Source organism: Solea senegalensis, linkage group LG8, assembly GCF_019176455.1.
Source record: "Solea senegalensis isolate Sse05_10M linkage group LG8, IFAPA_SoseM_1, whole genome shotgun sequence".
Lineage (NCBI taxonomy): Eukaryota > Metazoa > Chordata > Actinopteri > Pleuronectiformes > Soleidae > Solea > Solea senegalensis.
The window spans coordinates 23,868,400-23,991,610 of NC_058028.1; the positions used below are offsets into that span (position 1 = coordinate 23,868,400).

Below are 123,211 nucleotides of genomic sequence, written 5' to 3' on the forward strand. Positions count from 1 at the left end.
GCAGCTGAAACACAGCCACTGCAACACTTGTGTGCAGGGACCTTTGTTTGATCCTCACTGACTCATTTCAGCCTCTTATGCAACAGCAAAATGAAGCTTGAAAATGAAGAGTGTTTTACCTGTCTGTGTGTGCGTGGATCATCAGGATCCTGCAGTGACCGTGAAGGTAGAACCTTCACACAAGTATTCTTCTGTAAAACACTTTCTTTTCTATTGTTTTAAGATCTTCTAGAGATGGACAGTTAGCACTGACACAAACATTTTACTTATGATTTAAAGAAGTAACAGACAGTCGTCTCCGTGGGAAAGATGCAACAGTAACACAACAGTGATATGGACGGAGGTCGTTTTTGGGGGGTTTCAAAGCAGGTGTTGAGTCCTAATCTCTCTGTGGAAACAAGTGTCAGATATCTGAAGAAATAAAAAAGCTCTTTTGCTTTTCATTATGACTATGTCTGAGTCATAATGACTCAGACATAAAGTGCAGCAACTTTCAATTTAAAGGTCCACTGTGTAAGAGTTAGTGACATCTAATGACGAAGACTGCAGGGCCACATACACAGCACAATGTGATCTTAAGTGGGCCGGACCAGTCAAATAATAGCATAACAACCTATAAACCTTTGTTTTACATTTACTGAAGTCTCTTTTTGCCTCAACATTCTTGAGATAAATACCATTAAAGGGTAAACGAAGCATAATATTGTTGAAATTGCACTTATACGTCATGTGCATGACAACTTACAGACCACAGTAGATCACATAGGTATCTAGAACTCGAGAAATATAGTATTTAGTGTTTAGTACATAGTGAAAAACCTCAATTTCCGCCAATTCACTACTGTTTCCACCACTTAAACTACTTAAAATAAGTTGAAGTCATCATTTAATGATCAATTATAACTAAAACTCTGAAAAGTGGTGATAGAACGTGTTTTATTTAAATCATTCTCAACAGTTTTGGTAAAAAAAAAAGAACTTCTATGGTCTGAATTTATAACCACCAAATAGATAAAGACGAGAGTCAAATGTCCACTGAAGCGGCGTCTCTGTGTCTCAGAAGGAGTTCACATGCTCTGGATATCAACATAACAACATAAGTGAAGTTTGAGCTGCATGTGTGTCAAACCACCTGCTGCGTCTGTTCATTTCCTCTGCTCATGTTGTGGTTGAAGTACGCCGAGCGCTCGTGCGGGCGACAACACAGCCACGCTCCACGTTCAAACTCCACACTTTCAGACAGCTTGTGATCACAGTCAGGTGAAGCATGAACTGGTGTTCATATAACGACAGCAGCTAAGACTCTTTTAGACGTTTCCAGTCAATGCAAATATGTAAAATGTGGGGTTTTTACATATTGTTTGAGGAGAAAAAAAAAAGGTTGTTGATTTAGTTTATTTACTTTCTGCTCAGCATTTCTGTCCATCACTGACTCTCACCTCCTGGTGTCAGAAGATATGACATGTGGGAATCTAACGCACATCTGGGGCCTCAACGGTAAGATCTACATGCAGATGACTTTACTGAGATGTTGTTAAAAACACATTAGAACCCAGTTTTTTTCAGTTTCAGGTCGAGCGCTGGAATCTTTGGTCTCCTGCCTCACTGCGGTCCTTTCCGTCACTGTCCTCACATTCACGCTGCTCGGGATCCTGTGTTTCAAAAGGTAGGAGAGGCTGAAATGATTCCGTGAATTCATGTTTGCGTTCACTTATTTTTGTTCCTGTATCCGTGCGACAGTCTCACTAGACAACATCTTAAAAGAAGCATTAGTGTCCAACAAGTCATTATTTTCATAATCAATGAATCAGTCCATTGTTTGCTCCATAAAATGTTGAAAAATGTTGATCAGTGTTTCCCAAACCTGGAAATGATGACGTTCTTGAATATCTTGTTTTTTGAGAACTAGTAATCAATTAATAATCGATGAATCCTATTATACTGAGATCATCTGTCCAACTCGTATTTAAACAGCTTAGCAGTTCATTGTAATATCATTAGTTTGCCACAAACAATGGAAGGACTAGGTCCACACAATTCTGTGTTTTATTTTTTCTCCACTTTATAAAAAGTTGTGTATAAACAGCAATGAAAAGTTTTCTTTTTGTAGTTCCTAAATTTCATCTTAGCTGTATAAAGACATGCGTGCTGATGCATTTGCCACCTGCCTATAACAAGAACATAGTGTTTCAGCTGACAATTGCAGCTCTCACTCACTGTTTTGTCACACATTTTCCAGCACTTTGCCTCTGTTTAGTAAAGCGTTTACATCATAATTAGGCTTTATTATGGCTCGGATCAGATTTCACTTTTTTATTCATTTATTCCAAAATCTGATCCAGTGATTTCAGTATCAGAGCATCAGCTCAAACCTAGTATGGACACACGTTTGCTCAGACTTCTTTTACATCCAATGTCTTCAAAATCAAATGCAGCGTTCAACGTCCTCGACAAACCTGTGTTTGAAATAATGACTTTGGATCCACACACCTGTTTATGCCGGGCAGGTTTTTCTCAAGCATGAACTACACACAATCCAAATATAGCTGCATTTATTTCAAAGTGGGTTCATTTTAGTGGAAGCACCAGGGCTACATAATTATGTGTTTTATTTCTTGGGTATAAAGAGCAATGAAAAGTCAACAGTCTTCTACTTCTACTCTTCTACATATATATATATATACATATCTATCTATATATATATATATCTATATATATATATATAGATATGTATATATATATTTATACATATATATGTATATGTATATGTATATGTATATGTATATGTATATGTAACAGCACAGCTGTAACAGCTGTAACTAAGTGTCCTTTCACAGCGCACCATTAAGTGTGCGTGCAGAGTGCAAGGGTAAAGAGAAATGGAATGCAGTCACTGTCAATGTTATTAGTGACACGTGTGGTTTTTCTCTTCTGTGAAAATGACACAGTGAATTTCTGAAGAAACTCACCACAGCAAATCTACAGCCAGACTCCAAACCTGCTCGATACGTTGTGGTCGCTGTCTCTCTGTCTCTGTCTCTCGCTCAGGTCTCTCGTTCACACCTTTGCTGCATTTATAAGAACAGACACAACCAGAGTTAAATCATGTTGCCAGACTCCATTTTTCATTTTCGTACAAGAAACACACTGTGATAACTTGCCTCCTCCCCCAGAACTGTGATGTTTCTCCTTGTTTGATGAACAGAAACATGTTGATCTCAGAACAGTTCTGTTGATCAGTGTTTTCTGTGGTCCAGGGTTTTGAAAAGACATTTTCAGGTTTCATGTGAATCATGTTCTCATGGGTGACTCACATTTGGAGTGGCTCTGTTCATCATTGTTTCTTTTACTTTCTCACAACACTAGTCAGTGAATATTGAGTATGCAAAGCTAAAAACACACTTTATTTACTGTACACATTGTTTTCTACTTGGTATTGTTAGCAGGAGCAGTTAAATGTGGACATGCGATGTGCACTGATTTTAGCAATATGACGTTAGTTTGGGATTTTTCATTTGTTTTTTATTTATTTAGACTTTTTGTTTTTAAAATGAGTTTTATTTTTATTATTTTTTAAATGCTTAGTTTTAGTTTAGATTTATTAGTTTTTATTTTATTATATGTAATATGGAGTATTTGCCAGGTGCAAGATGCAAAAAGGTCATCATAAGTATTGTGTCGTAAAAACCCAACAAAATATGTCATTTTAAAAATGTATGAGGTTTACAAGAAATTAGCCTGATGTGCAAAATGTGCGTAATACAGTTAATGTGTCAGACACGCATGAACATTACATAAGTAATAATAAATAACCTAAGATGAGACACATCACATCTGAATATCAACAATAAAAAACTAGAGGTTTGATTCACATAGATAAACCAGCTGGGTTCTGTTTAACTTGCAGAACCTTGTGTCCAAACTGAAAACATCTTATTAGGAATGAAAATACAACCTTTCAAAATTACCGGCTGATTAAAAAAAAGAATACACTTCATATGAACCCAAAAGTATGAAATACATTTACCAAGCAATTTGAGTTTGTTTTAGTTTGTTTTATAAACACACAATTCAGTTTCAGTTAGTTACCAATTTTTAACTCGTTAACTATAATGACCTTGGTTAGTCAGAGTGAGTGCCTTTCTGCATGGTGTTTGTGTGTTCTCCACGTGTGTGCGTGGGTTTCCTCCAGGTTTCCTCCCACAGTCCAAAAACATGCAGATTTAAGGATGAGGTCAATTGGACACTCTGGCACCAGCGCCACACAGTGGATCATGTGGTTAGCACTGTTGCCTCACAGCAGGGACGTTTGGGCCTTTCTGTGTAGCGTTAGTGTTAGTTGGACACTCTGAATGACCTTATACTCTTCACTGAACTGGTGATCTGTGCTGGGACTGAAACCAGCAGCAGACGATGGACGTGAATCACAGAAGAGTCATAATCCCTTGTTCTGGATTCTTTACAAAGTACAATTTTTCCCTTGTAGATATCGTTCTTTGACCCGTACCATTCGGGAGCTGCAGGCGACCAAGTTGGCGTTGCAACCCGTATCTCGGCAAGAAGCTTCCATCGCGCCTGCGAGGCCAGTGGGGGAGGAGGAGGAGGAGGAGCTTCAGCCTCAGACTCTTCTACAGAAGAGCAGCATCGTGAGGTCTTCATCCAAGAAGCGATGGAAAGGCCTGCATCAGGTACAACTGCTGCAGCTGTCTGATTTATGATTAATCCACAACTGAAATTATGAGAGAAGATTTAAAGACCCAGTATGTAAGAATCATAGACAACTAATGGTGACACCGGAGATTGTATCAAACCAAGGACTCAGGGACGTTGCAGTGTTTGGTGTTTGGTGATGTCTTCTCAGTGTCCTGCAGTCATCCACCTCTCATGAATGTCTCATGTCATCTGTCCAAGGCTCCTCGATTCACAAAGTTGGATCTGAACCTGCTGCAGCTGATCAAAGCAGGGAAAGAAGGCGTCTTCTACCAGGCCAGGATGACCAGAGGGACGTGTAAAGGCCACAACATGTTCACATGCAAAATCAGCAAAGAAGGTGAGACACACACAAGATGCAGGTGTCACGCGTTAGGGCAGGTGCAGGTAACCACAGCAACCAGTTGTCTTTCTATTTCTTAAAAGACAGAATGTGTCAACTGGAGATGGAAATCTTTAAGTCCGGGTTTAATTTCTGTCTCTTTCCTTTTGAGGCGTCCGTCTCAAGCAGGTGGAAGCAGAAGTTTCCATCATGAGGAAACTGATGCACCATAAGAACATCCTGCAGTTACTGGACTGGAGAACGACTGAGGGTGAGAGCCGTGTACAGTCTGCACCGACTGCTTCTTCCTACTGGCTGTTTTTCTAAACATGTGTTCACTTTGTGCAGAGCCTTACATTCTGATCATGGAGTATGTGAGCTATGGCACACTCAGGACCTTCCTGCAGACCAACAAAAGCCTCCTGAGTGCAGATCCTGAACTGCAGAGCCTCCTCACCATCGCCTCCTATCACATCGCTCTGGCTATGCAGCACCTGCGCTCCAAAATGGTAACAACATCACAGACGGACACGGTCTCACCATCCGTGCCCCGTGACTGCACTTATCATCTGATCATCAGTGTCGGTGCGTCTTCTCCTGCAGATTGTCCACTGTGACTTGGCTCTGAGGAACATCATGGTCAACAGGTTTCCTTGGGAAGTGAAGGTGGCAGAGTTCGGCCTGGCTCGGGATTTATCACGACTGACCAGTCGCCACAGCAGCCGCTGGAGAAACCCACACGTAAGACGAGGAGCGACGCGTCCATACAGCAGCAGCACTGGTTCACTTCGACTAAGATTCAAATAAATCACAACCTTTTATTTTGAAATATTACATTTGATATAACTGAACATAGTGAAAGTGTGAAGGAGTCTGCTTTGAAGCACATTCTGAAAACCACAGAATTGATTCACTGTATGTATCAAACTCTCATTGATGCAAATAGAATAAGAACTGTTTGACAGTCAATGTGTGTGTGTGGTATTTATATCCTTGTGAGGTCCAAACACCATACTAATTTATTTTTATGATTACCTTGTGCACAATTTTAAAGGGATTTTTCAGGGTTAAGACCTGGTTTTAGGGTTAGGGTTAGAATTAGGTTTAGGGTAAGGGTTAGTTGTGATGGTTAAGGTTAGGGTAAGGGACTAGGGAATACATTATATCTATGAGGTGTCCTCACTAAGATATAAAAAAACACTTGTCCTAACAAGAATAGCTACACAAACCTGTGTGTGTATGTGTGTGTGTTGGGACTTAATCTCCACACACTATCTCTACACAGGAAGCTGCAGTTCCACAAAAACATGGTGTTCATGAGAAGACCAACTGTGATGTGTCATTGACATGAGACTGTGGTTCGTTATAATTTCCACCCAAAACGTTGTACTTTACTTCCTGTGGGGATTTAGCATGTTCCCCCGGCGTAGGCAGGTTTTCCCTCAGGGGGGAACGTGAGCGTGAACGTGAGCGAGAACGTGAGCGTGAATGGTACCGGTGAACCTGTCCAGTGTGATCCCTGCCTCTCATGACCTCATGTCTCTGTTGACCTGAGGTGTGACTTCCAGCTCAAAGTCTCATTTTCCACTGTGTGTGTGTGTGTGTGTGTGTGTGTGTGTGTGTGTGTGACGTTTCCAGCAGCGAGTGCCACTGCGCTGGTACCCACCCGAGTACTTCAAGAACAACTACTACAGCTTCAAGGGAGACGTGTGGGCGTTCGGCATCGTGCTGTGGGAGATGCAGACGTTTGGTGAGTTGGTGGTTCATGGGTAACATGTGGCTTACATGTCTGACACTGTGTAAGGTTGAATTCTTCCCCTCATTTTCCAGTTATCATACACTATATGGACAAAAGCAGCATTTAAATACATATACTAGTACTTTAATATAGAGTTGTTCCCCCTTTTACAGCCATATCAGCTTCCACACTTCTTGGAAGTGTTTCTATTTGTGTCCATTCATTCTGTAGAGCACTTATGAGGTCAGACACTGATGTTGGAGGTCAGGGCTCTGTGCGGGGACAGTCAAGTTCATCAGACCATGTCTTTATAGTTCTAACACAGTCATGTTGGAAAAGAAAAGGATCAGATGATAATTCTGGAACAGATGGAAACTGTTTTGTTTAATCAGAGCAAATGTATCCTCCACATGAGGGTTATTCAAGGTTGTTCTAATCTGTTTTATTTCCATGTAAATAGTGGTTTAGTATAGTGTTTCATTTTAAAATGATACTGATATGTAAAGGTGACATTTTCAGGCACTTTACCATACCCACACCTGGAGACGTCAGAAGCAGTGGTGTACCACATCTGTATCGGTCATAAAAACACAAACCCTGAAGGCTGCAGACCAGAAATGTGAGTCAGAACTCAATCAAATTAAAACTGTTCTTATTGTAATTGATTATTATCGATGATTCATTAGAATTTAAATATAATGTGTATATATATATATATATATATATATATGATATATGATATATGATAATGATTATATTATATATATATATATATATATATATATATATATATATATATATATATATATATATATATAAATATAATATAATCATTATCATTGGAGATATACTTATCCTAGAATGAGTGACTCTGCAGTGAGTGCTGTAGAATCTGGTAGTTTGAATGTTAATGAAGCATCTGTTTTACCTTTATCATTATTATTATTATTATTATTGTTATTATTTTTTACTGTATGTGCTAAAACAGTTGTTTTAAACTCCACAGACTTCATATCATACAGGACTCATGGCTGGAGCCGTACACTCTCAGACCCTCGTTCACTGACATTGTCCGTATGTTCGAGAACATCATAGAAAACGACGCGGTAAGAAAAATACTCTTGTCATTTTTGCAATTTGTAAAAACAATCTCCACTTTTATTTGACATGTAATGCACATGACTTTAACTTATTAACTCAGACAAGAATCATGTATGGTGTCAACAAGTGATTTAAGTCAACATGTGGATTGTATAATGAATTACTTTGAAGCAAATAGCTGAATCATACGTGATGGGGCCACAATGAGATAAACAGTTTTTCTCAATGTCGAGAATAAAGTCTTAATTTATGAGAATAAAGTCTTAATTTATGAGAATAAAGTCTTAATTTATGAGATTAAAGTCTTAATTTATGAGAATAAAGTCTTAATTTATGAGATTAAAGTCTTAATTTATGAGAATAAAGTCTTAATTTATGAGATTAAAGTCTTAATTTATGAGAATAAAGTCTTAATTTATGAGATTAAAAGTCTTAATTTATGCAGAATAAAGTCTTAATTTATGAGATTAAAGTCTTAATTTATGAGATTAAAGTCTTAATTTAGAGAATAAAGTCTTAATTTATGAGATTAAAGTCTTTATTTATGAGATTAAAGTCTTAATTTATGAGAATAAAGTCTTAATTTATGAGATTAAAGTCTTAATTTGCGAGAATAAAGTCTTAATTTAGGAGATTAAAGTCTTAATTTATGAGATTAAAGTCTTAATTTATGAGAATAAAGTCTTAATGAGAATAAAGTCTTAATTTATGAGATTAAAGTCTTAATTTGCGAGAATAAAGTCTTAATTTATGAGATTAAAGTCTTTATTCATGAGATTAAAGTCTTAATTTGCGAGAATAAAGTCTTAATTTATGAGATTAAAGTCTTTATTCATAAGATTAAAGTCTTAATTTGCGAGAATAAAGTCCTAACCACGAAACCCCTCTGAATGGCCCGCTGATGCATCCACCGATAACCCTGCAGTCGACCAGTTCCAGCTACAGAAGCAGCGATTTCCTCCATGTTCGCCTGGTCCTTTTTCTTGTAAATACTTTTTAAAGTCCTGATACTTATGACAATATTATGCTGATGTGCCAAAGGATGAAGTATCTCCTTGTTTGTGAAACCTATTCTAAAGTACAATAACACAAAATGCTCCACGACAACTCTCCTCCTCTAAAACAACAGGTTAGAATATTACGTATCGTAAATTTTACGACTTTATTCTCGTAAATTAAGACTTTATTCGCAAAGTCTGTAAAAAATGTTTTTCTTAATGTTGCCCTAATACTCGTCATGAAATCATCATGTTGACATTATTTTTTATTTGATTTATTTAACCTTTATCTAAGCAGATAAAACCCAGTGAGATCGAAATCTCTTTTCCAAGGTTGACCATGACAGTGTATAAAGTTTGCTTGACATTTAAAGGAGGACAGGAGTTGAGGTCACAGTAATAATGTTTAATGGTCCCTTGTTAGTCAGACATTTTTAACGACAAAGCAGGAACACTCTTTTCCATATTTCTGTTTACTTTAAAGGAGCGCTAACAGTCAGTAAGAGAGCCTAAGTACTTAAAGTCAACTATAGTTTTACCTTTGGAAGTTAAAATTGATGGAATTGAATGTATTCATGTATTATTTGTGCCATGGGGAGCACACAGTAGCTCCTTTATGCTGGCAGCAGAACCTCCTGTTTAGTTACACGTTCACACAGACCAGTGTTTCTCAATCCTGGACCTTTGCTCCAACACACCTGATACTGATGAATGTTATCAGATTATCTTGTGATTGCACTGTGTAATAAAGTTAATGCCACTCTGTACCTGGTTAAAGAAAGGAAAAATAATCAGGGCAACATTTAAAGGAATACTTCACTGATTTGGGGCCACACGGTGGTGTAGTGGTTAGCACGCTCGCCTTGCAGCGAGAAGACCCGGGTTCGAGCCCCGGTTGGAACAAGGGCCTTTCTGCATGGAGTTTGCATGTTCTCGCCGTGTGTGCGTGGGTTCTCTCCGGGTTCTCCGGCTTCCTCCCACAGTCCAAAAACATGCAATGTGGGGATTAGGTTAATACCGTAGGAGTGAGTGTGAGAGTGAATGGTTGTTTGTCTCTATCTGTGTGTGGCCCTGCGATGGACTGGCGAACTGTCCAGGGTGTACCCCGCCTATCGCCCGAAGTAGCTGAGATTGGCACAGCACCCCCCGCGACCCTCTGGTGGAGGATAAAGCGGTTAGATGATGACTGACTGACTGACTTCACTGATTTGCATTTACTTGCCCACCATTGACACTTGGTCTGAGGCTTGAAACTGCAACGCTAATTCCGCACTTTTTAGACCCACTCGTAAGGGGGCGGGACCTCATTCCCAGAATGTAAACAGTGTCCGCCATCTTTGCTAACAAAGAAAAGAATGAAGATATTTCTCAACTCAGGGGAAACTGAGGTTGGGAAGCACAATTTTTCAAAAATACTAGCCCTATTATATAATACTTCTTTAAAATATGCACGGCAGTGGGACATAGACAACCAGAAGCAGAAATGGTGTGAACGGGTTTAGAGTCTAAAGGTCTGCACACACTCCTTGCAGTTCTCATTTGGGAGTTTTTGCAGCTTGTTCTTGACACATCATCTGGGCACACTATTGTGTGATTGGCCAGAAATGTGGAATGGGCGTGGTTAACTTCCCAAGTATGAAACGCCCGGGCCACAAATGACTTTGTTGTTGTTGTTGTTCTTGCCTCCTCGAGAAGAAGAACACATTTCTTTGTTGTTGCAGAAAGTAGAACTTTAATCTCTTAATATTTGATACCATTATAGAGTGGGGACAGTAGACTTACTGTATACTAGACTTTTACTGGAATCTAAATTATGAGTTAAAACGTACAATCCTTTGCACCAGCCCTCCTAAATCAAATCCTAGTTCATTTTCTTGGAAAGTCTGGTGCACAACCGAACTCTGATCCACACCAAAGAAGCGAACTCTGTTCCGCCTAAAACGTAGGTCTCGGTTCGCTTCAAGTCTACCAAATGCAGGAAGCGGACTACAACGGACTACACTGCAGGGCATTGTGGGTAAACACAACCAAAACATACGCGATAGCCGGGAGAAATGGCTGATAGGATGTGATGCAGCTCCATGTTTTGATCTTATGTGGAGGAAACAACAGATGAGCCAGTTTTCATTGTTGTCTTCTCATTCAGTCATTTACATGCAGCGCCACCTCAGGCGAGGAGGGGAATACGTTATTCCCCTAAACCCCCAATCGTGTCTAGCGGACTATTAGGTGTGAAGACGACCTTAATAGAAGTTAAGCATTATTTTTTTTATGAACCCACTAAACAAAATACTTTTATGATCCAACAGCATGATTTGTAAGTGAACGTTGATTTCCTTTGTATGTGCAGTTAGACACACAATGTTCTGGTTCTCCAACAAGATGAGAAAGGTTCTCATAAATCCTTGTTAATAAATACAGCCACAGTAGCTGTAATTAGATGGTTGTTCTGTGGGTGAAATGAAACGTTCTTCTTCTCTTCTTTGCAGGACTATGTGGATGTCGAGAGTCCACAGCTGCTGGTGACAGATGAGGCTGAATACCATGAAGCTAAATATCTGCGCGCAGCCAGCATCACTGTGAATGATTTAAATACCATCTAAATAGATCAGACACGAGAAAACACTGTCTATCCTCATCACAGTAATTGTGATTAATCACCAAATCCATCAATCAATGGAGACACAGGTCATTTTTTCCCACAACAGAGGGGAAAGTGTATCTTAAATGTTGATAATATTTACAGTAGGCAGGATTTTCTTTATAGATAAAAGATTAAAAGTAAAAGTAATTTGAGCACAGTCGGCTACAGACTGTTCACAGGAGGCAGATTTATTCCCATTAAGATCATTTGCTCTCTCACCATCCTCCTCTTCCTCACATATACTTCATATAATGGTATTATTATTTTTATTTAATTTATTATTATTATTATTATTATTATTATTATTATTATTTTTGTTTGTTATTTCAGCTCCACTCTGATCACATACCCTGGTATATACAGTAGAACAGTATTTATGATTTTTAGCACAACCAGAGGAAGCTCACGTACCACTGGTGGTGCACATACCACAGTTTGAGAACCAAAGTTCACAGTTCTAGATGTTAAGTAACACTAAGAGTTATTATGGACAAATAGTTTAAAATATAAAGTAAAAGAGTTCTTATCACTTATCATGTTTAATTGACTGTTTTAGTGATGTTCTACAACTGTAAGATTGAGTCAATGAAGAATGTCACACTCTTATTTCAATTGAACATTTTATTTTTCAATTTTTTTGTACATAAATCTCTCTTGAAATAGTGACCAACATCGTTTTATTACAGCTTTTTTTTTTATTAAAGTAATTCTGGAATTGATTGTTGTTTTCTAATCTAGTATTTGAACACAAGCACATTTCATTTCACTCCATAATCAGTTATTAAAGAGTCCAAACCTGTTTTTTTTAAGAAACTTAACACATTTATAGAGACATTTTTTTTATTTAAAGGTTTCACAAAGCATTAATGATTACACAGCGCACTCTAATATGATTAAAATCTCAGTCTCAAGTCCACTTCCTTAGCTGCACAATAAAGTAATAAAACAACAAAAAGCACAGCACAAACATTTTTTGTAGAAAAACAAAGTATGGCATATGATTATATAGAAATTATTATATGAAAGAACAGGACATAAAATATGCAGCATCCAGTCAAATCAATCAGCATGGATTCATTGATAGATGTGAAAAGTATTGGGTGGTTACGGATCTCTACACCGTCACAGAGGTCAGGGTGAGGTCACCGTCGATCTCCAGGGAGTGAATGTTTCTGACCGGAGTGATGCGGTGGTTGTAGGTGTGTGCCTGTATCCCATTGACCAGAATCCTGAAGCAGCTATTCTCACAGCAAATGGTCAACTGAAAAGAAACAAAAACAAAATGTGTGTTAGTAGTGGCACACAGTAAAAACAATAAGGATGTTGAAAAATAAACTCTTTAAAAAGTATAATACCATCGAAATTAGCAGGTAGAGTGTGTGCGCCATAAATATGACCATTAGTTTACAGCTTTAGTATATAAAATATGGAAATACAGCTGAAACTATCACTAATGGAAAAGCAAAAAACAACAACAACCTATTTTATTAAGATTAAATGTCTTCAGTATCAGTAAGAATATTAATATACACGTTTTAAACAGGAAGTTGTGTATGATTTAAAAATATTAAATGTATGGAAAACCCAAATTGGCCGAGTAGAAACTGAAATAAGTGAAGACAATATTAATTTAAAGTAAAAGAAAAGAAATGAATTTAAAATGAGTGTGAAGGTGTGCTGTCAGCATGCACAGAAACACTATGAACCATTATGAGAGAGGTTCGTGCTGCTGATCATTTCTAATAATTCTTGATCAGTGTGTGTATAAAACACATCAGTGTCTTTAGTTTTTAGTTCATGTTTTAAACTGCACCACAGAAGAAAAGTCAAAGCATCCACTCTGTTGGTAATCAGTCAATATTGTTCAATTAAAGTCAGTATCACACTTATTACATATTTATTTTTGTGATAAACTCTCCAATCATTTCTCAGTGGGTCTACCTGGGTCTTCATGTCACTGGTGTGAGTGTGTCGTCTTACCGTGAAAGGCTGCCCCTGGTGGAAGGGCATGCCTCCATCACGCTCCTCGCTGCCCCAGTGCGGCCCCTGCTTAGTGTTCCTCACCACCACGTGCTCATTGAAACGTGGATTGTAGTGCAGAGCGATGCCACCGTTGAAGTTGAGATTCACATGGAACCTGAGGACACAGAGGACAATACGTCCATAAAGCACGCATGGTTATAGATTTTAAATATTGCTCTTCAATGGCCTGATGAAGGCGAAGCTACTAGAAAAAAACATCAAATACATTGTACATTTACAGTATATGATAAATAATGGACTCATGTTATTATATTAATGAGTAACAATACATGCTATGGAATGAACTTTACACAAAACTATAACACCATCACATTCCAGCAAAGACAACAATGTGAATATATAATGTATAACTCATTTGAATAATTCTTCTGCAGTCACTTAAACCATGATGTTATAACCAGTACTAGTACAGTACGGTGGCACTTAAGCTTTACACAGTGACCTTTAAACAGACTGCACTAAGTCAGTAATCAGGGTCATTTCCTGTTTGGAAAAAAAAAGTCCCTGCCACAGAAAAACTGAAATAATGCCAAAGTTGACAAAACCCACATTCTATCACAGGAAACCTGAGAAGCATCAACTGGATTCACTGCCAGGATATTAACCCGGAGAGTGTGGGTTCCACCTTTGTTTGTTTGTTGTAGTTGCAATCACCAGTAAATCACCAGATGAAATGATGATGAAAAGAATGAAAGTGTTAAAAAGTGTTACTCTGGAAAATGTGTCCTAGTTTAGTTTGAATGGTAATGTTTATTTTAGTGAAGGCTTTATCATTCCTGGCACAGAGGCCAGTTAGTTGTGGAATTAATGAATTACTTGATAAATATAGTGATAGAATTGTTTTGTATCGTGTCTATTTTACAGGGTTTGAGTTTTTATATATATATATATATATATATATATATGTATATATATATATACATATATATATAAAAAAAAATATATAAATTCACATCTTTGATTTGTGAACAAATCAAAACATTTGAGGACAATATTTATATATCGACCTTGATGACCGCTCAGAACTGCTTGATACTACAGTTTTGTCATTCACCCATTCACTCACACACCCATTCACATGCTGCCATCACAGCTATCAGGAGCAAAGGGAGTGTCTTGCCCAAGGACACATCGGCATGTAGGCTAGTGGAGTCGGGAATTCAACCCACAACCTCCAAGTTCAGTGACCACTCACTCCACCAATGAGCTGCGGTCGCCTCCATTTTGGGGTTTGGGACACAAATAATCAAGATCTGTGTCCCGTGTCTGTTACTGTAGAAGTTTTAAAGCAGGACTCATGGGCCACTGACGATAGACTGTGTGCTGTGGTGTAACCATCATTTCATCAAGCTAAATGTGAGGAAGCCGAAGAAAATAGCGACTGATCTTAAGAAAACTGCACAGTTTCCTCTCCAAGCAAACATCGAGGGCACAGTTTGGAAAAACATGTGGAATGTGACGATTAAAGACTTGTCAAATCTGCAAACAGAGCCTGCAGAGACAGTATTTAATGCACAGATTGAATAGTTTTAAAGTCGTTTATTGAGTCAATTTTGTTCGTCCAAAACTGTCACTGAAGCTGGTAAAATAATTGGGGTACAGCAGCTCTCACTGACACAAAATGACTAAATCAGATCAGTCGATAATGAAAATAAGAGTTAGTTGGAGCCTGATTTTACTCCTCACTGTCTTGACTACTTAAGGTGCACAATTAAAATTAAGTAAACTCCAGCAGCAGCTCATTAGAGAGTCAGACCTTGTGGCGTGGGGCTGAATATTTCCCTGGATAGAGATGGACTTCCCAGGTGTGAATCCACCGTTGATGGAGGTTCTGTATGGAACAGCCTGCACAAAGGAAGGAATAAGAATTCATTATTATGGATGTAAATGTACTCGTGATTTGTTTACTACTTTGATGATCACAGACAGTACAACAGTACATCAGCAGGAGAACACAGGGCTTGACGACATCAATGTAACTGAACCTGTTCAGCCGACACTCCAGTCTTTTTTTAATCCCACATACTGTATAGTGTGCGATGATGATGATGATGGTTTAACTTGCACCCAAAAGGTTGTTGGTACCATAAATATCTACAGAACTGCAACCACTTCTGTATGTCTGATACTCACAAACGTCCAAGTGGAAAATCCTGGCTGTGGTGGAAATCCAAGAAGAGGAGGATATGCTGGAGAAGTTGGGAAGACAGGCTGAGGAGGACAATGCAGGAAATGAAGGTTGAGGAAATACAGGGTGTCCAGGGAACGACATATGGAAGGAAATCACTATCATCAATTGCACTTCTTAGTGTTTTTTTATTATTATTATTACTGAATTAAGTGACATCCTCACCATATTGTTCTGACAAGCAATGGAGGAAATTTCAACAGTCCCGCCGACAGAGATGGTGTCCACTTGGTTAAAGGGAATACGATGCCTGTAGTCCATGAAGTGACTGCCGTTGATATTCACCTGGAATGAGCAAATATACGATTTAACTTGTGCTTTATTTCTGAACATTGAGGAATATTTCAGCACGGACAAGATTAATTACGGCAAAGAATATTTTAAAAGAAAAAGAAAAAACAGTTGCCAGTTTATCGATTTATCTCCATTCAGAGGGTGAGGGGAATGGAAGGATGATCCACTCCACTGTTTCACCACAATCTAATGAAGTTGCTCACAACTTGACCCAAACACAGTACGTCTATGTCTGACTAAAAACAGCCATCAAGAAAAACACTTCAAATTCTCTGATTGTGAAATTCACTGTGATGATGAGTTTAGTGAGTTGGTCAGTTGATGTGAGACATAATTATGACATATAATTATTGATGTGAGACATATAATTATGTAAAGCTGAAATGCTATCATAGTGTGTATAATATGTACTCACGTAAACAGGCTATGTCGCTGAGCAAATAACACACAGTTTGCTATTTGTTTCTAGACTTCACTCAAACTCCATACGGGACTGAGACACGAAAACGCTCCGGTCTCTTGTATGATTCTGTAACGCTGTCAATCAAAAGGTTATTATAGTTAACGAAAACAAAAATTTCATACATAACCCTTTTGGGTTCATATGAAGCGTATTTAATGTTTGAAAGGTTGTATGTTGTTTCATTCATTCATAATAAAGCGATGCAATTTAAACATGTCGTTAATTGGGTTGAATTGGCTCATCTTAGTGAATCAAACTTAGTCTTTTATTGATTATTTTTTAGACTCCTAGTTCACAAGCAATGGGATGTGTCTTATGAGGGTAATTAAGTATTATGTGTGTATTTAGTCTGTTTTACCTGGCACACTAACTTCATGCACCCTCAGCACAATGATGCACATTTTGCACTTCAGTCTACTTTCTTGTAGACTGTTATATTTGATTCAGGGATGGTTATTCATATGTCCTAATTATTATATTAAGTATTATAACCTTGTTCCTACAATGGTCACGCCCAGTGTCTGTACTCAGACTATTAGCAGTAGTACGTAACAGATCATTTTCAGATTAGCAGCAATTTTAGCTCAACAGACCAGGAAGGAATCACGGGTGACTGTGATGAGCAGGTTGAAGACGGAGCCAGGAAGAAGTAAGGAGTTCTTCTTCCTCTCCTCGCTGCCCCAGTTGCCGTGTTGCAGGGTGTTGGCGACCACACAAGAGACACCGTCATATCGGGGGTTAAAATGGAAAGCAATGTCTGCATTGGTCCTGGAGCCACACTGTAAATTCACATGGAACCTAAAAGCAATCATGTGACAAGTCATGAGTCGTGTACAAGACGTTTATGAGAACTATATATTTTTTTTAAAAATGTGGCTTTGGAATAATTTTCCTTCTTAAGAAGCTTGAGAAGCTTAAGAAGTTGAGTGTAAATAAAACATTTATATCAGAGGTGGCACCTGGTGTGGAATTGGACCTACAGCCAATAAATCATCTGACAGATTGTTTGTATTTGTACTATTTTGACTTCTCTCGCCCTTCAGACACTGAAAGTCCAGCAAATTCAGTCCAATTCAAGGTAATGTCACAGTTGTATATGCACACGTCAAAATATACCTTAATGTACATGAATACATATTTTTAAATATGCCAGTAAAGTAAAGTGCTATATTTAAAAATAAATAAAGTATTTCGTTTTTGTTTCTCCCTTTACATTACAGTATTTAGTATTTAAGTATTTGTAATAATCAGTTTTTCTTCCAGTTCAATGTAAAAAAAATTGACAAAATTTTATTTGATTAGACTTTCTTTCTTCTCTTTAAGTTGTTGACAACACACAGGCGCCAATTTCAAACGTGTAAATATGCTGCACTAAACCATAACACTCGCTTAAACACTATGGTGCTCCAGATCTTTGACCACACCTCTTCCTTTGACAAATAAAAGAAAACAAACAAAATACTTTGCCCAAAAATGTTACATTTTCACACTGAATCAGAAAAGAAAAGCTTAAATGATGATTAATCAATGAAAAGATCAGTCTGACCTTTTGACTCCAGGCAGGACTCGTCCACAGATGGCGATCATCTTCCCCTCCTGCACACCACCTTGGATTGCTCCTGTGAAGGGAATTACCTGGAAAGATTTGGATTTAACATACAATTAATTATCGTAACTGTTACAGTATGATCACATGACCTTAAATGACATTGTACAGCTGTAAACAGCAGCACATTTATCGAGACATTTATCTGAGCCCACTTTTGAGCTACCGTGTCACCAGTTCCACCAATTCCACCATGTTATAAAAGGTGGCGGCTGAACAAGCTTTGATGAAAGAGGAACTGCAGGTCTATTCAATCCGTTGAGGAAGCCAACAGCGCCAAGTAAATCAACGAAGGTCACGTTAAAAGGGTTTGAATCTATGTAACCATCGTCAAAACCGTCCAGGACATCTCTACTGTCTACTTCTATCATGTCAATTTGTCAGTAGGGAAACTTCATTTCCTTCCATTGGAAACATGTGACTGTATGAATTTTAGAAAAACAGATAATCGAATATTGGTTGTTCCTAAGTTTCAGTCTACATTTTTTTGTTCTGTTCACAGTAGAGATGGAAGACTGCTGCTGAAGCCTTGAAGGCCCATGATGGGTGTGATATGCAGCAGGATTTGAGCCATTTCTTTCACTTTCTCTTTGAGTCACAGTCTCTGTTAATAAGATGAATTATTAATGTTAATAAGATGTGACGCGTCAGATACAGAGATACAACCTTGAAAGTTAGCTCATGATCTAATGATTTTTGTTCACTTCAGGTGAATCAACCACACATCTTTCCAGTCACAGTTATATAAGAGCTGCAATTGTCCACTGTTTTTGGCTTCCCCTGTGATCATGACAGTAAAACACAGTTATTAAAAAGTTACACACTGCAACTTTAAGGCAAAAATGGCTGTGAAAAGCTTAACATAAGACTCTGTAGCTAAATGATGATGATAATAATGGAGATGTTAACAACAACACTTTCATTCAAAATTGAAATTCTGACCACTTTGAATGTTCAACATGATCAAAATGATCACTGTTTCTATTGGTATTTTACAAAAGAAAAACCCACTCTCTCAAGCAGACTTCTTTAAAATGTTTGACTTGACACTGGCTGTGTTATATTATCCATGTGGCAAAAAAGTGGCCCCCAGGGTTAGGGTGGTTTAGGCAGGACAGTCCGGATTGTAACACCCTGTCCTTACAAAATCCCTAAGATCTATGGTCTAACAAATATTGTCTGAAAGCAGTGTCGATCATATATGTATATTGTTGGTTAAAAAGCGTAAATTGCGGCTAACGTGAAATGCAGATCAATAAAAGATCTTTAATTCTGAGTGGTCAAAAGAGCGTGGCTTTGTGGGCACCAGACGTTCGTGCTGTTTGCACTATTTGTCGCTGTGACGTTGATGTAAGCATAATTGAAAGGCAGGTTCCCATGGAAGAACAGAAAAACAACAGACGATTTGCCGGCCACTCTTCCACAGTGTTGTTTTGCCAGGAAAGGGCAAACAGTAAACTATGAATTTAATAGATCTGATGCACTTTCATTTACTCTTCTTTATTTTTAATTTGTACTGACAATAAAGATTCAAGAGAAGCTCTAGCACTATTTTTTTTTTTCCCCCCAAAACATTTTTAGCCCAAAAATGTTGGGTTAGAGGTGCAAGTTCCAGCCCCTTTGAGAGGTGTCGTGGGCTAGTGGGCTACGAAGTGAAGTCCACAAGGTATGAAGCATGCAGCTCTGCCTTCAGTTGATGGCTGCCAAGTGTGGTGGCTGCGTTTAAAGACATAGTAGTGTGCAGCTGCAGCTCCAACCACAGGAAGACATTTCCCTACCGTATAACGGTTTCACCAAAAAACAGACACTTCATCACCAAACGTCACCACATACATGTCAACAACCACTTACCGGATTATAAAACAGTGTCTGGTTAAAAGCCATGGTTCGAGGTTGAATTGCAGAGTTGAGTTTTGCTGCAGAGTCAGGAGTAAAGAAAAAAGAAGATAAGAGCAAGTTGCGCTTTTATTGTTCAGAAAGGTTTCGATTTCATTGCAGGGGGCAGGACCGACAGGAAGTGCTGCACTTCCTGTCGGTCTAATAAATAATAATGAGGTTTCGTTTGTGGGTAAATGGTGCAGTGTGTCTGTGTTGTCAGTGTCTAACAGTGTGTTATCAGTGTATGTGCCTGCTGTTTGTTGAATAATGGAAGTCTGTAGAGACGACACTATATCTTGATTATTCCTTCTTTTCATTTACAAAATACATTGAGAAGATGATAGAGGCTGGTTTAAAAACATTAAATATGATACATTAAACTTGAATGTATCATAGTAGTAGTATGTAAAGGACACTTTTTTTCCATGTGCACGTGCATGGACGCTTTATGACTGAATGTTGCCTTTTCTTTAAAAGAGTTCTTGTTTTCTTCATAGTCTATTTGTATGTTGAATATCTGACGCTGCACTGTTTTGTACATGAATCTCTCTTTTTATTACAGTTTCTTTTTTCCTGATTAAAAGAAAACTGGAATTGAATGTTGTTTTCTTTCTTGGGTGAGAACAGAAGCTCAAGAGCACATTCAACTCACATTTCACAATCAGTATTAAAGAGTCCAAACATGTTTTTTAAAGGCGACATCGAATGCTTGTATCACACACATATGTTAGTTATGGAGGTCTACTTACATATATTAACTTGTTTTCATGGTTAAAAACCTCCTAATCGCTGCAAACGAGCCGATCAAAATATCTCCTCACTGACGCTCTCGTCAGCCGCGCTGTTTCAGACCAAAACCACACCCCTAGAATGTGGACTGTGTTGTGATTGGCCAGCCAACGAGAGCTTTCCTACTGTCCTGTGATTGGCCAGGTACCTGGAAGTGACGTAATAGATAGGTCAGCTCTCAGATACACAGCTCCCCCTCTGGCACGGTGGATGCTCTGCATCTCAGCAGCTACAACAAGAGTAGTTCTTCTTCTTCTGTGGTTGAATGTACACAACCGGATGTGCCCGGACTAGTGCCCGCACCAGGAGGCGCTACAGTGGTGAGAGGAGTGGTGAGGATTTCTGATGACGACATCAAATTAAGGAAGTGCCGATCCGCTTCGCAGAGCCCAGGAAAACAATACAACACTATTTTCTCAGCAGTGGCTGAACTGTTGTTCTGAAACTTTAGGGTTTCATAAACGAGGCAATGACGCAGATACACACACACACACACACAAACGCAGCATTAATTGGAGCTTCCGGTCTATGTGGCCTTTAACAAACTTTCTTAAGAACCAATTTAAGACAAGAAATGAGACCACCTGTTTCAAATAAAGGATAACTTAACACACTGTCAGACACATTTCATTTTATTTAAAGGTTTTACAAAGCATTCATTATTTCACAGCACTCTTATACTATTAACCCTTTACACTGACGACACCTTTGCACAAGTGCACTTTGCATTACCGTAATTACATGACGGTTTGTGCTATCAGAAAACGTTTTTGCCAACGTGTGGTTATTACGGTAATTTCACTCCAGATCTTTCAGGAAGCCAGAGAATCAGCGTCTTTGTCGCCAGAGAGAAGAGAGTGGGACGAATGCCTGTACATAGTTTCCATTTTTTGTCCTGTTTTTGCACATTAAGAGACAAAGACTCAAACAAATGTTATTGTAAATATGTTTCATACTGTTCACATTTAAATTGAACATGCAAACTATGTTGTTCATGTGTTATTTTTTCTTCATTTTAAGTTGTTAAAACAGTATTTAAACATGCAGCATGTTATACATAATTGCCAGATATTAATAAAAAAAAAAAAAGGTCAGACGCACATTTTGAGGGTTAGGAGTTCAAGGGTTAAAGTTCACTTCCTTAGCTGCGTTCAGGCTGATAAGAGTAATAACACAACATAACACAGTATTCTGCAGTCACTTAAACCATGATGTTATAACCAGTACTAGTACAGTACGGTGGCACTTAAGCTTTACACAGTGACCTTTAAACAGACTGCACTAAGTCAGTAATCAGGGTCATTTCCTGTTTGGAAAAAAAAAGTCCCTGCCACAGAAAAACTGAAATAATGCCAAAGTTGACAAAACCCACATTCTATCACAGGAAACCTGAGAAGCATCAACTGGATTCACTGCCAGGATATTAACCCGGAGAGTGTGGGTTCCACCTTTGTTTGTTTGTTGTAGTTGCAATCACCAGTAAATCACCAGATGAAATGATGATGAAAAGAATGAAAGTGTTAAAAAGTGTTACTCTGGAAAATGTGTCCTAGTTTAGTTTGAATGGTAATGTTTATTTTAGTGAAGGCTTTATCATTCCTGGCACAGAGGCCAGTTAGTTGTGGGCTTAATGAATTACTTGATAAATCAACCCACAACCTCCAAGTTCAGTGACCACTCACTCCACCAATGAGCTGCTGTCGCCTCCATTTTGGGGTTTGGGACACAAATAATCAAGATCTGTGTCCCGTGTCTGTTACTGTAGAAGTTTTAAAGCAGGACTCATGGGCCACTGACGATAGACTGTGTGCTGTGGTGTAACCATCATTTCATCAAGCTAAATGTGAGGAAGCCGAAGAAAATAGCGACTGATCTTAAGAAAACTGCACAGTTTCCTCTCCAAGCAAACATCAAGGGCACAGTTTGGAAAAACACGTGGAATGTGACGATTAAAGACTTGTCAAATCTGCAAACAGAGCCTGCAGAGACAGTATTTAATGCACAGATTGAATATTGAATTTAAAGTCGTAAAGACGTTTATTGAGTCAATTTTGTTCGTCCAAAACTGTCACTGAAGCTGGTAAAATAATTGGGGTACAGGCGCTCTCACTGACACAAGATGACTAAATCAGATCAGTCGATAATGAAAATAAGAGTTAGTTGGAGCCTGATTTTACTCCTCACTGTCTTGACTACTTAAGGTGCACAATTAGTTTCTCCAGCAGCAGCTCATTAGAGAGTCAGACCTTGTGGCGTGGGGCTGAATATTTCCCTGGATAGTGATGGTCTTCTCCGGTGTGAATCCACCGTTGATGGAGGTTCTGTATGGAACAGCCTGCACAAAGGAAGGAATAATAATTCATTATTATGGATGTAAATGTACTCGTGATTTGTTTACAGACTAAGGAGCAGGAAACAGCAGCTACTTTGATGATCACAGACAGTACAACAGTACATCAGCAGGAGAACACAGGGCTTGACGACATCAATGTAACTGAACCTGTTCAGCCGACACTCTGGTCTTTTTTTAATCCCACATACTGTATAGTGTGCGATGATGATGGTTTAACTTGCACCAAAAAGGTTGTTGGTACCATAAATATCTACAGAACTGCAACCACTTCTGTATGTCTGATACTCACAAACGTCCAAGTGGAAAATCCTGGCTGTGGTGGAAATCCAAGAAGAGGAAGATATGCTGGAGAAGTTGGGAAGACAGGCTGAGGAGGACAATGCAGGAAATGAAGGTTGAGGAAATACAGGGTGTCCAGGGAACGACATATGGAAGGAAATCACTATCATCAATTGCACTTCTTAGTGGGTTTTTTATTATTATTACTATTATTACTCAATTAAGTGACATCCTCACCATATTGTTCTGACAAGCAATGGAGTAAATTTCAACAGTCCCGCCGACAGAGATGGTGTCCACTTGGTTAAAGGGAATACGATGCCTGTAGTCCATGAAGTGACTGCCGTTGATATTCACCTGGAATGAGCAAATATACGATTTAACTTGTGCTTTATTTCTGAACATTGAGGAATATTTCAGCACGGACAAGATTAATTACGGCAAAGAATATTTAAAAAGAAAAAAAAAAACAGTTGCAGGACACACGGTGGTGTAGTGGTTAGCACTCTCGCCTTGCAGCGAGAAGACCCGGGTTTGAGCCCCGGTTGGAACAAGGGCCTTTCTGCATATAGTTTGCATGTTCTCCCCGTGTGTGCGTGGGTTCTCTCCGGGTTCTCCGGCTTCCTCCCACAGTCCAAAAACATGCAATGTGGGGATTAGGTAAATTGGACACTCTAAATTGACCATAGGAGTGAGTGTGAGAGTGAATGGTTGTTTGTCTCTATCTGTGTGTGGCCCTGCGATGGACTAGCAAACTGTCCAGGGTGTACCCCGCCTATCGACTTCACTCAAACTCCACACGGGTCTGAGACACGAAACCGCTCTGGTCTCTTGTATGATTCTGTAACGCTGTCAATCAAAAAGTGGCCCCGCCTTTCAGACAGTTCCTCCCCAAAGTTATTATAGTTAACGAAAACTAAAATTTCATACATAACCCTTTTGGGTTCATATGAAGCGTATTTAATGTTTGAAAGGTTGTATGTTGTTTCATTCATTCATAATAAAGCGATGCAAGTTAAACATGTCGTTAATTGGGTTGAATTGGCTCATCTTAGTGAATCAAACTTAGTCTTTTATTGATTATTTTTTAGACTCCTAGTTCACAAGCAATGGGATGTGTCTTATGAGGGTAATTAAGTATTATGTGTGTATTTAGTCTGTTTTACCTGGCACACTAACTTCATGCACCCTCAGCACAATGATGCACATTTTGCACTTCAGTCTACTTTCTTGTAGACTGTTATATTTGATTCAGGGATGGTTATTCATATGTCCTAATTATTATATTAAGTATTATAACCTTGTTCCTCCAATGGTCACGCCCAGTGTCTGTACTCAGACTATTAGCAGTAGTACGTAACAGATCATTTTCAGATTAGCAGCAATTTTAGCTCAACAGACCAGGAAGGAATCACGGGTGACTGTGATGAGCAGTTTGAAGATGGAGCCAGGAAGAAGTAAGGAGTTGCTCTTCCTCTCCTCGCTGCCCCATTTGCCGCTTTGCAGGGTGTTGGCGACCACACAAGAGACACCGTCATATCGGGGGTTAAAATGGAAAGCAATGTCTGCATTGGTCCTGGAGCCACACTGTAAATTCACATTGAACCTAAAAGCAATCATGTGAAAAAAGCAGTCATGAGTCGTGTACAAGACGTTTATGAGAACTATATATATTTCTTTTAAAAATGTGGCTTTGGAATAATTTTCCTTCTTAAGAAGCTTGAGAAGCTTAAGAAGTTGAGTGTAAATAAAACATTTATATCAGAGGTGGCACCTGGTGTGGAATTAAAAAATAATTAAATAAATCATCTGACAGATTGTTTGTATTTGTACTATTTTGACTTCTCTCGCCCTTCAGACACTGAAAGTCCAGCAAATTCAGTCCAATTCAAGGTAATGTCACAGTTGTATATGCACACGTCAAAATATACCTTAATGTACATGAATACATATTTTTAAATATGCCAGTAAAGTGCTATATTTAAAAATAAATAAATAAAGTATTTCGTTTTTGTTTCTCCCTTTACATTACAGTATTTAGTATTTAATTATTTGTAATAATCAGTTTTTCTTCCAGTTCAATGTAAAAAAAATTGACAAAATGTTGTTTTTATTTTATTTGATTAGACTTTCTTTCTTCTCTTTAAGTTGTAACGTGTAAATATGCTGCACTAAACCATAACACTCGCTTAAACACTATGGTGCTCCAGATCTTTGACCACACCTCTTCCTTTGACAAATAAAAGAAAACAAACAAAATACTTTGCCCAAAAATGTTACATTTTCACACTGAATCAGAAAAGAAAAGCTTAAATGATGATTAATCAATGAAAAGATCAGTCTGACCTTTTGACTCCAGGCGGGACTCGTCCACAGATGGCGATCATCTTCCCCTCCTGCACACCACCTTGGATTGCTCCTGTGAAGGGAATTACCTGGAAAGATTTGGATTTAACATACAATTAATTATCGTAACTGTTACAGTATGATCACATGACCTTAAATGACATTGTACAGCTGTAAACAGCAGCACATTTATCGAGACATTTATCTGAGCCCACTTTTGAGCTACCGTGTCACCAGTTCCACCAATTCCACCATGTTATAAAAGGTGGCGGCTGAACAAGCTTTGATGAAAGAGGAACTGCAGGTCTATTCAATCTGATGAGGAAGCCAACAGCGCCAAGTAAATCAACGAAGGTCACGTTAAAAGGGTTTGAATCTATGTAACCATTGTCAAAACCGTCCAGAACATCTCTGTCTACTTCTATCATGTCAATTTGTCAGTAGGGAAACTTCATTTCCTTCCATTGGAAACATGTGACTGTATGAATTTTAAAAAAACAGATAATCGAATATTGGTTGTTCCTAAGTTTCAGTCTACATTTTTTTGTTCTGTTCACAGTAGAGATGGAAGACTGCTGCTGAAGCCTTGAAGGCCCATGATGGGTGTGATATGCAGCAGGATTTAAGCCATTTCTTTCACTTTCTCTTTGAGTCACAGTCTCTGTTAATAAGATGAATTATTAATGTTATTAAGATGTGACGCGTCAGATACAGAGATACAACCTTGAAAGTTAGCTCATGATCTAATGATTTTTGTTCACTTCAGGTGAATCAACCACACATCTTTCCAGTCACAGTTATATAAGAGCTGCAATTGTCCACTGTTTTTGGCTTCCCCTGTGATCATGACAGTAAAACACAGTTATTAAAAAGTTACACACTGCAACTTTAAGGCAAAAATGGCTGTGAAAAGCTTAACATAAGACTCTGTAGCTAAATGATGATGATAATAATGGAGATGTTAACAACAACACTTTCATTCAAAATTGAAATTCTGACCACTTTGAATGTTCAACATGATCAAAATGATCACTGTTTCTATTGGTATTTTACAAAAGAAAAACCCACTCTCTCAAGCAGACTTCTTTAAAATGTTTGACTTGACACTGGCTGTGTTATATTATCCATGTGGCAAAAAAGTGGCCCCCAGGGTTAGGGTGGTTTAGGCAGGACAGTCCGGATTGTAACACCCTGTCCTTACAAAATCCCTAAGATCTATGGTCTAACAAATATTGTCTGAAAGCAGTGTCGATCATATATGTATATTGTTGGTTAAAAAGCGTACATTGCGGCTAACGTGAAATGCCGATCAATAAAAGATCTTTAATTCTGAGCGGTCAAAAGAGCGTGGCTTTGTGGGCACCAGACGTTCGTGCTGTTTGCACTATTTGTCGCTGTGACGTTGATGTAAGCATAATTGAAAGGCAGGTTCCCATGGAAGAACAGAAAAACAACAGACGCCAGCCGGCCACTCTTCCACAGTGTTGTTTTGCCAGGAAAGGGCAAACAGTAAACTATGAATTTAATAGATATGATGCACTTTCATTTACTATTATTTATTTTTAATTTGTACTGACAATAAAGATTCAAGAGAAGCTCTAGCACTATTTTTTTTTTTCCCCCCAAAACATTTTTAGCCCAAAAATGTTGGGTTAAAGGTGCAAATCCAGCCCCTTTGAGAGGTGTCGTGGGCTAGTGGGCTACGTAGTGAAGTCCACAAGGTATGAAGCATGCAGCTCTGCCTTCAGTTGATGGCTGCCAAGTGTGGTGGCTGCGTTTAAAGACATAGTAGTGTGCAGCTGCAGCTCCAACCACAGGAAGACATTTCCCTACCGTATAACGGTTTCACCAAAAAACAGACACTTCATCACCAAACGTCACCACATACATGTCAACAACCACTTACCGGATTGTCAAACAGTGTCTGGTTAAGAGCCATGGTTCGCGGTTGAATTGCAGAGTTGAGGTTTGCTGCAGAGTCAGGAGTAAAGAAAAAAGAAGATAAGAGCAAGTTGCGCTTTTATTGTTCAGAAAGGTTTCGATTTCATTGCAGGGGGCAGGACCGACAGGAAGTGCTGCACTTCCTGTCGGTCTAATAAATAATAATGAGGTTTCGTTTGTGGGTAAATGGTGCAGTGGGTCTGTGTTGTCAGTGTCTAACAGTGTGTTATCAGTGTATGTGCCTGCTGTTTGTTGAATAATGGAAGTCTGTAGAGACGACACTATATCTTGATTATTCCTTCTTTTCATTTACAAAATACATTGAGAAGATGATAGAGGCTGGTTTAAAAACATTAAATATGATACATTAAACTTGAATGTATCATAGTAGTAGTATGTAAAGGACACTTTTTTTCCATGTGCACGTGCATGGACGCTTTATGACTGAATGTTGCCTTTTCTTTAAAAGAGTTCTTGTTTTCTTCATAGTCTATTTGTATGTTGAATATCTGACGCTGCACTGTTTTGTACATGAATCTCTCTTTTTATTACAGTTTCTTTTTTCCTGATTAAAAGAAAACTGGAATTGAATGTTGTTTTCTTTCTTGGGTGAGAACAGAGGCTCAAGAGCACATTCAACTCACATTTCACAATCAGTATTAAAGAGTCCAAACATGTTTTTTAAAGGCGACATAGAATGCTTGTATCACACACATATGTTAGTTATGGAGGTCTACTTACATATATTAACTTGTTTTCATGGTTAAAAACCTCCTAATCGCTGCAAACGAGCCGATCAAAATATCTCCTCATCGCCGCGCTGTTTCAGACCAAAACCAAACCCCAGGAACATGGACTGTGTTGTGATTGGCCAGCCAACGAGAGCTTTCCTACTGTCCTGTGATTGGCCAGGTACCTGGAAGTGACGTAATAGATAGGCCAGCTCTCAGATACACAGCTCCCCCTCTGGCACGGTGGATGCTCTGCATCTCAGCAGCTACAACCAGAGTAGTTCTTCTTCTTCTGTGGTTGAATGTACGCAACCAGATGTGCCCGGACTAGTGCCCGCACGGGGAGGCGCTACGGTGGTGAGGATTTTTGATGACGACATCAAATTAAGGAAGTGCCGATCCGCTTCGCAGAGCCCAGGAAAACAATACAACACTATTTTCTCAGCAGTGGCTGAACTGTTGTTCTGAAACTTTAGGGTTTCATAAACGAGGCAATGACACAGATACACACACAAACGCAGCGTTAATTGGAGCTTCCGGTCTATGTGGCCTTTAACAAACTTTCTTAAGAACCAATTTAAGACAAGAAATGAGACCGCCTGTTTCAAATAAAGGATAACTTCACACACTGTCAGACACATTTCATTTTATTTAAAGGTTTTACAAAGCATTCATTATTTCACAGCACTCTTATACTATTAACCCTTTACGCTGACGACACCTTTGCACAAGTGCACTTTGCATTACCGTAATTACATGTTGGTTTGTGCTATCAGAAAACGTTTTTTGACAGCTATGAAGTTGCATGTCAAAGCCAACGTGTGGTTATTACGGTAATTTCACTCCAGATCTTTCAGGAAGCCAGAGAATCAGCGTATTTGTCGCCAGAGAGAAGAGAGTGGGACGAATGCCTGTACATAGTTTCCATTTTTTGTCCTGTTTTTGCACATTAAGAGACAAAGACTCAAACAAATGTTATTGTAAATATGTTTCATACTGTTCACATTTAAATTGAACATGCAAACTATGTTGTTCATGTGTTATTTTTTCTTCATTTTAAGTTGTTAAAACAGTTTTTAAACATGCAGCATGTTATACATAATTGCCAGATATTAATAAAAAAAAAAAAAAGGTCAGACGCACATTTTGAGGGTTAGGAGTTCAAGGGTTAAAAACTCACTCAAGTCCACTTCCTTAGCTGCGTTCAGGCTGATAAGAGTAATAACACAACATAACACAGCACCAACCTGATGAATTTTCCCTTTTTTTGTAAATAAAACAAAAACAAAGTATGGCATATGATTATATAGAAATTATTATATATGTTATATTGGCATGAAAGCACTGGACGTAAATATGCAGCATCCAGTCAAATCAATCAGCATGGATTCATTGATAGATGTGACAAGTATTGGTGGTTACGAGGCGACAGCCACAGGTGGTGGATCTCTACACCATCACAGAGGTCAGCGTGAGGTCACCATCGATCTCCAGGGTGTTAATGTTTCTGAGTGGAGTGATGCGGTGGTTGTAGGTGTGTGCCTGCATCCCATTGACCAGGATCCTGAAGCAGCTATTCTCACAGGAAATGGTCAACTGAAAAGAAACAACAAAGAACAAAGAAAAAGGGCATTTTATGATCACATGTGAAGCACAAACAGTTCTCTCTGCACAGAGAGCTTTTCAGAGCTAAATGTGGATGTGATCACAGATACTTTTCAACAAACTCATGTTACAAACATGTTATCATTACTCTGAGTTGAACGGAACCATGAATAAATTACAGAAGGTGACTTTGTGTTGTATGAGAAGGAAAGCCTGCTACCGTAATGTATGTTATAGTGGCACACTGTAAAAACACTCTTATTAAAGTAGAATACCGTAACATTTAAACAGTCTAAATTTGCAGACTGAGTGTGTGCCATAAATATGACCATTAGTTTACAGTGAAAGGGAAACATTTAGTATATAAATAAATGTATATATATATATATATATATATATATATGTATATACATATTAAAATCATACTGTACACATATATAAAAAAAATAATAGACCTTTAAATGGTAGATATATAGAACAGCTTTGTAGGACTTAAAACCCCCAGTGTGTCGTCTTACCGTGAAAGGCTGCCCCTGGTGGAAGGGCATGCCTCCACCACGCTCCTCGCTGCCCCAGTGCGCCCCCTGCTTAGTGTTCCGCACCACAGCGTGCTCATTGAAACGTGCATTGTAATGCAGAGCGATGCCAGAGTTGATGCTGAGATTCACATGGAACCTGTGGACACAGAGGTCAATACGTCCATAAAGCACGCATGGTTATAGATTTTAAATATTGCTCTTCAATGGCCTGATGAAGGTGAAGCTACTACATGTTAAAGTATAGGAAAAAAAACATCTAATACATTGTACATGTACAGTATATGATAAATAATGGACTCATGTTATTATATTGCTCTGCGCTAACAATACATGCTATGGAATGTACTATTACCAGGTGGCACTAAACCCTAAAATAAAACCGAGCATTTTAGCTTTGTTTAAACATACAGTACAGAGGGTATAAGAATGTGCAATATTAGAAGTAACCTTCGTATATCCTTTTTTCAACTAGGTAATCTGTTGAAAATGTTCTTTCATTTGAACCAACTATAAACACACCTACTCAAAAAGTACTTTGTGTGAATTTGTCAAATTTAGAAATATGTCACAGTTCAAAGTTCACTTGAAAAGAAAAAGTCTATTTTGTGACTTCTGCACAATTATTGCTACTTGCTACTATATCACTACTAAAATTAATCATAACTGTGACTCAACAGCAAGATTTTTTTTAAAGCCTGAATATGTGATCTATAAACGCGAACCTCCAGTATGTCACATAGTTGTGTATTATTGCCACGACAAATGACCTCTACGGGTTAAGTCAATAACAAGGTTGATCAGCTTTACTCAGTGACCTTTAAACAGACTGCACTGACTGATGAATTCTCCCTTATTCCCCATTGATCTCGAATAGTATCACAAAAAAATACATTTATTTGTCTTTAAATCCTTGAGGAAGATGGCATGACCTATGTCAGATTTACCACAGTCTCATCTCTGTGAATTGTTCCGATCAGGGGTCATTTCCTGTTTTGAAAAAAAAAAGTCCCTGTCACAGATAAACTGAACTAACGCCAAAGTTGAGGAAACCTGAGAAAAATAAACTGGATTCATTGCCAGGATATGAACCCAGAGAGTGTGGGTTCCACCTTCGGTTTGTTTTAGTTGCAATGAAAGTAAATCTCCAGATGAAATGATGATGAAAAGAATGAAAGGCTGCAGCTCACTGGACATTTTCAGTTCAACAAGCGGGAGAGAGTTTGAACAGCACAGGGTCAGGAAGCCCAGTGTACAAAGTCAAAATGCTGTGTCACTGTTTCTGCTGCGACTGAAGGAAATGTTGTCACCTCACATGAACTGAAACACTCACACTCACTGTTACTCTGGAAAATGTGGCTCCATTTTTCTGTCCTAGTTTAGTTTCTGGGAACACGATCATTGCATTTCACTGTTTCTTCTCTGTTATTGACATGTGGGATTAAATGGTATTAGATTATGGCTTTTAAACTTATTTAGATTTAATGTCTATAACATAATATTTATTTTAATTCAAGTTGTATCATTACTGACACAGAGACCAGTTAGCTGTGGGTTTAATGAATTACTTGTAAATGGTCTGTATTAATATAAATGGTCTGTATTAATATAAATGGTCTGTAGTTATATAAATAGTCTGTATTTATATAAATGGTCTGTATTAATATAAATGGTCTGTATTTATATAAATGGTCTGTATTTAAATAAATGGTCTGTATGTATATAAATGGTCTGTATGTATATAAATGGTCTGTATTTATATAAATGGTCTGTATTTAAATAAATGGTCGTATTAATATAAATGGTCTGTATTTAAATAAATGGTCTGTATTTATATAAATGGTCTGTATTAATATTATATAAATGGTCTGTATTTGGTCTGTATTTATAAATGGTCTGTATTTATATAAATGGTCTGTATTTATATAAATGGTCTGTATTTAAATAAAATGGTCTGTATTAATATAAATGGTCTGTATTTATATAAATGGTCTGTATTTAAATAAATGGTCTGTATTTATATAAATGGTCTGTATTTATATAAATGGTCTGTATGTATATAAATGGTCTGTATGTATATAAATGGTCTGTATGTATATAAATGGTCTGTATTTATATAAATGGTCTGTATGTATATAAATGGTCTGTATTTATATAAATGATCTGTATTTAAATAAATGGTCTGTATTTAAATAAATGGTCTGTATTAATATAAATGGTCTGTATTTATATAAATGATCTGTATTTATATAACCCTTTTCTAGTCTTGATGACCACTTAAATGTCGTATTTCCACCGGCTCTCCTCGCCTCGCCTCGGCAGAGGTGGAAATATGCCAAAAGCTGATTTACACTACAGTTTTGCCATTCACCCATTCACTCACACTTTCATACAGCGTGCAGTGCATTTTCTATCACTCCTCTTTCATACCCAGTCACACGCTGCTGACAAACACAACATTTTTGCAGAAGGCGCTGTCCATCCTGTCCAGTTGTGTCCATCCACTATTGAAATACTTCTTTACTCTTTTTTCTGGACATAGATTCATGTTCTCCAGAGTCAAAACTACCTACACCACCTACAACACTAACTTCCACTTTAGGGAGAAAGAAGCTCTGTACTGCACTGAACTAATAACTAAATAAACAGATCAGTCGATAATGAAAATAAGAGTTAGTTGGTGCCTGATTTTACTCCTCACTGTCTTGACTACTTAAGGTGCACAATTAGTTTCAGAGTAAAACTCCAGCAGCAGCTCATTAGAGAGTCAGACCTTGTGGCGTGGGGCTGAATATTTCCCTGGATAATGATGGTCTTCCCAGGTGTGAATCCACCGTTGATGGAGGTTCTGTATGGAACAACCTGCACAAAGGAAGGAATAAGAATTCATTATTATGGATGTAAATGTACTTGTGATTTGTTTACAGACTAAGGAGCAGGAAACAGTCATTTTTAACATAGTAATGGAAAAAAACTAAAGGGTTAATCCCACATAAAATGTCTGTCTGATACTCACAAACAGTCCAGAGGGAAATCCTGGTTGTGATGGAAATCCTGGTTGTGATGGAAATCCTGGCTGAGGAGGAAATCCTGGCTGAGGAGGAAATGCTGGACAAGTTGGGAAGGCAGGTTGAGGAGGAAAAGCTCCATGTGCAGGAAATGAAGGTTGAGAAGGACATACAGGATGTCCAGGGAACTACATATGGAAGGAAATCGCTATAATCAATTGTACTTCTTAGTGTTTTTTAAAATATTAGTATTAATAATAATTGTAGTGACATCCTCACCACGTTGCTCTGAAAGGCAATGGAGGAAATTTGAACAGTCCCGCCGACAACGATGGTGTCCACTCGGTTAACGGGAATACGATGCCTGTAGTCCATGAAGTGACTGCCGTTGATATTCAGCTGGAATGAGCAAATGTATGATTTAATTTGTGACTTTATTCTGAGCATTGAGGAATATTGTGGTTGCAAAAGTTGTAAAATGTCAGTTTATTGATGTATCGCCATCCAGAGCATGTGAGTGGAATGGAGGGATGATCCACTCTCACAATCTAATGAAATTGCTCACAACTTGACCCAAACACAGTACGTCTATTTCTGATTAAAAACAAAACACATTTTTCAGTGTGATGATGAGTTCGATGAGTTTGATCAGTTGACTGTGCAGTGATATGTGTGTGAGGCAGAGGCTGAAACAAGGGAAGCTCATCTCAGGCCAAGTTACTCACTGTATACATGAACGAATTAAACAAAGGAAACACGATAATTATGTAAAGCTGAAATGCTATCATAGTGTTTTTATTTACGGTGTATAATATGTACTATATAACGTAAACAGGCTATGCCACTGAGCAAATAACACACACTCACAAACTCCACACGGGACTGAGACACGAAAACGCTCGTCTTAACTATAAGTTATTATAGTTCACAAGAATAACCAAAACTAAATGTGAAAAAATAATTTTCGTTTACTGAAATAAAAATAAAAACTAAAGTTGATAACTAACTTGATAACTAATGTGCTTAGTTTTTGTCTTTGTACATTAATATTTTGCACCAAGGGAGTGGCACCCAAATTTCGTTATCCACAAAATAACGACAATAAAGGCTATTCTGATTCTGATATATGACCATTTATTTTAAGACCTTTTAGAGACGACAGAACTTCCCTTGCTGTCATAGAGCAATCACCTCTCGATCGAAGCATAATCATTTACGCCTAAAATATCATGTTCTCCATAAGTAGGCAAAGAAAATGCATTACTAGACTAGCAGTAGTACGGAACCGATCATTTTTAGATTATCAGCAATTTTAGCTCAACAGACCTGGAAGGAATCACGGGTGACTGTGATGAGCAGGTTGAAGACGGAGCCAGGAGGAAGTATGGAGTTGTTCTTCCTCTCCTCGCTGCCCCAGTTGCCGTGTTGCAGGGTGTTGGCGACCACACAAGAGTCACCGTCATACCGGGGGTTAAAATGGAGAGCAATGTCCGCATTGGTCCTGGAGCCACACTGTAAATTCACATGGAACCTAAAAGCAATCATGTGACAAGTCATTGATTATGAGAACTGAAAAAGATAAATACATCTGGCTTTAGAATAATTTTCTTCATTAAGAAGCTTGTCGTGAAAAATCATGTTGCAAGTCATGAAAATAATCAAATAAATAATAATAAGGGAGCATATAATAAGTCATAGTTGAGTAGAAACTGTAAATCTGCAAAGAAAACATTTATCTCAGAGTCACTTAAAGACGCACTGTGGTCCAAATATGTTGCCAGATGGCACCTGGTGCGGAATTGGACCTATAACCAATAAATCATTGATTCCATTGAACACATCTGACAGATTGTTTATATTTTTACTGGCACGCTGTACGGTTTTATCAAACTAACTTGGTTAATCGAATAAATCCCACCACACGGGGCGAAACAGTGTCACACTCAGCTCCGACACTCAATCTCTGTCTTTTCACGTGTTTATTAATTTTTTATCAGCAACTCCACACATGCTTTTTCTAACAGTGATTGTGCCGTCAGCAGGTAATCAACTGGAAAACACAAAATATAAACAATAACACTACGTTAATGGCACGAACATATACCTTATATTTAACATACTGTAAGTTACAATAACTTTGTATACATCACAACTCACCAGCTCAGTATCACCAGTCAAACCGAAGCACAGCATGTGAATAATAAGAATATGCACAAAGTAGACTGCTGCCGCTAGAGGGCGCTACAAACTCACAACAGTATAAATACAAAATAACATATTTGAAGAATAGGAGAACTCCACACACACACACGACGTCTCTCGCCCTTCAGACACTGGAAGTCCAGCAAATTCAAGGTAATGTCACAGTTGTATATGCACACACCAAATGTATAACTTAATCATAGGTACGACAGCCGAGAGAAAGGAAAAGAAAAGCTTATATGATGATAAATAAATGAAAAGAGCTGACCTTTTGGCTCCAGGCGGGACTTGTCCACTGATGGCGATCATCTTCCCCTCGTGCAGACCACCTTGGATTGACCCAGTGAAGGGCATTGTCTGGAAAGATTGGGTTTTTAACATATGATTAGCAGGGTTTTTTTTATTGTAACTGTTACAGCATGATAATCACATGACCTTAAATGACAAACATTCATACAGCAGGTTCACGGCTCAATAGACTGTTAATGCTGAAGTGTCACAAAGCTCCTACATTCAATCACCCATGACCTGTTTCCCCATCTGCTAACTTCAAGTTTAAGCCTCAACGATCACAGCAGAGATTCACGTGTTGGAGTGAATAATTTCATCAAGATGACAAACTTCACCCTGAGCATGAAGTTTACATCACAATCCAAAACATCATAGAGTTTAAAATACTCCATAGACTCCATTATTCACCTGTTTGTAATCCATGTAAATCCATGATAGGTAATCTGACACGATTTTGGAAGCTGCAAGTGTCCTATTTTTAGTCGATAAGTATGTAACAAAGGTTATTTTATTTGGAATATAATTGTGTGCATGTTTGGAAGTTGGATTCTGTGCCTGTTGTCAAACACACTTCATCTTCATCTTGAGAGATTAAGAATTCATCACAAAGACTGAGGAGATTTATTAGACAAGATATGGGACTGTGCACTGAGATACCTTAAAGGGCTTCAGCTGCTATGTAACATATTATTATTACACATTTTTCCTTCCTTGTCGTTTCCTAACTCCTCCTGAGACGTCTGCCTTATTTTAATATAACCATGGACTGCTATTTTAAGCAAATATGTGTAGTGTTCTGTGAGCTTTGTTTAGGTTTTAATGAAAATGTAATGTTGAAACAAGGTGTTTTTTCACAAAAACAACTAAAGGGTTGTTTCATAATGTGAAATGTTTCACATTATAAATCATCTTCTAATCAAGTCACCATGTTCTATAACAGTAGACTCTCACCATGTCACCACCCCAGATTGTAGAGGAACTAAGTCAAAACGTCAAAGTGAGCCATTTCCTCAATTTTTCAAATCTCACTGAGCTTTTCTCACTTTTTGACTTTTGCCAAACAACAAGTTAACACATGACGTGAAATGTTAACACAGCGTAAGACATCAGGTTATAATGAGCTAATTCATAGTTTCTCGTTAGAACACGATGAGGGTGTACTTGTACATGTCATAATAACATGAAAATATCTGGATATTCACTTTTATGTGACAGTAAATGTGTATGGCAGTGTGATAGCAAGACACTTTTATACACCTCTACAGCTTTCTGTAGAGGTGAAATAACGGATATTATTGTTAAACAAGAGTGAAACAGTGTTTAACGCTGCAGTTTCCTGTCTGTGATTCATCTTTGTGAACAGAAAAGATTATTTGTATGCTGTGTCCTTCATCTGAAAATGGGCTGTGTCAAGCAAAACTATCAGAGTTCAGCAGCAGAGCCGGGACGGATGAGGACAAGAGACATTTATCGAGTCAAACTACTGAACCCACTTCTGAAACCTTTTGTTAGTGCTTCTACTGAGAAACACAGAGATGGTTTGAATATTTAAAAGTTACACACGGCAACTTTAAGGCAAAAACACTTGTAAAAAGCTGACAGAAATGCCGAAAAATAAAACATCTTTTAATTATTTTTAATTAAGACCAGTCAAAATATAATAATATATTCATTTATATTAAAAATGAAATAGCCTTGTAATGAATAAAGTATCTCACAATCACTGTATCATCCTACCATCATTACCATGGACAAAATTGTATTATAGTGTAATAGTGTGTCCTCCTTTTAGGGGCTACGGAAATGGCCACCCGACCCCAGGCCCCTTGTGCTGGGGGCTGTAAAAACGCCCCTGCTTAAACTCTACACCGATCAGTGTGACGTCTCTGTGTGGAACTGGATTATTCCAATTATTAATCCAGTGTTTGTGTGTTTACTTTTGACTTTTAACATAACATGAGTCAAATACTCTCCCAGCGCCAACCACAGGCAGACATTTGTCCACCGTCTAACGGTTTCACCAAAAAACAGACACTTCATCAGCAAACGTCACCACATACATGTCGACAACCACTTACCGGATTGTAAAACGGTGTCTGAATAAAAGCCATGGTTCGACTTTGAATTGCGGAGCTGAAGTTTGCTGCAGAGTCTGGAGTAAAAAAGAAAAGAAGAAGAAGAAGAAGAAGAAACTTCTGACGCTTTTATAGTTGAGAAAAGTTTCGTTTGCATTGCAGGAGGCGGGGCCAGGAGGCGGTGTCGTTTAAAGTCAAGCGGTCACAGAATGATCCTTCAACTTTGTTTGTCTCTGCTCAGTCAGGTGATCGATCATCAATAAATGATCAGGTTTATACAGTGTATCAGTTCTTTATCAGTGTTTGTGCCAGCTGTTTGTTGAACAATGGAGTCTGTAGACACGACAGAGACAGTTATTTCCTCCACTATATTGTTATTATTACCTTTTTTTTAATTCACAAAAGACATGGAGAAGAATATGGAGGCTAGTTTAATGTAACATAGTGTTTGTTAATGTATATCGTTACTATGATACGTGTTTGTTTATTTATAGTTGTTATAAGGTCAAACTTTTTTTGTGTTGTAGCAGTTCATCATTTCAGGGTGAAAAACTAATAAAAGTACATGTATAAATAGACTGTATATTTTAAAACAAATGGCCTGATTCTTTTGATTTTTTTGCTGAAGTCAATTAGGAAGTAGGCCATTTAATATAGTCTTATTATATTAGGGGTGACCCTGTAGATGGCAAAGAGAAATCAAAGTTATTTATTGATCCAATCCAATCCAGCTAAATGACTTTAAATCCAACAACAGCTGAAACAATGTGCTGTATATCAGAGATAGAATATAAAAACATAAGACCGAATAGACCTAAGAGCAAGTAAATGATGAGTAAAATAAAGTAGATTATCTCAAGGCACTGTACATAGTAAGGCAGAAACCTTAACAATATTATAGAGAGAAGAGAAACCCAACAGTTCACACAATAAGCAAACACGAGGCATCAGTGACAGAATGTGCAGCATGTGCCTCGGCTGGTGGGGCCCAGAACAGACAAGATAGGAGCAGATATATAACAGTTGTATCAAGTTATAGGTTTAGACAGTTCTTAATCAATGTTCACATGTTTATAGAACTACAATGTCATGAAAAGCAGCAGAAAATCAATTAAATTAAATGAAAGTGTTTTTTGGCAAATTTGCTAAATTCTCACTTATTTGTATTATTAATAATGATAATAATAATAATAACAGATTTTATTTATAGGGGCGATATAGAGAAATGGAAAAATGGAAGAGTGTGTGGTGGACAAGTAGAGCTGGATGTCATCCACATACTGTAGCAGTGGAACTGAATGTTGTGTATGTGAAATATATGGCCGAGGACAGAGCCATGGGGAACACCAGAAAAGACGAGGGGGTGGATGGGATGTGAATGTTTTTAACTGAGTAAACTGAGAGCTGCGAGGCGAAATACAGTATACAGGGAAGTGTCTGAAACACCAGTGGAGGCTCGTTTGTTCATGAGAATGGTGTGGGAGGGTTAGGGTTAGAGCTGCACTGTCCAGAGTCAACAGCCACAAGATCTCTATTGAAGTCTGCTTTAATTTAACATGTTGTGAATTATATTCTGCTGAGGAAAGTAGAGGATGAAGTTCGGCACATAATAGTGGACACAGTGTGATTGACAGCTGATATTGTCCAACTGGAGCCTCTGAATGTCTGATTGCAAAAGGTCAGAATCTTAAGGATGGCATCACTGCCTACAAATACTTTGTTACTGTACTTAAGTACAAAATTCACGTATCTGTACTTCACTTTGTTATTTGTACTTCTCGCAACTTTTACTTTTCCACGACATTTCCTTAAACTATATTTGTTACTACCAAATACAATCAGAAGAAGAAGAGTTGGTATTATGGTCTGTATTTACAGTATATAGAGTTTTTCTAGTCTTGATGAGCTGCTTTACTCTACAGTTTTCACCCATTCACACGCTGCAACGTGGGGTTAAGTGAATTGCCCTATCACTGAGCTACCGTTGCACAATCCTACGTCCACAAGACTTTTACTTCTAAAACTTAAATACATTTTATATCAGACTGTTGATACTTAAGTACAGTAAATGTCATGTACTTTAAGGCTTTTACTTAAGTAATATTATAAAACCCCTACCAAAGTCATTTTCTGGTAAGATACTTGTACTTTTACTCACACAGCAGCACATATTGTTTTGTATTTATGAATAACTGTATCTGGAGTTCGTCATCCTGTTGCCTGTGTTGCTGCCTCAGTCTTAACCAGCCTGTGTATAATCATTCCCACATGTCAGAGCCTCTAGCTTTAAAGGTCCAGTGTGTAACATTTAGAAGGGTTTATTTTTCAGAAGTTTAGTAAACCCAGAGGTTTAATTGCTTAAAGATAAAAAAAATATTTTTTCATCTTTGTGTCCTGACAATTCTCCTTTTACTTGTACTCTGAGGGTGTTGTTTTACAGAGGCTCCTTTGTTGCACTACCATGTTTCTACAGCAGAAGCTTATTGTGCAAACCAAGGAGAAGGGCTCTGCCACGTAAACCAACAAAGAAGAAGAAGAAGAAGGACTTGTGAAAGAGGAGGTTAAAAAAGTTGTTTTATCGGTAATGATTCACAGCATCTGTGTTGCCACAGAAAGCCAATCCGAGGTTCACTGCAGCATTAAGCAATACTGGGAAACGAGCCCTCCCACATACTGCCTGCATTTCCACCGAAATCCTGGAATGACTCATCCATTGGAATGGAGTGATTCCTTCAAAGCAAGAGGAAAAACATTTGAACTGCAAACACACATGTGGACAAAAACAAAAAAAAAGAGGAAAATGCAACTCCTTCAAATGTGTGACCAGTTCATACTCATTATTTACAGACAGTTATTGTGTAGAGTGGAGAACAGAACACTTTAAAAAAGTGTGTTTAACTGTGTAAATGAACCTTCTATGGACTCTCTGTTCAGTCTGTGGATAATCTTACAAAATAAAAAGGTTGTCAGTGTCAGCATTCATTAACATCCCCTGTTGATTTTGATGCTTTCTACTTTGTAGAGACTGTGTGAGAGGCTATATTGCTACATCCTATACATTTTCTATTATAGCTACTTAAATCTGCATCTTTCATCCGTCAAAAAATTGACTGGCGAACAAATGTGGAGCTAAATAAACTCATATGGCCTGAGCTGACCTGAGAAACAAAGGAAACAAATGTGTGGTTGGTGCACACTCGATGAAACTTACTGAGTATATTCATTTAAAATGAGGTAACTTTGGTATTTAATGGAAAAAGAAAACACAGCTCGAGTGAAAAGGTTTAGATATGTATACTGGATCAATAAATGTTTCTGCACAGACCTGTACACAGCTCCAGTTTTATTGAAAGACTAGCTCAGGCCAAGCGTGTTGCTGAATGAACCAGGATTTACTGGCTTTACAATAATAATTGGTATTCCATCAAAGGTCCATGTAAAATTCTTTACTTTTTATCATTTCTCTTACAGCCTTCTGTACTGAATGTGTCTCACTTTTAGTTGACCTGTAATAGTTCACTTGCAGGACACGAGGTCAGTATCTATAATATTGATCCCCATCAGATGCAAAGCTGCAGCACTTTTATTACATAAGTTGATGAATGACCAGTCATGTGCCTCTCAGGACTGATCATAAAGAACAACACGGCAGATAAGATAGGACCGTGCCATCAGTCAATAAGTGTCAAAAGCAGATGACAAAGACTCAATATCAAGTCAAACTCTGCATATCACATGGTTTCAAAAACTCTTCCCATACTCCATGTAACAAGAGGAAGCAGTGAGTCTCCTGATGAAATGGAGAAGTCCATTTGGTAAAGTATAGCATGACAGAAAACCCCATGACTTTTTTTTTGTACAGCTCCTGCTTGTAAAGAAGAAGCAGTGTGAAAACGGTGTGACATACTGTATATCCTTCAGTGAACCCATGTTCCACTTACAGTGAGTAAATTCATGCTCAGGAGGACGTTTTGTAAGTTTTGTAATCCACTGAAAACACACCGCTTCACAGACTGAGCTACACAAGCTGCCTTTTTTATTGCACTGCTACTTCCTTACTTACTATTAAATATTTCTACATTTATTTTGTAGTTTGCTTTTTGATTTGTTTTACCTGTTTCTGCCGTGCCTGTGTTGCACTTTGGTCGACTGCGATTGCTTAAAAAGTCCTATATAAATAAAGTTGACATTGACAAGGAGTGAGTTATTAAAACAGTTTCATAAATCAGCCACTTCATTTATCTTTAAATCAGCTTTAATGTCTACAGTTGTTCAGACCAGAAGCTTCCAAAATATCAACAAATTATGTACAAAAATTCTCCCAACCCACCCTCAAAAAGAAAAACACCAATCAACTGTCAACAGTTTCGAGTGTCTATCATCTATACATAAATACAAATGAAGTACCAGTTACAATGAAACCATGTACTCACACAAGCACTGTATTTTAAATACAACAACCAGCACTTTATATACATGTATACATTGGGTCACTGCTTGATCATGCTTGATTGGGTTTCACCATTTCTTTATTTTTGAAGCCCATGACATTCATTGAATATCGTACACACATACTGACTGGAGTGAGGCAGGACACACACACACACACACACACGCACACACAGCTGCAGCATTATCACATAATTCACAATTAAAATTTTAAATTCACAAGAGCCATTGTCCTGCCAGGATTCAAACTGAGCAAATCAGAACATTTCAAGTGCAGTTCATGTATAAAATCTCTGTGTGGCTGAATCTGAACTGCCGTTTTGAAGCCTCGATGTTCACAATTTGGCTGGCGCCATGCTGACATTTTTTGCAAAAGGAAGTTCACAGACATCATCTAGAAACCGGGCCCCGCCAGAAGAACATAAGCGGGTCCAGTTAAGGGGTTTCCAACCAGAACCAGTTATACAATTTAAGGGAGTTGTCCTCTCCACTCAGGTTACCCCAAGTATCCTGTTGTTCCTGATTAGGACCATGTCTCATCATCATCATCATCATCATCAGATCCAGATCACATGACACCACCACATGAAAACAGACCTTGTGCAGTTTTTGACAAGAGAGTTCTTCAAGGCGGTCAGCTCTCAGCTGCTGTATTTGTACATGTATGGACAGTGAGCATGCAGACCCTGATGACAGAGATCTCTCAGACAGTGATGATGATGATGATCCCACAACCTTCACCAGCAGACAAAAGCGGCAAAGAGACAGAAATTGGGAGTGTTGGAAAACAAGTGAGCACATGGACAGAGAGGAGCAGAGGCACAGATGAAGAGGAAGTGTAGGATCCAAGGGAAGCCATGGAGATCAGACACAGCAGGAGCAGGCAGGGGTGGATCAGTCGACACCCAGTTGACAGGAAATGACAGGGAAGAGAAAGATGGAGTGATTCTCAGAAACACACAAAAAAGTACGTCAGTACTGAGAACGTCAGTATTCAGAGAGCAAGGACTAATATGCCATGTTAGGAATAAAGAATTCAGAGACACTTCCCCAAAATACAAAAGTCACATTTCAGATCCTTTATATCAGTTGATAATCAGCAGGACAGAATCATAATATTCACATTTCTTTATAAAATCCTATTCTTTTTTTAACATTTGCATTTGATTGATCATGTATTGGTTCTTTTCAGCTCAAACCCATTCTGCCCTCACGCCGTTGTGACATGAATATGTGGATAATGATACAGCAGTGATGAACTAAATCAAAGACTCCCCTTGTTAGTGTTGGTGTTGTCGGCTGGTTCGCTCTGGGACAGGAATGTCCCATCTGTCTATGATACATACTCATTAGTCTTCCAGAAGTGTCCAGGGTGAGAGAGCCTGCGGTTCAGTTTGGGAAGTTTCTCCAGCATGTCTGACATCAGGGTGAAAGTCGGCCTGTCGTCTGCCTCGAAGGACCAGCAGGCGGAGAGGATCTCCTGTTGGGAAACAGGTGGATGGTTAATGGAAAATCAAGTTAAGGCCAGAATTACTCTGTAACGTGACGTTGTCTACCTTCAAAGTCACTTCACAAGTCTACATTTTTAATATTATCCTTATTGTAACAATAGAAGGGAGTCTTACTTAAGATGCATGTTTATGACCTATTTTTTATTTTAACCTTAATTTTAAAAGGTGCTGGATAACATTTTGTTTACTGTGCAATGTAAATTAAACTGGACCTGAGATAGAACCCTGTGGCACTCCAAAGGAAATGTGTTCCACAACAGAAGCAGGGGACTGTGACTAATCTGCAACAAGCTAATTCAGCATGAGCGATGAAGAGCACACACACTGTGTTCAGATGGTATAACGTCAGTTGATTTGAATGAATACATCATAATTAATAACTCTTTACTGTTCAGCTAAACATGACACACGTGTGATTCCACCGGAAGGTTAGGTTTGCTATTCAAACTAAATAACAGGGATGGTACTGATTAAACATTTGCTGATGAACTGCCTTTCACAATTTTACTGATTAATTTAATGACTAATAACAACTGAATAAATAATGAATACGACCGTTTAATTTGGTTTAATTTCTACAGACCTCACATGCTGTGATTGCGGTTAACAGAAGAAGAAGAAGAAGTCAAAGTTACAGAAGTGAAAAACTTCCTCAGTGACAAACGCTCTCCTCTGGATGTCATTTCAGTTGACTGGTGGTAAAAGAACGCACCAGCAATCACCAGGTTTAACATGTAATACCTGTGAATCAGAGTGTTTCTCTGCAGCCTGACTGAACAAGACAGAGCTGATTAATGATGATCACACGATAAAAGGAGTCATTAAATGTAAGATTAATCACCACAAAATCAGATTAGAGAATTATTAGAAACACTGTGAATGTGAATAGTCTTTAATCAGTAAAAATCTACTCAAAAATATACAAACTTATTCTCCAGCGTGTAAAATTAGTTGTTTTTTATTGTTTTTGTTTTTCCCAGAAGAGAGAAGTTTTGAATTGACTCGTATGGCCAACGTCAAGTAAGACCATTTATAAATCTAAAAGATGCTGAAAAACTTGTTGACTATTGTAATGTACTTTTTTACTGGCCAAGGAAAACCACTGACAGACTTCAGCTCATCCAAAAGCTGCTCGTTTATTAACCAGAACCAGGAAGAGAGAGCATACGAGTCCAGTCTTAGCTGCATTATTATATTATATTGTTGGATTTGCTGTTGAAATGTTATTTTCCTTTTATTATGAAGCACTTTGAGCTGCAATTCTTGTACAATAAAGTTTATTATTATATTATTGTTATCATTATTATTATTATTATTATTATAATAATAATAATATGTGCTGTGGTTGCAATAACTCGCAATATAAAAAATCATCAATTTGGGCAGTCTATAGTAGGTTCTGGCTTAAAGATGACAATGAATGGTGAGGCTTGTTGCTGTGCCATGTTAGCAGACCCACCGTAACCTCCTTCCCCAGATTGGCATCTGTCAGCACATTCTTCATGCCCACACCGCTGCCAACGAGCCAGATTTTAGCTTCCACAGGTTGGTTGGTGATTGGCCAGTCTCCGACCTGAAGCTCATACCAGACTGTGCTGAAAGTGACACGACACAAAGGTCAGAGACAGAGAACAGGCAGCTCAGAGTCTTTCTCATTCACTTTCTGTCTGTCGTAAGTGGCTCACATGGACATAAAGCTTTCAGAGCACATGGACTTTCTCTATCCATGTGATTTTGTCTTTGATGTGATTTTATTCTGAATGACCTTTCGCAAACACATATGAAACTAATTCACAAACTATACTGCAAGTCTATAGTGAGTCTAGGTGACTCTAATGTTGACCCTATGTTTTTGCCTTTTTATTAATTCCTGTGCTCTCTCGTGTTCGTGCTGCCATTGATGCTTATCCTCGCCGCTGTTTGGAAATGATTCTGATTGGTGGGTTTCTTACTCAAGAACATGTTTTAGCTGCCACCATCATCAAAGACAGCACCCACCCACAACATGGACTGTTTACACTCCTGCCCTCAGGACGGAGGTACAGGAGTGCCAAATGCAGGACAACCCGTCTAAAGAACTCTTTTTACCCCACTGCCATCAGAATGCTCAACAGCTGAACGGGACTACAATAATCCTGTCACCTGGTTACACTGTCACTTTAATCTGTTACCGTCACTTTAAAACCTGAAACATGTCACTTTAAATCTGTTAAATTGCACAACCAGTGTTCACTTTATGTACAGTTCTTATTTCTTGTTTATATGCATATGTTTACACTTATTTTATGCATATATGTTATGTTAGTTTTTTTGTAATATTCTTATTCCTTGTATATATGCATATGTTTACACTTATTTTATGCATATATGTTATTTTAGTTTCTTTGTAATATTTATATTTTTCTTATGTATATTTATACTTTTTTTCTACAAAAGCATCTCTTTTCTACTTTATGCTGGTGTTTTTGAGTGGACAGCAAAGTAAGAATTTCATTGTACAGGGAAACGTGTTTCTTTACTATGCATATGACAATAAACACTTTGAATCTTATTCCTCTTTACTACCTCTACTCCTGTAACTTTCTAGAAGCCCAACCTTACACGAGCCGACGTTCCAGAATTACAACCTTACTTTCTCGGACCAAATCTTCAAAATGCCAGTATGAGCCAACATTCTGGAACTATAATATTATATGACAATATTACACCTTATAAATCAAACTTTTTTTTAAATTCTAACTTTAAAGTGCCAGTGTAGAACTTCTGCCTGTGATTAATTATCAAAACACTGGCAACTTCTCAGTTAACCTGATGCAATAAGCATTCCTTATATCAAACCTCCATGTTTATTTGTAACAGAAGAATCCACTTCTGAAACTTAACATAATAATCATCAAGATTATCAACATAAACTATATTTCAGTGCTTCTGTTCCATTTGAAACGAAGCATAACTTGAGTGTTAGTGTTTAAGTGCAATAAACATTGGTCAGTACCCAAAGGCATAGACATCAGCAGCTTTGGAAAAAGGCAGCTGGTCGTCATCCACCTCTGGACTCATCTTACGGACAATCTCTGGAGCCAGGTAGTGAATCCAGCCGTGGGGTATCCGCAACACATTATTCCGTCTAAATGCATTGAAAACACACATTAAAGATAACCATTCATATAGACATACAGAGTGATTTTTTAAAATTGTTTTATTAACTTTTCGCTTTATTTGACTCCTACCTGCCTTCTTCTACCACGCCAGACATCCCAAACAGGCCAAAGTCTGTGATGACCACCCTGTTTGTGTCATAGAACACGTTCTTAGACTTCAGATCCTTATGAATGATGCCTTTGGCATGAAGATAACCCATTCCCTGCAGAAGAGAAGCAACACATTTATACATTTATTCTAGAGAGTGGGTGATGACGAGCATGTTCATGGTTGAGTAACACCTCCACGTACACAATTACTCACAGTGCAATAATTTTAGTTGCCAAACAGTTTCCCTGGAATTCTATATGTAGGAGACACGTCATAAATCAACATAAACTAATCGAAAATCTTGCATTTCACCGTCTCTAATGCATGAAAAATAATACAAAGCCTACATAAGATGTATCATATTTAGATTTAAATAATTTCTTCTATGTGTATTATTTAATTAGGGTCCAATTGTTTTAAATCGTTCAGTTTATTTGCCAATGTCTTGACTCCTACCTCAACCTTCTTTCGGCTTCTCCCTACGTTCAATAAAATGCACTTTGGATGAGAAGACAATGATTATTATTATCTGCCTTTGATCTGACCTTTACATGTGCAAAGATCAGCCGTGTGAGTACTGCTGATTAGTCAGTGGGTGGTGGAGTAACTGGAGTACAGTTGGCATCTGTCATTACTCTGTAATTGTCTGTAATGGATTTTTCTGCATTTGCCTTTGTTGTCAATGTCTGTTTAAATTCATTAATCCCTTCATTGTCTAATCTTTATCCTCCTACATGAGAGTCACGGGCGGCGCTGGTGCCACAAGGCAACAGGCGTGGTACACTGCTGCTGCAGACAACACGTGTGTCATGAAGCGACCGTATTTCCTGTTTCTCAAACATTTAACTTTCCTTCACTTTCACCTTCAAACACCGATGTCATCAATACTCTTGCCTTTGATATGATGAATGTGTTGATGTCATCAGAGTGGAAACGGCAGCAGCGCAACGTTACATCAACTGCCGCAAATCACCAAAGAACAAAATAAATCTCTTCGTGTTACCATACACAGGAGGATGACACTCAATTGGGGAATAGGCAATGTGAAGTATGGGGAAAAAAAAATACAGAAAAACCCAAAGTATCAGAATGTGAAAACCACGTTGGATACAGGAGCCAGCCTTTCACAATACATGGAAAGGCTAGAGGAGAGGAGACTGTATTTCAAGTTTCGTAAAGATGAAATATTCAAGCGGTTAAAGGTGACGACGTTTGCACAAATGATCATTCAGGCAGCCTCCGCGTCAGACGTGAATGAGATCGAGAGAGACAGTGACTCACACGGAGGCAAAGATGCAAACCTGCGGTGTCACTTCAGTCACCAGGATGTAAGAGACACCAGGGACACTGAGCATCTGCGGAACACAGCAAAGTCAACACACTTTGGTGTTTTCAGCTGCGAGCGAGACATGAGCCTCGAGAGTGAGGCGTCGGCGCTTGAGCTGGCGGACAGACCCTATCCCAACTGCCCCTACATGCTGCTGGACGTACGGCAGCGAGATGATTACAACCGCTGTCACATCATCGGTGCATACAGTTTTCCACTGCCCATGCTATTTCAACAGGAGGGAATCAAAGAAATGTGGGGATATAAAAATGTACCAGGGAAAATGATCATCTTGTACGATGAGGACGAGAGCGTTGCCAGTCAGGCGGCCACCGTCATGTGCCAACGAGGATTTGACAATGTCTTCATGCTGTCTGGAGGTCTCAGGATAATCTCAAAGCAATTTCCAGAAGGGATGACGACAGGCTCCATGCCAACATCCAGTTTGTCCTCGTCCACTTCCTCCACTTCCTCGTGTATGTCCTCGTTCGCTTCCTCAAAAAGGAGAAAGAATTTGCAGCAGCAGCAGCAGCCGCAGACAGCAAAGATACAGACAGCAGAGAGGAGGAGGCGGTTCACATCTCATGAGCTGTCCAAGATCCAGCAGCAACTGGAGGAAATCAGCTCCCAATCTAGAGTGTGTAGGGTTGGAAGTCAACAAAGCTCTGGCGTTCAAAGCAACAGACACTTGAAACTGTCCGGCCGCACGTCAACCATCCGCTCCCAGTCTGGGCTGCCCAGAATCGAAAGTCAACAGACTTCCATGGGTCAAAGCAGGAGACCGTGGAAATAACCCCACCAACCCTCAGCCAGTTGCATGTCTTTATCGATTTATCAAGTCAAGTCTAAAGCAAAACAAAAAAAACGTGACTTAAGTCTGACTCGAGTGAATCATGTGACTCGAATCCTCGTCTGTGGTGGGAACGGTAAAAGACAACACACTGTATGTTTACCAATGACAGACAGACAGACAGACAGACAGCAGTGCTTACCTTGACTATGTCCTGTGCAATCTGTCTGGTTTTATTGATGTCCAGCATGTGACCTCTTTCTCTCACAACAGAGAACAAAGTCAAACCTTTGCAGAAACTATAAAACAAAACACATGAAATATTACTGAAAAACACATCAAGTATATCAAAAATGAAGTACGTATGGATTGTTGATATCAATACTACTACTACTAATAATAATAATAATAATAACAAACTTAATTCTGACAAATCACCTGGTGATGATGGCGAGGTGGGGCGGAGCCAGGCAGGCGCCCATGAACAGGACCACATTCTCGTGCCTGGTCTGCCTGTAGTTCATCACCTCCTTCTTGAAGAGCTTCAGGTGATCCTGGTTGTTGCCGTCAATCTCCATGAGGCGAATGGCCACCTCACCGTGCCAGCGACCCTTATGCACCCTCCCCCAGCGACCCTGGACAGTCACACAGACAAATGTGTCAGCTGGGTTGGACCGAGACACTGTTGGTCCATGTCTACTTTGTCTCCATCCTCACCTTGCCAATAAGCTCTCCCAGCTGCAGCTGCTCAAACGGGATGTCCCACTCCTGCAGGTAGACGCTGGTCTGGCTGGCTTTACGACAGATCTGGCCCCTCCAGCGACCAGCGGTCCCACGGCGACATATGGAGGACGGCAGGTCCTCCAGCTCATCTTCATCATACTCCTCGGCAGCATAACTATTATTAGCGTTGCTCTGGTCAGCTGCTTCCTCGTCCTCAGCTGGGTAGTCTTCCTCTGCCCCCTCCTGCTGGGACAAATAGCAGAATAAAGGGACATTGGCTGATGGACAAAATGGGCCCAGAAAATATTCTTCAAAAACAATGTTCACATGTCTGGGGTCAACTTTGAGCACTTGTTTATTTTGTTATGCTACAAGATGTGTTTCTTAGGATTATTTCTCACTTTGCAGCGATGACAGAGGACAACGTCGCTCAACACTTAACTGTTGCTCACAAAACTTACTTTGTATCACCTGACCATCATTCTGTCAACATGTTTGCATCTACTGGCAAGTTTGTGTTCATTTTTCTTTATTTTTGATAGATTGGATGACATTGTTGATAGAATTATGGAGGCAGCAATTTAGAATGTTGCTTCACTTTGAGGACAACAGGAGCTCAAGGAATGGAGGTTGTGCTTTGCTCGTTACAATCCAGAGAGAATTTGAAGAACATCACAGACATGGTGTCTATACATCACACAGTTTGTGCTGCTTAATATATTATCCAACTTCCTCTGATGATTACGACGAGTGTTAGGGTCAAAGTCGTAGTATTAAAAACGTCATAATATTACGAGATAAAAGTCATAATATTACGAGAATAAAGTCGTTATATTATGACGTTTATAATATTACACGAATAAAGTTGGAATCTTGCGTGAATTAAGTCGTAATATTATTACACATTTATCATTATCTAATGTTTTATTATTAAATAGCAACAGGCCGCAGATGTAACCGGTGGTAGCCTTGCAGTCGACCACTAGCAGCCATTTCCTTCACCTGTAAACAAACGAGATGATTTCCTCCAAGTCTGTTTGATTCTTTCTTCCAAACAGACTCAGTTACTCAATGTTTTCAAAGTCCTTTTGAAGATAATGCGATGTGAAAATATTAAGAATGTCTGTGTTTGTGAAGCCCCAATCAAAATGTAACTTCACAAAATGCTCTCATCTCAACGTTTCTTATCTTGACGCAGGCTGCAGCTGATCATCTGGGACTTTGCTTGAATAATAATTCTGACTTTATTCTCATAACATTAGGACTATATTCTCAAAAGGCCCTAATACTCCGTTGTACATGATGTAGTATACTGGTTATACAGAAATGGAAAAGCTATGTTGCAGGACATGAATACTACACAAGCACATTTGTCACGTATACTCACCGCTCCATGTTCTGTGGATGGGAGCTGTGTCTCAGTGACGGTCACCTGTGACGCTCTGTGAGGAAAAACATGTGTTTTAAACGTCATTATATGTAAGAAATATATGATATTAAGGCACAAAAGGACCATGATGTGTCACCAGAGATTAAGTTAAAATTGAACGCACTGATGGACCTTTTCTAAAGCAGGGTGAGAAGATCAAAACATTAATTTTTAAATTGACTAGCACTTTATAGTTTGGCTTACTTGAAGCACTTCTAGTTCTTGTTTGTACCCAAATGTTTAAATGCCCTTATTGTAAGTCGCTTTGGATAAAAGCGTCTGCCAAATGACATGTAATGTAAAGTACAATTTATTAATATCCACAAACAATAATCTTTCAAATAAGTGCTTTAGAATTGTTTCATAAATGTGTTGAGGCTATCTTTCAGTGTAAAGAGTAATTTGCCAGTGCCCTCTGGTGGCCAACATAAAACACATATTTGGAAGCTTGTTTTTTTTGTTTTTTTTTAAGGGTCTGTGTATCAGTGCTGGCGTCTCTTACCCAGAGTCATTGTGGCTGCTTGAATGTGGAACAGCAGCACTCATGGAAACAGGGACATCTGTTGGAAAACAAAGTTTAATTCATGGACAAACAGTCTGACCTCACAAGCACAGAGGTCTGCCACATTTGGGGAGTTGGGGCTCCTGATTGGTTCAAGTGTTGTGGGAAACTTCTTAAAATGTGCTGTCAGGGTCCCAAGACAGCTGTTTTAAACATTTGAAAAAACCTATTATGGTGTGGTTTGGGCAAAAGGTTAGATCCTGACAACGTCAGCACTTCTAAGAGCTTCCAAAAGATGCAGCCAGCTGAGTCATTTCATTGTACATTTAGTAATTTAGTCATTAGTAACAGCAATCATCCACTCATGCTTACTCATCTAAAGCAGCTGTGTCCACTTTACCAGCAGTTTAATATCGCTCAAACTAAAGAAAATAAAAACATATCCACAATCACTTCTGACTTGCATGTCTCCATATGAAGCTGTGTGGTTGTTCTACAAGCTGGTATTGTCTATGTATTAGAAAGGGCCGTGTTTCTGATACTTTTATTAGTGTTTGTGGACTAAAGGTCAGAAACACATGCCAGGACAAACACATTCTAAAAACAAATCATCCAGACATGTGTGTGAGACCCTGTTCAGACCAGTCTTCATTGATCCAATCATAAGTGGACAAGACTAAGATGAGTTCTGAATGCATCCAGTGGGTGTGTCTAGAGATCAAAGCACACAACTATAGTCAGAGGTGGTTTGGGGAAAAATGTGCCTCATGTGTGTAAACACAACGCATCCTCAAGATAGAGATCAGAGACCTCCTCCTCAGCGGAAATCCTCTGATCTATTAACACTGATTGTCAAATGATTTCTTTTGTTTAATGGTTCAAATGACTAATTGTTTTATCCAATCAAGCAGCTCTGATAGGTACTGGCAAACACTAGCTCCAACAGTGCCCAATGGCTGCACTGCTTCAGACCATGATCCACGGCCCAGGATGTTACAGGCTAAATCTATCCATCCATCTTCTCCCACTTCATCCTCCACATGAGGGTCGTGGGGGGGTGCTGTGCCAATCTCAGCTGACATAGACCATCACAGGGACACACACAGACAAACAACCATCCACTCTCACAATCACACCTATGGTCATTTTAGAGTGTCCAGTTTACCTAATCGGATCAATTATGAAAGGATGTTATGTCAAATGGGGCTTGAGTGACACCAGTGAGTGACAGGGTGAGGCCGCTGACCTGGGAAGTTGAAGCGATTGTCGCTGGAGCCCCGTGGAGAAGGGTTGGCAGGTGGGGTGGCGCTGACGCTTGGGGGGTTACTCTGCTGCAGGTGTGCGGGGGAGGAGGGTGTGGAGGAGGTGGCTGATGACGGGTTACTGCTGGAATCCAGCTGGTTTAAAGTGGCGGGAGGCTCCTGTGAACACACACACACACACACACACACAGTTCATTCCCAGTGCATTGACGTCATCTCAGTCGTACATTTCTAATGTAATCAGTCGTCTTCAGGTAGTAAAATCTCTTCTCACCCTTTTGTTTATTGCCTTTGGCAACGTGCCATATTGCAGTGGGATCTCTGCTGTGTGATCAATGCGATTATTGATATCTGAGGGCACTGATTCTGCCCTGCGCATCCTTGGCACTGCGAATCAGATTCAAGAATTACAACATTTCACATCACATGGAACAATACAGGAGTAATTCACACATCTCAGGGGAAACTAATGTGAGCAAATGCATCATTTTCATGAATGAAACATGCAAACAGACACATTTTTAGATGGTTAACATTTTTGGGATGGAGGCTCTCTGTTCTGAGCCCCTCCCACCAGATGAGCAAGGACTGCTGCACACACTTTATATGTGACAGATGACCCGTCTCCATCTCTGAAATCCACACTGAAATATGATTTATTGCTGACTTAACTGACTTTTTCCTTTTTGTTGGGTTGATTTGCAGCATGGACACTTGTTGCTAACGCTGGAACGGTGACCTTTCCACCAAAAAGGACGTGTATGCCCCGCTGCTTAGCTTCACAGCCAACAGGAGCACCCTTTCTTTCTCTCATCTCTAAAAATACTCCATCCACATTGAAATATCATTTATTTCATGAATTGTCTGACTTTTTTCCCCCTTTGTTTAGGTTGATTTGCAGCTTTGACACTTGTTGCCAAAGCTGGAATGGCGACCTTTCCAGCGCTCACGTTTTCTCTCTCTCAACTGTCCTGTGATTGGTCAAATTCAGGGAACAGAGTCTAGAGGAGGTGCAGAAGTCTAGTTCTCGCTCAGATCACTTAGCTTATTATTATTACTATTATAATAATATGTAATGCACCTGTTATCTGCTGAAGATGACTGGCTTGATTTAAATCTACCACAGTTCAAATAAAAAAAAAACAAACATGATGTTGAATGTTGCTTACATGTTAGAAATGAAATCCGACATGAGGGAGCATCTTTGGTGCATTTGTTGTGGCACTTTAACCTGTGAACAGACGATGTGATGACTTATGAGACCACAGCATGCACGACGGTGAACAGACACACAGAGCGGGGCAGGTTTTATTTGCCGTCTCTTACTTGCAGTGCTTGCACTTTACACCAAACATCATGCTCCTGTGACACACTTGGCACGTCTGTGAGAGCCAAGACTTGGTGGAAAACCTACAAAGGAACAGATAAGTGTTATAGATCTAAGATACCTTTGACATGCATGCTCCCACTGTTCTGTTAGCAGTTAGACCAGTTACTGTTTACACCAAACATAAAAGCAGGTGATGTTCAGTATCTGTCTGCAAGTGTAGACAGGTTTCAGGTTCTACCGCTGCATCTTTGCATTAGCAGCATTGAACTTATGGAAAACAGTGTGACCTCTGTTTTTAAGTTGCCTCGGGGAGTGTTTATGTATCAGTGATTTTAAAATGACCGCTACAAAACGTAAGTCTGTTACAGGTTACACTTCATTCTGCATGCATCAATGTCCGTCTGGCCCTGTGGGGAGAAAAGTTGCCCACTCCTGATTTAGTCTATTTCTGTGACTGAGAGCTGGGGGTGGGTGTGGTGGGCTGAGTCTGATGAAGTGCAGATTAAACACAATACATGACCTTTATTTTTTATCAGGTTTGTCCAACTCTGTGCATCGAAGACAAAACATATGGTTGGGTATATTTTTAGAACTCAGATTCTACAACTTCCTATGGTGCCACCTCAGGGCAGGTGGTGACCCTGAGACAATATTGCTGAGCTAAACAATAACTGAGTGCAGGTTTAACACCACATTAACCAGTGATCACAGCCAGTGCAGGTTTGTGAGGAAAAACAGGCCACAAAATGAAACCCAGTGTATTTTTATCATGCAGTTGATGAAGACTGATATGAAAACATTCACTTTATATGGTGAAATAAACAGTGGTTCAGACCCTGAGCACTCTGCATTGTTCAGATTCCTGGTTTCTTATAAAACCACAGCACCGAGTCCACAGCGGTTCATAGCAGCGGGTGTAGCAGTGTGACAGCTAAGCGAGTCATACTGTCTGTTCCTGGTCGACTATCATAGGGAGTTCACAGGAAACCACAGCAATGATAGTGGAACATTCCAAAATAGTTTGTGGGGGTGTTTGTTTGTAGAAGCATCACACAGCAAATTTGTCCTTGTGGGTTCATCTTGGCCAGTGACACAAACAATTGATAAAAGTCGTTTCTATTTAAAATCGGTTGTGGTTCATGTCAGAGAGGCAAATTTACTGTTGTGGTTACAGGGCGAGTTCAGGTTTTTGTAAAGTTTGGTTGTTTGAGGTCCTGACTCATCATGACTGACTGCACCACTGTTTTTAAAACAGCCTGCGACACAGAAACTCACTCTCATCGATAACACGGCAACCAGTAGAGTAGAGCTGCAACTAAATCTGTCGATTACTTTCTCGATCAAAAAATGTTGATCGGTGTTTGTCAAACCTGGAAATGATGATGTTCTCAAATGTCTTGTTTAGTCCACAAACCAAAATGATCAACTTTTAATGATTTCTTTGTTATCCAGAGCAAAGACATTAAGAATATTCAAATTTAAGAAACTTAAACAATCGTAAATCTCGTTTTAATCATGAAAAAAGCTTCAAACCGATTCATCGATTATCAAAATAGTTGTAGATTAACTTAGTAATCGATTAATAAGTGATTGATGGTTTCAGCTCTACAGTAGAGACAGAAGGAAGAACAGGTTTTAAAGGCTCATCATATACTGTATGCCTGCTCAAGTCTTTGAAGGTTAATGACACACACAAGCTACTGCTACCTCTATCATTGAGATCAAAGGTGTTGCCTTGTGATTTAAGAGTTTCAGTTTCCAGATAAAAAGGCTGTCAATCAGCAGGAAGAAGCAGCTAGAGATAAGTGATAAAAGTTTCTCCTAGGTCTACTGTCAGAGCCCTGAGCAAACACTAAGATTTCACAGACAACTGCTTCAGGCATTCAAAAATATCCTAATTATAACCTTTCACACTTTTATTAACCTCTTTTGTATTTTTGGAGCATCACGGTGACTGACCTGTGTGTTATGGCCAGGCCAATGTCTCTCCTCATCGTCTGAGGGGAACCTCTGGTCATGGTCATATCTGTGCCGAGCAAAAACAGCACACAATGGAAACAGGAAACACAGAAGCATCATTAGAGCAGAAATTCAGCCACAGCGTCTTCACGAGGACTCACTGTCCAGCAGGTTGGGGACGGCGGACATCGTGTATGGTGCCGAGGCCGGAACAGGACCCGGTGTCCGGGCGGACAGCAGCGGCGAGCGGAACGCAGAGTCCTCGGGACTGTTCCCGCTGCCGTTGATCTGAAGCATAGCCAACACTTTGTTCCTCTTACAAATTCTACACAGAAGGAGAGAAAGGAGAGCACTCACTGCGAGAGCTCAGATACTGTAGTCCACCTCATCCTGTGACACGCACAGTTCACCTGCACCAAGAAAACAACGGTTGGACTACACAATGGATTAATTGTTGGATTAGTCCATTCTGACTTGATAATTGATGCAAATATAAATCTTACATGTGGTTATTTGTGCAGTCTTTTTAAAGCTCCAGTGTGTAACTTTTGTTGCTAATGTTGCTACACTCTCATCAGACTGACCCTACGGACGACTCAGAGAACCAGGATTCATTCCTCAACCCAGGGGTGTCAAACTCATTTTTGTTCAGGGGCCACATACAGCACAATTTGATCTCAAGGGGGCCGGACCAGTAAAAAGAGCAAAATAATAGAATAATAACCTATGAACAACAAGAGCTCCTTTGTTTTTTCTCCTTTGTTTTACATTTAATGAAGGATCATTTTAAAAACATGATATTTCTTGAGAAATATAAGTGCAATTTCAACAATATCATGCCTAAATGTACTATTTACACAGCACACTGGATCTATAAAGGCACAAACATTTAGTCACGGGTATCTGGAGCATCTGACATTACGTTTAGATTAGTGTGAAATTTTAACAAATTCATCCTGTGGGCCGGATTAGACCCTCTGGCGGGCCGGTTCTGGCCCCCGGGCCGTATGTTTGACACCCCTGCCTTAACCTAAGGCTCTCTTGTTTGACCTCAGTCATGTTTCACAAAAGCAGGGGTAGTTTCTTCTGCAGTTTCACTTTGTTAGCATAGCTGTTATGCTTCTGATGTCACGTGAACAGCAAGGCTGTTATAACAGACGCGTTCATAAAATCCAAGGTTAGTTTGTTAATTTACATAAGAAATCTGCTATAGTTGAATTCTAAAACCCACTTGTTTGAGGTGGGCTCTTCGATGCGGTTGGCGAGCTGCGACTCTTGACTCTTGCACCTCGTCAGTGCGATGCCGGGGAAGAGCTGCAGCAATTTGCGAGGAGGCGGAGGAGACGTGTGCGATTGCCTCGCGGTGCGCGTCTTTGACACCTGAGTGGCCGGAGGGGTGACTGGCTCCGGGGTGAAGACGTCAATTGCTTCATCTGGCGTTATGCACAGTCTTTGGTCATATGAACAAGGGGCCACTGATATGGAGATGGAGGGGCCTCGGCCGCTGGCAGGCTGCAGGGGCAACGAGCTAGTGGAAGAGAAGACATCACTGTCCTGTTGGAGGTCCGAGTCAGGCTTCACGTCACCTCCTGCAAAAAGACATGACAACCTTTGTGTCCCAGCATTTTCCCCACAAAACCAAATCCTGGTGAGAATACAACTAGACAGGCTTGACCAGCTCAAATAAAAGCCACAGAGAGCGTCAGCATTTTTAGCTCGCAGGAACACAGCTGCTGGTCTACTGTTGCTTCATTTGGTAAGTTCCAAACATCCAAATGAAGAATTTTAAACACGCTTTCACACACACGCGGCCAGCTAAGTGTTCGCACCTGTTTCATCCGCACTCTTCAGGCAGGAAAGGGCGGCAGTGAGGCGGGAGCGATCCTCCGAGTTTGAGCCCAGGCGTCTCATCGTGTCCTGCAGCTCAGAGCTGGACGTCTGCAGCACGCAGTCCACTGAGGGCTTCCCTGTTGCAGCCTGTCGGAGGACAAGCGGGACATCACCATCACTGGTTTACAAGACAACACGCAACTGCAACAAGCAAAGCTGTTACTACTGTAATCAGCAGGATACAAAGTCTAATCAGTGTTCATGTCTATGTGCTTCTTTTCCCTGGTTATAACCATAAATGCCCTAAAATAGTAACAATCCCTGCAACTAAGTTCAATAAATCAAATGTGATCTGATTATACATCAATCATAACCAGTGGGAACTTTAGTTATTTCAATGATCTTCACATAACAAGAGTGTAAAGTGGGTTGAAATGGACTCCTACACGTCCTCAGCCCATACTCTTCAACCTTTACACCCATTACTTTTTAACACCGCCAAAACAAGAGCTGGTCATAGACCTAAGGAAAAAAAATGAAAAAAGATAACGGGGAATGTGTGGAGAGGGTCTCAGTGGACGAGGACTTAGACCTAGAGCAACAGCAGAGACTCCACTTCCCAGTGATCGTCAGGAGAAACCACCTCAAACAGAAACTGCTTGTTGCTCCCTTCAGCTCAGCTGTTGCATGGTGTGGTTTGCCGGCCACACAGTAACAGAGAGGAAAGTGTTCCAGTGGGTCGTCACCAGCACCCAGAAGGTCGTCTCTCTCCCTCTCCCCTCCTTGGAAGAACTATACAGTTCTTGCAGCCAGAAAAGAGCCCGGTCCATATAACAAATACCCAAACCCCAGACTGTTTTTAAACTGCGTCACTTGAGGTCAATAAAGACTTGAATCAACATGCATTTATTAATATGTATTATGTATTGATTATTTCTCAGGGAAATGATGGTTCCGGATGTGAGGCAATTCCTGGTAGAGGAACATGGTGAGATGTCTCTAAGCTCACATCATGTTATTGTAGGTTTCCATTGACTGGATGCATGCGCTCCATACAGTGTTTACAGCCACAGCAAACAACGGATGACTGTTAGAAAACCAAAAGCCCTTTAAAGTCTACTGACCATTGAGTCAACTGAAGTTTTTCTGGAATAGTATGTCAGATTTTCAACATCCTCACTACATCGCACTCAATTGGCAACCAATTGTGATGTCGCCTGTAAAAAGGTTTCTCGTTCCTTTTCACCTGCCCGTACTCCTGAGCGATTGATTAGATGTGTGTGAAAATACGAAGGCAGGAATTATGTTTTTCATTAATAGTTTGTGTTTATTTTCATAGTAACATAATGATATTTCACGTTTCTGTTGCAGGATAAAGGATATTGAGTTCTGGCTGTTCATCCACCTTTACCCCATGCAACGGTCCGGTCCGATTAGGGTGGGGCTAGGAGGGGTATAAGAAGCCACTTGGACATTGCATGATGGGGGAGAGTGTTGCAGCTTACTGTGAGCCTGTGTGGCGTCATTTTTCAATTTGTTTCGTTCATTTTTTAGGATTGTTTTTGCTTCTGTTTCTTTCTTTTTTTAATTTTTTGGTGCATGAACATGTGTTTACTGAGCCCTTCTTCAAGCAAAGCATCAGTTCAATTACCTCCAGGGCTGCAAGTCCACACTGATTTATGTAGCAGTACTACTACTACGATTACATCACCCATATAAATCTGAACTCCTCTTTTAAAGCCTTGTGATTCATGATTAGAATCTCTCTCTCTCAGGTGACCAAAAAAAAAACACACTGAGTCAAGTGAAACTAACAACCTGAAACTGGGTCAGGGTGTGAACGACCTAGATCATTCCTCTGGAAAGGTAATCAGCTCACAGAGGACAAATACCTGAAGTTTCCCACCAGTCAGAGGCTTCTCGGATGAGGTGAAAATGATCGATAGAGTCCAGTTCTCTATTGTCTACAATCTCTTGAATGACTGAGAAAACCTTTGCTGACAACACTGACATCAGCATCATGATTTGTCATGAAAATCCTTTTTCTATTCCAAGTGCATTGTGATAGATAGAAGATAAAGACAGAAGAAAAACAGCATTTAAAAGCATTAACCAAAGTCAAAGACTCACCCCTCTGCCTTTGACTGGCTACTCCCTTCTAGACATGTACTAACACTGAATATTAGCCAAACTATGATGCTCACCAGTGCTACAAACTTGTCATGGCTTAGCTCTCGTTGGTGTTCCTGATTGCTGTAAAGCATGGAAGCAAAAACTCAATCTAATGCAATGCAAGGAGAGTAAGTCACAGATGTTTAATCCAAGTTTCAGATCCTTCGTGGTTCTCCACTAACCAGAAGAACAGTGGTTTAACGCCTGCCTCCTCCGGTCTTTGTGCCACAGTGGACGAGACAACGTGTTGTCTGGTCATCAAAACTAGACAGTGTCCTGTAAACACAGATCATTTACCAGCTCAGAGATAACTTTGTGATAAAGCTGCAGGTCAAACCCCTACAGGACGGCAGAGGAGCTGGAGGCACGTTTATTAGACACAGTTGTGTTGGCGCACTGTTTACTGTGTTGATACACAAACAGGACTTATATGATCGAGTCATGGAAGAATACATAACCTCAAAAGTCAACGTCTGAAGACTGCAAAGCAAAGTTTGGATAAGTTAGTGGCATTTTGGAGATTTTGCAGAATTTTAACTTTATTGGTCATTCAGTTCTTTGGCTCTTTGGCGCAAAGTCCTAAAGAGGCTGTCCAAACGTTTGCACCAGTTACAATTAGTGATCTCGACTCTATGTTTCTCATTCATCTCTTTTCATCCAGGTAAATACCCATTTGAAACACAGACTCAAAGCTCTGACAGGCAGCACAGGTGTGGACTGGGATGTCAGACTATTTCTTCAAAGTGATATGGCACAAGAGACAGATAGACAGGAATAAATCTTGCATGTGACACATGGACACAGACATCATTTCCATTGAAAAACAGTGATTTGGGTCTACAGCATGTTCAGCCAGGCATTGTTTTCTGAACCTTGATGTAAGACAGATTCCTGGAATCAGCTGGTAGACTGTGAAAACAAGTTTATTCTACACCGCTTCTAATTTACTGGAATGTGTTTTCTCAACCTTGGCTGTGTGTGTATGTGCGCGTGTGTGTGCACGTGTGTGTGTGTGTGTGCGCTCAGTGAAAAGAGTAGTGAAAAGGAATTGCCTTGTATCCAGGGAACTGGCTCTTTTTCTACACTCTGTCCAGTGTCTGTAGTAAGAGACATGGACACACTGGGACAACAACACTGTACTGTAGTGCTGGCTCACCTCTAATTACTCCTGGTGGCTGCACTGACAACATGTGATTGGTGCTCAGAAAATTCAGAGTGAAACAACTTGGAACAATCTTACAAAGGCTATTACCCCCATCATAGTCACTTAAAGTCAATTGTCTATCTTTGTGCTGCACTTTTCTAGTCTAGATGGCCACTCAGCACCATCAAATGGTTGAAGTCTCAGCTGACATAGGGCATGGGGCAATAGGTGGGGTACACCCTGGACAGCCACACACATAGAGACAAACAACCACTCATTCTCACACCTCCGGTCAATTGAGAGTCACAAATTTACCTAATCCCCAAATTGCATGTTTTTGGACTGTGGGAGGAAGCTGGAGAACACACACACACACACACACACACACACACACAAGGAGAACATGCAAGTCCATGCAGAAAGACCCTTGTTCCAACCAGGACTCGAAGCTTGGTCTTCTTGCTGCAAAGGCAAGAGCGCTAACTACTACACCAACCATGTGGCCCTTACTCTGTATCATCAGTAAATATTTTCCTGAGGAATAAATGGTCTCAATCACTAGTTCTGGGTCTTCCTCAATGGAACATGATTTTGATTTTGTAAATTTTATAATATAAGAAGGGGGTATAGCTCAGTGGTAGAGCATTTGACTGCAGATCAAGAGGTCCCTGGTTCAAATCCAGGTGCCCCCTGGTTTCCAAAATAAAAGTGTTCTTTTTTGGGGGTCGTAACTGGAGGGTTGCTGGTTCATGTCCCCACCAGGTCAAGCAAGGTGCTCCTAATTCTATGAAGGTAATAGAGGATGGGTTAAATGCAGAGAAAGACTAATTTATTTATTTATTCAGAGGATAAAGTAAGGCGCATATGAGTAGAGACTCATGTGACTGTGATTGACAGCTGGTATCATCCAATCGTAGCCTGGTTGCAGCAGATCGTTTGCAAAAAGGTCAACCACATCGTGAATCTCAATGCTTCAAAATGGGAGTTCAGATTCCCATGGGGAACGTCACAACCAGCCGCCACTCAACCAAAACACTGTGATGCTATCGCCATGGCAACACCTGTTGACGTACGGACAAAAATAAAAGTATAATGAAAAAAATAATAAACAAAACTGCCTCTGTGATGTCGACAGGACCACATTTAGCCGTGATGACACACATCCACACGCCCATGCACACATACTCAAAAACAGTCACACAGGCAAATGACACCATAATACTGTGACAGAACTTTTTCCCCCAGCGGTTTAGTTTCATAGATACCAGGCAGAATGCTATATAACAACTTTTTACATTCATAAAAGTTCAGTTAGTGCTGTGTGCACTGGAGGATGCTTGTGTGGGTCTCAATTATTACTACAACTATTATTAAAAAAGATGCTTGAAGATTACAGCATCTACTGAACAGACAAGAGCTGACTGTTTCAGAATAAAAGCACCAGTGACTCCAACTCTGATTCAAAATACGACTTCTGACTTCACCCCAAAGATGATTCTGCTGAAATGAAACTGAGATATGTGTATGATTTGCCCCCCATGGTCTAATGTGAAGAAAGTAAAACCAACACAAATCTTTAATGCCACGTGTTAAACTGACCACAGTATTGAACAGTTGATAAAAGTTGGAATGAATGGTTGCTTTTCATTCATTCATTCATTCTCTCCTGCTTATCCTAAGAGTCGTGGAGAGACAACTGGAGCCAATCCTAACCTGGAGAGGTCACCAGCCTTTCACAGAGGACTGTGGGACAAAACTGCCCGAGTGCCCAGACAACCTTCAGGTTGTGAGGCACACCACAGCAAACCACTTCACCCACGTGTGACCCGCTCCCCATTGATAGACTGTTTCTTTTCCAAATATCTTTGCATGGCTTCCTCACAACTGTTGTAAAAACAAAGCTGAGGCATACCTTCACCTGAGAAGTGCCTGGGCACGCCTCAGCTGCCTGCGCTGAGACGAGACTAAAGCCCAAAGTGAAATGAAGAAAACGAGGAGAAGCACTGACAACAAGTTAGGACACTGACTGAGACAGAGCAAACAGGAAAGAAAGACTTTCTTCTAATGCTGAAAGAGAAGCAGCCCGGTCGGTCTCCCTCCAACACTTGTTATTAATTAAGTTTACCATAGAACAGGTTGTACACAGAAACAAACAGTAAAGCAGTGAGAGGGGTAGAGTCCACACTGACAGGCATGTGGTTATGGATATACACTATGTCTCCACCTAACATGCAAATAGGAATCTGTCCTGAAGCTCAGTTACTGGCAAAAGTGATTCACAAGATACAAACAGCTGAATAAACACAGAAAACACACACACAGACACAGAGATATACTGTCACTGCCTGAAACTGCAACAATGAGGAAGTGGAGGAAACACCTTTGCTAGCACTTGATTCTAAGGCTGACACACTGTAAGCTGACAGACGGACACAGCAGAGGTTTGGTGTTGTACGTTACCATGTGGTTGACAGTGTCTGCTCAACACTGAGGCCCCTTGCTCACAATATTCAGCCACTGTTACAGAGTAATCCATGAGCTCAACAAGCTGCAGGGGAACTGACAGTCAGCCAACAAATCTTCCCAGTCTTGTTATCACACTCCCTGTTTTTTTCTTCCCTCCTTCTAAACTATCCCCTCCCCTCTCTCCCTCTCTCTCTGTCTCTCTGTCTCTCTGTCTCTCTCTCTCTGTGTCTCAGCAGGTCTTTCCAGATAGTGAGTGGGCCGGTCAGACTTCCTGACATGCCAATGCTGTGCTTCAGCGACCAGTGGCGACCGCCCGTGGGGCGCCTGACTCCCTCTGGGAAAACTTGGGCTCATTTACTTTGGGATCTTATTTTGGTTCCTTTGGTCAGTCTCGCAGCTGGGTGTGAAGTTTGTTTAGAGAGCTGGCCTCTAAACATCTGTGGGAACAGATAGTGAAGACTTCTGTCTTTGATTTGTATTTATTTATTATGTAAGCGACTCTGTATCTGTGTGTGGGTGGGGCTCTAAATCTTCTGTAAAAGCTGATATTCTAGGAAAACATGTGAGGGGCCTGATGTAATGTCAACATGCAGAAACGACATCATGTGCGTGTGTGTTCATTTAAAAAAATGATGAAACGCGGTGCTGATTAATCTTCTGCTCATCGCCAAATTAAAACTTAAATCTGCAGATTTGTTTCACGTTATTGATCAATCTGAGAGGGAACACTTTTGTCATGATAGGCTTTGATTAGCTGCTCCACTACAACTGCTCAGTATACAGGTCACTTCAGTGGAATGACACATTACTCTTGAACATACTTGTAACTAAATAGTTTCTTTAAAAAAAAGCAGAAACTGACATTACTAACATTTATCAGTCCTTTCAGGTATTTTTTAATAAGTGCGTAGGGATTTTTTTTAGATGTTGAGCAAACGTTTTGTGCTGAATCTGATGCTCAACTAATGCATTTAATCAAAAACCACTGCATGATCTTATCACTAAGCAGAGGAACAGCCTCCAGCTGTAATCACGACTGCCAATCTGTGCCTCTTCATACCGTGTGATGAAATGCTGAAGTCTTGTAAACACCGTAAGACCTGGAACTAGAGGCATTTCTCACCGCTTCCAAAGTCATACATGGACAGAAATGCACACGCAAACCAAGGACATGCACATAATAATGACTTATCTAGAAAATGACTTAATACAACTTAAAAATAACAACGTTACTTACTACGTTTTTTTTCTCATGGTAAAGAAGACCCTGTTCATGGCAAGTTTGTCCTGATGGCAGCGCTAGAATAAAGGTGGCGTGGTCACAAAAACCCTTAGAAATCATGTTCAGGGGCCACAAACGTCCTGTTGCCATGGACCAAAACATTGGCATCATTTGGTCCCAGCAGAACACACAGGGCATTTAAGTGAGGTGAATGCCACACACATTTATAGCTGCTAACTAATAGCGCCAACTACGCAGACGTGGTCAACAAAAGCTGAGCACCCTGTGTCACCTATTATAACCGTATTCTGCTCAGTGACCAAACATTCCTGCTGCGTGAGTCAGTGGGAAGCACAATGCAGCTCACACAGTGGCCACAACACAGCAGCTCCAGCCTGAATCCATGAAACTAACAGCAGTGACACATGAACTATTAAACCAATTTGCAAAATTGAGCTCAATAATTTCAGAGAGTTTATTACAGTCTGGCACATGGTGTGACAAACCAGCTTTACTTGAAAGGAGAGTTCAGTGGTAGACGGTAACTGTGTCATTAAAGCAGGTGCAGTGCTCAGGTCTCACAGAATTATGTTCACACACAATCTCAAATTACGTTTATGGGTTTTTTTTTACATAAAAACATGTGACAGAGAGTGTATTTAATTGGCATTCACTCAAATAAATTATCAATGTTTGTAGTAAACCTTACTTTAAAAAAAAATATATCTAGACCAAAGCAACAGATGCATAAAAGATACTATGGTGACGTTGTCACTGAGATCTATAGTGTGTTATGACGTTACATTTGTCACACAAGTGATGGGGTACAAAAACAAACACCCCATATCCGTATATCTTCAAAGGAATAGCAGGACATGCAATATTTGTTCTATAAAAAGTAACGGCCTTAACATTCCATGTGTTTTTTGTGGAGATGTGAACTCGGTCTGAACAATTCGTCGAAATTTATTCCAAATCTCAATACGGCGACATTTCTTAGAGCCAAAACGTGTCAAACGACCATTTCAGGTGAAATCACGTCCTGACCTGTACACATCATGTGCTGAAGACTGAAGAAAACATCTTTGTTTCTCACAGGTCTGCACAAATATCACACAGTAATCATTTTAAATATCTTAAAAAAAAATGACCATTCCCCATCATTTCACAATCGCAATTTCAACCAAAATAATCCCAATTCAATATTTATATAAAATCAGTTCCTAACGTGAACACTGTGAGGAAACACCTAAAAAGTGTTTTTGTGTGGCAAACCTTAACCACATCCCTTCTAGGTACACCGGATTTCCACTGATATTTTGTGACCTGAGGCAGCACTCGAGTTTTTTTTTTTTATCAATGCAGGGAGATAAGTCTTCAACTTCAACAAAAAAAAACATGCTTTGAATGAATACTTTAATTATTGAGCAGTTAAGTGCAACCTTGCACAGTTGTTGCTCTACCATACTGCAGCTAATATTACACAGTGGTAACAAATATAATACCGGATGATTTTTCAAGTTATTCATCAAATCAAAGTCAATTTATCATTGACGTTTTGGAACCATTCATTAAGTCCATTAAAGAGGTTTCACTCACTTCCGTGTTCAGCGTCACTTTCCCACTTAAATTTCTTATTTATGCGACTAATATAATCAGCAGTTCTCCAGAAGCCCCATCACAGCTCGAGGCACCAAAGAAATCTCCAAACCTCCAGCAAGTTGAATTTAAGGTGGATTTATTGTCCTACCTCAGTGTCCTACATGTGATCCTGTGAGGTTTGGTAAAAGTCCTGCTGCTGCTCCCATGTGCGCTGAGAGTCAGCCCGAGTGTCCCTGAGCCCACCTGTTGCTTCCTCCTCAACACAGTGTCAGGAAAAAAAACGGAGTCACGCCGAGGCTCGCCTCTCACCCTGCCTCCACTGTTTGTGAGTGCACTATTGTTTACCAGGAGCTTTTCAAGTCTGCCAAGCTGTGTGTCCATCTGTGTGTAGATCAGACAACATGTGTGCGTGTGTGTGTGTGTGTGTGTGTGTATTGGTATGTGCAGAGGCTGGTTTGGGTGTGTATAAATAGCACACTGGGGAGGGACAGAGGCTTGCAGTGCAGCTGACTCAACACATTCTAGTTTGGGTGAGTGCTCATCACACAGTGCAGTCAGGCTGCTGGTGCTATTCAAAACATTGCAGGACTCTGTCACACCGACACACCGTAGCCCATAATCACCAGACGTTACTGCCACGGTCAGAGAATTCACTGAAAGTAAAGTGACCTGAGGATTGGTTGGCTCCTCGCGGTGACGATGCACGTTCCCAGTCTTGATTGGAAAGGGTTGATACTGCTGTTTATCAGCGGGCAACTAGACCGTGGTGCTGATCCCAATAACAAGTGGTCTGATAACGTTGAACTTTAAGACCTACCCTTTTCTCCAGGCGTGGTTTCATTTATTTACTTCTCTGTGTATTTGAATCTTTCTTTAATCTCTAAATACACATCGTTTTATTTAAACTACTTTTTTTTTAATCATGGTTCAGTCACATCTACATTTTTATTGTACATTTTTTTTATTGGGAAGCTACTTTTTATATCTTAGTTTAATTTACTTCACTGGCCTATTCTCTTATGAACCATATTTATTTTGTGTATATGGTGTGTTCTCTTCATTGATACCCCCTGATTTCTGTTAAAATGGTTAGTATTTTTAGTCTTTAGTCAGTGTTTCCTCATCACTATCTATTATCATTATTATTATTGTTATTATAAAGTCTGATTGATTGAAGTCACACGGTGTGTAGTGGTTAGCACTCTCGCCTTGCAGCGAGAAGACCCGGGTTCGCCTTGCAGCGAGAAGACCCGGGTTCGAGCCCCGGTTGGAACAAGGGCCTTTCTGCATGGAGTTTGCATGTTCTCCCCGTGTGTGCGTGGGTTCTCTCCGGGTTCTCCGGCTTCCTCCCACAGTCCAAAAACATGCAATGTGGGGATTAGGTAAATTGGACACTCTAAATTGACCATAGGAGTGAGTGTGAGAGTGAATGGTTGTTTGTCTCTAGCTGTGTGTGGCCCTGCGATGGACTGGCGAACTGTCCAGGGTGTACCCCGCCTATCGCCCGATGAAGCTGAGATTGGCACAGCACCCCCCGCGACCCTCTGGTGGAGGATAAAGCGGTTAGATGATGACTGACTGACTGACTGATTGATTGATTGATATTGATACCAGTATCAGAAATGCTTCTGCTAAAGTAAAAGTTGCCTCATCAGACAGCATCACTCCAATTGCTAGTTTCACCTCCTCCTCAAATACAATATTTGTTTGCCTTGTTAATACTATAAATGAATGTCCTCTGTCATATGGAAAACATAAACATGTTCATTGGAATATCTGAAGGATGTGGAAGCTCCTGCACATAAAACCTGTGATATAGTCGGTCTCCTCCTCAATGGCCCTGTTAAGCTGCATGAAGAGTATCTAAATGTGCGTCCACATAAAAGCCTGGATGTGTTTATACATGTCATTTTACAGTGTGCATGTTAGAAAGCTATTTATGGACACTGAGCTGTCAGCATGTTACAACATGTCCACACAGTGAAGTCATCGGTATGTGTCCTCACATGTTATCAAGACGACACCAAGCATGTGCTCGGCTCAGCCCTGTGGTGCAAGTTATACTTTAAATATAATGTTCTCACCACATATGACAGAGGAGAACATGCAAACTCCACACACACAAACGTTCTGTTGAACTGGGCAAACCAGGAGCTGAGCTGGTGACCTTCTTGCTGTGAGGTAAGAACGCTAGCCACTGCACCACCTGTTGTGTGTTAGTTTGGGGGACTGAAAATATGGTGACTCAAGTTTCGCTGCATCTGTCCAAATAAAGTTTTATCATCCCAAACTCAGTTACACATTAATGGTCTAGTGTGTCACTTTTGGTTGAAATGATCTTTATTTTGTAGAAATTCAAGATAGAATAGTGAGTGTAAAATCACCTGATTACCCCAGAATGAGCCTTTTAGGTTTGTATCAGCTCTATGAAGGCCACCATTTTGGACCACCATGTTTTTACAGTAGCCCACAATGAGCAGTTTTGATGCTAACTGTAGGCTACATAGTTTCTCCATCACACGTTGAGGGGAAGGTGAGTGATACGATCTCTTTAACTGACAACCCATCACTGAAGCAACAGTTTCATCGTTGATTTCATGTCATCGAACATATATAAGTGAGCAGGTCTCAGATCTTTCATCTAAATGAGACTACAGAGTCCTACTCATCACAGACAAGAGTCTTCATAAGTTGACATATTGCAGCTTATCCACAAGCATTTGCTCCACTGCTGTTTAACAATTTGGATTCATAGTGTGAACAACAGGAACATTATTATTTAGTGTCAGAGAATGGAGACACACTTGCTCTCCAGTCTTGTTGTTCCTGGAATAGTAAGTTTTCACTTCAGCTGTAAAGTTGACCACGTGTACTTGGTCAACTTTACCTGCAGGGGTCACCAGCACGCCACAAACTGGCTCACTTCATCTCACTTCAGTGTAATGGAAGATTCACGAAGCAGCAGCAGCAGCAGCAGAAAACCCCCTGCAACAAACTTAAGTGTGTTTTAAGATACAGGTCTGTGCAAAGGTCTTAGGTCAGCAACAGATTAGCTGTTTTAGCAATGCTATAATGACCATACAGTAAAAATATTAACTTCTAAATGAACTTAATTGGAAGACAACCAGAAAATAATAATATTAGTAGTGGATGCTTTTGGTCAAACCTGTGTTTGTCCCACTACTTCATGTCTACAAATACCTGCTGTGAAATAAAGGCCTATTACACCAGTTTTGGTGTTGACATGCTTGAGTATTACATACACATGTATATATGTTAAACTCATTGACAGCTTGTTAAAATATAAGACTATCAAACTTTACAGTAGCATCATTCCAATCCAGATGCCAGTGATCACAGAATTGACATAAAAACCCTCAGACTTTTGCACTGTACTGTACATAACACATCTAACTTTACGTATTGTACTAAACTAAACTAAACTAAAGAATTCTGGCTTTTATAAGTAATCTGACTTTCCATGTCAGTATGAGACACTAATAAAGCTGAAATGTGACTTACACAGCATGTAAAGCTGTCGTGAGAAATGACACTTCATTCAGTTTGAGGAAATCCCCCCCGACTGTTGGTCCATATCAGACACCAGCTGTCAAACCGACTAACACACTGTTAAAATATGTGTGAAGCTACTTCAAATGCTTGCTTTAAACTGCAGAGGCTGAGGGCAATGAGCATCATATGAAACTAATCTGTAACTAATTAGTAGACTATTTTATCATTTCTATCACGTAGGACACACTTCGCTGACACTCAGCAATGAAAAGACTTTACGTACAGTCAATTGATTTACATATTTAACCACACATAACTGCATGACTGTTAATGTTAACTTAATCATGCACCTTTTTTTAACACTCTTATCAACATGAGAGTGAATAAATATGGTAGCTTTATACAAATAGGTTCATTATTCATTTATTACTTTGGGTTCTCATTTCTTTACGGTTAAATTGATTAAAGTTGTGTTGCAGAGTGAGTAACACTGTAACATAATAATATATGTATCCTGAAAATTGCTAGAATGCACTAAATATAGATATGTATCACATGGGATGACCATGATAACATTGCAAATGTTATGTACGTTAAAGCGCGCGGCCTGCATGTTTGAGTGGACGGAGGTGAGACACACTGGCATGTGTGGACCCTCGAGGTGAAGACTAGCGGGTATTAGTTTGCACTGAGCAACACCTGGAGCTGTACTACAGTGATGAGCCCGCACGTCTTCAGCGTCTATCACTGTCTCGATCTCGCTGGGCTCAGTTACATGAAGACTGCAACCGCGGTACACATGTGCCACGCGGCTGCATGCTGCGTCGTCTGTGTGAACAGCATCATATTTCTGCTCTGCTCACATCCACAGACGCGCGGTGACTGCCTTATATAGAAGATTAAATATACATCACACAGAGAGTAAGCATATACACACATACATAAACAACACCAGTAAGTACACAACAGAAAAGCAGTGAAAGGAACTTCGAATGGACGGGCAATAGATTAAAAACTGTAATCTAATGCAGCGTCTACATCCTTCTCCTCATCCTCTCCAGTCAACTGTATTCAAATGTTATTTCTGGAAAGACGTCTTTTCGGAGTAATTTGTAAAGCCTGACGTGTGCGTGACTGCTGCCTCTCGCTCTCGTGTCTCCCCACACCACCGCCAACATGTTTATGACTTTAAGAATGTGCCGTTTCTTCTGATATAATTACTACATCTGCTAAAAGTGTTTTCATGTATTCAGATTCAAGGCCTTGTTTACTGTAGTCTGCAGCCCAAATCAGATTTTTAAGCACATGACGATTGTATTGATATTTTTTGCCAGTATGGACAGATTAAAAAAAATAAAAATAACAGATAATAATAGATCTAAAGAGGCAGAAGTTAATTGGAAGCGTGTTAAATGATCGTCACAGTGGAAGAAAATAGTTTTAAAAATCAGAAGAAAGTTTGCGCCGTGGCTCCACATAACCATCTGGGACAGAAACAAGCATAGATTTCTGTCCCAGATGGCATTTTGTTTATTTTGTTGTTGTTTTTTTCCGAGGCGTGGCCTGTGACTATAGAAATCCATGTGGACAAGACAATGACAATATGGACACACGCAGATCTGATCACTCGCGATATATAATGTGAACAGTTGGTCATGAAGATCAGATTCTGATTGGACGCTGCAGTCTTAACAAGGCCTAAAACCACTGTGACAGGTGTCACTTTTATGTAATATTGCTGGCGGAACGTCAAGATCATTATCAACTTTTCTTTGTTTATCTTTGAAAATGAACTGCGCACTTCACCCATGGAAAATAGGTGAGACACCAGAACTCTAAAATAGACACAGGTGCGCCTCGCATGTGCAGTTTGAACCAGGTATAACAGTCAGTTACAAGTCTCAGTGCTGTCACACTCAGTGGACACTCATGGAATGTCAAATTACTCGCTCCAAATAAAAAAATGTTGCACAGGTGTTTTGCCAAATCTTGGTGTTCAATGTTGCACAGGTGCCAATGTTTCCCAACGTGTGGGCCATCGCCCACTGGTGTCACTTGGAGGTATTGCAGGTCGGTCTCAGGGAAGGCTTGAGCATTAAACTCCCACACCCCCAGGGAGTGGGAGTGAAGTATTGTTTTCAGTGGCTCTGTCTGTCTGTTTGTTTGCTTGTGTTTCCACACTTGCCAATATGACCAGCAGAGGCCGCCAAAGGCTTGTTGCATGAACGGGGTTATTTGCTTGTGTTTCCACACTTGGCAACATGACCAGCACACACACACACACACGCAGAGGGTTTGACCTGTTTTTTAAGAGCACATATTGTAATGGGGAAATGACTTCCAGCAGCATAATGGAGTATCTGGAAACACATGATGTACTGTTGTCAGAGGCAACAAGAACTCAAGTTGAAGATCACAGCTCCACCTGAACAGGGACTTGAACCCTGGACCCTCAGATTAAAAGTCTGATGCTCTACCGACTGAGCTACCCAGGCTTCGAGGAACACTTCTTGTGGACAAATTCTAAAGAGGAAAATTGGTGACGGACGCGTCATGAATGGGAAGTATTTAGAAATCCATCTAGGGGTTTTAGACTGGAGCAACCATCACTCAACAGAGGAGGTGGACGAAGACACCAACTACCAGCCACATACAATGCTGTCCTGAGCTCGCTTCCAAAAAGAATCAACAACAGTGAAGTCACACAACAGTAGAGTCTGCCTCTCAGGTGACCCACACAGGCTTGTTTCGTGAATGGGGTGAAGTCTGCCATCTCTGATTGTTCATTTTGTTTTATTCACATCTATTTATTTTGATCACTATTGAGATTGTGATGTGTGTGTACCTCAGCAGGGCCGTCAACAGTGAACATAACCAGTGAAGGCAAGTTAAAACAAAACAAAACAACATAAAAGTTCAGGAAACACGGGATGGTATATGTGTTGTGTGAATGTGTGGGGGGTTAGAAGAAAAACATGAGCAGTTGGAAAACCACACGGGGCTTTCCTGACTTTGCATAAACTGCCTTCCTCACATTAGACTGAAAACCTCTTGAAATGCCACTTTAACCACCTGCACCTCCACTGACGTTTGCTTCAGTGTGACTGACAGTTCCTCCACAGGCCGACTTCAACAATGACACCATGAGTCGGTGCAGCAGTTTTCACAGTTCGGTAAAAGAAGGTTGTTCAAAGCTCTGAACCAAAGTTTACCAAACTCACTCTTCCATGTATAACATTTGCCTCAACACAACAACACACTCATCGTTTCCTCCCACTGACGTTCACGTAATTCACTGTTCTTGTTAAACGAGATGCGTTCAGAGTGTGTGGGAGGGAACCACAGCTAAATTCTACCTCTCACCACAGACATACACACAAAACATATCTGTGCTCTTCCCAGCAGAGTGGGCAGCAACAGCTGCTCGTCACCATCGCCCCTCATCCAACGAAACACACACACACATGCAAATAGAAGATCAGTCACAAAGGAAACCTGACTGCATCACTGGAAACACTGCATCAATACTTGATGAATAAAATGATGATAGTACTAAAACTGTGTGAATTTCAGCACAGTGTTTCGTTTCACTGCGTACCAACCTAATAGAGGTGGGTGAAAATATTGATTTGGTGATATCGTTTAATGAACAAATGAAGGCACTGTAAAGTAAACAGTCCCATCCAGTTTCACTCGCCAGGCGTCACTCCTCATGTCTCCTGATGGCGGCGCTGCTCAAATGAAAGACGTGTGACACGCTGGTGAATCTTGTCTGTGATTGGACGGTCGTTGATTAAAGTTGATTAAAGTCCTGAGGGTCTACCGTAATGGCAAGTATATGAGCGCAACGCTCTATTTCTCTGCTTTCCCGTATCCATCCATCCATCTTCTACTGCTTTATCCTCCACATGAGGGTTGAGGGGCTGCTGTGCCAATCTCAGCTGACGAAGACAAAAGGCGGGATCACACCCTGGACAGATCGCCAGTCCATTTTTTTTTTAATTTTCTAGATATCACAAATGTTTTAGGACTTACGGAGACGAGAAGTACGTTTGCCAAATCCTGTCATCGCCGACAGGATTGGAAACAGAATGGTTAAAGGCGGCAGCTGCCATCTGTAATGTTGCATTACTGCCTACTTGACCTCTCCATGAACTGAAGTGTTACCCTCTGCATCTTCCTTTGCCTCTTCTTCTTCTCCTGCCTCCACTCTATGACTTTTAAAGGTACAGTATGTAGAATTTAGTGTCATCTAGGGGTGAAGTTGCATATTGCAATCAACTGAGTAGCTTTCACGAACAAACATGTTGGTACCAATATAACTGATTCACTGCGGATAATAAAGAGCTAATTGTAAGATAGTGAAAGTTCAAAAGGTTATAATAATAATAAGTTAATGAAAGCTTTAGCAATGTCAGATTCAATTTCTGATGATAGCTCCTCCCTAAATGTATTAAAATGAATGTGCATACTTGCTGTCTTTCTTTCTTTTGTAAAAGCCTTGGGAAATTTAAGTCTAACTATTTCAATTTCTTCTTAAGCAATATAATATAAAAAAATAAATAAAATAAAAACATAAAATAGTGTTTTATTTTGCATTACAAAATTAGAATTAATTGAAGCTACTATTCGTTTGACTTTGACAACTTTTGTTTAAAAGATAAAACACTGTGTATCCTCCACTTTTCAAGAACTACTGACCAAAGTCGAATTTGAATAAAACTTCCGCGCGCGCACGCACACACACACACACACACACACACACTTTTCTCCGTTACCTCCAGAGTTGCGGGTCTCCTGCAGGCTGCGGCTCCTCCGCTCCTCACATGCAGATGGTTGAGTTGACACTGATGCTGCGCCTCCTTGTGCCGCAGACTGTCAGGTCTCCTCTGTCTCCTCTGTCTCCACTGTCTCCTCTGTCCATTCCTCCACGTCGGCGCGACGTGTGTCACTGTTGTCACTCCCGGCGACGCGCTTCCTTTACGGCGGTGTCTGTTTGAAGCGCGTTTCCGTGTTTGCACCTCCCCTGAAGAAGCTGCTACACGTCTTCAACCCAACAACCTGAGATAACAAGGCAAACGTTTACAAACACGTGCTGTTTGTCCTTTAAATTAAAACAAGGCCAATGTGACTAAGGTGAGTTTATATTCGTGTTATTCTCCTCAAAGATACACCGCTCACGAACTCAAGGCGGGGATGTTCTTGTACACTTCTGCCCCCTACTGATGAAAACTAGCATCTACCCTCGCGTTAGTTGTGAGGGCTTTCGTTCTGACCCGAAATCATCAAGTGTGTGAGCGCCCTCTCGCGGCCATTTTGAGTAACGTTATACACATGACATGACTGTGTTAAAATATTTTTTTTTTTAATCGAATCCATTTATCCAAAATTGTCTCTCTTTATGTCAGCTACTCTTAAAGTCAACAGAAAGTAAACAACATAAATAAAAATCCTTATCAAGCGACATTCTTTGGTGTCATCGAGGTGAATTAGTATGGCACATAAAGTGTCTTTTCATCGCCACGCCCCAAAACTACCACATTAAATGGATTTAAGGCAATTAAAAAATATATATATATGGTCACAGACAAGAGAAAAAGAAGGAAGTAAAGGATTGTAAACTTACACTCTTGTTGGGATTGTGTTTCTATAAATGTTAGACTTGTATGGATGGAGGTGAGTTGTTTATGCATCGTTTACTTTGTTTTTTTTGATTGCAGACCTGCCTTCAACTTGTCCTCTTGTTGTTAATGGCTCTGTATTGAATTGAAGTCAATGAAACACAGAGAAAAAAGAAAAAACACACCCCAAACTGTGACACCAATAAATGCAAAAAACACAACACAAGACAAAAAGTGAACAAAAGTCAAATCAAAAATCCAAATGAACCAAAAGTTCATTTTATTCAGTTGTAATACAGATCTAAAGATAATTTAGAAGCACTGCTAGATTGGGATATTTATTTATTTATATTGATGGACGTTCATACTGAAAGTAAGTCATGAGACCTTTGTGGCGCTGTCCGGTGCTGAAGTTCCTGTGTGTCTTCCCTCGTGTCTGTGCGCTTCAGATCTGACTGAACTAATGAGACTGATGGTTCTTCTCCACACACTGATGATTTACAGTGAGCAGCTGTATTTGGTTTGTGTGATAGACCTTCATCGGACAACGTTTTAGATAGGCGTTATTGTCTGTGGTCAATAACAGACAGGCGTACAGATCTGAGGACTTTCCAAAAATCAATACCATAAAAGTAATAATAGAAATGAAATCAATTTTATCCTTTGTAAAGGGTCAAATGTAAACATTTTCAGTCATATAGTATATTGTTATTTGTATTGTTATTAGCCATGAGTGAGCTGTAATGCTTTCAGAAGTGTTGCCAATTCTATTTTAAACACTTTCAGTAAACTTTTCATTGATTTACAAAGAAATAGTTAGCAGTCGTGGCTGCACATAATATAAAGTGGTTGCATAAGCAGCACGTCAGGGTCAAAAGTGACTGAGCAGCATTTGTCAAGATTCAACTTATACAGATAACATTGTAGAAGTAAAGTAGTATTTTCTGTTGATTCATGTCAAGGTTTTTGGATCAAAACAAATTAAATCCTTCTCCAAATGGATCCACAGCTCTACATATGCAGGCATTTCTTAGACAGATGTGTTTTAAGTTGACCCTCTTTAAACAGAGCTGTCAACACCATCATTACATCACCATCAGTATTATTGTCATATACTGCAAACATAGGGCCACACGGTGGTGTAGTGGTTAGCACTCTCGCCTTGCAGCGAGAAGACCCGGGTTCGAGCCCCGGTTGGAACAAGGGCCTTTCTGCATGGAGTTTGCATGTTCTGCGTGGGTTCTCTCCGGGTTCTCCGGCTTCCTCCCACAGTCCAAAAACATGCAATGTGGGGATTAGGTAAATTGGACACTCTAAATTGACCATAGTAGTGAGTGTGAGAGTGAATGTTTGTTTGTCTCTATCTGTGTGTGGCCCTGCGATGGACTGACGAACTGTCCAGGGTGTACCCCGCCTGTTGCCCGATGTAGCTGAGATTGGCACAGCACCCCCCGCGACCCTCTGGTGGAGGATAAAGTGGTAGATGATGACTGACTGACTGCAAACATATAAACTTTAAATGTGTCAGTAATTGAGGAGTAGAGCCAGGACAGGGTGTCAGCACACTCACCGCAGAACCACATTTGGGCAATCAGCTTTTTCTATCAAAGGAGGTCACATGTCTGGAATTCAATGCCTAATGAAATAAAACTGATAAAAGATTTCAAAGGTAGTGTCAATAACACACATCAACGAGTGACTTGTAAAGCAGTTGTTTTCAGTGTAACTGAATCACTAGAATCAGTTCATTAAAAATATTTGTTCAGTACTTCCTCCATGACCGGAGCACAGACTCTGAAATGCAGCAGCAGCGTTTGTGATGCCGCTTGCCGGTCAGCAGTGCTAACACTAAATACACCAGACTCCTGTTAAATATTGAGATTTTAGACATTTCCCTGGTAGCTGTTGGAGATTAAGCCTCAAAATGTGGTTTAATCTCCAACAGTTGTTAAGTATTCTTAACTGATCTACAATTCGGCATTGTTCGGCTTGATTTCTGTGTCGAATGTCTCTTCCTGTGAGGCACAATCAGTGGCCGGCAGTCTGGCGACATCACGCATAATATCTACTCAGTGTGCTTGGAACCTCGCCAGAGCAGGTAGTAAAAAAAAATACCTGGTACAAGGTACTCTGCTAGTGGAAACACAACTTAACCGTGCTGTGCCGAGGCGAGGTGAGTAGAGCCTGTACTGTGAGACATAGAGGATGGATTGGTCCAGAAGTTAATCAACCTGTCGATCCATCCAGCTGTCTGTCAAACACATGCACTACCACCCGGAACTTACATAGCCGTTGTCATGGAGCCAAGCATGTTATGCCTTTGATTCCTTTGATGTAGGAACCTCTTCTATGATTGGCGGATTCCAGTGTGTCAAGGTTCAGCACCTGAGGTGATAGGTCAGCCTTCAGTGGTAACATCATCAAGTACTGACTATATAAAGAACAACCTGCCAAACTCTGATCAGTGAAATAATGAAGAGGCAGAGAAGCAGCGTCCAGACTCCACAGGACTCTGTCCACCATCTCAGAGCAGAGCATCTGCTCTCCTCCTGGAAGACCTCACTCAGCAGGAGCAACATGGGGGGGAACTTAGAGGACTGCCACTTCTTTTATTACTCCACCTGCACTAAAGGAGACACTTGTCCTTTCAGACACTGCAAGGAAGCAAAGGGCACTGACACAGTCTGCAGCCTGTGGCAGGAAGGACGCTGCTTCCAGAGCAGCTGCAGGTTCAGACACATGAACATCACAGGGAGCAGAAAACAAACTCCTTGTTATTGGGAGAAACAGCCAGGCGGCTGCCAAAAGACATACTGTCCCTTCCTCCATGAGAAGCAAGGACACAATGAAGTCACCATCACAGTCAAAGAAGACGTGACTGAGCAGGCCGAGGAGGAGTTGTCTGGGTTCCTGAATCTCAAGAAGAGAAGAGTGGAAGAGCAGCAAGCTGTGGAGATTCAAGCTCCAGACAAGAGTCAGGCTGAGTGTGTCACAGCTAGGACTGGTCCTAAGAACACACATGTGCGGGGAGAAGTGAGAGTAAAGACCCTGGAGGAGATCCGCAGGGAGAAGGCAAGCAGGCTTCAGGCTCAGCACAACACAGAGGATGGAGAACAGACTGGAGCTATGAAGCGGCGCTTCATGCGGGTCATTAGACAGAGCACAGATGTGTCCTTCTCCTCCTCCACTCATGATGAGCTGAGCTTAGATGAGCTCGTGAAAGAGTTCACCTGCTCTGATCTGGATGAAGGCGAGGACGCCTGTAAACCACTGCAGCAAGTGCTGCAGGAACTGATAGAGTTGTGTAACAGCTGCTGACTGAGCACTCACACTTCCTGTGTCCATACACACATGTTCATGAAATCAACTTCAACACAAGTAAAAACATGATCAATCACACCAGCGACAGACCTATAAACACATTATTACTGACACAGAAAGGTCAAATAAGAAGATAATGAAAGATCAAAGTATACTGGAATAACATACGTTAAAAAAACCCAACATAAAATACAAAAAAAAAAATTTAGATTCAAAGAAATAAAATACTGTAAAACACCCAAGAGTGAATAGGCTGCAATGAGCAATAAATGATGCATTTCAAATAGCAACATATCCTACAGCTTAGACAAACAACCATCCACTCTCACACTCAACAGCCAATTTAGAGTTTGTACGATTTGCCTTATCCCCCAAATCCTCATTTTTTTGGAGACATGCAAACAAAGGCCTTTGTTTCAAACATGTTACAAATTCAAAATTTAGGGTCCTGACCCAGAAATAGGTCAGCATGTAAACTCACACGGCAGTAGCACTGTTCTGTTTTACTGTAAGACTTTTCAACAGATATATATGTATGTACATATATACATATATATGTACATACATATATATGTACATGTATATGTATGTACATATATATGTACATATATAAAAAATAGATGACATTAATAATAAGTGAATTTCAGAGGTGCTGGTAAACTAATGTTGACATTTTGGCTAAGTAAATTGCTAAGCATAACCGACAGAACACATCTTCTAACACATCTTCTAAGAAGCAAATAAAACTATTTGTAGATTCTCGTCAACTGGTGAGCAAAGATAAGCTGTTTCCTCTGCTCCCAGTCTCATTTGTGCTAAGCTAAATAAGCAAATGAGCACACTTTCAGCTTATTTATGTAAGAATCTGGCTAACTGTTCTGGCAGAACACATTTTCTAACTCTTGGCATAAACTCAAATTTCTTCTTTTTTTCCAAAAAACATTTTTGTAGGATGGTGTTTTGGTGTTTTATTTATTACTAAGTGAGCCTCAGATGTGCTGGTGACACAGATTAGCTGTTTCCCCATGCTTCCAGGCTCCAATGTGCTAAGCTAAGTTAGCAAGTTTTGAACTGGAACTGGTAAATATTATTCAAACGCTTGGCAAAAAAGTTATATTTAACCAAATTGTGAATCAATATCAAACATACTGTAATAGGTCACCATTTACATGGGTTACTTTTATGTAAACAACTATACTAGGAGCATGCACAAAGTAAGGACAATATGAGCTAAAACTTTAAAACTATAATCTACCACAAGATGGAGCCAAAGCATTAGATCTTATGTGGAACCGAGCTGTTGCTGTTATTTCCTACCACTTTCTTTGAATATTTAAGTCTTATTGTATATTTGTGTGTAATTATATGCATACTTCTATGTGTGTGTGTGTGTTAATAGGCATGCCTTATGCCTTTTAATGTTGTATATTGTATTATTTGGGACTTGTTTTTCCTGCCTTGAAGGTACAGTGTGTAACATTATTTTCATATGGTACAAATTGAAGATAAAATAATGACACATTTTTAATATCACCTGATTGTATGAATTGCTGTATTTCATTATCACAGAATTAACCTTTATACTTCGAAAGATAACAACAGTGTTCCCTCTTTTAGTCATGGTTATCAGCTTAGATCTGGGGAAACTCAAAGTGACGTGTTTACATTTGTTCCAGAAACTTCTGTCTGATAGTGTTGTCATTATTATGAAATAGGAGGCGTACACACACACACACACACACATAGATATCTTTTTTATTTTTAAAATGACATTAGTAAGGGAAGACAAAATCAAGTTGGGCATAAGAACAGGTGTTTTTCTTGTTGTTACAGATTTAAATTAGAGGATGGGGAGAAGAGCATTCCTATCTCCAGTCTTAACCTCCTCCCAGACATGGAGCTTCTTTGTGAGTTTATTCTTTTTATTATGTAACCTCTTAAATTCTTTTTTTTTTTTCCTTGGTGTAATTACTTCCTCATACCCCGTTGACACGCACGTCCAACTCCCCTCCTCTACTTTTCCCAGAGCAAAACCCACACCTCTGCAGAAAAACACATAATATTCACATTTATGGGGCTTCACATGGAATCACACAAACACACGCATACAGACATGAATGCTCGTGTGTACCAGTCAGTGCACACACATAGCACTTACACACTCAACTATGTAGAAGGGTAATGCGACACACTTTTGTCTTTGTTTGCGAGCATCAGCCAAAATGCTCTCACTGTTCGTACGTGTCGTAACACACACACACACACACACACACACACACACAAAGAGGGACAACACTGCTGTTACCTGTACACAATGTCACAAGGTCAGAAGCTTATCATGTAGATGCAGAACAGTTGTTTCCCCACCTTTGTGTTTACATGAGATAGTAGTGTGTTTTATTACTTTGTGAGCTGCTTCTTGTTGTGATTGATGTGAGCAGTCATAACACATTGCTCCACCACAGCAGCAGCAGCAGCAGCAGCAACTTCCACTCCCCTCATCTCATCTGGAAAATCAAATGATTTGCCATTACAGTGAATATTACAGTGTATATTCATATATTCTGTAAGCACACAGGGACATCACTGTCCCTGTGTCCCTGTGTCCCCCCTGCCCCCACACTGCTGACTGTTCCACCCTTCTGTCCTTGAGAGAGCCCATACCACAGTGATAACTCACTTCCTGTGTTGAAACTTCTGCTTCTCTCAGTATCAGATCCTCTTTGAACCACATGATGATGATGCAGCAACACTGAGGCATATCAGTGGTGAAAAGGGATTATTTCACTTGTGATATGCACTTTGAAGAAAGTGGATAAACACTGCAATAAATATCAACGTTATAGCAAAGCTGTGAACGAGTGAAAGACATGTCACATCACATGAACGATTTAAAGATTTAAAAGGAGGATTTAAAATCAAATCAAAACACATTACGTAAATACAAACAAACAATTGCATTCTCAAAATATGAGGCTAACTGAAATCAAAATGCTTTGACAGCCACAGCATACTGTACATACCCTCAGTCAGCTAATGGAAATTTCCATAAGCAGCAGCTATACACTTACATAAACATATAGGTTATATATTCAATGTCTTCAAACAAACAAACCCTCTGACATGTTACGCTGGACTTTAATATGAAAAACCCCCCAAAAGAATAAGCTATTGGTTTAAAAAACAAAAAAGAGGCTAATATCATGGTTATTAAAGGCTCAGAGGTGGGAAAAGAACAGTATTACAAGTATTTAAGTTTCGTCTTGTTATTAGTGCCCTGCAGTAATCTATTTTGAACTACTTCTCCATATCTCTCAGTCTAATTGTCTAGTTGTGTCAGAGTGAGGACAGATCCACCAGCTACAACTAATTATAATAATTAAGATTAGTAGCTGAGGTCGCGCACCAATGCCACTGCCAAATCCATAGACTTATACACCAAGCGACATACACGCCTACTTTAATTATCTTGTTTATTCTGCATGCTTTTATTGTGGCGTGTAAGTTGTGTGTTTGTGTTTGTGTTACTTCTGGAGCTCTGTATTCAGCTCATCTCCACACAGCCAGGCTGTAAACTCTGCTCTATTCCTGCTGTCCCCGTAAAAGAAGATACATGAGGTGGATAAAGTGGAAGAAGATGAATGAATGAATGAATGAATGAATGAATGGTCTCATAGTCCAGCTATACTGTAGTGAGGTGTGGCAGGCAGAAACAGGCAGAAGGATAAACAGTAGCTGGTAAGCACAACAAACACAATAAAGCAGTATATGAATGGAAGTGGGCCAATACAAATACTGACAGCTGATTGGAGAACAGGCAACAGGTGAGTCGACGGGTGGGGAGGAGTCATGAGCTGGGGTTAGTGCAGGGCAAACATGTGTGGTCATAAATAACACAAGAGCAAAGGATTATGGAAAATGCAGATAGAGAACAAGTCAACAGTGTATGAATGAATGTTCTAAAACACACATGTGTGGTTGAAATGTTGGGTTTTCTGGAATTTAAGACCCTGTTTAGACCTGGTATTAACATCCTAAATGCTTTCTCACACATTTCCCACCCACAGCAAGAAGGTTGCTGGTTTGAGTCCAGGTCCAAGGTTCTCCAGTTTCCTCCCATATTCCAAAAACATGCTGAGGATAATTGGACACTCTAAATTGCCCGTAGGTGTGAGTGTGTGAGTGAATGGTTGTTTCTATATGTTGAATGTATCCCATCTTTCCCACTGTTGTCAGCTGGGATTGGCACCAGCAACTACGTGAGCCTCATGTGGAGGACAAAGCGGTAGAAGATGCAGAAGAAGAACACGCAGAAGACCCAGGACACATTTTAATGCCAGCAGGTGTGAACAGTCACTTGTGATCAAATCTCTCAGGACACAAGGATCTGTTCACTCATCAGTTGGTGTTTTTTGATTTAAAAAAAAACGAGAGTACAATGAAGAAGAGAAACACAAGCCGCAGTTGCGTAAAGAGTTATCCAGACATGAAATACTGTGGTGTTTGTCCACTGTTATTAAAACATGTGTTAATGTATTAATAATGCATTAATCCTTTATCATATGAATTGTATGCATGTGACGGTTGTGCGGCCGACAATGGATGTTGAGTTTTGAAGCTGAAGAGGACTGAATATATGGAAGCGAATCTGTGCCATAATTCAAATGAAAATATTCACATTTTTCATTTTCAGAATATAGCTGCATTCCTTTGACTCATAAATAAAATGTGCAGGGGGGTGGACATGAAAAATGAAAAAGCATGTCCTCTTTGTTTTCTTTTTAGTTGTGTCATAAAATGAACTGTCTTCAAGAAGAAAATGAAAATCTATTATTCACTGTATTTATGAGTCAAATAATGAAATGAAGAAATGAAAAAGCCTTTCTGCTAATGCATTTTCAGTTTCCAATTGAAATCTGGCATTTCCAAATGCAGTTTGGATGATTTATTATTGATTTTACTGAGATGAGTCAAAAAAAAATGCAGCTATATTCTGAAAATGAAAGAGTATTTCTGTCAATCCATTTTAATTTGAATTATGGCACAGATTTGCTTCCATACAAAGTGCTCCGGTGCTGTAAATCAAAATTATGGATGTCAACTGCCCCACCAACTAAACAAGGTCATGTTTTTAAAAGACCTGATCTCAGATGACTGACATGTGCCTGGTTTTTTTTACAACCTGTTTTGTACCCACTAGGTGAAAAGTTCCCTTGATGCACATGAAGTTGAGCTCTTTGATGTGTTTATCTGTTAACCACCGTGGGAAGTCAGTCCCTCTGTTTTGATGTGTCTCCTCCTGCGTGAACGTGAAATTGTATATGATTCCAAGTCAATAATAAACCAACATGCACAGCGAGGTCAGTTTGTAGCTGCTGGTAAAAGTCCACTCAGGCCGTAAAGTAGTTTTCCAAGACCTGGTGTCGGCAGCGGGTCATCTGAGTCTCCCAGTGTTTGTGCGACACGCGGAACATAACAAGAAGTTGTTATGCGGATAATTTAGAGTTGAACAATGCGATTCTGTCTGAATAAGTGAAATCTAACGATGAGACTGCAGATCACAATCAACAGAGGATTCCTCCGCTCACCCCTCCCTTTTCAAGAAGATAGCGTTCACATACCAAAGCAAAGCAACACATTATTTGTGGGTATAGTATATTAAATTTCTGGCAATGAAACTTCTTACATTCCTCAGGGAACTATAACTTCACTACAATCTTGTAATCAGACGTTTATGTTGTCTAGAGACAAACAGTGACCCGAAGACAGACCACCCAGTGCAGACTGGATTCAATAATGGCTTCATTATTACTGCAGCAGATGACAACACCACCAAACCACCCAGTTCTTCCAGTCAGTCCACAACCTGCCTCACTGATGGATTAGTATCACCTCAGTCTCTCTGAGCTCAGCATGCCGTTGTTTTCACGCCACATGTGTTGTGCTCATGGATGACTGATGTCCCATGTTGTCCATGAGCACACAGAAGTTTGAATGAAGGCGTGTAAAAGCTTGTGTGTGTTTTACCTTGATCACATTAACAATGGACCTGTCCAGGCTGCACCCGCCGCCTTTCAGCCTATGTTAGCTGGGATTGGAACCAGCAGCCTCATGTAGAGGGTAAAGCAGGTGACAGTGAATGAATGAATGAATGGACATTAACGATGTCTGTGTTCAGTTCAAGTGAGTCAGGACGGGGTGATAGTGAGTCACGCGTGCATCCCGACACTGAGGCAGCTACACAGTCAATTTGACATTGTTAAAGTTACAGAAGAGGCAAAAGAAACAAATACAGCAGAGTATTGTTGAATTTTAACATCAGTTGTTTTTGATACTTTTGGTGTTAAAAGATAATTGAAAAAGTTCAAATGAACACCAATCTAGAGTGTATTTGATAGTTTAAGGGTTAAATACTATTTAAAGAGTTCAAATGTATGCTAATCTAATGCATTTCATAGTTTAAGTGTTAAAAGGCCGTTGAGAGTTCAAATGAACACTAATCTAGAGTCTATTTCATAGTTGAATGGTAAAATACCATTGAAAGAGTTGCATTTAACACCAGTTCAGTACAGTGTACTTTTAATTGGAAGTTGGCTCTTTTTGGTGTTACTACAACACTGCAAAATTTACTTTGTAAATGGAAAAATCAGCCAGCATCAATTTGATTATTTACACTTGTGCCATGAAAAAGGCTCATCAAAGGCTCATCTTAATTCATTACTTTTGCTGCAGAGTCAATATTAATGCGGTTTGTTTTCATTGCTTTGTCACTCCCCCTTCTTCAGGGATGGTCTGGAAAGATGGGACAAGCCGCCACTCTGGACCAATCCACTGTGAAGTCATCACATGTTGTTTATGAGTGCAGAGATTTATGGTTTTCCACCTGAACTTCAAACATCTACAGTAAAACTGTCCAACCTTCTCCTGATCCTCCAGCAGGCAGAGTTAATATTAACATATGGCGTTCTGCTCCATCTGTTTACCTCTAATTTACTGTACAGAATAGTAAATTGTACAGACCTGTATGTGTGTTGGTAGCACAGTTGTGACTGAAATGTGTGAAAAGGGTTAAAAGCAAAGTCCCTCAAAGTCTTAGTCTGTTATGTTGTCACAAAACTAATATTTACCGTTCCAAAGTTTGAACATGTGAAGCTGCTGTAAAACTGGCTCATGCTCACTTAAACTGACACTAATTGGAGAAGAGTAAAGCAATTATTTAAGTCAAACTATTTAGAAGTGATAGTTGAAGTTTGGATGAATGAGGTACTGACAGTGACTGCACGCTCCTCTCTGTGCTGAGATTTCAGCCACTGAACAAAAGACTCACATAACAAAATCTACACCCACTCAAGTCTGGGACATCTTGTATGTTCACCTCTTATCTCGCCATTAGACGGCCTTTTCCAACTTCCACTCACTTCCCACACCAAAGTCCATTGAGAAAATGTGTCTATTCGCCTATTTTCTCTATGGACTTTGGTGTGGGGGAGTGAGCGGGCTACAAAAATGAAAATGCACAAATGGATGGAAAAGAGAATGATTACATTCTTAACATGCTTCATTGTCAGTGTAAGACACACAGTATTATCAGCGCTGACTATAATATATAGACAATACACAACATGGATAACACAATGTAGACAATGTTTCTCAATGCACAATGTCTACTGCTGCTTAAACTGCATAAATTGTTCATTTTTGTTGTGCTACTTACGTTTAGACTTCGATCTTTATTACTGAATATGTATGTATATATACACTGACTGGTAGTGTATATAACATATATGTTTCCAGTCACAAATAAAACTCTTGAACTTGACCATAATCTATGTGTCAGTGCCCATATGATAACACTTCAAAAACCTGAAACCTTATTTATTTCCAAAAAGCCTTTATTTAAACTACACACACCCAAAATAAAATAAAATAGAAATGCAAGAAGTAAATACATTCATATGCACTCACCACTTCTTACTGCATCTCACTGAGGCAGAACTGTGTTTGTCCAATCAAAACAGTTTCAGGTACACAATCCCACATCATGTAAACCAATCTTTAACTTAACTGTGAAGATTTAACACCATAGCCCATTCATGAGACACTGTCCGTGTCTTAGCAGGAAGTGATAAACAAACAAACAAACAAACAATCCGCCCATTTACATGTACACTATCTGCAAAGAAAACCTTTGGCTTTAACACTCACTGTCAGTGAACTTATTGCTAAGAATGATTGACAGCTGCTCTGTAGCCACCTTCTTACAGAAACACAGAGAGGACGACACCTGGCGCTCACTTTCCCTTGAACAACCATCAAGAAATAGAAGATTTGAAAAATGCTGCTTCTTACAAAAGAATTGTGCATATATTTCAGTGAACAGTTAAGGTATCTAACAGCAGCACATGTCCACAGCTCGCAGCTGATTGGTTGGTTGCTATTGAATATGTTCATACAGAGAAAAAACCACGCAGACCGGGCACAGCAGCACTGTGACCCACATGAATGTAACGACACCCTGCTGGGCGGTAAGATATGTAGCAATGCAGACATTTTCACATTTAGAGGAGAATGAAATACAAAAATACAAATTTACACAAAACAATGGATATAAATGACAAAAATAACCCCAACAGACATGATACAATTTTGTATATACATACATATTACATGGAAATTTGTATACAGGTTTTTCTACAGGCTTTTTAGTGTACAGGTCAATCAACACTGGGCTAAAAAAGCTTTTTACTGCGAGGCAGGAAAGGAAAGTCAAACATTCTGTTGCCAGTTGTTTTGAGTGGACTGTGGGTGAGCTTCACTTTTACGTCAACGGTGAGGCCCGACTGACTGGAGGTTTGGTAGCAAACATCACGCTGTGTTTGTTTTTGAATTTGAAGAGGAACATGTGGAGTTTTCCTGAAAATCAACAAAGTTCACCTTTGTCAATGTCAGTCTTCAGAGTCTTATTAGTGTTACCCAATAAATTCTGCTGGACTTCATAATTCCTTTTTCCAAAAAAAATGTATGAATTAAATTAATAAAAAATGAAACTCTGGCTGGCAAACTCTAGAGGTAAGACACTTTCAGAAAAAAACATCTTTGGCATTTATTTACTTAAATGTCTTGTTTTTGATTGGCTGAGTTATACATTGATCCCGTTATATAATCTCCTCTGAGCTACTACACACTGGTTGACTGACATGGAGGAATTGTTGGCTCTAAAACGTGAAGTATTAGTGCCACTGCTGAACTGGATCAATAATAACAGATTTTTCTGACAAATGTCGTTGTATTAGAAATACAAACTGCTGCTTATTCACACAAAAAGTCTAGGTTTTACAGAGTAGTGCCATGGTGGTGTAAATACTGTTTCAGACAAGTTTTTTTTTAATTCAAGCGCTATAAATGCTAGAATTTGTTTTTGTCTTTTATGACATGCCAACGATAATAAACAGCACCAGCCATTCCAGTAATGAGACAGCTGGCCTTAAAACCCTGTATCCTTTAAAGAGCCCACGTTTTCGTCCCTTGAGCTCACCCACGAGCCAACAGGAAACCCAACACTGAGAGCAATCACCATTGCAAAGCTCCTCACATGAACATGAAGTGTTTAGTGAACCTGGTGAAGAACTGGAGCTGAACACTTACAAGTGATAAGACAGAGGTGGCCTCACAGGTATGAATGAAGCAGTGGCCCCAGGACACTTATGCAATTTTATCACGTACAAAAATAAATATGTTTGAAACACAATATCCGGCTGTAAGTGGATGTGGATAACACAACCATGTGTTTGACAAAGTTCCACGGAACGCCATTCTGTGGATTCACTGGTTCTTTTTTTTCTTTTCAGCGTATTGCTGCTGCGGCATGTGCAGGTGGGTCCAGCAGGCGCTGGGGTTGTCAGGTGAATAAGTTAGATGACTCTGTACGTCAGGTAGTCGCGGAGCGGTGTTGGAATGGCAAGGGCCTCCACCTGCTGGGTGGTCATCACCCGGCGCAGGGCCATCCTGCATATGTGCTGCAGACTGGTGACGCTACGAGGACACTCCCAGAAACGCATACTACCATCACGAGTCCTGGAACAAAGGACAAAGACTCACTACCATTCTACACACATTAACTTTATTTTCAGGTTCCAGGTGTTTTGAGGAATTCTGCACAGTTCCTGCTACAGACGCACCGATCCCTGTATACACACTTTATGTGTGTGTAACTCTCGGCAGACATGGAATTGATGGAATTATAATGGGTGCAATTAGAACTATTTCAGTGTTCATTTCTTTGCACTTTTTTGTAGCCCGTTTGTTTTTAATTAAACTAAAAAAACGTATATATTTTACTCATACTGCACAGACTTGATCTCAGTTACACCTGAAATTATTTGCACAAAATCAGTTCTGAGGGAATTTTCCAACAGAAATAATACTGTAGCTACGAAAGTGTGCGTGTCCTGCAAACATGCACAGCTGGCAGAGATAAAACATGAAGAACAGGTTCCTCTGAGTCCTACATCTTCCGGCATTGTGTAATATGAGGGTGGTTGGTGTCTTCATACAGTACGTGTCGGTGTGTCTTACCCTGCAGCAAGGACACTTCCGTCAGTAGAGAAGGCACAGCTGAGGCCGTTTGAGAGAGGAGCGATGGCTTCAGGGGCTCTTTCCTCAATGTTCCAGAAACGAACCAGTCTGAGCACAGGCACACAACGAGAATTAACACCTTTGCCAAGTTACAGTTTATATCCGGGTCTGTACAGATGTGTGCAATATTCTCTGTTGTATGTGGTTAAGACTTTTAAGTGAGAAATCAATTTCCTATTGTCTGCATACAACTGCCTCTGCAACCGTGTCATCTGTACAGATAAGAAGCACGACACTGGGATTACATGCACACAGAGATAAAACTGTAAAGCATGTTATTTGTATATGGAGAGAAAAGAGTTGCTTTTCTAATCATTTGAGCTACAAACGTCATCTGTTTTCAATTGAAAAACACCCAGTGTTAGTGTGAGTGCTGTTTACAGCCTCCATTTTATGAGACTTCCTGCTCCTCCATCGACATATTTTCCACCACCAGTTCAGTGCACGGCCAGTCAGCGGTCAGGGTGATTAATCGCTACCCCGTGACAGTCATGTGACCACACAGACATACAGTGGCTCTGTACTCACAAGTCACATTAAGACTCATGACTAACAGTGGGACTTAAAAACAAACTGTGGCAAACAGTAGCTGTTTTCTGCTGTGCTCTGCTGTTTACTTTATCTGCCTGTGTGCACAACTGGGTATCAGAAAAAAAATATTCCACTGAACAAACATCCACTCAGGAAGAACACAGCTGAACACTCAGGTTTATCAAGGCTGACACTGTAACCACTGTTCAGGATTTAAACACTTTGAAATGAAGGTGTTTGCTCATTTCTTTGCTTAACAAACTAAGAAGCACAAAATTAGAAACACCATGAGGCCTGCGTGTTAATAAAAAATAGAGAGGTCAGAACACATAATCTTACCGGTCATCAGTGATGCTGGCGATGTGTCGCCCATCAGGGCAGAAGCTCACACTGCGAACCCAGCGGTCATTTGATCCTCCAGCAAAAATGGGTGATGGAGGAGGGAAGAGATGACTGGAGAAAGAATAGATCCAAGTTTTAGTCACACAGTCTTTAAATAAAAAAATATGAAACATTCACTACTTCATTTTGAGTTTATACGTCTATGACCCGATGACACAGGAGCAGCTGGACTACTACTGCCTCATTTTGTTAGTACATATGTAGGATTTTAAACACCAAATAACAAAATAACATTTTTGAAATGACTGATAGAGGAAGGATCGGTAACTCCTGTTTGCTGTTGTGTAAAATTGCTCATTTTCTGTACGGACTTTGGCGCAGGAAGCAAATGGTTTACAAAACAACACAAACGTCAGTTTGGAGAACATAGACTTAAGTCAGATAATGTTTTAAGTGAGTCTTTTGAGACTAAAATCAGTTTTTACTTGCGTCTCTGCTGACAGCTATGTTTTCACTGAGCGCAAGTGACCATATCTCAAACTGCAGGGTATGAGCTGCGTATACACAGAAACCCTGTATCACTTTAACATTACTGAGTCAGGTCTCTTCTTGTTCTACTCTTCCACAATGTTTTAGCCACTTGTGACTAATGTGACTTAACAGAACCCCAAAATATAGTTTATAATATTTAACATCTCCCATAAGGCCACATATACAAATTGCCAGTATAAAAAAATTAAGCGACATAAGGATAGCTTTGGTTTGGCAGCCATCAGAGTGATTATTAAAACCCAGCAATATATTAAATTAAACTATTTTATCTTGTCTTTATCTTGCTTTGATGTTTTTCACTCTGTATCGTGCCGTGTCTTTTTAATCAATTTGACTCACACTGTTCTTTTGATCCCCGTCTTTTAGTATGAGGCACTCTTGTCACTTTCATTTTATTGTTGACTCTTTCTCATGTGCTAGGTGTTGTATGTGCAGATATACCACTATAAACCAGATCTACCGTCAGGGATACTAATGAAATGTATGTAAACTTCTGACTTTGAAGAAAGTAATAAAAGATTGTCTAAAAAAATTCTTCTCTCATTATTCTGGCATTTAGCAAATAGTAATAATTTTGGTAATCCTAACGGACCTAAAACAGGAAAAGTGATTGTCTGATTTCATGTCAGACAGTGAGAAATAAAAAGCATATGTGTCTTTTTATATAGTGTATGTAAACTTCTGGAATCAACTGTAAATAAAGTTATCTTGACCTTGAACATTTGGACTTAAAACACTTAATTCATACCCCAGTTCCAGCAGGATGGTGGCTTTGTGGTGGTCCCATACAATGACCCGGGTGTCGTGAGAGGCAGTGGCCAAAAGTGCCCCATCTGGTGAAAATTCACAAGACACCACGTCATTGTGGTGCCCCTCCAGCTTCCCGATCAATGTGTACTTATCCATGTTCCATAGAAACACCTGCAACGTGAAGAGAGGACCGTTATAGCCCATGGCATGATATGAAAAAGAGTATAAATGAGCTATCTTACACTCTGAATTACTATCTGCACATACATCAGTTAGAAATTGAATTAAGCAAAGGAATCAAAACTGAATTAAATGTGCTCAGTGTCTTGGTAAAGCTTTGTAACATTAAAATAGGTCAAACAAACAAACACGAGCACATGCTACACAAGCAGCAAGGCTATGTCAAAATACAACACTTCACCTACAATGAAAATTAGAATTAATATTTAACATTTATATACAATAGTATTAAACTACATCACTATTTAATTTTAGTTATTGTTTAATGTTGTTACATGTACTAAATATATACTAATAATATTATTAAAAAAAAAAAGATCTAGACAAAGAGAAAATAAAACAAGCAGTAACTTAAGGTGACATAATTTTACTCCACTGGTTTCCTCTTTCAGAGTTTTAGTTCAGTGTGTTTACAAGAGGCTCGCACCTCCGGCAGAAGCCTACGAAGAGAGACAGATACTGCAAGAGAAAAGAATATTTTATGGCCAAAGGGGTTGATACCTCTGGCAAAGTACACATATGAATATATACACTCACACACACTGTCACACTCTCTCACACACACACACACACACACACTCACAGACTGGGAAACAAGTGATCATCTGTCAGTCACCCATAGTGTGAATTTTTAGTAAAAATGTATAGATTTTTCCCATTAATCTCAATTCAAATTACTGTAAAGAGCTGCAAACACAGCCTATGAACAAGGCCGGTAAATGACCTACATAAAAACATAAGTCTAAATTTGAGTGGGCTTTGTTTTTCTCCAGACTACCTATTTTCCCAGGTTTAAATAAAAACAATAGCCTCATAGTATCTGTTAAATCCCTAAGCTGTCTTTTTTTTTCCATCACAGGTACCCTGATAAAAAATTGCAGATGAAATGCAACTGTTCTCTGCTGTCAACTACAGAAATATTGTGTGTTCCTTATGAAAGAATTAGCCACAGAAGAACTGCACATAGATGCAGTATCACATAGTTGGCCAATGTGTCTATAGTTTTGGTTGTTGTTTACGTTTTGTTTTTGTTGTTATCTTACGTTTTTGAAAAGGGTTCAGGACACATACGCTCTCATTTCAAAATGATTCTCTAAGCTAACAATAAACCTGAAACCTACACACTTGTGTAAGACATTGACACCTTCTGGCCAACACTTACGGAGCACTCACATGACAGCAATGGAGACTTCAGCTGAATCTCTGCTCATTCACAGGAAACACACTTTGGCCGTGATTGCCACTGAGTGCAGCAGAAGATGAGAAAAGCCCAAATTTACTAGTGGCAGTGTGGCCTCCTGCCAATCATATCATATTTAGGTCTGGCATCAAATGCTGAACTGAGCCTGGAGAAAAAAGACAGGGTCAGTTGTTCTTCCCTTTAGCACTGCCAGCATGGCATGGCCATATTGCTTGTCCCACATGGGAAACTGAATTGTTTGTTGACGACGATGATGGTATCAACACCAGTGTCAAACATGCAGACTGACAAGTCTTACAGCAGTGCATGCATGTGAGCGCTGCGTAAAAAAGAGAGAGTTGGCAGACTGGTTTAATTAATGGCTATGACTGTCTAAATTACTAAATTGGTGATGGGAAACATGTAAAGTGACAATAACAGATTTTACTTGTTACAAAAGAGAATCTAGTTTGAAAGATGGTTGATGGAGCTATTTAAAGATGTGGTGGTGGGAGTGGGTGTATGAGAGAGGTGGAGGTTGAGGGGAAATAGAGGGAGTATTTAAGCACCAGTTTAATGAGAGATTTAGACTGAAATTAATAAAATAAACAAAAGGAACTGCAACAGCAGAGGTAGACAGACACGGAGCAGCACCTACGTACAGATTGACCTTGCTGGTCAGGTGCCAGGCTGACCCTGGCCAGGCCTTTGGGCATTGCGCACTGTGCGTCCGCGGTTTACACCGGCTGCTCAAAATGTCAGCGCGGCGGTCCTTTCAAAACCAATCACACACTGAGCTCTGCCCCCACCTGTGACAGGGAGAGCAAGACACACACTGTAGGGACACACACAACCTAACAAAGGCACCACCATGTCTTTCTATTACCACTGTAGATAAACTAATGGTGGCCAGCCTGTAGAAATAATACCCAAATATATTCATATGCCTTAAGGGCTGTAGACACAAGTTTACTCAAACTACATGTAAGTAGATAGCAAAAGTGAAAACAGTGGTCTGCTCTACATGCAAACTTCTGTACACCAAAATTCCTCTGTTTCCCACAGCAAAAAAATGCCACACTGAATCTAGAAGCATGTAGCTCAACTTTAAGACACCAAGCACAGTTTGTTCTATGGTGGGAATGGGAGGACAGAGCAGATGGGGAGTGTTTTAATTTGTAGGTTGTTCAAGCATAACTGGTCACAAGCATTTGCAAACAGATTAGCTAGCAAACCCATTACACTGAAGTAAGTAAAGAGGAACGTGAATACGTACTGCTTTGCCGGCGCCAACAGAGCACAAGATGGAGGAGTCGGGGGTGAAGGCGCTGCAGTACACCCAGTTCTGATGCCCCCGCAAAACCTTCACCATGTTACCTGCAAGACACAAACAACATCATGAAATTAGGCAATACGGAGAATACGTTTGAAACACACATTAGAGACAGCTACCTGGACACCAACACAATCAGTTATTCCATTTTAAATTATTGTTTATCTTCACTAAATTTGAGCATCACTAAAGTCTGTTGGCCAAAAGAGAAGTATTCAGTAGCACAATCTCCTTTCCAAGACCAAAGCCATGTTTGTTTCATTTATAATTTCTTCAATTTTGTTTCAGTGCCCATGTTTTCAAGTTAGAGTGGCCACACTGGCCAAGGGAGACACTCATGTCAGACAGGTCTCACACATGTGTGAGCCAAACTGCTTATGAGATAGCGATTTTGCCAGTTTTCTGTGAAAATTATCTTTCACCAGAGTTTCAATGTCTATATCAGCTAAATACCCATCAAGAAGGAAAAGCATGTTACTTTTGAGTCAATACATCAATTTATATTGTGAATTATTTGCAGGGCCACAGATGCACAGCTTCATATCACAGAGTAGTGGTCGAGTACATCGTCAAAAAATTGTCTGGCCATTTCAAAGACAAACCCAGTTCTGCAGCATATAGGTGGTAGATGCAGAGGCAGCAGATAAGTAACTCATGATCTAAACTCCAGGTGAATGAAAAGTAGGCTACAGTGTTATTTCTACTTCAAAAACATTGTTAAATGTGTGGATAACTATACGCACCATCATCTTTAAGGTCCCACACTCGCAGGGTCTTATCTCTGGATGCAGAAACCAACATGAGGCTGCCATCAGGAGCAAAGTTCAAGTCTCGCACTACATCAGTGTGGTCCATCAGATTCAGCAACAGTTTTCCTGCAAAATATATCACAATAATCTGGATTCACAAAATAATTCTTCATTCTTCAGTCACATTTGAGAATTTGCAGAACAGACTGACTCCATTTCTATTTACTGTACATGAGACCATGATGTAGCAGATTCTTTAATCCTCAACTCCTTTCTTTTTCATTTTGTTTTCAAATACAAACCATCTTGGGGTTATTTTATTTGTAAAGATAATCATGAATTTACAGAGAATTTACATTTCCCTAATCTGACTGTCAATTCATTAAGATTAACTTCTAATTATAAACAATGAGTACTCACCAGTGTAAACATCCCAGATCTTGATGCGACCATTGTTAAGGCCTGTTGCCAGTAGCAGCTGGTCCTGGCCAAATTTGAAGCGGTGCCACTCAATGTTAACACAGCGACTCTGCTTTTCTGGCACTGAGGAACCGAAGGCCAAGCCCCAAACGATGTCACCACAGTCAATGGTGTGTTCGCAGGGTTCACCAGACACTGGGATTACCTGTCCACCATCGCTGTTCTGACGGGAAAAACGCCGCGGGCTCGAGGCATTGGTGCCCACGCCACAATTGCCCGCTGAACTGCAGCAACAGAGGGAGGTGGAAGAAATACAAGAAAGTCAAAAAGAGACAGACAACAAGAGAAATATGTGCTCTCAACACAGTGCATAGTTGGATATGTTACAATTTTTTTATTTTAAAATAAATAAACGTTTTCTTGGGTTTTGAACAAAAACTACACATTGAGCCAGAGACAAAACCCAGTTGAGACACAAACACAGTTCTTTTTTTTTAACATTGTGGACTAATCAACTCTTTATATGTGGACTTTTCATGTTCTCCCTGTGCCCATATGTTGTGACAAACCACAAGCAGTTGAGCCACCATTGTATGATGCGGGTTTTTAAGCTGTGCACTGCTGAGGGTAGACTGCCACAGATTGGCCATGTTACCAAGCAGGACTACAGCACTGTGAGGCTATATCCCTTACTTGCTGTAGTGCCTATCATCTTAAATTAAGTTGGTTGTGACATGGGTCCATGGAAAAATCATTGCTGGGTTTTTTTATACATTTCTTGGCATAGTGGGGAGCTTACCAGCCTGCTGTTTGGGAACAACATGCACTATTTCAATATGAGAGTCATAAGGGCTGAGTAACTAGAAAAAGAGCCAGCTAAGCACAAAGAGTTGATAATACAACCCACGTGGCCTTGTGACTGTGGAGAACTTCTTTGTGCTCATTAGGCAGGATTCAAATAAACTGCTAGAAAGTTCTACTAGGGCAGAGACTCAGAGGCTCAACAACAACACCTCATATAGAGATCTACAGGTAACTTATTCACCATGTGAAATTATATCAAGATCTTTTTTCATGCAGTATAATCAAGGATTTGGGGCTTTCAGTTGCCTTATGGCTACTTTCATGAATACTACAGATACATTACAACAGCAGAGGCCTTGTAGCATCCACATTTTAGTGTATTCATTGAGGGTGCAAGTAAATAATGTGTGGAAATGAGCCTGTTCATGGTGCTCCTGCTTTAAACAAGGTCAACAAGTAAAACCAACATCAAGTTAATTCATCTCTTAATCTCAGGAGAATTTGCTGATTTGTATAATTCCAGTGATTTGCCACTAAGATGCAGATAAGTGACCTTGTGCCTGACAAAGTAAAGTGTAGTTAATCTGAACAGCAAAATTATACCAATGTAATAGAGCAGCTGAAGTGCACTAAGAATGGAGACTTTTCTGTTATGTGGGCTGGATTTGTCTTCTTAGTGATAAACAAAAGAAAAAAAAGCCATTAAACCTGGCTTTTATCTGCAGTATAAAAAGATTCAATAACAATCAACTTACAGGTCAAATGACTCAAGTCAATCAAAAGTCTAACCATTGAACCAACATATGCTTTTTTCTGCAAAGGGGGTAGATACAATTGGCAAATAGACTATGTAAACATGATTCTCAGGTAAACATGGTTATTGTCAAGTTACAGTCATTTTGCCATACTACTACTTTATTTTGCTTGTCTTGTCAATGACGTTTACCATTCAAGCAGTGATCCAAACTGACATGCCAGTGCCATATAGTTCCTCTATATTGTTCTTAATGTCAACATTTCCCATAAAAAGACTGAATCTGACAAATGTATTGTTCTACCTCTAAATATCTTCTAACGTCCATATTCCCCTGTATGGAGCTCAGGTCCAAGCCCATACTATGGACATAAATCTTTAAAGGAACACCTAAAAACAAAGTACATCACTTATGACCCAGTGAATGTGCATGGCAGTGAATGTATCCACCTCTGCCCCAGCAATATTTTCTTGTTTCTTTGCTGTGCAATGTTACTGGGTTGCAACCTTTGGGTGGTGGGTGTGAATCCTCCAGCCAATAACAGAGCTCAGGGTGAGAGGGTGGGAATATGTGTACACATATCAGGTTATATGATTGCTGTGGTCTCCATCCATAACACTGCTGAATATAGGTCTCTATTTCTCACACACACACAGTTCTTTGCAGGAACTGCATTAACTTCCACTCATTTGGACAGCCTAAACCAGCATTATTCCTAAACGTAACCAGTAACAGTTAATGCCTAACCCTAACTTAACAGTCAGATAAAGCTCTGACTAAATTTAATTAAACAATAAGTAATGACATTCAAGTGGACCAAGGTGGGCACTTGTTACACACCAGTTGACACCTGCGCAAAAGCCTCCTTTCCTGGCTTTCATCCACTCTATCCAGAATCTAATGCTCATCTAATTCAGTTATACTGGCCTCTTTTTTCTTACTATTCCTATGGATTCTGCCTGTTTAGGACAAGACAGAAACACTGAAGGACATTTTCACGTATCTTCACACATGTTTATGTGAGCTGAGACATGAGACATGTTTCCATAAACAAAAGGAAACTGAGAATGTTACTTATACCCCATGTTGTTTGAAAGCTGCAGGCACAAACTTGAAAGGTGTCATTATAGTGCATAAATAATGGGTACCTTCTTTTAACCTGGCTGGATTCCTATAGACTTCAGTTTACAGTGTTTCAGATGCTTTTCTTTCAAATACTTTTGAACAAAATCTCAATTACAGTATGTATATATTTATAAGTAATAAGCTGGCTGGGTGTGTTCATGTTTCCAGTGATACTTACAAGCTCTTCAGACATTTTGTCCAGGGAATGAGCTTGACAATGCGGCGCCCCTGAGACCAAGCAATGTAGGAACCATTTGGTGCGAAGGCTACTGTCCAAGCCTCACGCCCAGACTTCTGGTCAAAGGGAGCAACAGGCACCTGGAGTTCACCGATGAACTTAGCCTTACCTGAAAAACAATAACAACCCTGTTACCTCAGCAGCACACATATCATTGGGATTACTAATCAAAACATCACTACATTTCTGCCCATCTCTAATGCAGGCATCTAATTTGATCAACAATCATTCATACAAAAACAGTGAGTACCGAGTATGGAGCTAAATAGGAGATAACAAGGTAAAAGTGAATAAATTTCAATATAAGGAATTCAAAATATGATTCATGAATGCAAGCATTTAACAGAAAGTATATTTAAATGTAATCATCCTCTTAAAACTTGCTCCAGTCTACTTGTACATGGAAGCCAGATTTACTTTGAAAAGTGACCTTTGGCTTACTTTTACCCTGTAAATTTGAGAGACTTCAGAAAGACAGCTAACAGACTTGTACAATTTCACAACAATTACCATCAGTAAGGAGAAAAAAACTTCACACAAAGACATGTCTGTGGACTTGTGAACAATTTACCACATTTTAAAGAGCAATTTTCAAATTTTACATATACAGTGCACTTAGTTAGTTAATTACTGATCTGATAAGTGAGTGTTGCTGCTTTTTTATGTGGTCAGTGTGAACAGCAAAAGTCACAGCAGATGTTTTTCAGGTCTTAATTGGACACATCTGATGTGTGCTACTTAGAGCACACTTAGAGATATTGACAATAATCTAAAGTATATGAGGTTTGTGGACAAAAACTAAAACTTAAAGGACATTGTTAGGGCGAGAAATACTATATCAATAAAAATATGTTCAATTACTCAATAAATAAATTATTGTTGCAAAGCAAATAACAACATACATGTTTTAAACAAAGAAACGTGTATCATATCTGAGGCAAAACATTAAATAGTATTTCTGTGATGAGTTTATACTTTTTACTACTGAATTCTTGCCCAATTCTACACATCGTCATTGTGAGGTATGGGAAACACCCAACAACACGTTACACCATGTTCTGCACATGAACATACATGCAGAACCATCCAAGGGAAAGCATTTCTGATGCATAGATTATGTCACCATGGAACATTAATTCGCTCAAATGTTGAACAAATGTTAATTAAATGTAACTTTATTAAGCCCCCGACTTACTAACACTGCAGGGACACGGTTACATTGTGTGGGACACCGCCACGATCACCGTGTAGTCTCGCACGTACATGACTCGCAGCGGCTACTGCTGCGCTGGTGTGTGTGTGTGTGTGCGTAGATTCCGTGGGGGGATGGAAGCTCAGAGTTTTTCCTAACCAATAATTTATGGAAAACGCAGGAATGACTTGACAGAAACGAGCTATACACACCAGACTGAATGTCACCCACTAGCTGGCTTTGTCATATTCAAGCAACACACTACACAATAACAAATACACATATTTCCCTCGGCTAAGCTGTGTTTCCCCGCATCAATGGGCACGGGAGTGTCCCACGCGCACACTTTAACGTCAGCGTAGAAAAAAATATGACGACGTAAATTAGCGAACGTTAAGTTAGCATTAATAACAGCTTAACTACTGAAACGTTACAGCTGCTGCTGCTGCTGATTAGCGTACGCGCTGTATTCATTGTATGTATTCTTTAATGTGATTTTTACTCGGGTTACAGTGGAACCCTAAAGGCTAACAGTAGCGGTGCTAGTTAGTAGTGCGTGTAAACCATGTCATATTAGCGCTCTATTAAATACCACGCTATCGCCACCACCAACCACCACAGACACGGTGTTAACGGAGCTTTTCCACTTACCTAAATCATTTTCGTTGACAGAGTCTGGAAAGCTTGCCATCTAAATAAATGCAAAGACCCAGGAGAAAAACCCAAACACGACCTACAAAGCCTAGAGATCTGGAGGAAATAATCAAGCGGTGCGGATTTAGACTAAGACGGTGCTTTAGCCTCTTCTGACCGATGTCTTGAAAAGTCGACTGAATTCCTCCGCCAAGTCCCGGATGATAGTTAGACCTTTGAGCCTTTACCCTTTTCCTTGCTATTTCTTCGATAAAATAATGCGTACGTTTGTTTTAATGTTTAAATCACCAGCTATGCTTACGGTATTTGTACGACTTGATATTGTGGACATGAATTCGATCCCCGGTGATTTAAGTGGTTTCTGACTCATTCGAGGGGAGGGTTCTCAGTGACACGTCAGCAGAGTTGCCATGGTAACACCACCTCCCTCCCGTTGTCTGTTATTAGTTTGTGTTATAGCTCTTATTATTTTTTCACTACTGCTGTACACCGCCCCCTTGCCAACAAATAGTAAAATGCTGCATTACTGCCACCAGCTGGTATAATATTTTAAATATCTTATTGTATTAAAAAATGTAATTTTGTAATCAAAATATAATCTAACCACACCCACAAATCACCGCCTATATTGTGTTTGTTGATACTAACATATATATATAGATGCAAAGACGTTTTTCATTGTGTTTTCACAGACAGATTATTCATTTTATGTGTGTGACATGGAAAACACATGATGAATACTTAAGGTGACCAAATAACTGCATCTAGGCAGATTTAACTGGGCCACTTGATACATGATTGCTCATATATATTTTTTTATTATTTATCCTTTATTACATAAACATTATACATACGGATTTTAGTAACACCTTTGTGATAATTTGACGAACATAACATGTAGCCTTTCCTGGGTCCTCCTTAAAGGAGCTACTAATCCATTTTTTGTGGCTGGCTGATGAATCATAAACCATGACTGTGGTTTTTCATTGGTTTTTCTTCAGGAACTGGGTCCCATATGGTTTAGGTGTGACAAAACCAGCTAAAGTTTTATTTTTCTGTGAATAAAACAAATCTTAAAAATATCTAAAAGTAGCTTTCAGACACTAGTGATGTTTTAGCTCTGGCCTCTCAAAGTGTGGGACGCGGCCCATTTGCGGGCCAAGTTGCTATGGCTGCTGGGTTTCAAACAGGGATGTACATTTTTTTCACATTTACCAAATTCATGGAAACATTTTATATTCTTCATTCTGGGGGAAATAAAACCCAATTCAAATACTTTAAATAAATTATTATGTCTGACTTTTTATTCACATTTTTAACACAAGCTTAGCTGCAATAACTACTGATATTATAATTTATTTACTGATAACTGAGTACATAGCCGCTTATATAAAAGTTAGTTTTCCTATAAAATGTACCCTTTTGCGAATCATAATTTTGATCTTTATACATTAAGAACAATTTAGTGACTAAGTCTTATACTGTGGCGCTACTGGTTGCTGATTGTTTGTTGTTACATGCACTCAGGTATAAATCACGACCCGGTTCTTCCTTAATGTCTGAAATATCAGCAATTTATTTTCTTCTAATGTCTGCTTATTTTCCATTTGCATTAAACAAGTATCTTTCTATTTCCAATAAACAAATTAAAATGAAACCCAAGCACTACCATAAATCAGCAACACCTGAGTAAAGTTAATTTATTGTTTTATTTTTATTTTTTAAAATGTATTTATTTGCACAAACATATGATTTAAAATAATGTCAACTATTATTATGATTGTGATGTGGGAAGGAAAGGTATGAAACCTGTGAGGACTTATATGAAATTCTCTCCCATGAAGATATACATCAAAGACCACATTTGTTGCAATCAAAAACCCCCCAAAAACAATTAAATGATAACAAGAATAAGTAGAAGACTAAGTGATTATACAGTAAATATAAGGAGGGAGGAAAAAGAAAGAAAAAACATACATGAATGATTAATGTAAGATTAAGCTAAGACTTATTAAGTTTGATGGTACATAGTTTGACTGACAAGGTACCTTTTGAGAGCCTTTTTAAATTATGTTAAATAATACAATTTTTCAGATAGTCAGGTAGTTGATTCCAGAGACGGGACCTTGATAACCTATTACAAATAACCCAGCACAACCCAGGGTCAGTGTCAGCCAGCCTCATGTAAGGAAATACAGCCCCCTAGTGGTTGAGGGGAAACTCACAAATAAAAATGAGACAAGGCTCCTACAAACAATGTTTTTGAACTGTTTTGCATCTCATACTATATACAGTGTTGCGTGAAAGTTATATTGTGCTTCCATCACCATGCATGACCCTGACCTTCTCAAACTAAATTGATGTGGATGCCTAGTTAACGTAACACATGTGTTTGTAACGGCCGCTGTAAAAAGAAAGGTTCACTAAGACCGGCTTTATTCAAGACACATGATGCACAAGGCACATATTCTGTCACGTTTGTTTTATGTTGAAGTTGACCGTGTGCAGTGGAGAACATGGCACTTCCGCTCGCGAGCTGATTTTAATGGCCTGTGTGTTGCTGCTGAGTGAGAGAATGGAGTGAATGAGGGAGGGAGGGACGGACGGACGGATCGTATCCTTCTGGATCTCGTTACGATGCTTCAATCAGCGGAACCTTCGTCCTCCTGCTCTACGCTGCTTCCATTCGACACTTAAACACGCTGCAAGTCCTCTCTGTGCCGCTGTCCGTGAGTAACGTCAGCTTTGATACTCTTAATTCAGTCTGAACAGACATGTTTGACAACAACAGTTTTTTTTAACTGCTGGGTGTCATTACATTTAGCCTAGTTTAGCGCTTCATTTTACACAAACCTGCAGCAGTTAGGTACACTTTGTGTTTACATATTGTTGAATATGGTTAATATTCGTCAGTGTGAATCAGTGACTGGGGCCTAGTGTATGTGTTTGTCAATCCTAGTTGCGATTACTTCACGGTAGCTGGAGCTGCTAACACACGCCGCTGCTAAACCTAGTTTGACATAAGGCCGCTACAGATATTAACGATTGAAGCACAGCGTCAGCACTGTGGTTTCTTCAAAATGGGAAGTATAAAGATTCGAGTGTTAAATCAGGTTTATTGAAGCAAGATTTGAGAGCAGTTAGCTGGCTAACGGCTGAGCTGCACCGTTAGCGTGCTGTGTTAGCGGCGCTGTGTTGCTTTTAAAGAGCACATGCACACCGAAGCTTCTGTGGTGTGTGTGTGTGACAGGTATGTCTCACTTAAACAAATAAATAACATGTTCAGATTAATGGACGGGTTGAGACAGCGTGTGTGCACACTAACACACACAACACGCTGACGCTATGAGCCGTCAAACGGATCATCTCATCAGCTGTTCATCTCAAAATACTCTCTACCTTAAAATACACACTGGTGCTGGCCTCTGAGCCAGGCTCCTGTACGAACCTTCAGAAGGGGACACACCACACTGAGGACAATTTTATTTTGGAAACAGTAACCTTAAAGATATAGTAGATTACTGAAATAACAAATCAGGGTTCTACAGGTTAAATAGCTGCAAGGTTTCTGGGTCGGAAGTGCCAGATGTTTTTGTTGTCCTGAATCTGGAAAAGTTTTTTTTTTAGTAACTTATTGACCCAAACACGTCATTAAGTTATATTAAAACTGAATAGAAATATGTTGGTAGAACAATTACACAACAAAGTAAGTTGTTAAATTAGTTTTGGATTCCCAACTCCTAGTCTACATGCAGATGTGTCTGTGAGCCTAAATTGGAAGAAAACACTTGCATATACAGCGGTGTATGGATAGGTGTGCAAATAAGTCAATGTCAAATAACTATGGGTATCAAGAACTGGTATCTGATTGGTACTCATCATTGGTTCCTCATTGACAACACACCAGGAAAAATGCCATTATGTGAATTCTATGTTTCTAACTTTACTTAAGAACAGTTGCAAAGTGGGATATTGTGAGCACAGTTTGATTGCATTTTCCACCGCCCAACCATCCCTTAAAGATGACATGGTGCTGTTCAGTTGCAGCTCTTTCCAAAAATGAGCTCAGGAGAAACAATTCCTTTACCATAGTTTCACCAAAAAATTAACACTGGTTTTAAAATCAACGCAGAAGTGTTTTGAGCCACGACTTGACTTTCAGTGATGAATTCATTCATTTTAATAATTTCCTCTGTATTATGTACCTGTGACACAGATCCAGGAAAACCCAATGGCCTCTGTGTATGAGCTGCTGTCACCAGCTCGATGTTTTCCCTTCACTGCCATTGATAACATTCATGGTGATGAAGAGGAGAAAAAAATAGAACATTGTCTAAAAATCATTCTTATTTAAATTAGATTACACAGGTGTTTTAAGGCAGCTGGTATCCATAATGTTGCATGATTCCTTTTGTCTGTCCTTTGCCTTTTCCAGTGTCATTGTTCAAATGAGAATAATACAATTACAGATGAATATACATTGTGAAACAGGTGATGTGACCTGTTGAGTTGACTTCCTTCCTGCCCACTTTGGCCGTGCATCTCAGGCTGGTGTGTATCTAGTTCAGTGTAGGTCAGAGCTGAAACAAGTGCACGTGTCAAGTCCTTCAGGTACCAGGAGCTGGTTTAAAGGAAAGACCGCTGGATTTTAAGTACAGGCATTGAGCAGCTGTCACCGATACACCCACACAGAAACATGTGTGCCCTCTGAGGACTCAGAGTCCTGGATTGTGTGCTAAATATAGACTGCTTCTTGGGTGCAGATTAATATGATGATGCCGGGAAGGTATCTTTTGTGCATTCAGGGCTGATGCCACATACACGCTAATACCAGCAGCCTCTCATTTTGTGTAGTGCTAAGTCTGGTGTCGTCAGTTCAATGCTTTTTTTTTAGCATTATTTATCATCTTTTTGTCCAAAATTTAGTTCAGTATTTCGTATTTGAGAGTGTGTTGACAGAAGTCAAGAAAATGTATAGCGACTTCCTGCGTAGTCTGAATCAACAGTTTTTACAGACCTGAGATGAGATTTATAGTATAGATGGCATTCTTATTACCGTCTGCTGTTTGTTCTCAAAGTTCCCCTTTCCAATGGGAATCAACAGCTCTGATTTGACTAATGCACCGATTAATTCCACTGAAAGGTGCTGTGAGTGGTCATTTTCCTAACTTATTGTCCTTTACTCTATTGTGTGTATCTATAACAACAACTAATTTGCTGTTGGAGCCCTAAGAATGAGATGTCTAAACATTCTAGTTCAGTGATAGCTGTCAGAATATAGAGTGATTTAGCACAGATTTTAACAAAAGCAGTTATAGCCTTACTTCTTTTGATATTTCATTTCTGCAAGAGCTGCACACAGCAAGCAGATCAAATGGGTTTTGATAGTTCCACTGAGCATATCCAGTCATGGGTCAATTTCACCTCTAGGGTCCAGATTATGAAATGATCTGTCTATTTTCATCATAATCTCCTTCCTGGGCTTTGTACTACCCAAGAAAATTTTGAGTAGAAAAAAAAGAAATACAAACAAGCTGAGTTGTTTTTTTTCTCCTGGAGCAGAATGAAAACCACTGCACTGACACACAGAGCTGGTGCCCCCTTCAGCTGAGGCCTCCTGCAGCAAATTGAATCCACATTTCAGTCCTTTGATGCATGTCTGTCTCCCTTCTCCCACTGTGTTAAATCATCCTCTTGATTAAAGACTAAAAGAAAAGTAAAAAAAACCCTTTAGACTAAAAAAAGTATATTGGTGTGTTCACAGGTGTCACAAGTCCACGATTGCTGATCTGAACCAGAGCTCTATTGAATCCTCCCATGCTGTTGTGCCAGGTACACCAACAGAAGGGTGCCAAATATTGGGATGTACAGATTCATCAAACTTACAACTTGAAACATTGTTAAATGATTTAACATATTGCTCCACACAACTGTCTCTGTGCTTCTCATTATATCAGTGTTTAGATTTCATGTCACCTGGCGATACTTCCACAATGCTACAACATTGCACTTGTAAAGTGGGACAGCCAAACACGAAAGGTTTAAGAATTTGTATTGTTTTGCTTGTTCAGCAGTTTGACAGGACGAACACCTTGTCCCTGCACTGCTGCAGTATACACCTCGACGCGCTCAGTAGTGGTAGTAGTATTGAATAGCATTGATTGATGGAGCTCATTTTCAGATGACAAATAACAGTCGACATGCAAATAATGCTGCATCAGTTGTGCTCATAAAAACCAAATGGAGGCAGAATAATATCAAACGGGCACCAAAAGTTAGACAGTGCAGCTTTAACAGGTCATTTGTGTGAAGTTGTTTGGATGATACTCTGAAGAAGGCTCTAAAATGGATTAATGCAACCCAAGCAATCAGACTTACCCGCAGGCACATTTAAAACAGGTTTTACAAACCTCATAAAAGAGCTATATAAAGTTTGTGTTGCTAATGCTCTTTCCTTCTCTCTCTCTCTTCGTCTCTCTCTAGGCGATGACTGTGATGCAGCTATGCATGTTCCTTGGAGGATTTTGACTCTAACCTTCACCTGGTGACAGGACCTTGGACGTGTGATTTGTCACCACTTTACTGCGTCAGTCCCTGTAAACCCTTTACTACAGTCAGTCATGACTGACGCCGCTGACTAACACAAACGTAGCACTGGTAGGGAGTACTCCCCCTTTTTTTCTTCTTTTTCTTTTTTACTTCCATTAGAAGACTGCTGTGTTAAGTGTAAGAATGACAAACTGAGTCGGGAGAGAAATTGAAAAGCGAGTTAAACTGAAGGGGCTGAAGTGCTTGTGTCGGTGACAGAAACCTAGAGCCATCCTGTGAGTAGGTTGGCAGCAAGTGAGGCAGCCAGGTCCTGAGGATGACTAGCCTCTTCAGGCGCAGCAGCAGTAATGGAGGCTCCAGAAACGGCAGCAGTGGCAGCGGAGGAGGGAGTGGACAGGGGCAGCTTAATAACAGCAGACCCAACCGTCAGGTCCGACGCCTGGAGTTCAACCAGGCCATGGAGGACTTCAAGACCATGTTCCCCTCTATGGACTATGAGGTGATCGAGTGCGTGCTACGCTCCAACAACGGCGCTGTGGATGCCACCATCGACCAGCTCCTCCAGATGAGCATTGACGGACAGGGCTCAGATGACAGCTCAGATTCAGATGACAGCATACCACCAGAGGTCAGTGGGAAAGGTTGTAGTAGCACAGTAGTCAGCCCATCAAGGAGAGCGTGCATTGGATTCCTGTCGGTATTGACGATGTAAACAACACCCAGTTTGGTTTCATTGTTAACCAATAAGGTCAGTGAGGTTATTTCAGATGTAGGGAAACAGATGTGATGGCTTATTTTTGAGTGTTTCAACAAACCTTCATGATGCATGGTGCACGTTTCCCACTGAAGTAAATATGTCTGTGAAGGTAGCAGGGGTACACACACATGCTCACACACTTGGTTCACTCTTGCATGCAACAGATGTGAACGGTACACAGGCTAGAGTGTGAAACAGAAGTGCATGACTCGCCGCTTCAGGGTAGGTGCACAGCTGAAGTTGACAAAGATGTGGTTCTCTTTGTGGACGTTGATAACTTTATTAACAACAGCATGATTACACTTGCAAGTGAGCATGAAGCAAACACTGCTACACGTGAATAAATAATAGCACAACAGAGCAATTCTCACTATGCAATTATGAGTATCAACATTGGTTAACATTAACATGGTTGATCATGAAACTGTTGAGTCTTCATGTAGCACGGTCAATATAGTATTTACCTGCTATTAACCTTAGATAACGGTCTCCTGATTAAATTCAAAGTGAAATACATGATCGGAAAGCAGGTTTAAAAGTTTTTATGCTGTTTTTTGTTTCTAGATTCTGGAACGGACATTGGAACCAGACAGTTCAGATGAGGAACCACCACCAGTCTACTCGCCACCAACGTATGACATGCACATTTATGACAGGAAATACCCAGAAACCCCACCAACGCCCCCACCAAGGTAAACAAGAGGGACTTGGAATGAGATTGAGAGCTGCTTTCTGTTTGGGTTTCTGTTTGTCACAATCAGTGGATGGAAGGTTTGTTGGCTTGATAAAGATCATCCACTCCCCTCACTATTGCCGCGGAGTGCAGTTTTGAACTCATCTGCCTTTGATTTGGACCATTACCAAATTCATATATTAGTTGTGCATGTATTTGTCATTGACATATTTAATGGGTATCAGGAGTGCCTAATCTTTTCTTTTACGTATGGGTAGATTTGAAGTCCAGCCACCTCCTGGTCACCAGCAGGTCAGAAGCTACAGGAACTGGAATCCTCCCATGCTTGGAAATCTCCCTGATGATTTTCTGCGGATTCTTCCTCAGCAGTTAAACAGTACAACGGTAAGAAATATTACCACACGAGATGTTAAATGGATCCAGTTGTTGACAAAACTTCTGTTATGGCTTATTTAATTATTACTTAATATCCTCTTATATATGTTTTGAAAATTGTGGCTGAGAACATGTGAAAACAAATTACAACTCTGGAGGAAAGAAATGCAACAAACTCTTTGTTCCCAGTATTCTGTTCAGGATATTGCTCTGAAAATATGGCTCGGTGATGCACTAGAGCCATAGTTGGCATAAGTCCTCCTCAAACTCTGTCACGATATGAAGACCTCAGCGAGCTTTATCAGCAGTTTACTCATTCACTTCTGAGTAACTGCACCTGCTTCCACAGTGTTGCCCTTGGTCTGTTAGTTAGCTGAGATGTTTTTGTACCAGAAACGTATCTTAATATGACACGGAAATGCACAGAAAGAAGAAGCAGACTCCTGCTGTGAGGATGCAGGTACCATTCAAAGAGGGAGAGCAGGACTATATCTAAACCAGCTAAAACAGTGTGTTGTTACACTGATTTGAAATGAGGAAAATGTAGCTTGATACTGGATCACTCACTCTTATATTACATAAATGCTGATGAACAGTGGACCTTGGTCCTCACTAAAGCAAATAAACTAGCGTGTGAGTGCAGAGGAGAACATTCATATCAGAGAATATCAAGGACCCATTTAATCTCATCAATTGATTATCAAAATATTTGATTAAACGATTCAACCGTTGTAGCCCTAGTCATGAAATATTCTCAGGGACTTTTATCTTAATTTGAACACACCTTTGTAACGTACTGTAGAATTTTACATTTACACTTATTTTATTTAAAATAAGTCATGTGAATAAATACTTGAATGAAAAGTAGTCATGAAGTAATATAGTAAGCAGTGATGGTTCAAAACAAAATATTAAATTAACAGAAACCTACAGCTACTTTAACTTGTGTAGAAAACCAAACTGGTGCTCTGATCTCTCATCAAACCGTGGATCTGATTACATTACCACTGACCTGTCCTGTCCTCCTCCCACAGAGCTCTCAGAGCAGTCTCTCCCAGCCTTCGTCCTCCTCTTCTTCCTCAGTCTCCTCCATAAGCCAGTGGACAGGCCAGCCTTGTTCTCGATCTGGATCTGCAGGGACCTCTGGAGGTTCTGGCTCGGCAACAGGAGGCACGGAGCAAGACAAGAAACTGAAGCAGTACCTGGAGGACGAGCGCATCGCCCTGTTCCTCCAGAATGAGGAGTTTATGAAGGAGCTGCAGCGCAACCGCGAGTTCCTCATCGCCTTAGAGAGAGGTATGAAGTACATTTGACTCCTCTCACAGAGAATGTTGAATACAGGGTGATGTCATTGACATTTTTATTGAAATATTGACAACTTCTTGATGCTGAAGGTTCCCTGTGGAGTTCCCTTTTTTTCCCTTATTTTCATGCTGTCATGCTGTGGTGTTCCAGTCTTGATTGTCCCATGGAAGTGTGTCCTTGAGCACCAGAAGTACTGCTCTACATGTGTGATAAACAGTCAATATTTTGGGGCTTGTGGTGTAGACGTTATCTAGGCCAAGGCCAGGACATCCTCCATTCTTTTTACATGATTCACAGACCGACAATGAATAAATGAAGCTACCAGAGATGCAAGAATGGGGTTGAATGATCTTTGAATAGTTTTTTTTTATTTGTCAAGTTTCAATTATGAGCTTTCTGCATAAGAAGGCAGATAAACTAAAGCCAAGAACAGCAGACTATGTTTATAAAGATTGATATGACCGTAAACAATGTTGGATATGAAATATGTGAAAACATTTTTAGTAGTAGAGTAGAGATAAGTAGAGATAAATATGTTCAACACAATAACTGAATGTTATCTGTTTACAAGGAAACTCCACAGGGCAACCATTTTAGAGAAGCCATTGTTTCTTTGTGCCATTACTTCTGTAATTGATGCTTAAGTCCAATGTATGTCTTCTTGGAATTCATTTTGTGAAAGTGACAAAACTTTAATATATATGATCGGAACCTGTGATATCAGCAACCCAAAGCTATTAACACATAAATGTGTCCGTGGTAAGATGTAAAGATACTGCTTCTTTTATCGGTCAGATATAATACCACTCATAACAGCTGATCACATCAACAGTAAAGTATCAGTTCAGATCGTGATCGGTGTAATCAAGCTCATCAGGCTTTGAGAGGAAGAAAACCCATTCATAACAGCAGTGACTCACCACATCCATTTTATTACTCTGCTCTGCCACGTTATTTTCACTCAGCAGGGAGAATGGGAGGTGAAGCAAACACGGCTGGCATGCAGTGTTTTTAAAATTTGAGAATCTTATATAAACAGCCACACTGACTCTGTCCAGTCTACGGACGTGTCGTTGACACCTTGATTTTCTTATTTCAAACAAGCAGGTTTTTCACATGTTTAGCAGTGTTCATGGTTTTGGACGCTGTTGCTGTTTCCTTTTCATATTGGTTTTATAATATTTTTCTACTTTTGTGTACTTGGACAAAATTGATTCCATATGTCTGCATTTGTCTTACAACTCTCCGCTTTTGATCCAACACAGTCTCACTCTCAAGTTGTCTCATACAGATGCTCGGTCCAGACTTCTAATCACAGTTGGAGCCGATGTAATCGCTCTTAATTCCTTGGCTTCATGTAATGTTGTATAACCACAGACTGGTGGCTTGCTTATTTGCAATAGTGGTGGAGAAAGTATTCACATACTTAAAGCTACTGTCAGTATTTTTATTAAATGGCTCTACATCCCGACATCTCTCCCTGGTCTTAAGTGTTTGCTCAGTGGTCTCAGTCTCTGACTGTAAATCTAGGAAAACGAGATCCAATTACAACACTTTATCCAATCAGGAGCCAGAATTCCATAAAGAGGCAGGCCTCTCTGCTCTTGACGCTAGACAATTTAATGATGAATAAGTGCTCCACCCCCCCACCTCAACATGTTCATGAAGTGATGTAGGGAAGAGGGAGTGGAATGTTAAGTAATGCCACATTGTCCTGCATTGAAAAGGTTAAGTAATAGTATGAACTATCTCATTAAAATGAGTTTTAGTTGTGCATGCCATGGTGTTCTGTAAAAGTGGCACTGCTGCAGCCCTACACTACACGGATACCCGGTGTTTTTAAAAAGCAACACAAACAAAGTCCTGGCCACGAGTCTGTGTGTGACGAGTTGGGAGTGAGCATGTCGATCAAAGCATCGGCTTCCATTGTTTTAGGTTGTTTTTGTTTGTTATAAAAAAGAGCTTCTCTGAGTTCTAGCTTGTATATGGCATTATTCACTTCATTCAGAAATACGATCATAACTGAATAGGAAAAAAACGGACTTGGTACTGACATGAAAGTGGCAAAAAATGTCTTTGAACTCAGAACTCAGAACAGATTTTTATAAATCTGTCCAAGCTCAGGACATTTCTTTGTGATCAAATGTTTTCAGTTGATAAACCAAATATTCCTAACTGAGTTTACATCGCAACTGCAAGGCTCCTAACATTTGAGGAGAGGCAGTTTTTTTTTAAGCACCTGCTTGAGAAAAGTGAGCTGAAACAAGATTGGCAGTAATTTCAAAGGTTTGTTATGGCTTTTCTTCTGCAGCAGGACAAAGCTTTAAACGGTTTCTTTCTCATCCGCCACTTTCAGATGAATTGATGTGGAGGCTTAGATGTTTGGGAGAATTCTACCTTTATACCTGAGCTCATCACATCTTGTTCATCATCAGTGGTCATAACATCTGCTCTCTGTTTTTAGATCGCTTGAAGTATGAATCAAAGAAATCAAAGTCCAGTCATTCATCTAGCATGGAGAGTTCCACAGGTAGATATCACTCATCAGGCTTCTTCTGCTGAGCTCTTCTCTTTAATGTCTGAACTCTACTCGGCACGGCTCTCTGTGCTACAGGAGTCGCTCTGTAAATACCTGTGCTCTTGCACTTGATGACGTGTTTTGACGCATAAACACGTTCATGAGTGTACATTGTGGTAGTGGTGTTGTGTGTATGTGTGTGTGTGCAGGAGAGCAGTGCTCTGCAGCTTCTATGGAGGCCATCTCAGACGACGCCCTGTTCAGAGACAAACTCAAACACATGGGCAAATGTAAGTATGGTGATTCACTTTTTAGCTGCATTAGTCGAGTTTGTAATGGTACATTGGGTTCATGTTCACGTCTTTCATCTGCTGTGGGGAAAATGTTTAAAAAAGAAACCCAGTTTTTTTCATTTATCACGAAAACCAATGCCAAGAATCTACAAATACGGATTTCGGTCCAATATCATATTTTCTTCTGTAAATAAAACATTTGAGAGGATTATTCTGCCACAGCCAGCCACTTCAAAAACACAAGTGTAGCATAATTATATTCTCAAAAAGCAAGAAAAACAATATACCACAACTGTTAAAACAGAATTATTCAAATGCTGTTTTTATTATTATTATTGTTATTATTGTTATTATTGTTGTTGTTGTTATTTATTTCTTATGACCTTAAAAGATTGTGCAGGTCACCTAAATGTGCACACACCATTATATACAATATATAGCTCACATTCATGTCCTGGTGGTAAGACGGCAATGGTGCACATGGCCCTTTACAGCCTATGTTTAGTGAAGCATCTAACCAGTATCGTCCTCATTAGAGTATCTGATTGGCTCATCTGTAGACTCTACGTTTAAATTAAACACACATTGAATGACTATTGACATGATTGCAAAACTATTTACAAGGTTTATTAAAGTTTTCCACCTTGATCCACAACTTTAAAATATATATAAAAAATATCTGTAACTTTCAATCCGTTGTCAGAAGAGTTCACACAAGTGTCTCTGTAATTTTACATGTGCCACACACAGAAAGTGATGCTCTTTTTTACAACAGCAACATGGCAGTAGTGAAGTGAGACAACTGCAGACAGCATCCACACAAAGAGGTTCACCAGTTTGATGTATACATGCTTGTTGCATGACAGCTGGTGTGAGATCTAGGCATTACATCATGAAGAATTGGTGGCCACATTTCAGTGATGACCCTTAATAACTTAGAAGTTAGACGCTGTAGCTTTAAATAACAATTCTGCAATTTAGTTTGCTCACGTTTTCACTCTCATTTGCTCAGGTAAAACTCTGTAGGCCGGATGGAGCAAAAACACTCTGATACAGTAACTTAGTGCTGTAGGCATCTTAAACACTGTGGGTATTATTTTCATCTTTTTGCACCAATCAACTCTGTGGTGTGATGCAGCCATAAATAACGTAGCATGTTTGAAGCAGTCTCACACACACACATACACACATACCATACTGCTGACACAAGTCAAAGTTGACATGCAGTTTTCCACCAGGCCACTAATCTCTGTCACTCTTAACCAAGTGGAGAGTGTTAATGCTCCCTCAGGAGAATCCTTCAGCTCTGGTGTCTTTCGACATGACCTTAGCTAATGCAGATATATAACCCACTGACACATCAAGGTCAGACTGACGTCCCCCTGTACGGAAATAAATCTCATGCAGAAACAAACATGCTGCATGGCTTTTTTTCCCCCACCTCTAGCAACGAGGAAGAAACTCTTTGAAATTGCCAGGACGTTCTCAGAAAAGACAAAGAGGAGAAAGACGAAAAGGAGGATGCTCCTGAAACACCAGTCGTATCCTTTCCTAGTGATTTCTTTCTGTTTCATCGACGCCCTGTGATTGTGCACGAACGTGTGTGTGTTGTTGATGAGAGATTTATTGAAAACTGTCAAATGAATGACCTCTGTGGATATAAATCCTTACTCCTCTGACCATGGTTTACTTAACTAACCTCCTGACCAGGTTGGGCACAGCCAACTCTACAGCCAATCTCCTGGATGATGTGGAGGCAAACCCCTGTGGTAAGAAGTGCATCACAACCACACGATATAAAGCGTTTAGTGTTTCCTGACTGGTCAGAAACATTGCAGTCCTTACACACATTAGTCTCTCACCCCTGCAGTGCATCTTCCCTCTGAACACACTGAGCTTCCCTCATATTTGTGTGTCTGTATTCGTTGGTGATGCACTCATTGAGATGTGTTTATGTTTGTGTCCAGAGGAAGGCGGTCAGACGAGGAGAGCAAACACTCAGGAAGAGAATGAACAACGTAAAGAGCCAATATCATGGTAAGATACGACCATGACCCTGTTCACACCAGACCTGGTATTAACATCCGATCCCAATCAGATTGCATTAAATTCAGGTCCCAGTATGTCCTGAATGTGTTCATGCAGCGGAGGAATGTGAACACATGCTGCTTCAAACTAATTCCAAATGTGGTTTACGTGCTCAGATTATGTCCTCTGCTGACGACCTTTGGCCAGCACTAGTTTTATGTTTTTATCGTTCAACTCTAATCAGCACTTGTAATTTAATATTAACTCTGATTCTCTATATAATTTGTTTTACTAATGATTAAAACCTTTTTTTTTTATTTAAGCACATAGACACAGACACACATGCAAACATCATGATTCAGATTCCAAATTCCGATCATTTAAATAAAATAGCCGATAGGATTAGGCGGGAGTCCGAAGTGCAGCACGCCGTCACCCGGACACATTATGGGGAGCACATAACAAACAAACATGGAGCTGAGATACAGCGGCGCTATTTCACTGACACCGCGATCCCGAAACTGAACATATAACACACGCACTTTATCACCAATGACTGGAGGCTAATGTCACATGTAAATGCACAGACTAGTGCTGTGCCACTGATGCCTCATCATTGGTTAAAAAAGTGTCATCAAATATTGTGGGAGGAAAGTGAATTCGTAGCATTTCTCCTTGTCACCCTAAATCTAATGTTTCTTTTCACCCTCTAACTGAAGACACACGACTGCAGAAACGCAGGTCAAGTACAGCCGCACACCCTCAGAGAATAAAAGACCCTGAAAGCATAATTGATCCAGACTCTCCTCTGCCTTTCAGATCCCTTCCCCGCTGCGCCATATCAGGGTTACCATGGTGAAGGCAGCGTGACCCATGGGTGGTGGCCTTGCAACTGTTTCCACCTTTATCTAAACCAGCCAATATCGGGCTCAGCAGTGAGTTGAGCCCCTCCTCCTCCTCCGCCTCCTGGGTGGTTCCCTTCACTGGGCTGACTGTCTTTAACTGTCCTATCTGTATTATAGTACTTTGATATTTACTTTTAGCTGTAGAGGAGAAATGCATTAGTTTGACCAGTATGTGTTTAACTCACGGAGAGGAACACTAGCATATCGTCATGATCCTGCCATGTGAGCGTTTGTTACTGATCCAGCGGTGTCCAGTAGCAGACTGTGTTTGTGAGCTGCCTCCCTCAGGCTGGGCATGTGCACACATTCCCCTTTTTATATATATACACTAAACCATGTAGCGCTTTATTGTTTTTATTATTATTTTAACCATGTTTTCTTACGCAGTTTGTAAAGTGTTTGCGTCTCTGAACGTCAGAGTTTATGTCAGTGTCACAACACAGCGGCCGTTCACGTCGTCGCCACTCGTCCGTGGCCATGTGATCGGATGTAAAAGGACAGTTGAGTTTGGTTTGACGGTTAAAAGTGGAAACGATGTGAATCAGTTTAGTGTCTGTGATGAGCTGTGACGTGGGCTCATGAAACACGGACGACACAACATAAACACATGCATGTGTCCTTTTCAGAAACCGCATAAATCCAGAGAAGCTGGTGTTTATACTGGAAGTCGTGCGTCGTCTACCGTTCACATTAGAACGTGAATACATTTCCCACTGGAACCCAACAGGTCACAGTGGCTTTAGACTTGGGCTGGGTGATGTTGCTAGAAATATAGTCATGTATGTGTGTATGTATGTATGTATGTGTATATATATATATATATATATATATATATGTATATGTATATGTATATGTATATATATATGTATATATGTATATGTATATATATATGTATATATATATATATATGTGTGTGTGTATATGTGTGTGTATATGTTTATATATGTATGTGTGTGTATATGTATATCTGTGTATATATATATATATGTATATATACACAGATATGTGTATATATATATATATACATACATACATACATACATGTGTATGACATCATAAAGGTTACTTAAATACATTTGTAGAGACTGTGGTGTAGGTGCTTTAAGTTTTATAACTTTTACTTTCAGGATCAACGTCTCCATTTAACTCTTCACAGCAGCAGCCGTTACTTGACTTCACAAAACATTGACATAAAATAACAACATGCTGTTATTTTAGCTGCTGATGCTAGTGTTGTAGCTGTTGATGCTGGTTCAGACAGAGGAGACGGTGTTATTGTGCTCCTCATCGACAGAGGAGATGTTATTGTGCTCCTCATCGGTTTTTTTTTTTTTGTGCAAATTCAGAACTATTTTAACACTAAAAGTGTTTTTTATGAACAATGTTCTCACCTTCAGAGGATGATTCATGCTCACGCTCATGTCCACCATCACTTTCTTCACCCTCGGCCACGCTCCACGTCCTCTGTAACTCCCAGGATACACGTGCACAAGCGGCTGTGTTTTATGACGTAAATATCTTCAAAACTTATCATTTTATCACCCAGCCCTAGTTAAGACTAATGTTTTGATTGGGTTAGGTTCAGTCGTATTGGCTGAGCGCGTGTGTGTGTGTGTGTGGTGCCAGATACACATTTCTGTTCTATATCTATGTGCATTTTGATGGTCATTTGCACTTCACGTGTCTGTAAACGGGGGGAACAAACGAGCAGTAACCATGGTAACCATTGCGGGACAGGAACACAGACTCTGTGCAGTTTACAATGATGCCATATTTCGGCCAGGAAATCAGAACACCTGTAAGACTCAGGTCTATTTCTGGCACAAAGACGTGGCTCAGCCTGCATTCACTGTGTCACTGTCCCCACGGAAAATAAGAGAAGTGGTTGTGTGAAGGTTGAAAAGATGGACAAACCTCCCTGTTCACTGAGAGAAGAGTCTGTCTGTGACGGGCCACAGTCCTCTGCAGGGGTTTGGATAGATCAAACTTAACTAAAAGCAAGTCTAGTTTGAGAAGGGAGTGTGACTGACAGCTTCAGTTTCACACATTGTCAACTTTTTAAGGGTCAAGTTCAAAGATTCTGAGAGACGGCACAGCCAATGTCTCTAAAAGTGAGTGTGTACATGTAATTACATGTAATTACTTAGCCCCATGGAGTGGGATTGAAGTACTGTTTTTGATCTGTCTGTCTGTCTGTCTGCCTGCACTTGCTTGCAATATGAGCAACAGAGGCTGACAGAAGCGTGTTAGAATTTGTGATAGACACACACACACACACACACACCAGGCACATGTTTATGTACAAACCTTCCGATCTGGAGTCAGACGCTCTGCCGTTCCACCGCAGCGTCTGTGACACACATACGCCGACAGAGGCCTGTTGTCTGCCACCTCTGATTGCCTTGTTGCTGTGTCTCTGCACTAGCGACTCCTGCTGGATGTCCTGGGGAGCAGCACCTCCCCCAGTCCTCCCCAACAGCTGTGTGATGATAGTAGTAAAGAAACTCAAAGGAGAGTGCACACCAGAGAACAAATGCTGACAAGTTGCCATCAGATGTCAAATGTCCTCCTCATAAGAGGAAAAAAACACAATTTTTAAGTTCATCTTGTGGCTGGATTTTCATTTGAATTCCTGCTACATCCAGAGATGATGCTGTTATTTTACCACTTGTTCAGAAACCTTGCATTAAACCTTAAAGGATGTTTTAGTTTCTACAAGAGGAGAAAGAAAAGGAGAAAATGTACCTGGTACCTGGTGCACGTCTGTAATAATGATGATCGCCCTGGTCATTATGTGACGTTAGTGCAGGCAACGGTTGAAGTTTGACGATATGAAAACAAACAGAAGCGTGTTGAGTTTTTTCCTCAGCACATGTTTACTGTGCTTTTTCACTGGTATGTGTAGATGTGACGTTGTTAGACGTTAGCATGGATTAGAGAAGTAGTCAAAGTCAGGTGATGTAGCCTGTGTGAACGGAAGGTGTCTGAGAGCAACGCTTCAACGTGTCGTGACGATTTCCTGCTTCATTTTATGCTCCGGACAAATGAGTTGAACCAACACATTTGTGCATAAAACATTTTTGCTTTTCATTTCACAAAATGTTTTTCTCAGTTCTGTGAGCATCATCTATGTCTCGTGTTTGGATGTGATTTTTACAGAATGGACAATTCCTCCTGAGCCGTCAGGTTTTATTTGTCTCAGTGTGTGTGTGTGTGTGTGTGTGTGTGTGTGTGCGTGCGTGCGTGCTCACTCAGTACTTTGATGTTTGATCGTTCTTGTGGGGAACCTTTTATGTGTTCTCCTCTCAGGGACACCACACCCCCAAATAATAAAGGATTTTAACATGTTCAGGTTATTCCTCTAAAATACATACATTTTTCTTTTATTATTTTACATAAAACAATATAACAATGTAAGAAATATGTTACCATTGCCTCCTTTTCATGTGTCTGTTTGACACAAATCTCTTTACTCCCTAAAATGTGGTGTGGTGACATTTTGGTTGACTTTTGACTTCCTTTTATTTCTTGTTTTGTAAATGATTAGTCTTCCAAAACTCAAAGATGTTCATGTACGACACAGCACTAAAGGGAAAATCCACTCCTAACAAAGCAAAGCATTCCATTAAAACACGTTTAGAACCGTGAAGACTGTCACTGTGACCTTGTTTTTGGGGGAAATGTAGCAGCATTGAGGTCTACAGTAGACCGTGTGATTTCCAAACAAGAACAATAAGAACAATATCTGAGCCGTTAAAGAAATCTTATCAAAGTTTCAGTTGTTTCATAATCAATTTTGAAGACATTGCACACTTCTGAACTCTCCATCGTCTCCAAACACCACGCAGGAAGTGTTGAAGGCTCAGAATGATGTCGGGGTGGATTTTCTCTCTTCAGTGCAAGTGTGAACATGGCAGGTTCACAGCGGCGTGTCGTGAGTGTAGCCGACACAAAGCGAGATGGGCGGAGTCTGTTAGCGTCACTGTGGAGACGCCACACAACAGAACTCCTCCTCCTCCTCATCATCATCACGTCAGTCAGGAAGCGGAAGTGTTGTTTTTTTAAACTCTGTACCTGAGACTCCATGAGCAGGTGAAGCAAGTCAATCTGCTCTTAGTGTCTTTTTTTATTTCTTTTTCTTGTATGGAAAAAACAAATTTGTCCTTCTTTCCCCTAATTGTGATGTAACTTTTACTGTATCATTTCTTTATGAATTAATGTATATTTGTAAATATAGGAACATGACCATTAAAGTTTTTCTAAAAAGCCAAACCTTGTGGACTTTGTTCTTACTGTATATGAAACTCCCTCTCACTGTGTTGATGACACTCTATAGACATGCAGGATGTTTTTGTTTCATTTCATATTTTTATATTGTTTAGGAGGATGAGTTGCTAAAGTTAAAGGGAAATCTGAAAGCTTCACTAAAGCTGCTTAAAAAAACGCCCAGAATACTAATATACTGGAAAAACAAAAAATGTTAATTAAGTTAAGAATTACTCTCCTATAATGAATGGTTAGTGTGATATTTACTGTGTTAGGTTTCATTCCTATTAATGATTCTATTAAAGTCACCAATGATTTCTCTTCCAGTACAAACTGCACCAATGAAGCCAAACAATGCTTCTTGACAGCCCAGTTACAGCCTTAAGTCAAGATCAGGTCACACATAATGGTTTAATATATGGATATACATACAGTACATAAGAGGTCAACTATACAACATTGACCTTTTGGGTTCACGTTGCCTCCCACTTTGTCCAAAACACAAAGGTAGCCACTGAAACAATGCACCATGGGACTTTTAATTTGAAATGTGTCAAAATTGATTCAGTAAAACTGTCAGAAATTTTGTTTCTGACAGTTCATGTTTCAGAGTTTTGAAACATGAACAAGGTACAGGTGGATGATGATGAGGACAGGTGAGTGATGATGAGGACAGGTGGATGATGATGAGGACAGGTGAGTGATGATGAGGACAGGTGAGTGAGGACAGGTGAATGATGAGCAAAGGTGGATGATGATGAGGACAGGTGAGTGAGGACAGGTGAATGATGAGCACAGGTGAATGATGAGTATAGGTGGATGATGATGACAGGTGAGTGATGAGGACAGGTGAGTGAGGACAGGTGAATGATGAGCACAGGTGAATGATGAGTACAGGTGGATGATGATGAGGACAGGTGAATGATGAGGACAGGTGAATGATGAGCACAGGTGAATGATGAGTACAGGTGGATGATGATGAGGACAGGTGAATGATGAGGACAGGTGAGTGATGATGACAGGTGAGTGATGATGAGGACAGATGAATGATGATGAGGACAGGTGGATGATGATGAGGATAGGTGAGTGATGATGAGGACAGGTGATGTGATGACAGGGGAGTGATGAAGACAGGTGAGTGATGATGAGAACAGGTGGATGGTGAGGACAGGAGAGTGATGAGGACAGGTGTGTGATGATGAGGACAGGTGAGAGATGATGAGGACAGGTGAACATTCACTCGGAGTGAGAAAGTTGAAGCATTTGTGACCCATTCTGACTGATGTATATATATATATATATATATATATATATATATATATATATATATATATGATACATATTTTATTTTTTCAGCACTTTCATTTGTAAAGATTTGCCTTTATTTAAAAACAATTCATATGAGATTTGTGTTCCCTTGTCCTTTTTGTATGACACAAGAAAGAACCCCAACCAAAGTAACAAAGCACATCCCACAGACATGACAAAGAAAGAACAAACCAAGAAACACTTTCAATAACTTTTATTACTTTTGTCTCTCTCTAATAGATCTGTACAATCAGCAAATCAAACTTACAGATGAGCCTAGCAACAAAAAAGAGAAGGTTAACCTGGTCTGTACATGGTAAATGCTTTTGGGCACGACAGCTTGAACATCCATTTAAATAATCAAATGATGACTTGTCTAGCTGTGCAAACACTTAGAAATCAGCCCCGGCACAGTGTGGGAACACTGAGTGACAGAAGGAGAGGGAGAGGCAGGGTGAACCAGACCAAAGAAAAAAACATCATTAACAAAAACACACATGTTCCCTTTAAATCTGCTTGTCTCCAGTGTTATAGAAAAGTACCGAGTATCTTTTGTACAGAGAAATGAACAGAGCTCTACAAGGTCTATGGGCAGCAAAGAGGTTTACATTAATTTATAGATTAAAAAGTAAAGCAGGGAGAGTAAGGAGCCGAGTTCATGTGAGGAGCGATGCACACAAGCCAACGTCAAACACCACCAACGTGCGCTTCACCTCCCTCAACACGTTTCACGTCATTACAATTTCCTGTACGCCAGCATTTCATATGTTCAAGCACAGTCCATTTATTACGCAATCGCCTTTTTAACCTTTCCTGAGATACATTATTGAAGTTTACCTACGTTACAGTTCACTTTGCTTGTCCTTAGTGTCAGATACAGAACATATACACCCACAGACTGTCCTAAAAAATTGTCCAAATAAAGCTGCCTTATTGCTAAAAGAACCTGGACTTTGTTTCCACAGAAAATGAAAAGGTGTACAAATAATGTTTTCGTAACGGCAGTCGTGAGGTGGAAGTGAATCCCTTTGTCTTTGCCCTCACACGGCTGCTTCGTGTTCAGTCTAACGCGATCATTATCAGAAGAGCAAATACAGAGACACGCGGTCTGACTTCGTGACAAATCCGTTCAAGTTTTCAAACACAG

The 123,211-nt window shown here is 39.9% G+C and overlaps 7 protein-coding genes and 2 non-coding genes across 17 annotated transcripts in view; 3 read left to right on the forward strand and 6 right to left on the reverse strand.

Moving 5' to 3' along the window:
- The first annotated feature begins 1,166 nt into the window (after positions 1–1,166).
- Positions 1,167–11,736, forward strand: si:ch211-167j9.5 (tyrosine kinase receptor Cad96Ca). Of its 3 annotated transcripts, XM_044031476.1 has the most exons (12): positions 1,167–1,260; positions 1,414–1,497; positions 1,567–1,666; positions 4,487–4,688; positions 4,912–5,050; positions 5,205–5,303; positions 5,381–5,541; positions 5,636–5,773; positions 6,671–6,782; positions 7,290–7,389; positions 7,777–7,876; positions 11,359–11,736. In XM_044031476.1, exons 2-12 carry the CDS (start codon positions 1,458–1,460, stop codon positions 11,470–11,472), a joined length of 1,305 nt encoding a protein of 434 aa, XP_043887411.1. In that variant the 5' UTR covers positions 1,167–1,260; positions 1,414–1,457; the 3' UTR covers positions 11,473–11,736. The 3 variants fall into 3 exon arrangements, with proteins under 3 accessions (XP_043887411.1, XP_043887410.1, XP_043887412.1); XM_044031475.1 differs by having other exon boundaries at positions 1,167–1,497; XM_044031477.1 differs by having other exon boundaries at positions 1,167–1,497; positions 6,674–6,782.
- A 383-nt stretch (positions 11,737–12,119) lies between these two features.
- LOC122773589 (galectin-9-like) lies at positions 12,120–27,823 on the reverse strand. Its single transcript, XM_044032365.1, has 14 exons — positions 27,659–27,823; positions 25,753–25,841; positions 24,808–25,012; positions 23,644–23,763; positions 23,417–23,494; positions 22,987–23,109; positions 19,959–20,069; positions 18,048–18,136; positions 17,095–17,299; positions 15,910–16,029; positions 15,690–15,767; positions 15,313–15,401; positions 13,494–13,650; positions 12,120–12,774 (listed from the first exon to the last, which is right to left on the reverse strand). The coding sequence occupies exons 1-14, from the start codon at positions 27,689–27,691 to the stop codon at positions 12,628–12,630; spliced, it is 1,644 nt and encodes a 547-aa protein (XP_043888300.1). The 5' UTR covers positions 27,692–27,823; the 3' UTR covers positions 12,120–12,627.
- Positions 27,824–29,702: 1,879 nt separating this feature from the next.
- LOC122773297 (galectin-9-like) lies at positions 29,703–38,306 on the reverse strand. Its single transcript, XM_044031868.1, has 8 exons — positions 38,145–38,306; positions 36,044–36,132; positions 34,900–35,104; positions 33,853–33,972; positions 33,582–33,761; positions 33,339–33,427; positions 30,548–30,704; positions 29,703–30,020 (listed from the first exon to the last, which is right to left on the reverse strand). The coding sequence occupies exons 1-8, from the start codon at positions 38,175–38,177 to the stop codon at positions 29,874–29,876; spliced, it is 1,020 nt and encodes a 339-aa protein (XP_043887803.1). The 5' UTR covers positions 38,178–38,306; the 3' UTR covers positions 29,703–29,873.
- A 4,072-nt stretch (positions 38,307–42,378) lies between these two features.
- Positions 42,379–75,779, reverse strand: LOC122773705 (kinase suppressor of Ras 1-like). 5 transcript variants are annotated; one of them, XM_044032573.1, is made up of 19 exons: positions 60,860–61,094; positions 60,710–60,758; positions 58,505–58,652; positions 57,907–58,264; positions 56,837–57,000; positions 56,676–56,742; positions 54,713–54,796; positions 54,556–54,617; positions 53,661–53,773; positions 53,371–53,545; positions 52,125–52,182; positions 51,581–51,635; positions 50,188–50,439; positions 49,909–50,105; positions 49,673–49,769; positions 47,332–47,465; positions 47,097–47,228; positions 45,561–45,696; positions 42,379–44,070 (listed from the first exon to the last, which is right to left on the reverse strand). In XM_044032573.1, the coding sequence occupies exons 1-19, from the start codon at positions 60,934–60,936 to the stop codon at positions 43,924–43,926; spliced, it is 2,505 nt and encodes an 834-aa protein (XP_043888508.1). In that variant the 5' UTR covers positions 60,937–61,094; the 3' UTR covers positions 42,379–43,923. The 5 variants fall into 5 exon arrangements, with proteins under 5 accessions (XP_043888508.1, XP_043888509.1, XP_043888513.1 ...); XM_044032574.1 differs by having other exon boundaries at positions 50,188–50,436; positions 60,860–61,093; XM_044032578.1 differs by lacking the exons at positions 60,710–60,758; positions 60,860–61,094 and adding an exon at positions 75,403–75,779.
- Positions 62,442–62,513, forward strand: trnac-gca. Its single transcript has one exon. It is a non-coding gene; the product is annotated as a tRNA-Cys (tRNA).
- On the reverse strand, positions 73,047–73,119 carry trnak-uuu. The gene has a single exon. It is a non-coding gene; the product is annotated as a tRNA-Lys (tRNA).
- Positions 75,780–87,440: 11,661 nt separating the features above from the next.
- wsb1 (WD repeat and SOCS box containing 1) lies at positions 87,441–101,424 on the reverse strand. Its single transcript, XM_044031837.1, has 9 exons — positions 101,064–101,424; positions 99,161–99,329; positions 96,299–96,582; positions 95,873–96,004; positions 95,073–95,173; positions 92,375–92,547; positions 91,072–91,185; positions 90,142–90,249; positions 87,441–89,640 (listed from the first exon to the last, which is right to left on the reverse strand). Exons 1-9 carry the CDS (start codon positions 101,101–101,103, stop codon positions 89,478–89,480), a joined length of 1,284 nt encoding a protein of 427 aa, XP_043887772.1. The 5' UTR covers positions 101,104–101,424; the 3' UTR covers positions 87,441–89,477.
- A 2,123-nt stretch (positions 101,425–103,547) lies between these two features.
- cuedc1b (CUE domain containing 1b) lies at positions 103,548–117,304 on the forward strand. Of its 3 annotated transcripts, XM_044032692.1 has the most exons (13): positions 103,548–103,795; positions 106,629–106,723; positions 106,831–106,898; positions 107,550–108,243; positions 108,937–109,064; positions 109,324–109,450; positions 110,476–110,737; positions 113,211–113,276; positions 113,474–113,554; positions 115,005–115,098; positions 115,268–115,326; positions 115,525–115,594; positions 116,405–117,304. In XM_044032692.1, coding segments are annotated over exons 4-13 (1,200 nt in total). In that variant the 5' UTR covers positions 103,548–103,795; positions 106,629–106,723; positions 106,831–106,898; positions 107,550–107,931; the 3' UTR covers positions 116,406–117,304. The 3 variants fall into 3 exon arrangements, with proteins under 3 accessions (XP_043888627.1, XP_043888624.1, XP_043888626.1); XM_044032689.1 differs by lacking the exon at positions 106,629–106,723; XM_044032691.1 differs by lacking the exons at positions 106,629–106,723; positions 106,831–106,898.
- A 4,959-nt stretch (positions 117,305–122,263) lies between these two features.
- akap1b (A kinase (PRKA) anchor protein 1b) overlaps positions 122,264–123,211 on the reverse strand; it is a 17,058-nt gene continuing 16,110 nt past the window's right edge. The window contains exon 11 of the mRNA XM_044032165.1: positions 122,264–123,211. This exon is cut by the window's right edge and continues 3,433 nt beyond it. The gene's annotated coding sequence lies outside the window, so the exon portion shown is untranslated.

What these genes read in the sequence shown, in the direction of transcription:
- si:ch211-167j9.5 (XM_044031475.1), top strand. Translation starts at nt 1,458, where the DNA reads ATGACATGTGGGAATCTAACGCACATCTGGGGCCTCAACG. An exon ending in ATGCAAAATCAGCAAAGAAG is followed by an intron (nt 5,051 to 5,204) that starts GTGAGACACACA and finishes TTTCCTTTTGAG; the next exon opens with GCGTCCGTCTCAAGCAGGTG. An exon ending in GGACTGGAGAACGACTGAGG is followed by an intron (nt 5,304 to 5,380) that starts GTGAGAGCCGTG and finishes CACTTTGTGCAG; the next exon opens with AGCCTTACATTCTGATCATG.
- LOC122773589 (XM_044032365.1), bottom strand. Translation starts at nt 27,691, where the DNA reads ATGGCTCTTAACCAGACACTGTTTGACAATCCG. An exon ending in TTGCTTGTCAGAACAATATG is followed by an intron (nt 23,495 to 23,643) that starts GTGAGGATGTCA and finishes TGTCCTCCTCAG; the next exon opens with CCTGTCTTCCCAACTTCTCC. An exon ending in GATTTTCCACTTGGACGTTT is followed by an intron (nt 23,110 to 23,416) that starts GTGAGTATCAGA and finishes TCCTTTGTGCAG; the next exon opens with GCTGTTCCATACAGAACCTC.
- LOC122773297 (XM_044031868.1), bottom strand. Translation starts at nt 38,177, where the DNA reads ATGGCTTTTATTCAGACACCGTTTTACAATCCG. An exon ending in AGACACCGTTTTACAATCCG is followed by an intron (nt 36,133 to 38,144) that starts GTAAGTGGTTGT and finishes CAATCTTTCCAG; the next exon opens with ACAATGCCCTTCACTGGGTC. An exon ending in GTCCCGCCTGGAGCCAAAAG is followed by an intron (nt 35,105 to 36,043) that starts GTCAGCTCTTTT and finishes GATTGCTTTTAG; the next exon opens with GTTCCATGTGAATTTACAGT.
- LOC122773705 (XM_044032573.1), bottom strand. Translation starts at nt 60,936, where the DNA reads ATGACCAGACAACACGTTGTCTCGTCCACTGTGGCACAAAGACCGGAG. An exon ending in GTAAAGTGCAAGCACTGCAA is followed by an intron (nt 54,618 to 54,712) that starts GTAAGAGACGGC and finishes GTCTGTTCACAG; the next exon opens with GTTAAAGTGCCACAACAAAT. An exon ending in CATCCACAGAACATGGAGCG is followed by an intron (nt 50,440 to 51,580) that starts GTGAGTATACGT and finishes TATTTGTCCCAG; the next exon opens with CAGGAGGGGGCAGAGGAAGA.
- wsb1 (XM_044031837.1), bottom strand. Translation starts at nt 101,103, where the DNA reads ATGGCAAGCTTTCCAGACTCTGTCAACGAAAATGATTTAG. An exon ending in GTGGGACCTTAAAGATGATG is followed by an intron (nt 95,174 to 95,872) that starts GTGCGTATAGTT and finishes TGTGTCTTGCAG; the next exon opens with GTAACATGGTGAAGGTTTTG. An exon ending in GGAAGTGTCCTTGCTGCAGG is followed by an intron (nt 89,641 to 90,141) that starts GTAAGACACACC and finishes CCTTTGTTCCAG; the next exon opens with GACTCGTGATGGTAGTATGC.
- cuedc1b (XM_044032692.1), top strand. Translation starts at nt 107,932, where the DNA reads ATGACTAGCCTCTTCAGGCGCAGCAGCAGTAATGGAGGCTCCAGAAAC. An exon ending in ATGACAGCATACCACCAGAG is followed by an intron (nt 108,244 to 108,936) that starts GTCAGTGGGAAA and finishes TTTTGTTTCTAG; the next exon opens with ATTCTGGAACGGACATTGGA. An exon ending in AGCAGTTAAACAGTACAACG is followed by an intron (nt 109,451 to 110,475) that starts GTAAGAAATATT and finishes CTCCTCCCACAG; the next exon opens with AGCTCTCAGAGCAGTCTCTC.